The sequence below is a fragment of the Nilaparvata lugens genome, chromosome 14 (genome assembly GCF_014356525.2).
Source record: "Nilaparvata lugens isolate BPH chromosome 14, ASM1435652v1, whole genome shotgun sequence".
NCBI lineage: Eukaryota > Metazoa > Arthropoda > Insecta > Hemiptera > Delphacidae > Nilaparvata > Nilaparvata lugens.
The window spans coordinates 17926310-18065008 of NC_052517.1; the positions used below are offsets into that span (position 1 = coordinate 17926310).

The following is a 138699-nucleotide window of genomic DNA, read 5'->3' on the forward strand; positions in this document are numbered from 1 at the left end:
AAATTTAACAGGCTTTTGTGCAACTGGGCCAGTAAATTATTGTTTTAGCCGATGTGTTCTGTGTAGTAGGCTATAGTATGATAATTGAAAAATAATATATCGATGTGCTGAGTAGCCTAAGTTGATATTATTTAAAATGTAAATACATTCTAACCATATACTTCTGTGGGTAATTACTATAGTACACGAAAATCCAAATGTAAATCACCCCGAAGACTTCTGCTAGTGCAAATATTGACAACAGGGTGAACAGCTAGATGAAATTTCGATGATAGCTAGGCTACTATCCAAAAATGATTTGCCAGCCCAGGAATCGAATCCGGTACCTTCTACTTCTGTGGGGATAGGAAAGTATATGAAATATCTCACAAGGAAATGTAATTCAGAATTTAAACCGTTTTACTCTGTTTTATTGAATTGTCAACTTTACTTTGATAGAACAGAGTTTCTTGCGATTTCTGAATTACATGGAGTGATCCGTGGTCTAGTCGATAGAGTGCTTGCGTAGCAGCATAGAGATCCCGGGTTCAATCCCTCTCATTACCAGAAGTTTTTTAACCAGGTCACTCCCGTGTTATCGGATGGGCACGTTAAACTGTCGGTCCCGGCTGAAGTATGACAGTCGTAAGGCCCATTGATGGCTTAAATTATATATTCAGGCGGTGGGACCTTCCCGCAAGGGACTCCCCATCAACAAAAGCCATACGAATTTTTATGGAGAAATTCCATAACATAAATTCATAAATATTCTACCAAGGAATATCAAATCTAAGTACCGGTACCCTCTTTCAAAAACGTTTATTCACTTTCTTCCCCGAGTAGCTCAGACCAAACACTTAATATTCTATCAATTATTCAGAAAATTAATTGAGATTATGAATGAATTCTTTGAAGATAATTATTATTGAACGAAAATCTCAATTAAATCCTGTAAATCACCCCGAAGACATCTGCTACTGCAAATATTGACAACAGGGTCTACAGCTAGATGAAAATTCCATTAGAGGTACTAAAATATTATATTTCGCACCTAGAGCAGAAAATGAGATTTTTCCGGCTCGAAATCGGTTTTCCAGTTCGAGGCCGTAGGCCGAGGACTAGAAAAGATTGAGAGCCGGAAAAACATTTTTGCCCGTGGTGCGAACGCTATTTTTCGCCACACACAAAAATAAACAATAAAAATGAGAATAGTTGTGATATGATAAACCATATGTTTTCGTTGTCATGGATTCATTCATAAATACCAAATGTTGTTGATCCGTTACTAGTAGAAAGTCATGTTCAATTTTATTTGATTAGCTCTACAAATGAAGAGTTTACTTATTTCAATTTAATCAAAATAAAATGCCGACAAAGAAAAAGACAAAAACGATTGAAAACCGTAACTACGAAGAATATAAGATGGAATCACATATTGACAAGTTTCTCAAGCCAAAGGAATTATCTATCGACCCAGATTCGCCTACGGCAGAGAGAGAGTGGAAACATTGGAAAAAGACGTTTGAAAATTTCTTAGAAGGAACGACAACCAAAGACAAAATGAAAATATTGGTAAACTTCTTATCACCTGCTTTATACGAAATTGTGGAAAGCTATACTTCATATGAAGAAACTATATCCATGTTGGAAGATATGTTCGTTAAACCAAAGAACGAAATTTATGCACGATACTGCCTTGCTAATGCAAAACATCAAATAGGTGAGTCCATTGATCACTACTATTCTGAACTAAAAAGATTAAGCTTATCATGTAACTTCACTAGAGTGTCAGCCGAAGAAAACAAAAACGAGCATATTAGAGATGCTCTTGTTTCAGGGTTATGTTCTATTGAAATTAAAGAGAAACTTTTTCAACAAGGAGATTTGAGTCTACAAGAAACCGTTTCCCAAGCACGTGTTCTTGAATCCGCAAAAACATATGCCGACTCCTTTAAAAGTACTTGTTATACAAACTCTGTTGAAGAAAATAAAAACATAAGCTTGAGTGAATCTTTCTCAGATGTTAATTCTGTAACCCAAAATCGACAGGCAATGTAGAGAAATCCGTTCAATGCCAACGTTGCGGATATAAAAAACACTCAAATTCTCAAGAATGTCCTGCAATAGGAAAGACTTGTCATAGATGTTCCCGAATTGGACACTTTTCCCATGTGTGTAAAAGTAAAATCGACAAAAATCGACAGGCAATTGTAGAGAAATCCGTTCAATGCCAACGTTGCGGATATAAAAAACACTCAAATTCTCAAGAATGTCCTGCAATAGGAAAGACTTGTCATAAATGTTCCCGAATTGGACACTTTTCCCATGTGTGTAAAAGTAAAACGCTCAAAGAAAAACTAACTACGTCAACTATTACTGCAGCTGGTATAGCCAGTAATCTTTCTAAAGCTACAATTATTGTTTCGGTGAATGGAATAAATGCACCAGCTCTTATTGATACCGGAAGTGTTGCCAGTTTTATTGATGAAAAATTTGCAAAAACAAATAAATTTAAAACTGCATCAGATTCTTGTTTTATAAGATTTGCATCTGTTCAACATAACACCGCTACAAAAGCATGTGTTTATAGCAATATTGTGTACAAAGGAAATGAATACAACAATATTAAACTCTTGGTATTAAAAGAATGCTGTTGCAATGTGATACTTGGTCACGATTTTTTGATGAATCACTCTACAATAAGTTTAGCATTCAATGGTAATAAACAGCCTCTTGTAATAGATAATAATTCTACAACCACACCACCCTTGAAAGATTGCCTCTTGGTGGAGGCCATGATAAAACCATGCTCCCTTTTCAATGACTTGACTCCCGATTGCCACCCAATAACTACCCGATCCAGAAGACACCCACAAGATGACTATGAATTCATGAAGAATGAGGTCAATCGCCTCCTTACAGAAGGAATAATTGAGGAAAGCCAGTCCAGTTGGCGTGCCCAGCCTTTCATTGTAACCATGGACAGAAGAAACGAATGGTCATAGACTATTCACAGACTATTAATAAATTCACAAATTTAGACGCATACCCTCTCCCATTGATCGAAGATCTTGTAAACACAATTGCCAAGTACAACATTTTTAGTACTGTAGATTTCAAGTCAGCTTACCATCAAATACCGATTCTTGAGAATGAACGACATTACACTGCCTTTGAAGTAGGCCGAAAACTTTATCAATTCAAACGAATACCATTCGGAGTAACCAATGGAGTAGCTGCCTTCCAACGTACAATAAACGGACTTATAGAAAGAGAGAATTTGAACGACTGCTTTGCCTATTTGGATGATGTTGTCATTTGCGGTTCAGATCAAGAAGAACATGACAGAAATCTTAAGAAATTTCAACAAGTAATTGAATTGTATGGCTTGACTATAAATGAAGAAAAATGTAAATTTTCAAAAAAATCATTGAAGTTCCTTGGGTATGAGATAAAACATGGAGAAATTAAACCTGACCCAGAACGCCTTGCACCACTCATGAACTTTCCACCCCCAAGAAATGCTAAAGAAATGAAACGACTCATGGGATTACTGGCTCATTACTCCCGATGGATTAAAAACTTTTCTCAAAAGATTCACCCCCTTGTTCACATACAGAAATTCCCTCTATCTCAAGATCAGATGGAAACTTTGGAATTTTTGAAAAATGAAATTGCTTCCGCGGTACTGCTCTTTGTTGATGAAAATGTACCATTCATAATTGAGACAGATGCATCAGACTTTGCAATTGGTGCAACATTAACACAAAATTCTCGACCAGTAGCCTTTTTCTCACGAACTTTGTCCCAAAGTGAAACCAGGCATTCAGCTGTTGAGAAAGAAGCCTATGCCATTGTGGAGTCTATAAGAAAATGGAGACACTATTTACTACGAAAACAATTCACTTTGATCACTGACCAAAAATCAGTCACATTCATGTTTGGCACTCAACACAATAGAAAAATAAAAAATGAAAAGATACAAAGGTGGCGCCTAGAATTATCTGAATACAAATTCAACATAGTCTACAGACCTGGAAAAGAAAATGCACCAGCTGATGCACTCTCTCGTATATGTATTACAGCTGGTTGTTCAACATTGAACTCAGCTTTGGCAAAATACCATGATGAACTTTGTCACCCTGGTGTAACTCGTTTCTACCACTGGCTCAGAATGAAAAATCTCCCCTATACTGTAGATGATGTAAGGAAAATTTGCTCCAATTGTGCAATTTGCTCTGAAATAAAACCACAGTATATGAAGACAAAAGGAAATCTCATAAAGGCAACAAAACCTTTTGAACGAATTAATATGGACTTCAAAGGACCCGTACAATCAAAAACAAGAAATAAATACCTACTGGTGATGGTTGATGAGTACTCAAGATTCCCTTTTGTATTTCCTTGTCCAGACATGACTGCGAGAACAGTCATAAATTGCCTGGTCTCATTAATATCAATGTTTGGCCTTCCAAGCTATATTCACACAGACAGAGGAACATCCTTCATGTCAACTGAGTTGAAGAGCTTTCTTAGCTCAAAAGGGATAGCAACTAGTAGATCAACGCCTTACAATCCGAGAGGGAATGGTCAAGTAGAGCGATATAATGGAATTATATGGAAAGCAATAACACTAGCTCTAAGATCACGAGGACTTGATTCAAATCGATGGGAGGAAGTGTTGCCTGATGCACTTCACTCTATTCGATCTCTTTTGTGTACTACAACAAATTGCACCCCTCATGAACGAATGTTCCTACACATGAGATCCTCAACAAATGGACAGTCACTACCATCTTGGCTAATGAGCCCAGGACCAGTTTGGCTGAAGAAAATGAACCGAAATTCAAAGCAAGATTCATCAGTAGAAGAAGTTGAATTGATTGAGGCAAACCCAGAGTATGCTCACATTCGTCGCCCTGATGGACAAGAGTCCACTGTGTCGCTCCGTCATCTTGCCCCTAAGATAACACGAAAATCTAGCCGGGTAGAATGATATGATAAACCATATGTTTTTGTTGTCATGGATTCATTCATAAATACCAAATGTTGTTGATCCGTTACTAGTAGAAAGTCATGTTCAATTTTATTTGATTAGCTCTACAAATGAAGAGTTTACTTATTTCAAGTTGTTTACTAAGCACTTCCGAAAGCAGAAGTGGAAGGTGATAGCTCTAGCAAATCTGAGGTAATCTGAATATCAGGAAATTGTCCAAGTATTTTTTATTTTTTATTCTGATTTGTCTAAAAAACCTAAAAGATGATGTTCAATTACTATGTGGGAGGTTGAGTTTATACTTTTTATTCTTTTAAATGACAATAAGATGATATTATTATAAATGTTTTAATTATTGAATAATGAACACAAATAATGAAAAGTTTTTTGATCACCTTTCTTAGTTCCATGTTAGCGGCTGGAAAGGGTACTCTTTTGGGGCCTAGGCCGGAAAGAAACCTGTTCTGACGTCAGACGAGAGTCGTCTGCAAACGATGTCTTTCAGATCTACGTAGGAACTGGAAAACAGCTGCTTTCTGTGCAGTGTGGCGAAAAAAATTATTTGTCAGCCCGGGAATTGATTAATTTTTGTATAGTAGCGCTCATCGAATTTGCATCTAGCTGTTTACCCTGTTGTCAATATTTGCAGTAGCAGAAGTCTTCAGGGTGATTTACAACATTTAATTAGGATTTTCGTTTAAATAATAATTATCCATCAGTTAGCGTTTGAATAAATGCAATTTCCTTCTTTGAAGATATTATTTATTTTCAAAATACTTATCATTGCCGGTAGTGAATATGGATATATTAGGGATATGAGTTAGTAATCAAATATATTGTTGAAAATATGTAAGATTTGGGTAAATAATGCAAAGATATTAAGGAGTATCTGAATTCAAATATTAGTAAGGGTTGGAGAGAGAATAAAAAATGAACATTGTTGTAAATAGTAGATTTTTAACAGTTTATTGGATATTGTGGATATTTGAATACGGTATTATTGAGGATATTATAAAAGTATAGCCGTCAAACCAGCCAACTTGGGAAAGTTTTCAACTTTGACTTGAAATTCAGTTCCAGTTAAAGCCGGTACTGAGATATAGTTTGTATTTTTTTTTTAAATCCAAATCAATATTGTAATGGGGAGATGTACATATGTTTTAGATTATAACACCCAAATATTTTTGGGAATGATAAGAATATTTCATTCACTATTGTAAAAATACTATTAGCCTATTTAGGGCCGGTTTCCGAGCTCGGGATTTAGCTAAGTTCTAGACTTTAAACAGCTGGAGTCAGAGAATTGGCTTTCCGAAACGGGGCGTAATCATAGTCCACAGTTTAAATTAAATATTTCGAAAAACTAGAAAATGTATTTATTTATCTATCATTTACAATCAACTCAAGGACAAAGAAACAGACTATAGTCCAAAACTTGAACACAAAATAAAATAAAGAGAAAATAGTGTACAGCTTCAGCTATTTTGAATTACTTAGGAATGTTTCATTTCGTCAAGGAAAAACGTTTCCAATTATAGAAATGAGAAAATTAAGATTATCATAGAAACTATGACTACGCCCCGTTTTGGAAGCCAATTTTCTGATTCCAGCTGTTTTAAAGTCTAGAACTTAGCTAAATCCCGAGCTCGGAAACCGGCTCTTTGAATGTGTGTATCACAAAACTATTGTTGTAAATAATACAAATTTTTAATATATTATTATTGTCAAAATGTAATAGGGAATTTATGTAAATATATTAATGGAATATTATGTATCAATATTAATAGAATATTGTTGATGTGAAATAATGTTGTAAAGTGTTCATTTTTTAAATTATTTTTCAAATTGTGTTCGGTCTGAGAATAAAAATAATTATTAGACGTTGAATTTCTGTATTTTATTTCTTTCACCCACTATGGATGATACATTCAACGTTCATGCTGTAGAAGGTCTGCTACAATCTGCGAGATTTTTGACGAAAATTTTATGTTTTCTGCTTAATATGTCTCGACATAGACCTACATAATCTTCAATTAAAAAATAACTGTAGGTTGGATAAGAATGATCTAGACACCAATAGAAAGAAGACATTCTCCCCGTTATATATAACGATATACGATATCGACTTATATATACATATCTCCCTATCAATACAATATATATATATATATCTATTAACCTATTTGAGATTGGACTCATAGTCGGAGATTTGTACTTTCACAAATCATTAGATCTATATTGAATCATGTATCATGGTTGAACAACCATGAATGCAACCATGAAAAACCATGTATCATGAATCATGTATCATACTATATTGAATCATTATATCTATATTGAATTATGTATCTGATTTGTACGAATGTTGTAATATCATACTTTTTGTATTAGATTTGTACAGAAATCGACTTCTTATAAAATAATGTTCCAGTATCATCTCATAATATTTATTATATCTTCATTCCTCAAAAATAAAAACCGTTTAGTTGATATAAAATTATCACGGATTACGACGCCCCATGATTCTGAGTGAAGTGATATTCAAAAGAAAAAATATTTAGATCTCTTGGCTGGAGCTCAAGGCTTCTTTTTCCCAGTCATGCCAAAACCTATTGTATTTTTTATGATTATTTTTATTTGTAAAAATATTTATTTTATTTGGCAATAAATTCGTTATTCATTTTATTATATTTTCGCAATGTTTCCAATTTCATAAAAAGTTTAATTTTAATTAATTAATTAATTTCCTTTCAATCCTTCAACTCTAAGGGCCGGTTTTGGAGCTCGGGATTTAGCTAAGTTCTAGACGTTAAACAACTGGAGTCAGAAAATTGGCTTTCCAAAACGGGGCGTAGTCGCAGTGAATAGTTGCAGCAAAATAGATCTTTATTTCCTCATTTTTATAATTGGAAACGTTTTTCCATGACAAAATGAAAAATTCATAAATAATTCAAAATAGCTGAAACTTTATTACACTATTTTCTCATTATTTTATTTTGTGTTCAATTTTCTAGGTTTTCGAAATTTAATTCAAACATGGACTACGACTACGCCCCGTTTTGGAAAGCCAATTTTCTGACTCCAGCTGTTTAAAGTCTAGAACTCAGCTGAATCCCGAGCTCTGAATCCGGCCCTTAATCCTTCAACTCTGAAACTATTTTAGCACTACTGGGATATCGAAGATGATTGACCGAGCGAAGTGAGGTCTAAGATTCGAGTCGACGGTTTGGCATTTCTCTTAATGTTTATATGTTGCGCATTTACAGCGAAACGCGGTAATAGATTTTCATGGAATTTGACAGGTATGTTCCTTTTTTAACTGCGCTTCGACGTATATACGAGGTTTTTGGAAATTTTGCATTTCAAGGATAATATAAAAGGGAAAAGGAGCCTCCTTCATACGCCAATATTAGAGTAAAAATCAGACTATAGAATTATTCATCATAAATCAGCTGACAAGTGATTACTCAGATGTGTGGAGAAGCCAGTCTATTGTTGTATTTCCATAAGGTCTATAGTTTCAATCAGGTACTTGTCGATGAGAATACTGCGTGAGGTCTACTGTTCACAGAACTACTAGTATAAAATTATTCCGGAATACAACGCCCCATGATTCTGAGAGAAGTGATATTCAAAAGAAAAAAAATTTAGATCTCTTGGCTGGAGCTCAAGGCTTCTTTTTCCAGTCACGCCAAAACCTATTGTATTTTTGATGATTATTTATATTTGTAGAAATATTTATTTTATATGGCAATAAATTTGTCATTCATTCATTATATTTTTGCGATGTTTCCAAGTTCATCAAGAAAGTTCAGTTTCCTTTCAATCCTTCATCCCTAAAACTTTTTTAGCACTACTGGGATACCGGGGGATAATATTCCACATCCAATTCTGATGTTGAATTGGAAATTTAGAAAGTAGTAGTTTTTCTCGATTTGGCAACCCTGTAATTTCTTCCAATGGAGAGCCAAGTCTCAACTTATTTTACACAGACTATAATATTACTATACACAATTGTGAATAAATCACTATAATAATCAATATCGAGGTCCGAGCTTCGCTCTGGAGCACAAAAGTATAAAAAATTTATCACGAAAAAGGAGATTATAATATATTTATAGTTCTTAAAGAAAGGTTCTAATCACAGTGGATTCAGATTAATTTCCAGAGGAATGCAAAAATTTCCCTCACAAAGGCCCAGTTGCACAAAAACCGGTTAAATTTCAATCCTGATTAATTTCACGTGAACCAAATCAGAGAAGACCATTCTAAAAATAAGGTTTCTCTGATTGTTTCTCCTGGAAATAATCACGATTTTAATATTTAACTGGCTTTTGTGCAACAGGCACTAAGTACCTGATTGAATGATTGAAATAGTTCAACAGCTGATTGTTTCTCCTGGAAATAATCACGATTTTAATATTTAACTGGCTTTTGTGCAACCCACACTAAGTACCTGATTGAATGATTGAAATAGCTCAACAGCTGAGTCAAGATTTTGTCTCAGTCCCACACACATGCACTCGCTCACTTACTTCCATTATCGACAGACGGAATTATCAGTTTTTTTTTCCTAGGATTGATAATTATTATCCTTTTAATGTCCTTCAGCGAGTTTTCCCAGGGATGAAACATTGTGTAATCGAATTTTCATATTATAAACCTACCATGTTCCAAATTTCGTGAGAATCATTAGAGCCGTTTTCGAGATCCGGTGAAATACAAACATATAAACATTTAAACATCTAAACATATAAACAGAAGTTGCTCGTTTAATAGTATAGGATTATCGACAGACGAAATTATCAGCTTTTTTTCCAAGGATTGATAATTATTATCCTTTTAATGTCCTTCAGCGAGTTTTCCCAGGGATGAAACATTGTGCAATCGAATTTTAATATCATAAACCTACCATGCATGTTCCAAATTTCGTGAGAATCTTTAAAGCCGTTTACGACATCCGGTCATATAAAGACATATAAACATAAATATAGACATACTGTATAAACAGAAATTGCTCGTTCAATAGTATAGGATGAAAGAGGTCAAAAATATCAAATAACTACACAATTTGAATCAATAATGAATAATATATATTAAATAACAAATTTCCAGCTTCTTTTAACACAGATTACAACCAGTTGAAAATGTCAACTAGTTCCAAATCCCAATCAACTGGTTTAAATAAAATTTCAACTCTTTTCCAGATCTCAAACCGTATCATAATTAGTGTATTATAAATAACTTTGAATTCAAATTTACAATGATAAAATAGTTAAATTCAATTTTTTCTCGTAGATTTGCAGTATACTAGAAAATGTGTAGATCGATTATTCAAAGATTTTAGTATTTAAATAGATTTTAAAAAAGAAGATAGAAATGTCCTAGTTCTATGATGATAACTATTAATATTGTAATAAAAATTGTGAAATTAACAGAATTGTATTGCATTTAAAATTATACATTTTTGTAGAATATTGTGATAGATATTGTATTGCATGAAAATTAATTGGAAAATTGAGAAAAATTCCAGACAATATTCTTCAAAGAAATATATTATCCTCCAATACAGATATTTTTTTCAATTATTAATAAGCTTATATCTTGTTACATCATAAATGAAAATAGAAATTTAATAGCCCAATCGGAAAAAAATTTAAACGATTTACCAGGATAAAATTGCAATGATAAAATAGTCAAATTCAATCTTCAAATGATTGATTGAAAACAATACATAAAATTTGAGAAAAAAATCGTTAGAAATTTTTGAAATAAATTGAATAATATTTAGAGAAAGGAAAATATCACTAGAAAATTATTGCTCTTTGAAAGACTCTCTTTATATATGATTTTTGACACACATAAAAAAATTATAATCATTTTTATATAAAGCTTAACAACGTTCAATTTTTGAAGGAAAATACAAAAATGATACATAAATGGACGTAAATTATATTAATATGTTAATTGAAAAACTAAAGTGAGATTTACATTATAAAGTCAGCATTTTATCAACATTGGTGTTGCTATCCTTGTCTATCATTCCACAAAGCAGATAGCTCTATCCTTTTCCAACCCTGAATTGTTTTCAGATTGTTTGAAGGCTGATAGGAATATGATGAACTGTCAAATTATTTAATGAAGATTTATCATTGAGAATTATAGCCTATATGAATAAATATAAAATATTTCAGAGATAATTATAGATAACCATCAACAATTAATATTATATGACACTAGCAGGTAACCCGTGCTCCGCAAGGGTCTATTTTAAAACTTGACGACCTGGAGACTTGACGTAATGAAATCTTAAAGAGTTTGATATAGGCCTATAACCATCCTCGGTTAATTAAGAATCTATATGCAAAATGTCAAGTTAATGAGTTGAGTAGTTGAGACGTGATGATGCGTCAAACATAATTTTCCTATCCCGTACCTGAATAAGCCAGTTCTTTCCTTCATTATAGTATATAGATAACTTGAATGACAGTTATCTATTATCAAAGGAGATGGGAAAAGTGACAACAATTCCTTCCTATCATTACAACTGACTCTAAAATGTAAATCTCACTATAGAATAATATTGACAATGAAAAAATTCTGCAGAATTTATCACAAGTTGAATATAGAAACAATAATTCATTTTTTTATAAATGCAATAATTAACATAATAAATATTGAACAAGATTAACAATAATTTAGTAACAAATTTACGTTAAGTACAAATCGCCAAATAGAAAAACTTTTCTATCAAATTCTAAAAACACAAATGGACAATACACAATTGAAATTCTCTTACAAGCAATAACATTTCTATAAGTCAATAATTGTACAAGGTAATATCGTACCCGTACTGGCAAAACTCACCAAGTCAAAAACTACAGTTTTGAGTTACAAGCACATAACACTTGGTGAGTTTTGCCTGACTACCAAACAGCAAATATTGCTCACCATTTCCTAAATAATGTTATCACTATCCATTAATAATTAGTTTGTGGGAAGCAAAACTCACGAAATATGTTTAGTGAAGTGTTGAATAGTGAATTTATGTATAGTGCTTGATGAAACTCTGTATTCATGAGGATGAAAACTCATTAAAGATGGTTAGTGAAAATTGCTAGGCGATACCTTGAAAACTAAAGGACTTTGGTGAATTTTGCCAGACAAGAAAAATGTGTCTAGCAACTTAGTGAAATCTAATAGAGTGGAAAAATAGAAATAGTAATAAAAGATATGACTTGGTGAGTTCTGCCTACTCAAAGAACTGCATTTTTTAAGCCTATTGAAATACATTACTGAAAATAAGCATTTTTGTAGTTAATGAGTTTTGCCAGAACGGGGACGATATAATATCATAACAAGCCAACAAACATATAGTGCGGTCCACGTTATAAAGTCAGCTCCTGATTAATATTGATGTTGCTATCCTTGTCTGTCATTCGACAAAGCAGATAGCTCTATCCTTTTCTCACTCTGCATGTGTGGGTTATGTTCAAATATAATTGAACCAATAATCCCATTTTTATAAATGCAATTGGTTGTATTTGCAAATAAATAAATATAGTCCAGTTGTTATAGTCAATAATTAACTACCAGAATATTTTATCACAATTATCAAGCTATTGAAGGATATTTTATTTTCTTTGTGGATTCAAATATATTCGGGTTCATATTTGAATCCAAATATATTTGGATTCAAAACTACCAGAATATTTTATCACAATTATTGAACTATCATAGGATATATTTTCTTGATGGATTTAAATATATTTGGGATATAATTAGCCAATTTTAACAAGAGTCAACAATAATTAAGAGAACAGATATACAGGATGACTTGAATCCCAGCTATCTACTATATGGAATTGAAAAATTATTTATTCTTTATTGAGTGATACAATAAGTAAATTATGAAAATGATAGGGAGAGGAGAAATAAGGTAACCTTGTGCTATTCCTCTCCCAAATTCAGATAAGGTAAGAAACATAGAAGTTTCTTCCATTATATTTATAACTACTACTACGACCTACTCTAGTACATGGGTTTCCCATAGTTTAGTAGGTTAATTTCAAATAGAATTGAATTCCATATTTTTTATAGACATATTGTATTGTATTTTAGATATTTTGTACTTTTTATGTTCTAATTGTTTGTTTGTATTTCTTTGAAGGGGTTTCTCATAGTTGAGTAGGTCAATTTCCAATAGAATTAAATTCCATATTTTTTATAGACCTATTGTATTGTATTTTAGATATTTTGTACTTTTTATGTTGAAATTACTTGTTTGTATTTCTTTAAAGGGGGTTTCCCATAGTTGAGTAGGTTAATATTATTTCCAATAGAATTGAACTCCATATTTTTTATAGACCTATTGTATTGTATTTTAGATATTTTGTACTTTTTATGTTTTAATTGCTTGATTGTATTTCTTTAAATGAAATAAATTTATTTATATTATTTCCACTGACCTTATAACGTGAACCTCTCTACAGGTTTCATTTATATTCCATTCAAAATCTATCTTAAAGTTTATTCATCAACATATAAAAACTATTTGTATAATAAGCGATTTTCAATTTACAATTATTATTTTATATTAATGAATCGTCAATGGTTTGATAGCTATATGCTGTCTTGGTGTTATTCTGATATACATATTCATCAATATCAATATATCAATATTTCAGTTCGGAGTCCACCCAAATTATGGTTTGGTTCATATCTTATCATTGAGGGCCTTCAATAATCTTGTTTATTCCATTAAAAATAATATATAATGAAAGACGCATTGATGTACATTTTGATGTATGTTTTGAATAAAGAGATGATTGATTGATTGATAACAGTTTAACCAAAGTTTAAAATTATCCAGGATTAAATCAAGCTATCGTTGCACATTTTAAGTTTGAACCAGCAGGAGCTGATTTATAGTTCATTTAAACCAAGTTCAACTCAAGTTCAGATCATCCCAGCAGCAATAGATCGAGATCAGGGTCATCAATTATTACAGTTTCACCAAAGTTTAAAATGATCCAAGATTAAATCAAGCTATGGTTGCACATTCAAAGTTTAAAATAGCAGCAGCTGATTAAGTTTAGTTAAACCAAGTTTAACTCAAGTTTAGATCAACCCAGCAATAGATCGAGATCAGGGTCATCAATTACAGTTTAACCAAAGTTTAAAATGATCCAAGATTTTTTAAATTGTCGAAAATTATCTGCACAAGTCTTTGGCTAATGAGAGCATCAACCTCACTCATTTATATCTCGATTTATCATTGATATTTTAAAATTGTTGAAAATTATCTGCACAAGTCTTTGAGTAATGATAGTATCATCCTAACTCATTGATATCTCAATTTATCATTGATATTTTAAAATTGTTGAAAATTAACTGCACAAATCTTTGACTTATGTGAGCATCAACCTCACTCATTTATATCTCGATTTATCATTGATATTTTAAAATTGTTGAAAATTATCTGCACAAGTCTTTGGCTAACGAGAGCATCATCCTCACGCATTAATATCTAGATTTATCATTGATATTTCAACATTGTTGAAAATTTTCTGCACAAGTCTTTGGCTAACGAGAGCATCATCCTCACGCATTAATATCTCGATTTATCATTGATATTTTAAAATTGTTGGAAATTAACTGCACAAATCTTTGGCTAATGGGAGCATCATCCTCACTCATTGCTATTAAATTTATTGATTTTAAGTTTTAATATTGTTGATAGATATGCACAAGTATTTGGCTAATGAAAGTTTCATCTTCACTAATTGATATCTCGATTTATCATTGATATTTTAACATTGTAGAATCATCTGCACAAGTTTTTGGCTAATGAGAGCATCAACCTCACTCATTTATATCTCGATTTATCACTGATATTTTAAAATTGTTGAAAATTATCTGCACAAGTCTTTGGCTAATGAAAGCTTCATCTTCACTAATTGATATCTCGATTTATCATTGATATTTTAACATTGTAGAATCATCTGCACAAGTTTTTGGCTAATGAGAGCATCAACCTCACTCATTTATATCTCGATTTATCACTGATATTTTAAAATTGTTGAAAATTATCTGCACAAGTCTTTGGCTAATGAGAGCATCATCCTCACTAATTGATATCTTGATATTGATTTATTAATTAGAAGTTCAATTGCAATAAAATACATTACAACTATTTGATAGAATTTTAGTGTCACAGAAACAAAAATTCAGAACACATACCTAAACACTGCTCTAGTGAAGACCACTTTGAAACAGTCAGCATTCCTTATGGACAATCTTAATGCCTTCCCATTCTACCAACACTGACAATTTGAAATAAATCTCACTATAGGGAGGTCCACGTTATAATGGCATTGAAGAAAGATAGGAGAACAACGTTGCCGATCCTCTGTCTTGTCAATGCCTTCTATAGACGGTAGCTGATACAGGTGTATTGATGTAATATTAACTGTTCATTCTCGTTTAAAATAATCAATTATATTTTATTCTCTCGGTCTTGTCAATGCCTTCTATAGACGGTAGCTGATACCGGTTTATTGATGTAATATTAACTGTTCATTCTCGTTTAAAATAATCGATTATATTTTATTAAGCAAGAAATTATATTTATCGATAGTGAATTTTCATAATTAAGATGAAATATTTTGTAAATTAATTATCAATTTATTCTACATTGTTGAAAGACGATCTGTCAACAGAGAAAAGGGAGAGAGAGATAACGCTATCCGCTTTGTTGAATGATAGACAAGGATAGCAACACCATCGCTAATCAAACACTGCCATTATAACGTGGACCTCACTATATTATACAGAAAATACACACGATTATTGCAAATAGACAAGATTATATAATATTATTGAAATCTCAAATATTAAAAAATTATTCTGCAAAGTACCTTCATCATTCTCAGTAAGTTTTGGATGGAAATATCAATTTTTTCTTCAATTTGAATTCTATTTTCTGAAATATTGTGTAGAATAGCTAGAGTCGCCCAATGAGTTTCACTTGAATCTGTCAGCATAGGTTAAATGGGAGACATTGATGTTATCCTATAAGGTATACTGACAGTTCAAAGTGAAACTCACTATAATTTTATAGCTACAGTTGTGAGTGATCTCTATTTTTTAAAAAGTTTTAATATAATGCAGAGTTTTTGAATAAATAATATTATTTCCAATGATTGCTGAAGTTTTGTAATAAATTTGTTTAAAGTTACTGGTTTATAATATGAAGGGAAAATTGAAGATTAAAGTTTATAAGATTGGCAATTAGTAGAGGATGAGATAGATATAATTATAAAATAAAGGAGTGTTAAGGTTTAATTGAAGATTTAGAAACTAGTTCGCACCTGCTGCTTGAAAAATTTTCTATTAGAATTATAAAATAAATAAGTGTTAAGGTTTAGTTAAAGATTTAGAAACTAGTTTGCACCTGCTGCTTGGAAAATTTTCTCAAAAAATTGGAGAAATTCATAACAGTATTTAGAAAAATTATCACCAATGAACGAAAATCCAAATTAAATGCTGTAAATCACCCCGAAGACTTCTGCTACTGCAAATATTGACAACAGGGTAAACAGCTAGATGGAAATTCGATGAGTGCTACCATTCATGAATTATTTGTCAATATTCAAATTGTAAACATTTATTATATACTGTGGAATCATGAACAATATAAATGAACTGTGAGTATTTTTTTGTGGATCTGATTGTTTTAAAATTAAATCAGCATATTATAGAATCATTTCAATGGAAAGATTGTTATATAAAATCAGATAAATTGATAACAATATTTGAATTGTGAACAATTATTATATTATACTACAGATGGAAATAAATTGGAAGTTGCATTAATTTGTTAAAATTCTAATTAATAAATCATTATTATTAAACGAAAATCTTCTATAAATGCTGTAAATCACCCCGAAGACATCTGCTACTGCAAATATTGACAACAGGGTTAACAGCTAGATGGAAATTCAATGAGCGCTACTATACAAAAATTATTATTTGTCAGCCCGGGAATCGAACCACCAGTACATCCTAACCAGGGGGGTTGGGAAGCATTCCTGGCCGGCGGTTGGGAGGTACTGAGTTCGATTCCCGGGTTGACAAATAATTTTTGTATAGTAGCGCTCATTGAATTTCCATCTAGCTGTTAACCCTGTTGTCAATATCTGCAGTAGTAGAGATCTTTGGGGTGATTTACAGCATTTGATTGGGATTTTAGTTTGATAATAATTATTATATACTGTGGAATCGAAAATAATTTGTGAGTATTTTTTAGTTGATTTGATTATTTAAAAATTGAATCAGCATATTATAGACTCATTGAAATGAAAAGATTCTGATAGAAATTCATGAACAAGTAACCTCATACACAAGTAATAATATTTTTTAAAAAGCTAAAGACAAATTCATATACACACACACAAGATATAGACAAAATTTAAGACATAGAAAAGTATACAAAACTAAAGGAATATGAATTTGAGAGATATAGTAGTGGATTTTTATTTTAAACTGTCATTAAATTCCTAAAGGATAACATTGCTGTTTTCTGCTCAATTAATAATGACAGTTTAAAATTAATCCCACTGTAGGAATACAGCGTGGCCCATAAGTCAGTTGATGCTAGCAATTTTAAGGTCAGCTGTTGTTACAAACCAAACCACAGCTGTTTAAGTTTGTTCACCACAGTTTAGTTTGAGGTTATTTTTTATTATTAGTTTGAGGTTATGTTTTATGGTTAGTTTGAGGTTATGTTTGATAGTTAGTTTGAGGTTATGTTTTATGGTTAGTTTGAGGTTATGTTTTATGGTTTGTTTGAGGTTGTGTTTTATGGTTAGTTTGAGGTTATGTTCTATGGTTAGTTTGAGGTTATGTTTGATGGTTAGTTTGAGGTTATGTTTTAGGGTTAGTTTAAAGTTATGTTTTAGGGTTAGTTTGAGGTTATGTTTTATGGTTAGTATGAGGTTATGTTTGATGGTTGTGATAGTTAAATTCCATAAAAAATGAATATGAAGTTAACAACTGAACAGCATGTCAACTGACTTATGGGCCACTCTGTATTATAAAGATATTATAAGATGTCTTTTAGTAAGTGTCTTTAATGCATGGTGCTTGCAAAAATATTTGAAAATAAGAGGAGGTTTAGTGGAGGTAATGGAGGTTGAAAATTGGTTATTTGTGAATGGAAAAGAGAACAAATAGATGAAAAAGAGGACAAAAATAGGTGGGAGGGAGAGGAAAGAAAATAGATGAATGATAAAAAAATTAGATAGGGAAAAATGTGTCAGAATATGTAAATTTATGAAAAACAGAACATAAAATGGAAGGAGGAAATAAATCACCCTGCAATATATCTATCTATAAAATTCATAAATTGTGAATCTTCTAATATTTTTTCACTTATTACAAATTACAAGTTGAATTTATTTTAGTTACAAGTCGAATTTACAAGCATTTTGTGATAAGAGAAATGCAAATGCAAAAATACTATCACTAAAAAAACACTCAACATAACTTTTTCAATCCTATATTTAAAAAAATTCTATCACCTAATATTCAAAGGCTTTTTTATATATTAAAATCTGAGCATTAATGTAATATTAGTATATAATAATTATAATATATCTTACAAGTGTAGTGATAAATATCTATCAATAATTACAATAATAAAATATTCGATCGAATTAAGTTTTACTTAAATTTGATAATTATGTATTTTAATTACAGAGAAATGGTTAAATTTATGGATATAATAAAAATATACATATATATTTATAAAAAATAGCTACTTATCTGATGTTAATAATGATAATCAATTACAATTTCTTAATTGATAATTTCGCTGTTCAAGAAGATATTTTTAAAATTTCTCTCCAACCAATACAAAAAAAATAGTTTTATCAATTTACAACTGAAATAATTTATTCAGAAATTCAAATTTATCATTCCTGGTTTTTCCAATGATTACTTGCTGAATGAGCATGAAATGTCACAGGAAGTTTTGATCTTAGATGAAAATTAATATAATTTGGTAATAGAATTTTTTCAGATGGGATGATCAGATTTTTCTGAAAATCTCTAAGTATTTCTCATTAAATACTTTTTAAAAACTCATAGCTATTGCCAGATTTTCTGGGATAGCAAGTGAGTAGATATGCATAGCTTGTGTATGGATTTTTTCAGTTGCAACTTGTCTTGCAAGTTGAATATATTCAAAATTATTAACTTTCAAATACTCATATTATATTCAAAACATCATGATTATAATGATTATGATGGGAGGAAGCAGTAGATATTAAATTAAATTCATGTTGATGTGAGGAAAATATTCAAAGTCAATTCAAAATTTATTTATTTTTCACATCAATACAAAAATTATGACAAAAAATAATTGTTTGTTTACCTTATGTATAATTACAGTAATAACTTCATTTGATAAATGAGAAAAGCATAAACTAAAATAGAATCAATTGATTAGAATTTGATTGTACAAATATATTGGCTGGAGAACACATATCCTTGCTTTTAAAACATAGATGACCAAAATTCAAACGAGAATACTGTAACACAACTACACATATCATTAAACAACAATAAACTGAACTAATATGACAATTCTTCATAGAAACAGGGACACACATAACATTCAAATAAATTCCTTCTAAAGTTTCATCCTAGCTTACCATACTTGAACTTAATTATTGAAATTTAAAGATTAAAATAGAAATGATGTTATAAAGACCAAGAATGATAACGCAACACCAATATTACAATAATTATCACAGCCAATAAAATATAAATATATAATATGCAACACTGAACAAAATATGGGATGAAATTAAATGGATGGAAAAAGTATAATTTTAGTTTGGCAGTTCATAGAAAAAGGGTTATCAATTTTTGTTAAGCTATATTGAAATTCATCATAAATTGTCAGCATTCCTCATGAATAGTTGCTCAGAAGTGGATTAAACTTTAACCATGATTAATTTCACAAAAGCCAAACAGAGAAGGCTTTTTAAAAAGATGGCTTCACTGATTGGTTCTCATGGAATTAATTATGATTAAAAATTAACTAGCTTTTGTGCAACTGGCACTAACAGCTTAACATGAATCCCACTTTACAATGAGCGGAAATATATGGAGAACCCAAAATACACATAGATAAATTATGTGAAAGAATTCCAAAGATTGAAAAATTTAATAAATTATAATATTTGTATTATCATTCAATAGTATTATCAAAGAATTATTCTTCTACATTTAAAATGGACTCATACTAGTAATAAGTGAACAGGATCTTGAAAAACTACTGAAAAGTTGGAAATAAATAATTGAAAGATTTACATTATAATATATAATATAAAAGCATGTGATTTGTCAATTTTATGTATATATTTTATAGAAAACAGTGTAGCTATAATTTTAATTATGAACCTCTAATAATTGTCAACTATAAAATCCTTCATATTGTACTAGTTAAGAGATTTCAAATCTGAGAAAGGTATGTGTTGTATTATGATAGGAAGAATTAATTTCTATCTATTAGTTTTAATATTTTGCAGATTTTCAATATTTTTTGAAGGTTTATTTTCAACATTTCACAAATAGTTCAAAGATTTTTTCCTACAAGGTTTCAAAATATCAGTTATTTGGCAGTATTTTGTGAGTGGAGATGATACTATTCAAAGATTTCAACAATTTTTATACAATATTTTGAAGCCAAAATACCTACAACACTAGTATAAATATTGTTTTAAAAAAATAAATGATTAAATTGAAAATGTGATAGATTTGAAGTATTATACAGTATTGAAGGGGTTTATTATTTTGTGAGTTATTTCATTTACCTTCAAAAACCAGGGATTATAGTTTGCTTGTGTGTAGCTCAAAACTTTCTATGGAAAGTGTGTAATCTATAAGCTATCTTAATTTATGAAATTGTTTAAAAAGTATCAAGTTTGGTTGCTTGAGTAGTCTTAAAAGGAAAAAACTTATTCTACATGTTGACCTGATATTGACCTTGTGGGCTATAATCCTACTTTTTCATCTACTAGACTTTGTGGGCTAGAACCCTACTTTTTCATCTACTAGACTGTATCAATATTTCTAGGAGTTGTAAATTATGATAGATGTGAAAAAATTTTACAACGTAGAAGAATCTTAAGATCACCTTATTGAGATTATAATCCCAATAATCGATATTCTTGATATAATCGATAAAATTTTCGATAATCCTACAAGTTTTTCTATAGTGTGATCGATTATTTCTATATTATCTTAATGACCCATATCAATTATTTGTACTCCTATTATCATTGAACCTACAGAAATTTTAATAAAAATATCGTCGTTTTTCAAGCAGTCTTTAATATTCTAATTGCAAAACTCTAAAAATAGCCTAATATTTATAATGATAAGACGTAGAAGATGTGAAATTTGAAAGATTTTTAAAAAAACAAACTAATGGATTTATATTAGGTTGGTTAACAGCTTTCATGAAATTCATAATAATTGAGCACTATAAGTGGTGTATAATATAAGATAATAGAGACAGAAAAAGATGGATAAATCTTAAATATGCCTATTAGAAGTAAATTATTTGACAGAAAATGAATGATATCCTAAATTTTTTACACAATGTGTAGATTGGTGTGATACTATATGGATATCTCAGTTTGTAAATCTGCATTTGATATAAATTTCACAGATTTTTATACAAGGAATATCATTATCACTTAACCTCCTATCTTATAATAGACTTCATCATTTTCAAGAGAAAGTTTCAACTGTTTTTACCCTTTTACCTCTAACATTATTAGATGAATTCTGATATTTTTAATTGAAAATTTGTCTTTAATTGGTAATTATTCTCAAGCAATTAAATACTAGGCTAAATTACTAGTCTAATATTATTAAGTGAACTTGGAAAATGAATTGAATGTGTGATTAAATTGCAAAGTTATTGGAGTTGATAATTTATTGTTTGAACTATGAATGTGAAATCACATAAGAGATTAGAAGTGGAATACTACAAGAAATTCTTAGATTTTCAAATTTGGAGAATAATAATATTTTGCAGCTTAAATAACATTAGATATTAAGCAAATTGTTTGACTTTTTGCAATTAATAGAGAAATATGAACTGTTTTTCTGAGATATACATGGATCAAGTCCTCATAATGTTAATACCCTCAAAATTATTTCTCTAGTAGATATAAGATAGATCAATTTTTTATCCTAACAAATTAATGTAGAAGCTTTTCAGATACTGATGAACAAGATTGATTACGGTAATCTATTTTCAAGGCATATTGTTGATAAAACATGATTAGATCAAGAGATAGAATTTTGATGAATTTTTCCACAAGCAATGAACCATTCTAGCAATTTAACAGTCTTTGATCATAATAAAAAAGGTGTTTGAAACCCTGAAATGGTTTTGGAACCACCTTAAAATGTTGAACAATATCTATATGTTATCTAAATTCCATGATATAGGACTATTGAACTAGAAAACCTTGTAGGTGTCTATTATTCTTGCAGTTTATGTAATAAAACCTTGGGAACCCATTACATGATCTTCAAAGAGTTTTACAATATTTTTACAAGAGCCTGTAAAAAGTTCTTCAACACGACCTTCAAAGACAATTGATTCATGGTAGCCTACATAGTCTATGGTGTTTTGGATGGACACGTTAAACCGTCGGTCCTGAAAAGCAGTGTTAGGTCATCAGAGGCCCTGAAATTGATAATTTGCGACCTGAAAACTCTGATACCAGACCTGAGCCAGCCAAGTCACTCAATATTATTATTATTATGGTGTTCAATAAACATATCTTTCCAAACACAATAACTCTAATTCCAATTCTGTCTTTAAATTATGTAAATCTGATAAGAGGGGCTCCATTTTCCAAGATTAGGGAATCCTTTAAGTTAAATATATGGTATTCCATAGCAGTTTATGATCAATTATTAACCACATTTCAAATTCCTTCCAAAGATAGATCTCATTCAAAGAATTATGATTCTCAATGTTATGGAACGGTAGTTTGTGACTGTCAATGTAGATCAATGTAGTTGAAGATCAATGAAGATGAAGATCAATGTCATTGAAGATCAATGCAGTTGAAGATTGATGTAGTTGAAGATCAATGTACTTGATGATTGTAGTTGAAGACCAATGTAGTTGATGACTGTAGTTGAAGATCAATGTAGTTGATGACTGTAGTTGAAGATCAATGTAGTTGATGACTGTAGTTGAAGATCAATGTAGTTGATGTCTGTAGTTGAAGATCAATGTAGTTGATGACTGTAGTTAAAGATCAATGTAGTTGAAGATCAATATAGTTGATGACTGAAGTTGATGGCTGTAGTTGAAGATCAATGTAGTTGATGACTGTAGTTGAAGATCAATGTAGTTGATGACTGTAGTTGAAGATCAATGTAGTTGAAGATCAATTTATGGTGTTCCTTGGTAGTTGATGAAAGGCTTATGGTGTACCATGACACCATAGCTTTCTCAGTTCATTGAAGTCATTGGGGGAGAGCAGAAATGATGATAGAATATTTGAGGTTAGATTGCAGGCTGCTTTCTTGGCCTCTGGTGTAGTTGAGTCTGAAAAAATTAGGGTGAATATTATGAAAATTTCATTTTCCATTGTGAAAAATAGGAGGATATAGAAACTGTACACATGAAAGACTAACCTTATCTTGGACTGTGTCATCACCTAGAGTTGTAAGAAAAATATCACAAGGACTACCTTATTATTTAATATACCAATGTTATTACATCAGTGTAATTTGCATTGTAAATGAATATTTTATATAAGCCCAAGATTTTTTGAACATGTTTGAGTATATCATCAACTCTATACATATACTATAGCAATGCGCTATATATTGACAGTATGACTGTGTCCCATGACTTTAAGTCCAGTAGCTTTGCCTCATAAGAATATGTCAAATGTTAAGACAAAGCTATTCAAATGTATACAAGTATCGAAAACCTGGCTTGAAGCGAATAAACTAGTAATTAATGATGATAAGACAGAACTAATAGATTTCTCACTGAATAATGAAAATGAAAATCAAGCTGTTAAGCTTCTAGGTCTTTATATTGATAGTAAATTGGTGAAAACAGAAATTTTAAACTTAGCCTCACTTTGGACTATTTATGTGCCAAAATCAAGGAATTGAAGAAGTTTTGGGCAATTGCCTGTTTCTCTTTTCAAATATCGTGTTTGTGACTGTTCTAATAAATAAATAAATTAACATGGAGGGAGCAAGTGAATATGTTGTGCAGAAAACTGTCTAGAGGGACATATCTTATGAGAAAATTGAAATACTGTGTGAGTTCAGATGTACTTTCAACAGCTTATTTTGGTCTATTACATTCCTTGTTAGCATATGGAGTTATACTCTGGGGAAATAGTAGCACTGCTACAAATGTACTCATTCTTCAAAAGAAAGTAATAAGAATTATTGACAATCTTCAGCCAAGAGAATCATGTAGAGACAGTTTTGTAAAATTTCAAATCATGACAGTGCCAACATTATACATCTATAACAATTTAATGCAAGTAAAAAATAATCTCTATAAGTATGACAGTATTGGACACTCATATAACACGAGAAATCGATCAGATCTTGCTATTCCTCAAATAAGTTTATCAAAAACTCACAAGAGTCATCTTTATCAGAGACGACTGACGTTCAATAAACTTCCTTTATGGGTGCAGAATCTGCCGGAAAAAGCTTTTATACAATATGTTTTAAATATATGTTTAAAGAACCACCCTTTTTATGATATAAATGAATACCTAGTAGTATCTGACACAAATACAATTCAAATATAACAATCTAAAGAATTAGATTGTATTTCATTATAGGTATTATTATATTATTTATTGTATTATTAAGAATATTTAATTATATGTATACATAGAAATTAAAAAAAATTGACTGTATTTTGACATAGCCTATTACAATTAAGTTTGTTCAAAGGCAATAAAAATATTATTATTCTGTGACTTTGAAACGGCATATAGGCAAGCTATGGTTCGTAGGGTAATCTTCATGGCATTGCAAAAACATCAGGCTTTAGAGACCCTAGATCCCTAGATGGAGGAAGCTCCCTACACACAGAGATTCTTCATGAATGAGAGAGTTGCAACGTATCACCAACAATGGAAACAGCATGTTCAACGAATGTCAGCTGATAGGCTGTGTTGTGATAAAAGGACTAACTCCAAAAAGCTTCTTGTGTATGTTTTCAGATGCAACACGTTGCTTTTGAGAAGATACAAAAGAGCATCTGTTGCTTATGGAAAGATACATTGAAGCTCCTTGTGTATCTTATTGGATGCAACATGTTGCTTTTGAGAAGACACAAAAGAGCATCTGTTGCTTATGGAAAAATACATTAAAGCTCCTTGTGTATTTTTACACTTTTCAGATGCAACACATTGATTTTGAGAAGATACAGAAGAGCATCTGTTGCTTATGGAAAGATACATTGAAGCTACTTGTGTATCTTCTTGGTTGCAACATGTTGCTTTTAAGAAGACACAAAAGAGCATCTGTTGCTTATGGAAAGATTCATTGAAGCTCCTTGAGTATCTTTTGCAACACGTTTCTTTAATTGAGAAGATACAAGAGAGAATCTGTTGCTTAAGGAAAGATACATTTTCAGAAATGTTCAATGTTTTTGAAAGGGTAGTATTGTAGTCTAGTGGCTCTCTGCTGACAGTGCAAGGCTACATGACCCGGAATTATGTTGAAGAGGGTTTGTGAGGTGGGAGTTTGGAGTGTCCCAGAATTGGCAATTCGAATCTACTAACCATTGTCTAGAGTTTGTTGGATGGAGGGAGTTAGGTTAGGTTGGATACTAACCGGTGTCTAGAGTTTGTTGGATGGCATTAGGTTAGGTTAGGTTGGGTTAGGTTTAGTACTGACCATTGTCTAGAGTTTGTTGGGTGGAGTTGAATTAGGTTGGTTTAGGTACTAACTGTTGTCTAGAGTTTGTTAGATGGCGTTAGGTTAGGTTAGGTTGAGTACTGACATAGAGAAACAATAGCCTAAGTAGATATCCCATGGTATAGGACGTTTATGTCACAACTTTTACTGTTATCTCAAGCCGACAGTCCACATAGTTCTTTCCAGTGATGCTGTGTGACGCTCGAAGTCTCTCATACTGTGCCGTTCATACACTCTCACTCCAACAAGATGGTAAAAATCAACAATAATCGACAGTAATCGGCTTGAGATAACAGTAAAAGTTGCAACATAAATGCTCTATACCATGAGATATCTACTTACGCTATTGTTTCTCTATGGTACTGACCATTGTTTGTTGAATGGAGTTAGGTTAGGCTAGCTACTAACAGTTGTCTAGAGTTTGTTGAATGGTGTTAGGTTAGGTTAGGTTGAGTACTGACCGTTGTGTAGAGTTTGTTCGATGGATTTAGATTAGGTTTGTTTAGGTACTAACTGGTGTCTAGAGTTTGTTTGATGGTGTTAGTTTAGGTTAGGTTGGGTCAGGTTGAGTACTAACCGTTGTCTACAGTTTGTTGGATGGAGTTAGTGAATGTCTTAGCCTTTGCCTTGATGTGGGAGCAAGCTTGGCAGGGCAGCCTTGGCTCATGGGTAGTGTGGCCTCTCGTTTCCGGCTCGCTCTTTCTGCAACCTAAGTGCAAAATTCAAAACATTATTATTTTGAATAAATAATAAATGGAGAAATGAATAAATGGATTATTAATTTCATTTGGCTGAATTGAATTACAATATAAATATTCACGTAAGAGACTGTACTACTGCACTAAACTAAACTAAATGTCAGATTCCTAGGGCCGGTTTCCTAGCTCAGGATTTAGCCAAGTTCTAGGCTTTAAACAGCTGGAGTCAGAAAATTGGCTTTCCAAAACAGGGAGTGGTCGTAGTCCAAAATTAAATTAAAGAGAAAATTGTGTAAAGTTTCAGCTGTTTTGAATTATTTAGGAATGTTTCATTTTGTCAAGGGAGAACATTTCCAATTATAGAAATGAGAAAATAAAGATTATCATAAAAACTGTGACTATGCCCCATTTTCGGAAAGCCAATTTTCTGACTCCAGCTGTTTAAAGTCTAGAATTCAGCTAAATCCCGAGCTCGGAAACTGACCCTTTATATCAGATTCTTAGATTCATTTGTTTATGTGGATATTAATATATGCTGGAACACACACATTAATTTTTGAACGTTCTATTTTTTGCCATTCTTATTATTTCTATCTGATTAAATGGAACTTGACATACATCATGTTTAATCTAATAGAATTCATAAGGACGACAAAAAATTGTACATCTTAAAATCGATTTGTGTTTATAGAATGAATAGGTGAATACTGTATTAAATAAAGAAAGTTATAAAATACATAAGCTATGAATAATAAATAGATAAATTTGCTAAACAATATATAAATATAGAATGAATGTGAAGAAAATGAAGGAATATTCTATTTAGTAAGTAAGAAATTGGGAGAAGATTTAGAGGAAAAGTCTATATGTTTTAAATTTAAATGTATTACCATAGTTGCAGGTCCTAATTCCCAGACACTGGATGCAAGAACAAGAATTGCAATTCACAAATTATTAAACCTTAAATTTATACTCAAAGAAGATTATATCACTATTTAATCAAATCATATTCGTCAACATTCAACTGGTGGTCATTAATTATCAAAATACGATTATTTTTTTATTGTACTATATACATCACAAATTATTAAACCTTGAATTAACAATCTTATTAACCTTTCAATACTTTTTGATCCAACCAATATCAACATTTGCTCAACATTATTAAACCTTGAATTAACTATTAACCTTCTAACACTATTTGATCCTATAAATATCAACATTCAATTAAAAAGTATCAATTATAAAAATAATTATGTTAGTTATAAAAGATATGGATTTGATTATTTTGATAAATGAAGAATATGTACATTTTAGTTTTTTAGAACAACAAATTCCTTGACAATATAATATATTGATATACATACAAACTATATAGAGTAGAACAAAATCTTCATATTCTGTGCATATTTCAAAGCATTGTAGTAGCCTATCTGACCATATATATTACAATCACACTAAGTGCTAAGGTTTATAATTATAAAGTATATAGTATTTAGTATATACTTTTACTAAAAAAATTGGTTTGATAATAATTATTGTTATCTGGCTTACTTGTTTTTCGATTGTCTCATAAATTGTTGGATTTTTCTAGCAGCTTGATGTTGTCTCCTTTGTGAATAGGTACGTCTGCAAAAAAAGATTATAAAATAACATGGAAAGAAAAGTTTGTAAAAATTAACAATTTCTCAAAACTAACACTATTTTTTTAAAATAAGAAATCGATAGCACAGAATTTGCAAGCAGACGATTTTTGAAAAGTACTAATGAATCCATACACAATTGAGTTGATTCTTTTATTTTTTGAAAATATTCTTAATCATACAAGAATGATGAACAGTGAAGATTTTTCTTGAATAATGATGGCAGGCAAACAAGGAATATGATACTCAAAACTCTGTCTTATAATTTTTGGCAGACATTGAAATCAATATTGAGATTGTATAATTATAGTTAAGGAAAAGCAGTGATTTCAGAATGGATCCCTGAGGTACACCAAAAGTGAATTGAAGTTATTGGACTCCATAACATGAAATAAACAAACTGCAGAATGAGAACAAATTGTCAGGTAATCTGATATCATGCAAGAGAAGAGATTAATACAGCTTGTGATTTCCACACACTACAATTATACTGTTTTTGTCTTGTCGAATGCTTTGGCAAAGTCAAGGTGGGTTTCAATTTTTTCCATCTTTCTCACAAAATACTCCCTACTCATCCACAAAAGTTTCTTTCCCAGCATTCTTTTTTCGTCTGCTTTCTCTATTCTCTCATCCACCCTTATCCCATTCTGCTTTCTCTTCACCCTATTCCTCTATTTACATTCATCTTTTCATGGTTTCTGAATCGTGAAAGAAATGTTAGCAACTAAAATAGATCACTCACTTCAAACCAGACGACGTCATCCCTCCACTCTCCGTGCCTGTCCTCACGTCTCCTCCTCTTCCTCCTCCTCCACCTCCTCCTCCTCCTCCGTCCATTGCCCCTCCTCCCTGTTCCCTGTAGTTCCTATAGTAGTTCTGTATCCTGAGGGCAGCAGCCGACTCCTTGTTCTTCTTGAAACGCCTTTTGTGTTCGCAGTAGGATCGGAAGCCATGCTGGATAACCATTGCTGCCTTAGTCATTTGCTTGAAGTAGGCGTACTGAAAAAAGAGAAATAATTGAAAAAAGGGAACGAATTCCCTATTGTATAATAAATTCCTATTGGGCTTGATCTACAACATTTATAATTTGAAAATTTCCCACCATTTAGGGCCATTTTTTGTGTATGGGAATATGGGCTTAAGTACACTCAACAATAAAATTTCCATTTTCGACCGAATTTGACTAGTGATACATGATTTTGAACCGCCTAGACGAGCTGAGAAGAATGAAGTATAGTACGATGAGATCCGAGCTTTCGACAACTCGCAAGTTACAGAAGATTTTAAAAATGGCGATTTCAATTTTTACTTTTTTTCGTGATTTTACTGTTGATCAAGAGTTTCTAAAACGAGTCTGATAGAAACTCACGATTGATTCCAAATTGTAGATAAATTCAGTTGCCTAAATACCATCTTGAATCACCTTACCTTATCATAGAACTGCCAAAACCGTTAATATGAGAAAAATATCTATAACTAGCCGTCAGGCTCGCTTCGCTCGCCATATCCGTCTAGCCAGGGGGCTCCGCCCCCTGGACCCCCGACTGGATCGTCCAAGAATGAGATCAGCAGGCTCGCTTCGCTCGCCTGCATTTTTCATTTGGGCATTTTTATCATATGTTAGGACAATCCAGTCGGGGGTCCAGACTAAACATCTGGCTAAATGGATATGGCGAACGAAGCGAGCCTGACGGCTAGTAATTTAATATTCCCAGGATTGAAGTAGCAGTGCCCAATCAATGTTTCCGCGATAAATGCATTTAAATCTTCAACTTGGTGCCAACCTAACAAAGTCAACTCAACTTAATGCCAACCTGACAAAATTATTAATTTAGTTGCCAGTTAACAACTGTTTCGAAGAGGTACTCTATCTAGATTATAGTTCTATAGTAACATATGATATGGAAATTTCAATTATAATTAAGAGATTGGGAGAAGAAGAATATACATACTAAAAGACGAACTTTAAACCCTTAAAAATCAACCCTTAGAGTTAAAATATTGCCAAAAGATTTCTTAGTGCGCCTCTAAAGGGCCAACTTAGCATACCTACCAAATTTGAACGTTTTTGGTCCGGTAGATTTTTAGTTATGCGAGTGAGTGAGTGAGTGAGTGAGTGAGTGAGTGAGTGAGTGAGTCAGTCAGTGAGTGAGTGCCATTTCGCTTTTTATATATATAGATTTCCGAATTTTTTTCAACAATCAAATCTTATTTTACGAGCATATTTTTTCATGAATCGTTTACACAGCAGAAGACAGAGAGAATTCTATTATACGTTTCAAGATCAAGTAATGATTTTTATAATAAGGGGTTACCGAGATACATAGCTTTGAATATAGAAATTGGCCATTTTTTGTGTGTTGGAATATGGGCTTAAACACACTCAACAATAAAATTCCAATTTTTAGACCGAATTTGACTTGTGATGCATGATTTTGAACCGCCCAGACGAGCCGAGAAGAATAAAGTGTAGTACGATGAGATCCGAGCATTGTGTCAAAAGTTATAAGTGTTTGAAATTTTGATCCTTGAGGTGTCCTTAAGCGCACCTCTCCACTAGGAAATACTGAAATGAAGTGCATCTTACTAGTGATTCTCATAGAACATAATCTCATAAACTTATATCATTGTGCAATATATCACTGTGAGGACAATATAGCTGGTGATGATGTTTGAAGATAAAAATTAGGTGTTTTTCACAATACAAGGATTGTTGTCAGGTGTACCTGAAAATCTATATGAGATAGAGCGCTCTACCTGATCTCAGATTGTAGAGCACAAAATTACGCCCAGAGGGATTTTGAATTTTACATCTAGATTGTAACAATCGGGATATATTGTTGATCAAATACTAAATATCATAAAAATTGTTTTTTCTCTTTCAATTTCACTCATTTAAGGTTTAAAGCAGTTTTGGACTTTTGGGCGAATGCATGTTGTTTTTACCTGCATTGTATCTATATTGTCTATGAATGAATGAAATGAAATGTAATTTTTGAAAAATCATAACTCAGTACTCATTGGAGATAGAGAGTTCCGGATGATCTCATTTCATTCATAATTTTATAATCTTAAAAAAAGCCGAGAGCAAATTTCTGTTCGATCACTGGATTTCGCGGAAATAGCTGAAAACTGGAAAATGAACCGAAAATACGAGGTTTTTGGACCGCTCAGTATATAGCACAAGGAAATTGTGCATGAAGAAATTGGTTCTGGACTTCTCTTATGTACCCAAATAATATATTAAAAAAACAGAACTTCAATATAAATTGCAAGCACCAATGTTTATAGTGACTGGACTAAAAAGAGAAATGGAATAAAACAGTCTAAAATAACTTGAAATAATCTAATATAGTTTATCAGAGATTGACAATGGTGTAATAACCGAAAACGGTCTTACTAATTATCAATAAATCAGTGGTTTTTGACAATTTCTCAGTCTTTTTCATTCAATAATCGAATATACCTGTTTGTATCTCCTATAGTAGTTTTGTATCAGCACAGCCGCAGCTCTCTCTTTGTCCTGCTCTTCCAGCTTCTTCCGTCCTTTGTACGACCTGTACGCCTTCTGGATTATCTTCGCCGCCTCGTATAGCTCTCTCTGTTCACGATCTACAACACAAAACAAATTGTACAAAACAGAATTATAAAATCAACCAATTACAGAATATAATTAATTAATTATCTATAGAAATAAAAATCGAGCCTCAAATTTTGAATAAAATTCACTTTTTATGTGTGCACCGAATTCGATGATTTTTTTTTTGTGTTCGTTATGTTCAGAACGAGATTTATGGCCTAAAAAATGTATAATCCGAAATCAAGACTCTTTCCTACGGTCCTTTAAAGTGTACATGTAATCCTTATGGGAGAAGATTTTGAGCTGGCCACACACAGAAATAAAAATGAGCTGTTATAAGCCATACTTGGGTCGCAGAATGCAATTTGTCTATGGAAATGGCGAATTCTCAAGTGGTAAGCTGGTTAGATATGGTGTCCCCCAGGGTTCAATACTTGGTCCACTGTTGTTTATCATTTACATAAATGATTTGTCAGGTGTGATAAGGAACTGCTGTGATCAAACCCAACCCTATCTTTTTGCCGATGACCTGGGCTTATTGGTGAATGGGACGGGAAAAAAAATGTTGACACAGTTGTTGGATTGAGCACATCAAATATAATGGATTGGTGTGCTTCAAACAATTTGTGTCTCAACCTCCTGAAAACCTGTGACCTACAGTTTAGCTTCAACCCTAGGTTTACTGGCACAGATTCCCTCAAATTCCTGGGTATCATGCTTGACTCGAATTTAAATTGGAAAAAGCACATTGATTATACAGCTGGTAAACTAAGTAAGGGTTTGTTTGTCCTACGTAGATTAACACACATAGTTAATCATGAAGTTTTAATGAGTGTCTTTTATGCTCTCATCCATAGCCATTTAGCCTATGGGATTCAGCTCTGGGGAAATTGCTCGGCATCTATTAAACTTTTCAGACTCCAGAAGAAGGCCATTCGAATAATTTGTCAGGCACCACCCCTAGCAACATGTAGGCCGCTCTTTCGTAAACTAGGCGTCTTGACTCTCCCATCTTTATATGTTTTTACTTGTCTGATGTACATGAAAAAAACCTTAATGAATATAGTCGAAATGGTGACATACATAATTATCATACCAGAGGAAGGTTAAATCTCAGAATTGATTCTCACCAATATGCGAGTACCCATAGGAATTGGAGAAACATGTCCATTAAGCTATTCAATGAGCTTGCCCCTGAAGTAAGACTGTTCAGTACCTCACTATTCAAGTCACACATAAAAGGCTTACTTACAGAAAGATGTCTTTATTCTGTTGGAGAATTTTTTGAATAGCTTCAGTGTTCATCTGTTTAACTGTAACAGCTTTGTTGTGACTAGTGTTGGATCCCGTTTTAATACCTGCTATTTATCAATTGCTGTTGTTAATTGCTATTTACCAATTTAGTTGTAATTTTTTTTTCAAAATTACTACTTTGACTATATTATTATTATTATTTTAAAAATATTTTGACTGTTTTTAATTTTATTGCATATTGACGTTTGTTACAACACTTTGTGTTTTATGACAATGAAGGATTATTGATTGATTGATTGATTGAATGGACGGGAAAGGTGCCTTTTGCAGGGAAGAATGATGTTTCTAGTCGAGGCATTAGCCGAGTCTAGAATTTCATTCAAGCACTGCAAAAGACATTCACAACATTACCCCATTCTTTGTCATAATAATCTAAAGAAGAATAATTGAGAAATCAAAAACATCACCTGCTTGTGCTGAAGCTTCTACATGAATTCTATGAACATAACCTAGTTTACAAATTCCCAATCAGGAATTTCGTGGAAGTCGACAAAACTTCAACCTGGAGTGCTGGAAGTGTTTTTGTAGCAGTTTTGCTGTTCCTATTCCGGAACTAGGAAACATACTCGACTGTGAAGAAAACATATGGTTTCATTACAGTAGAGTATGCTGTAATGAGAATCATATGTTTATTTGTTCTGCAAACAGCTGTTTACCGAATTGATTTCATGCATAGAAAACAGCTAAGATTGAATGACAATTTACAACAAATCTTAAAAAAAATATCTAGATTAGAACTACTGTGTATGTGCATCTTGTATGTTGTATGACTCACAGATAGCATAAGCAAATACCCCATGATATAGGTTGTTTATGTTCCAAATTACAAGCCGATTACTGTCGACTACTATCTATTATTAATGTGCTGTTGGGAGTGTAAGAAGGGCACAGTATGAGAGACTACTAGGACTACTACAAAAACAACTACTAGGACTATCGGCTTCAGTTAACACTCACATTTGCAACATAGACACCCTATACATTGTCTATTATTAGTGTGCTGTTGGGAGTGTAAGAGTGTAAGAAGGGCACAGTATGAGAGACTACCAGCGTCACATAGCTTCACCAAAAACAACTACTAGGACTATCGGCTTCAGTTAACACTCACATTTGCAACATAGACACCCTATACACTGTCTATTATTAGTGTGTTGTTGGGAGTGTAAGAGTGTAAGAAGGGCACAGTATGAGAGACTACCAGCGTCACATAGCTTCACCAAAAACAACTACTAGGACTATCGGCTTCAGTTAACACTCACATTTGCAACATAGACACCCTATACACTGTCTATTATTAGTGTGTAGTTGGGAGTGTAAGAGTGTAAGAAGGGCACAGTATGAGAGACTACCAGCGTCACATAGCTTCACCAAAAACAACTACTAGGACTATCGGCTTCAGTTAACACTCACATTTGCAACATAGACACCCTATACACTGTCTATTATTAGTGTGTTGTTGAGAGTGTAAGAGTGTAAGAAGGGCACAGTATGAGAGACTACCAGCGTCACATAGCTTCACCAAAATAACTACTAGGACTATCGGCTTCAGTTAACACTCACATTTGCAACATAGACACCCTATACACTGTCTATTATTAGTGTGTTGTTGAGAGTGTAAGAGTGTAAGAAGGGCACAGTATGAGAGACTACCAGCGTCACATAGCTTCACCAAAAACAACTACTAGGACTATCGGCTTCAGTTAACACTCACATTTGCAACATAGACACCCTATACACTGTCTATTATTAGTGTGTTGTTGAGAGTGTAAGAGTGTAAGAAGGGCACAGTATGAGAGACTACCAGCGTCACATAGCTTCACCAAAAACAACTACTAGGACTATCGGCTTCAGTTGACACTCACATTTGCAACATAGACACCCTATACACTGTCTATTATTAGTGTGTTGTTGAGAGTGTAAGAGTGTAAGAAGGGCACAGTATGAGAGACTACCAGCGTCACATAGCTTCACCAAAAACAACTACTAGGACTATCGGCTTCAGTTAACACTCACATTTGCAACATAGACACCCTATACACTGCCTATTATTAGTGTGTTGTTGGGAGTGTAAGAGTGTAAGAAGGGCACAGTATGAGAGACTACCAGCGTCACATAGATTCAGAGGATAAATTCATCTTGGTATTGTAGATTGAATAAAACAAATTTTTCAGAAAATATTAATTTTTTGAGAAAGATATTCAATTACAAAAAATTACCAAAAATGAATTCTAGTTGAGTTTTTTTGGTCATTTTTAGTAAATTGTATAACTTTCTCAAATATTGCTATATATCTCATATCAACTGATCAATTTCGAATACCTCAATCTACCTGGCACTGTCAGATTGGAGAAATCATATCAGTTAATTAATTTCTAGTACCTTAACCTTCCGGCAGTCGCGCTGTTGTAAAAAGTACAACAGTTTTGGTTTCTTTGCTGCACAAAACTATTGAATGAGGTGGTGTCAGTGAATGAGTCACCTATGCATTCCAAAACTTTCCACCCATCACTCCACTGAGTTGCAGTATCAACCGAGCAATGGTTCAGTCTTTAGGTGCCATTTAGTCGCCACAGTGCATAACATAGGGAAAGACTGTATACGGCGACTGTAAACGAACCAATAACACAGAATTGATGGCTTTGCTTGGTGTACCTTATTGGGCTATGAAATGGTAATCATCCAAATTTTCATAGGCATAAAATAATCCAAGAATATGGAAAAAGTAATTATACAATAAATTAATATGTTTTGACAGTAAACAGAGTACATAACACTTGGAAAATTGGATGTTGTACAAAATACAACACGCGACTGCTCGTGTGATTGAGAAGGGCGCGACTACCGGAAGGTTAATACACCTGACACTGTCAGATTGGAGAAATCATACCAATTGATTAATTTCGAATAACTGAATCTACCTGACACTGTCAGATTGGAGAAATTGATTAATTTCGAATAACTGAATCTACCTGACACTGTCAGATTGGAGAAATTGATTAATTTCGAATAACTGAATCTACCTGACACTGTCAGATTGGAGAAATTGATTAATTTCGAATAACTGAATCTACCTGACACTCTCAGATTGGAGAAATTGATAAATTTCGAATAACTGAATCTACCTGACACTCTCAGATTGGAGAAATTGATAAATTTCGAATAACTGAATTTACCTGACACTCTCAGATTGGAGAAATTGATTAATTTCGAATAACTGAATTACCTGACAATGTCAGATTGGAGAAATTGATTAATTTCGAATAACTGAATCTACCTGACACTGTCAGATTGGAGAAATTGATTAATTTCGAATAACTGAATTTACCTGACAATGTCAAATTGGAGAAATCCTTCTCGAAGGGACTAGTGGACGCGTGGAAGAACTCGCAGAAATCGGCAGTGGTGGGGGGAGGAGAGGGCGAATCAGGGAGGGGGAATGTGGAAGGAGAAGGAGAGGGGAGACAAGAAGATGAAGCTGGAGAGAGAGAAGATGCAGGAGTGGCGACATCATAGTATCTGCAAAAAGAGAAAATAATTGAACATTTTAGATTCTCAAATTGTTTTATTAGATCTAGGCCTATAAAACATAATATTATAACAGATGGAAAGTACTGAGATATAGCATTTATTCAAAATTATTTTATTTGAATTTAATTATTTAATTTGAATAAAATAATTTGAATATGAATTAAGAATCATTTTTTTATAATAATAATTAATAATACTGTGGGTGATGTCCACAAAAGCTCTAAGGCTTGTGCGTGGGTAATGAGTAAGAGGGATGATTTATTTATTCATTTATTCAACATGTGGCAGATACACAAAAAATACAATAGCTCATGAGTCTCAAATGCCTAGATATACACTGTATATTTCCAAATTCTTTGAGATGTTGTGTAGTTTTTGGTCAGGAGAACATAAGTTTGTCTGACCGCCATTATTTGCTAGTCCATTTAGCGTTACCCAATGTGCACCATGGAGGCGAACTAGCGTTACACATATTTAAGTTAAAAATCTGGTGATGATGATGATGATTGATTGATTGAGTACTTTATTTATGTAGATTACAATATATACTGGCTTATACACTTATATACAATAGCTTAAAATACAGCAAAACTATAGATGATATTTACATAATATAGACTAAGAAAAAAACTATTAACGTCAACCTCATTGATTAACGTCAACCTCATTGATTAACGTCAACCTCATTGATTAACGTCAACCTCATTGATTAACGTCAACCTCATTGATTAACGTCAACCTCATTGATTAACGTCAACCTCATTGATTAACGTCAACCTCATTGATTAACGTCAACCTCATTGATTAACGTCAACCTCATTGATTAACGTCAACCTCATTGATTAACGTCAACCTCATTGATTAACGTCAACCTCATTGATTAACGTCAACCTCATTGATTAACGTCAACCTCATTGATTAACGTCAACCTCATTGATTAACGTCAACCTCATTGATTAACGTCAACCTCATTGATTAACGTCAACCTCATTGATTAACGTCAACCTCATTGATTAACGTCAACCTCATTGATTAACGTCAACCTCATTGATTAACGTCAACCTCATTGATTAACGTCAACCTCATTGATTAACGTCAACCTCATTGATTAACGTCAACCTCATTGATTAACGTCAACCTCATTGATTAACGTCAACCTCATTGATTAACGTCAACCTCATTGATTAACGTCAACCTCATTGATTAACGTCAACCTCATTGATTAACGTCAACCTCATTGATTAACGTCAACCTCATTGATTAACGTCAACCTCATTGATTAACGTCAACCTCATTGATTAACGTCAACCTCATTGATTAACGTCAACCTCATTGATTAACGTCAACCTCATTGATTAACGTCAACCTCATTGATTAACGTCAACCTCATTGATTAACGTCAACCTCATTGATTAACGTCAACCTCATTGATTAACGTCAACCTCATTGATTAACGTCAACCTCATTGATTAACGTCAACCTCATTGATTAACGTCAACCTCATTGATTAACGTCAACCTCATTGATTAACGTCAACCTCATTGATTAACGTCAACCTCATTGATTAACGTCAACCTCATTGATTAACGTCAACCTCATTGATTAACGTCAACCTCATTGATTAACGTCAACCTCATTGATTAACGTCAACCTCATTGATTAACGTCAACCTCATTGATTAACGTCAACCTCATTGATTAACGTCAACCTCATTGATTAACGTCAACCTCATTGATTAACGTCAACCTCATTGATTAACGTCAACCTCATTGATTAACGTCAACCTCATTGATTAACGTCAACCTCATTGATTAACGTCAACCTCATTGATTAACGTCAACCTCATTGATTAACGTCAACCTCATTGATTAACGTCAACCTCATTGATTAACGTCAACCTCATTGATTAACGTCAACCTCATTGATTAACGTCAACCTCATTGATTAACGTCAACCTCATTGATTAACGTCAACCTCATTGATTAACGTCAACCTCATTGATTAACGTCAACCTCATTGATTAACGTCAACCTCATTGATTAACGTCAACCTCATTGATTAACGTCAACCTCATTGATTAACGTCAACCTCATTGATTAACGTCAACCTCATTGATTAACGTCAACCTCATTGATTAACGTCAACCTCATTGATTAACGTCAACCTCATTGATTAACGTCAACCTCATTGATTAACGTCAACCTCATTGATTAACGTCAACCTCATTGATTAACGTCAACCTCATTGATTAACGTCAACCTCATTGATTAACGTCAACCTCATTGATTAACGTCAACCTCATAGCTTCACCAAAAACAACTACTAGGACTATCGGCTTCAGTTGACACTCACATTTGCAACATAGACACCCTATACACTGTCTATTATTAGTGTGTTGTTGAGAGTGTAAGAGTGTAAGAAGGGCACAGTATGAGAGACTACCAGCGTCACATAGCTTCACCAAAAACAACTACTAGGACTATCGGCTTCAGTTAACACTCACATTTGCAACATAGACACCCTATACACTGCCTATTATTAGTGTGTTGTTGGAGTGTAAGAGTGTAAGAAGGGCACAGTATGAGGGACTACCAGCGTCACATAGCTTCACCAAAAACAACTACTAGGACTATCGGCTTCAGTTGACACTCACATTTGCAACATAGACACCCTATACACTGTCTATTATTAGTGTGTAGTTGGGAGTGTAAGAGTGTAAGAAGGGCACAGTATGAGAGACTACCAGCGTCACATAGCTTCACCAAAAACAACTACTAGGACTATCGGCTTCAGTTAACACTCACATTTGCAACATAGACACCCTATACACTGTCTATTATTAGTGTGTTGTTGAGAGTGTAAGAGTGTAAGAAGGGCACAGTATGAGAGACTACCAGCGTCACATAGCTTCACCAAAAACAACTACTAGGACTATCGGCTTCAGTTGACACTCACATTTGCAACATAGACACCCTATACACTGTCTATTATTAGTGTGTTGTTGAGAGTGTAAGAGTGTAAGAAGGGCACAGTATGAGAGACTACCAGCGTCACATAGCTTCACCAAAAACAACTACTAGGACTATCGGCTTCAGTTAACACTCACATTTGCAACATAGACACCCTATACACTGCCTATTATTAGTGTGTTGTTGGGAGTGTAAGAGTGTAAGAAGGGCACAGTATGAGAGACTACCAGCGTCACATAGCTTCACCAAAAACAACTACTAGGACTATCGGCTTCAGTTGACACTCACATTTGCAACATAGACACCCTATACACTGTCTATTATTAGTGTGTTGTTGAGAGTGTAAGAGTGTAAGAAGGGCACAGTATGAGAGACTACCAGCGTCACATAGCTTCACCAAAAACAACTACTAGGACTATCGGCTTCAGTTAACACTCACATTTGCAACATAGACACCCTATACACTGCCTATTATTAGTGTGTTGTTGGGAGTGTAAGAGTGTAAGAAGGGCACAGTATGAGAGACTACCAGCGTCACATAGCTTCACCAAAAACAACTACTAGGACTATCGGCTTCAGTTGACACTCACATTTGCAACATAGACACCCTATACACTGTCTATTATTAGTGTGTTGTTGAGAGTGTAAGAGTGTAAGAAGGGCACAGTATGAGAGACTACCAGCGTCACATAGCTTCACCAAAAACAACTACTAGGACTATCGGCTTCAGTTAACACTCACATTTGCAACATAGACACCTATACACTGTCTATTATTAGTGTGTTGTTGGGAGTGTAAGAGTGTAAGAAGGGCACAGTATGAGAGACTACCAGCGTCACATAGCTTCACCAAAAACAACTACTAGGACTATCGGCTTCAGTTGACACTCACATTTGCAACATAGACACCCTATACACTGTCTATTATTAGTGTGTTGTTGAGAGTGTAAGAGTGTAAGAAGGGCACAGTATGAGAGACTACCAGCGTCACATAGCTTCACCAAAAACAACTACTAGGACTATCGGCTTCAGTTAACACTCACATTTGCAACATAGACACCCTATACACTGTCTATTATTAGTGTGTTGTTGGGAGTGTAAGAGTGTAAGAAGGGCACAGTATGAGGGACTACCAGCGTCACATAGCTTCACCAAAAACAACTACTAGGACTATCGGCTTCAGTTGACACTCACATTTGCAACATAGACACCCTATACACTGTCTATTATTAGTGTGTAGTTGGGAGTGTAAGAGTGTAAGAAGGGCACAGTATGAGAGACTACCAGCGTCACATAGCTTCACCAAAAACAACTACTAGGACTATCGGCTTCAGTTAACACTCACATTTGCAACATAGACACCCTATACATTGTCTATTATTAGTGTGCTGTTGGGAGTGTAAGAAGGGCACAGTATGAGAGACTACCAGCGTCACATAGCTTCACCAAAAACAACTACTAGGACTATCGGCTTCAGTTAACACTCACATTTGCAACATAGACACCCTATACACTGTCTATTATTAGTGTGTTGTTGGGAGTGTAAGAGTGTAAGAAGGGCACAGTATGAGAGACTACCAGCGTCACATAGCTTCACCAAAAACAACTTCTAGGACTATCGGCTTGAGTTGACGTTGAAATTTGGAACATAAACTCTCTATACCTTTTGAATATCTTCTTATGCTAACTTTTCTCTAACGGTCCTTTACCATGGCATATCACCATAAATGATACAGTATCAACACAATATGATACAGTATCAACACAATATGATACAGTACCAACACAATATGATACAGTATCAACACAATATGATACAGTATCAACACGATATGATACAGTATCATCTCAACTTGATACACAACACCATGATTTGATACAAATCTTTGAATTAATTCTACAAGCCTTGGGATATCTTCTTATGCTAGGCTATCTTTTCTCAATGCTGGTGGGTTCAATTTTCTACATGTTTTCAAAATGTGGAAATTTAGATTTAGTTTTTTTTCAGAATTCACTAAGTATTTGAATGAATGAACAACTTCATTTGTTATCAATTGATAAACGAGTGAATGAATAATTTTTTTACTAATTCAAATTCATTCTTCCAGTTGTTTATACATTAATATATAAATTTAGTGGAATAGATGAATAATAATTTTACCTTGATTCTATCTGGCATGGCGGCTATGATCTGTTCAGCCAGTGTTAAGACTCGTACTTCTTGCTCCCCTGAAAAAAAACAGTAAAAATTAACATTTTTTCTTTACTTTGGGAGCTAAAGCCCCAACTAATTAATTAGAATTTCAGTGGGATTAATCCCCACTCATTGATTCTGTTCAACAAATAATAATTGTTGACAAATTATGTTATTATAAACCAAAATTTGGGAACAGAATAGTTTTGGGCTATGCAAATTGTTCTTTCCAGATCATATTCATATGACTTGTAAAATTGTATTAACAAATAGAAAAATAAATTCAGGACATTTTTACACAGAAAAATACTTAATTCAAAACTTATCTGATTTCCAAGTCTTTGAACAACAAACGATATTTAGGGAGATTTCAAATAGAGAAGACGTGTTTCGAGACATAACAATTGAATTTCGAAACGTTTAATATTTTCAAAGACTTTTCAATAACTTTAAAAATATTTAGTTCACGAAATTTTATAGAAAAAACACAATTCAAGACAGACCTATCAATAAGGTACCTATAGTATGTACTTTATTCATTTATTAATACAATAAGTACATCATTAGAATGGTAGGGAGAGAAAAAATAAATTAACCTTGTGCTATTCCTCTCCCAAATTTAGATAAGGTTACACATAGTCCCAAATAGATTGAGTCTTGTAGTTGTTCACTTCACAACATTTTCAGTCCTTAAGAACTTTTGAACGAAAAGTTCACATTTGAAGACCTTATCACATCAAAATAAATTTTCAACACATTTTCACAAAAAAGACAAAATACAATTCAAACTTGGCACGTTTCAATATTTTTAATACGTTTTAGACTTGAGCTGGGTTTACACCAATAGATTATAGATTCCTTATAGATTTTATTGGTTTGAAAACAAAATATTGACACCAAAGACCTTAAAGCTGCGATTAGACCAAAGTTATTAACAAAAAGTTAATAAGTCAATCCTTATAGATTCTATTAGATTGAACATAACTTATTATACACATGATGAACATATGTGTTTGTCAAGTTCCGTTCAATCTAATAGAATCCATAAGGATTAAGTTATTAACATTTTGCTAATAACTTTGGTGTAAACCCAGCTTTAAAATACTTTTCAAATGCATTATTAGAGAGACATTTAGAAAGGGAGATACAGAATAAAGACAGTCTTACTTGAAAATAATATAACTCAAGACATACCTGTCCCGTTTCAAGAATTTCAAGAATTGTTACACTAGATTGCACAAATGCCTATTAAAGTTTAATCACGGAAGGTTTTTCTAAAAAGAAGGCGGAACCCCACCGAAAATCCGGGTTCCTTCATATCCATAATTCTCTATAATTATTCTACATCCCTACCCCTCACCAAGCCTTAATATCCTCCCACTTTCCCTTCCCCCCTTCCCTTCAAATTCTGCCCATCCAATAGATTAGCCTACATTATTATCATCAATTGTATTAATTTCCACTAATATTTTTCACTATGTATTGTATTTAAAAAAATTAGAAGTGTTATTTTTTGTTTGTTTTGTTCAATTTTATAATTGTGAAATGCCAGACCTGGCAATGTAAGATGAATTGAATAACTATCAAATATCAAAATATCAAATATCTCTATCAATAGATTCTATTAGATTGATTCTTGTGACATTTAATCAGGGTTAAAAATTGGCAATCTTTCGTGCAACCGGGTGTTAAGCAGCGTTTACACCAAAGTAATTAACAAAATGTAAATAACTTAATCCTTATAGATTCTATTAGATTGAACATAACTTATCATACACATGATGAACATAATTATGTGTTTGTCAAGTTCCGTTCAATCTAATAGAATCTATAAGGATTAAGTTATTAACATTTCGTTAATAGCTTTGGTGTAAGCCCAGCTTTAGACTTCAAAGACTTTTTAACAAGAAACTATAGCTTACATAATTCAGGAGGCATGGAATACATTCAGAAGACATAAATACATTTTACAAGACATACATTTAGAAGACATAATTTTTGTATAAGACAAATACAAGATCCAATTAATTTCAAGGATGGAAGGAAGAAATTTATTTATAACAATTTAGCAGCAATTTAGAGAAAGAAATGAATAATCCAAGAAATTTTTAAACGGAAAAAGTCATAATAATTGAAGACGTACCTGACACATTTGAAGACTGGTCTTCATCGGATATATTCATATCAAGCTGACCAAAACTGTCTTGGTTCAAAGCGGCATCTATTTGCAGGTTAGGTAGTGAGCTCTCACCTTGTAAAACTGTAGAGTTTTCAAATTTTAACAATTTTTTTATTTATTTTCCATCTTCAACCTGTCTCCGATTTGCTTCAATGCTTCACTAGTCTGCTCTTGGTTTTAGAAATACTCAATTTTTAGAATATTTTTTGGACTGAGAAGAACTAAATTCAGTTAATTGACTCTAGATATTTTCAAAAATACTCAATTTTTTCTATGTCTTTGGACTAAGAAAAATTGAATTCAGTTAATTGACTCTAGATATTTTCATTTTATTCATTTATTTATTTAAGATACAAATGACACTGATATAATAGCATTGGTTGATAAAATAATAAGGTAGGTAGTCCTTGTGGTTTAAAAACAAGGTTTAAAAAGTATATCGTGGAAATGGAATTGTACACTTAAGGGTGTGCAAAGGCTGAAAATAAACTTTCTACTGGTGATATTTTTCATAGTTTTTCGATTTATATATCATCAAGCTATCAAAATGAAAACGTTTTTTCAGGAAAACATATTTTTTTCCGATCATTACTTTTTTGAGATATGTGCGCCTAAAATTCAAATTTTTGGGACAACATTTCAAATTCGGTAAGAAATAAATCCATGAGATTTAGTGGATAAATTCTTCATGGTATTGATGATTGAATAAAACAAAAATTTTCCGAAAATATCCATTTTTGATAAAGTTATTCAACTTACCAGAAATCTATTTGTTGAGTTATTTTTGGTAATTTTTAGTAGATTGCATAACATTCTCAAAAATCAATATTTTCAAAACATTTTTGTTTTATTGAATCAACAATACTATGAAGAATTTATCCTCTGAATCTCATGGATTTATCTCTTACCGAATTTGAAATGTTCTGTCCCAAAAATTTGAACTTTAGGCGCTCATATCTCAAAAAGCAATGATCGGGAAAAAATGTTTTTCTGAGAGAACTTTTTTATTTGGATAGCTTGATGTTATACGAATCGAAAAACTTTGAAAAATATCACCAGTAAAAAGTTTATTTTTAGCCTTTGCACAGCCTTAATCTGCGTTTACACAAAAGTTATTAACAAAATGTTTACAAATGGAAATTACTGAGATATTGCAATTATTTAAATGCTAATGAATTAATTATTATTAAAGGAAAATCCCAATTAAATGCTGTAAATCTTCCTGAAGACGTCTGCTACTGCAAATATTGACAACAGGATAAACAGCTAGATGGAAATTCGATGAGCGCTACTATTCAAAAATTATTTGTCAGCCCGGGAATCGAACCCAGTAGTACCTCCTCGATTCCCGGGCTGACAAATAATGTTTGTATAGTAGCGCTCATCGAATTTCCATCTAGCTGTTAACCCTGTTGTCAATATTTGCAGTAGCAGAGGTCTTCGGGGTGAATTACAGCATTTCATTTGGATTTTCGTTTAATAATAATAATAACAAAATGTTAATAACTTAATCCTTATAGATTCTATTAGATTGAACATAACTTATCATACACATGATGAACATATGTGTTTGTCAAGTTCCGTTTAATCTAATGGAATCTATAAGGACGGAAGAATAAACATGTTGTTAATAACTTTGGTGTAAACGCAGCTTTATAGAGCTAACTCCTAATGTAAGGTAGGTACTGTATTTAGACTACCTATTGTTGATGTATTTTGTTTTGTTTTTTACTTTATTATTTTGTTGAAAATAATAAATGATGAAAGACGCATTGATGTACATTTTGATGTATAATTTGAATAAAGAGACGGATTGATTGTACCACTTTTCTTTCAAGTTTATAAGTGATGACACAGTCCAAGATAAGGTTAGAATTTCACGTGTATAATTTACAGATGTAAATTGCATGTATTCAAGAATGCTGATCTATATATAATATAAATGGAAAGTACTGGCTTACACACGTAGGGGATAGGAAATTCACGAATGACGTATCATCACGTCTCAACTACTCAACTAATTTACTTGACATTTCGCAAATAGATTATTTATTTATCGAGGATGGTTAAAGTTCTATATTGAATTCTTCAAGATTTCAGTGGGTCAAGTTTTCAGTTAGTCAAGTTTTTAATTGAACAATTATTATTAAACGAAAATCCCTATTAAATGCTGTAGATCACCCCGAAGACTTCTGCTACTGCAAATATTGACAACAGGGTAAACAGCTAGATAGAAATTCGATGAGCGCTACTATTCAAAAATTATTTATTAGCCCGGGAATTTTAATTTTTATTGAACCCTTGCGGAGCACGGGTTACCTGCTAGTCCTTATATAAATTTATAGTTTTGTTTTAATTATTTGAAGATACATTGTATTCATACCTACATTCATGTTGCCCTTAACAATTTACTATTTTTCAAAAATTTATTCCATTTATCTATTTGAAAATTTATCACTTTTATCTACCTGTTGCCTTTGGAGATGTGGAACAGTTGTATCCATTTTTACATCATCTGCGCATTATTTTAATTTTGAATTTGAAATTTAGTTGGTAATTATTTTTGTCAATTATTGGTAATAACAATAATTATACATTATAATCCTATTATATTGAGCGAGCAATTTCTGAAATTTTATATCTGGTTATTTATATTTATGTCTGGCTATTTATGTTCAACGGATCTCGAAAACAGCTCTAACGATTTTCACGAAATTTGGAACATAGTAGGTTTATGATATAAAAATTCGATTGCACTAGGCATCATCCTTGGGAAAACTCGCTGAACGACATTTAAAGGATAATTCATCCTTGGCTGAAACAGCTGAGACTTTCGTCGTCTGTGGATAGTGAAAAGTGAGCGAGTGATTCTGTGGAAAATCAAAATATCGCATCCCCGAAATTCATAAGCTGACGTATAGCCAGCTGTAAAATATAAACACGATCATTTTAGAGAATATTGTGTTCTGTTTATCAATAAATAGAAATAACGAGCCAAGCTCGGTGCCCCGTTATTTATATTTTATATAGATTCATGTATTTGTTTAGTGATGATATACAATATTTAGGCAAGGATTTCTCAACATTAATAACAAAATCTATTGATTTTTCTATTTATATTCATCGATTGATTTATGAATTCCATTATTTATTAAGTTCATGTACTCTTTTATTGATTTATTTATTTATTTATTGATTGAATGGTTTTTCGGTTTAGTGATTAATGTTGGTTGATTGATCGATGAAAAATTCAATTGAAGTTTTTTTTAAATGTTACTGTTTCTATCAAAAATTAATGTTTGTATAGTTATAAACATATTTTATGTTCTTCATTGTACATTGATCAATTAGTTTAATATTTTTTGTAATATTAATTATTATTAATCAATGTAGGTTCTGAGTGATTGATTTTATCTTTGTTATTTTTCAATTATAAATTTTTACATAAATTATCTACTTTATATTATGATTTATCATTTTTTATGTCGTTTAAACAGTTTACTTGAATTGAGCATGTAGAACTTCTGTGTAGAATTGAATAGAAATAGATGTTAAGTGCATAATATAATAAAATAGTACTATCAAAAGTATCAATAAAAGTAGAAAAATAAATTTATTTATCAAAAGCAAGACAAGATGCATCAGCAATGTATTCAGCTATCCAAAATACAAAAAAATATATATTTTTAAAATTTTTGAAAAATGTGAAAACTGTATAAAATGTTAAATTTGAAACCTAGTGTGCAGAAATTTTCAAGTGTAGTATATAAATTTAATGTTAATTCTAGAAATGTATATAAACTGTAATAAAGCTTGCAAAATGCATATAATAATTTATTTATCTAAGTATATTCTATTCATATATTTAAAGGCATCATGCTGAGTATATGAATGCTCTCATTGCAACTATCAAGTCTGTTCGAAAAATTGAAGAAAATACAGCCAAATTTAAAAAATTGCTCAAAACCCCATTTTTCAAAACTTGCTCAGCCTACTCTAGAATATTTCAAAGTGGATATCTTTGCTATTTTAATTTGAAGATATACAATCTATGTCAGCCAATAGAAAATAATTTTTTAATCATTATTCTCAAAAATTCGAGCAGGTGACAGTGCTTAAATATTGAAGCAAATCGAAAATTTAGAAATGTTTCCAAAAAAGTGCAAAATTTAACAATATTAGTAACAATACATTAGAAAAATATTGCAATATACAATAATTATAAAAGATATACACAGAAAGTGGAAAACTGTACCCAAGTTCATATTTCATGAAGCCTTTCTAGTCTAGATTCAAAAATTTGCTTACTTTTTCAAATTTGCTTAAATCTGTCAAGATTCCAAAATTTTTGCTGACTACAATTTTCTAATCTTAGCACATGCAGAATTCTGATTTATTGAAAAAAGTAGCTTAGGTAGAGTAAATTGTTTTTGAATAGAATAGCAGTAATTTTTTATAATATTTGTCACAAAATTTAGAAGCAAATTGTAATGCATGGACTAAATTCAACATGATTTTGCAGATAGTATAGTTATTTCTATGTTTTAACTAAGATTTGCAATTAAATACAGTTACTTACAGTTATGTATGTTCTTGTGGATGAAATGGCTACCTCTTAAATTTATTTCATTTTTTGAATAAATTGGAGGTTGAATAATTGAAAAAAGTATATCAAATATTTGGAAATAGATATATGAGAAAGTAGAGTAGAATAAACATCATGGAAGGGACAAATTTCAAGTAGGTATTTCTTAATATGAAATAGACTATTTCATAAATTTATGAAAGGTGATGTAGAAAGCAAAATAGGGACCAGTTGTCTCAATAAATCAAATTTGAGATATCATTTTTCCTCAATAAAGGAGACTATAAAGAACAATTTTAAAAAATTCAGATTGATATCTTGAAAAATCACTGAGTTAGGCCTATTTAAACATAAAAACAGGGCAATGTTATAACTTCATAACGACAACTGGTCCCTTTTCTGCAACATTATATGTGTTCATATAATCGACTGTTCATATAATCGACGAAAAAGTCGAATTTTCAATCGATTCTGACCAACAAAGGAAATGTTACTGCATGATAATCGATTGCAAACTCGAAATAGATATTTTTGACCCCAATATTGTCTGCCCTGGACATATTAATCTTCCGACAACTGGTCCCCCCTTTTCGCTTTCTACATCACTTTAATGTTTGCTGGATAATATTATTATTTGAACATCGTTTTCGAAGGTAATACCATAGAGAAACGATAGCATAAGTAGATATCCCATGGTATAGGGCGCTTATGTCGCAACTTTTACTGTTATCCCAAGACGATAGTTCACGTAGTTCTTTCCTATGCAGCTGTGTGACGCTGGTAGTCTCTCAAATTGTGCCGTTCATACACTCTCACCCCAACAAAACAGTAAAAATGTACAGTAATCGACAGTAATCGTATAGGGATTATATGTCGCAACTTTAACTGTTATCTCAAGCCGATTACTGTCGATTATTGTACATTTTTACTGTTTTGTTGGGGTGAGAGTGTATGAACGGCACAGTTTGAGAGACTACCAGCGTCACACAGCTGCATGGGAAAGAACTACGTGAACTATCGGCTTGAGATAACAGTAAAAGTTGCGACATAAATTCCCTATACCATGGGATATCTATTTATTCTATTGTTGCTCTATGGTAATACTTATGAAAAATTGAAATAAAGGGAAAATTTAATGGAGGCCAATTTGTTAATATGATTTTTGCTATAGTGAGGTCCACGTTATAGTGGCAGTGGTGAAAGATAGGAGAACAACGTTGCCGATCCTCTGTCTTGTCTATGCCTTCTATAGACGGTAGCTGATACAGGTTTATTGATGTAATATTAACTGTTCATTCTCGTTTAAAATGATCAATTATACTTTATTGAGCAAGAAATTATATTTTTAAATAATTTCATAATGGATTTTAATGATCAAGATGGAATATTTTGTTAATTGATTATTGACTCTACATTGTTAAAAGACGATCTGGCAACAGAGCAAAGCGAGGAAGAGATATCCCTATCCGCTTTGATAGACAAGGATAGCTGTTATGTAGCTAAGGTGAACGTAATATTTTCGAGCTCAAAATTTAAGTGGTTTTATTCTTTATTTTGTGAATTTAAAGTTTGTTTCATCTTTTTATGAAATTTTTGTTATCAATCTATCCAAATTCACAATTGTTTGTTTTATTCTAGTTTATATTTTCAGATTGTGATTTGGTGTAGAAATTGGAATGGACATAACCTATGTATAATATTTGGTCAATTTGAGACAAAATTAGGAAATTGAAGAAGTTTTTGGCAATAGCCTGTTTTTTCTTTTCTCATCAATGTATTGTTTTTGCTAACCTAATAAATAAATAGCTATACTATTGCTAATCAAACACTGCCATTATAAAGGTGCGTACAGATGTACGCGCCGCGAACATGAGCAATTCACTTTTAATCAGCTGATGCCAAGCTTTTTATATCTGTATCTTACAGTTTCTGTAAAAAAACAGATATAGTCAGCTGATTAAAAGAGAATTGCTCATGTTCGTTTAAAATACAATTCGCGCCGCGAACATGAGCAATTCTCTTTTAATCAGCTGACTATATCTGTATTTTTACAGAAACGGTAAGATACAGATATAAAAAGCTTGGCATCAGCTGATTAAAAGTGAATTGTTCATGTTCGCGGCGCGTATATCTGTGCGCACCTTAACGCGGACCTTACTATAGGATAATAAATTGGAACAAAATTTTCGAAAATTAGATAGAGTATAAATGAAAAACTGGAAATTAATTATCAAGAAAAAATACATTTCATAGAGGCTAATTAGTTAATATGATTTTGGCCGGATAATCAATTTGAATTCCATCATTTTCCAAACATTGTATATAAGGAAGAGTGGAATAAAATTATTGTAAAAGGGACAAATTTCATGTAATCTGTAAATAAATTCATGTACTTACATAGAGCAAAGTCCATTCTCCTGATAGGGGAGTCTGACATTGCACTGTCATAGGCTGAATCCGTTCCTGACAGAGGGGAATGTAGAGGAAGTGACATACTCCTGTCAAACCTAGAAAAAATATATTCAATTTATCAATTTATTTTATTTATTCAATCATTCAGAATTACACAACTTACAGAAGAGTAGCACAGGCGTTTTTTATTATTGACCGAGCGAAGTGAGGTCTAAGATTAAAGTCGACGGTTTGGCATTTCTCTTAATGTTTAAATGTTTGAGTGTTTTTATACGTTGCGCATTTACGGCGAAACGCGGTAATAGATTTTCATGAAATTTGACAGGTATGTATGTTCCTTTTCAAATTGCGCGTCGACGTAGATCTATATACTAGGTTTTTGGAAATTTTGCATTTCGAGGATAATAAAAAAGGAAAAAGGAGCCTCCTCCATACGCCAATATTAGAGTAAAAATTGGACTATAGAATTATTTATCATAAATCAGCTGTTGAGTGGATTATAAATCGCATGCCATGACGCATGCAATTCAATATCTCAATGTAACTTGGTGAAAAATCAGCTGCTGTGTAGACGACTATAAATTGCATGCCTCATTGAATGTAATTTTTATGCACTATTAAAAATAGGATGCAAAGAACTTATAACTGCTTGTCTGGGCACCTAGATGTCTTCCAATTTTCTCACGCTAAATTCCGGAAAGTGTTATAGTATGATAATTGAATCTTGTGTAAGCATGATCTGATCAAATAAATAGTTGGTGTATCAGTGTGGATGTGCATATGGTTTAACGTCGTTCAGTTATATATGTTATTTATTCTATTGAAAAATTTTTGTTCATTATTTGTTATTATATTCTTTAATTTTTATAAGTTTTGGAATTTTGAATTCTTAATTTGTTTTATTTTTACTTTTTTCATAAGTATTTGGAATCTTTGTATTTTTTATTTTTGAAATAGGTGGTATTTTTTTGTTTGTATTATTTATTATTGCATGAGTTCGTATTATTTTTATCATATTTTTCTTTTTTCATTTGTATCTGTACAATTTTTATTGTTAAGGAGACATATTTGGGAAAACCTGTTGTCTCTATTGTGAATAAATAAATAAATGAACTATTGATTGCGTGCAATAACGCATGCAATTAATAACTAATATAACATAGTATTGTCTCTCGAAGTTTCTCTGCTTTGAACTTGGGCTGTCCTGTTGCCAGTATGTCTTGAAGGAGATTAGCTTTTGATGTTAGCATTTTTGATACACCAACCCCAACAGCCATTTTCCCATTTTCAGCGTTTTCACACCGATATCTTGCCGACACGACATACAGACAGGATTTACTCTGATGGACAGTATAAGGGGAGGCTGCGGTTTATAACTGCGCGAGGTCTACTGTTCACAGAACTACTAGTTAATTGTAGTTTGAGAATAACAGTTCCTATACAATAATTGAAGGTGTATCAAGTTGTGGACTACTGTATATTATTAGTGTGTTGTTGGTAGTGTAAGAGTGTAAGAAGGGCACAGTATGAGAGACTACCAGCGTCACATAGCTTCACCAAAAACAACTACTAGGACTATCGGCTTCAGTTAACACTCACATTTGCAACATAGACACCCTATACACTGTCTATTATTAGTGTGTTGTTGGGAGTGTAAGAATGTAAGAAGGGCACAGTATGAGAGACTGCCAGCGTCACGTAGCTTCACCAAAACAACTACTAGGACTATCGGCTTCAGTTAACACTCACATTTGCAACATAGACACCCTATACACTGTCTATTATTAGTGTGTTGTTGGGAGTGTAAGAGTGTAAGAAGGGCACAGTATGAGAGACTACCAGCGTCACATTGCTTCACCAAAAACAACTACTAGGACTATCGGCTTCAGTTAACACTCACATTTGCAACATAGACACCCTATACACTGTCTATTATTAGTGTGTTGTTGGGAGTGTAAGAGTGTAAGAAGGGCACAGTATGAGAGACTACCAGCGTCACATAGCTTCACCAATAACAACTACTAGGACTATCGGCTTCAGTTAACACTCACATTTGCAACATAGACACCCTATACACTGTCTATTATTAGTGTGTTGTTGGGAGTGTAAGAGTGTAAGAAGGGCACAGTATGAGAGACTACCAGCATCACATAGCTTCACCAAAAACAACTACTAGGACTATCGGCTTCAGTTAACACTCACATTTGCAACATAACGGTCCTTTACCAGGGCATATCACCACAAGTGATACAGTATCAACAAACATGATACAGTATCAACACAATATGATACAGTATCAACACAATATGATACAGTATCAACCCAACATGAATCAGTATCAACACAATATGATACAGTATCATCTCAACCTGATACACAACATTATATTATTGGAGAATATAAAAAAGGGACAAACTTCAATCAAATCTGTAGAACAATTCATTGAGAAAACACTGGAGTATCAAGTATGATTTCATAGTTTATGGAACTAAAATATTGTTGTTTTAAACTACAATTTGATTATAATTGTAAATTATCAAAAACAGTAAAGAATGTGCAGGAAGAGACATATTTTATCAAACCTAGAAAAAAAATTATAATGACAGTGGAGAAAGATAGGAGAACAACGTTGCCGATCCTCTATCCTGTCAATGCCTTTTATGAAGGGTAACTGATACCAGTGTAATGATGTAATATTAACTTTTCATTCTCGTTTAAAATAATCAATAATATTTTATCAAGCAAGATATTATATTTTTCAATGATTTCATAATAAAAATTAAATATTTTGTTAATTATTTTTCTACATTGTTAACAAACAATCTGTCAACAGAGCAAAGCGAGAAAGAGATAGCGCTACTGTATCAGCTTTGCTGAATGATAGACAAGGATAGCAATACCATTGCTAAACAAACACTGCCATTATAACGTGGACCTCACTATAGTTTGTAAACTCCAATTTGTTCATGATTCCATTTTTTTATAATTGAGAATGACTTACTACAAACCTACAAAAAACAACAATTTATTAAGAAAACACTCAAATATCAAGTATTAATTAAAATTATGCTGTCAACTGATAGCCGTTGTAATGAAAACTGATTGGTAAATGAATAATTTTAGTAGAAAAACTGGTTGAATTTAACGAACATGGACAGTTTCGGGTTATCTCGACTAGTGGACGTTGACTTGGAACTGTTTCGCGCAGGCGTTGGCAATAATTCATTCAACGTGTATTCCGCTGTCAACTGATTGCCGTAATTTTTATTTATTTTATTTATTTTATTTATTTTATTTATTTTATTTATTTTATTTATTTTATTTATTTATTTATTTTATTTATTTTATTTTTTTATTTATTTTATTTATTTTATTTATTTTATTTATTTTATTTATTTTATTTATTTTATTTATTTTATTTATTTTATTATTTTATTTATTTTATTTATTTTATTTATTTTATTTATTTATTTTATTATTTATTTTATTTATTTTATTTATTTTATTTATTTTATTTATTTTATTTATTTTATTTATTTTATTTATTTATTTATTTATTTTATTTTTTTATTTATTTTATTATTTTATTATTTTATTATTTTATTTATTTTATTTATTTTATTTATTTTATTTATTTTATTTATTTATTTATTTTATTTATTTATTTATTTTATTATTTTATTTATTTTATTTATTTTATTTATTTATTTATTTTATTTATTTTATTATTTTATTTATTTATTTATTTATTTATTTATTTATTTTATTTATTTTATTATTTTATTTATTTTATTATTTTATTTATTTTATTTATTTTATTTATTTATTTATTTTATTTATTTTATTTATTTTTTATTTATTTTATTTATTTATTTATTTTATTTATTTTATTTATTTATTTTATTTATTTATTCCATGGGCATTACAGATCATACTTATAATAAATGTAATATGATTGGGAGAAGTTATGATAAAAACTGATTGGTAAATGAATAATTTTAGTTGAAAAACTGGCTGAATTTAACGAACCTGGACAGTTTCGGGTTATCTCGACTAGTTGACGTTGATTTAGAACTGTTTCACGCAGGCGTTGACGATTCAACGTGTATTCCACTGTCAACTGATTGCCGTTATGATAAAAACTGATTGATAAATGAATAATTTTAATTGAAAAATTTAACGAACCTGGACAGTTTCGGGTTATCTCGACTAGTTGACGTTGATTTAGAGCTGTTTCGTGCAGGCGTTGACGATTCAACGTGTATTCCGCTGTCAACTGATTGCCGTTTAAACAGTCGATTATTGCTGCTTCTGGTGTTGACTGTTCTGTCCGAGGTACCGGCTGCAACAAAAGTTGAAATTACACATATTTTGTTGGAATTTTTCATGAATTTGTGATGAATATTTATTTACTAATGGAAATTAATGAGAAGTTGCATTTATTCAAATGCTAATTTATGAATAACTAGCAGGTAACCCATGCTCCGCACGGGTCTATTTTAAAACTTTACAAACTGAAAACTTGACGTAATGAAATAGGCCTATAACCAACCCTCGTTGATTGAATAAATAAATGAATAATAAATAAATGAATTTATTTCCTCCTCAAATTACAAAAGTAGAAATTAAATAGTATCTTGGAAATTATACTGATCACGTATCCAGTTGTGTGATCAGATAATCAAAGTATAATTAACAAGGTGAAAACATTATCAACTTAATTAATAAAAATAAAAATAAACTAGTATGGAAAAAATAAAAAATAAAAGCTGTGAGTCTTGTCTAGGTGATTAAGACTAATATTGACAATCTATATGCAAAATTTCAAGTTAATCAGTCCAATAGTTCAGACGTTATGATGCGTCAAACATAATTTTCCTATCCCCTACGTGTATAAGCCAGTTTTTTCCTTTATCATAAATAGATCAATATCGGGCTTTGCTCGTTATTTTTATCTATTGATAAACAGAACACAATTCTCTAAAATGATCGTGTTTTATATTTCACAGCTGGCAATACGTCATCTTATGAATTTTGGGGATGCGATATTCTGATTTTTCACATTCTCACTCGCTCACTCACTTTTTTACTATCCACAGCTGTTTCAGCCAAGGATGAATTATCCTTTTAATGTCGTTCAGCGAGTTTTTCCAAGGATGAGACCTGGTGCAATCGAATTTTTAAATCATAAACCTACTTTGTTCCAAATTTCGTGAAAATCGTTTTCGAGCCGTTTTCGAGATCCGTTAAACATAAATATTCATATATAACCAGAAATAAAAATACAGAAATTGCTCGCTTAATATAATAGGATATCAATTAGCATTTAAATAATTTCAATATCTTATTCATTTGCATCTGTAGACTGGCTGGCCGCTATGGCTTCGTATAAAATGAGCGCTGCTATCCAGAGATTGTCAGTTTGTTGTAAGGGTAAACATTCCTGACCGGCAATTAGGAGGTACCGGGTTCGATTCCCGTGCTGACAAATAATTTTTGTATAGTAGCGCTCATCGAATTTCCATCTAGCTGTTTGCCCTGTTGTCAATATTTGCAGTAGCAGAAGTCTTCGGGGTGATTTTTAGCATTTAATTGGGATTTTCGTTCAATGATAATTAAATATTTAGCAAATAGGCTAATATTTAGCAAATTTACAATAAATTATTCACAACTGGCAGGTAACCCGTGCTCCGCAAGGGTCTAATTAAGAGCTTGACCTTCTGAAAGAATTTAAAATACGCTTGAAACCATCCTCGGTTAATTAAGAATCGATCTGCAAAATGTCAAGTTGATCAGTTGAGTAGTTGAGACGTAGTGATGCGTCATTTGTGAATTTCTAGCCAATTCTTTCCTTTATAATATAATTATTATGTTGCTTTGGCCTGTGATCTGTATATTATGTCCTGCAACATCTTATCAGTATCATTGATACATAGGCTACCAGCATTTGTATCAAAACTCCTGTATCGAAACATGAGTTTCCTGAATCGAAACACATATTGCTACACATTGCTATCAGTGTATCAATTTCTCTATGAGCATCCTGTAAACAAACACATTTTACAACAATGTATGACGTATGAAATTGCGTGTCCCATGAATGAAATTTGAACATCAGGCCTAATTCTGGAAAATTGAAATTTGGGCTTCGAGGTGCACGTGATTGATATTATAAGAATCTATGTGCAAAATTTGGATACCTAAATCATTCCCGTTTTTCCGGTATGCAATCCACAAGTTGACATGTTTTGATGCGAACAAACACAACCCTACTCTCTCTTATTATATAGAAGTAAAAGGACTTTCTTCTCTGTGAATTATTACACTCATATGAGAAGGCACAACGGGCTAATGCCCAAAACTGCCCCTTTTCAAATTTTTACTACAGTTCTTATTTATACAATTTTGACTTATTTTTATGAAATTAAATATAAAAAATTGACTAGTTTTCCAATAATTTTCACTCACCAGCTGTGGGTCCAGGACTAGTGGAATTCTGAGTTCTTCTAGTGTTATCCAGTCCACTCAAAAACATTTTATTCTCATTCACCCCTCCTCCTCCTCCTCCTCCTCCTCCTACACCTCCTCCACCTACTCCTGCTCCTTCTTCCAGCTCGACAGGGGAGGCACTGAATCTGAGATGTTGGCTTTCATTTTTCGAAATCGGTCTCAAAAATATACCGTCGTCTCTGTCTCCAATCACCCGTGCTTCGCGACGGGATTTCACCGATGGTTCTGTGCTGTCTGAGGTCTTATCGGAGCTGTCTTGACTGCCTGTGAACAAAAATTGAAAAGAATTTATGAGATAAACTGTAAAACCTCCAATAAATAACGAACAAATTCATCCTCCAGATCAGATTAAATTGAGCTATATGTGTTAGATTGATGAAATAAAAATATTAGTAGGCCTAAGACTGGTGGGGAGATTGATGGGGAGTCCCTGAGTATATAATTAAAGCCGTCCCGAGTATATAATTTACTAGCAGGTAACCCGTGCTTCGCAAGGGTCTTTCTTAAAACTTGACGTAATGAAATCTAGAAGAATTCAAAATAGGCCTATGGACAGAGAGTCAGTCATTCTATCAGGGCTCGGATAATTTTGAACTTTTAATTGAATAAAAATGGAAGAATATAATTTCTATATGTAAATAACAACACCTTCATTGAAAGACATATTAACTGCATGCGTTTTCAAATTGCCGATACAGCATTGATGAAACTAAACTGTAGACGTTTATTTAGCATTTGTCTCAAAAATTGTTCTAGATGAAAAATTAATAATCGATGCCACGTGTAGGCCTAAACATTGCATCAGGAAAACGAAGTTTTAAAACTATGTTTTTCAGGTAGAAAGCAATATAGAAACAGATGTTCCTTTTTTAATTTCGACCATATGATTTGGTGATTTTTTAATGAAATCGAATGTACAATTAATGAAATTTAAACATTAATTCTGAAAAATCTAGAAGGAAATTTAAAATTTGGGCTTCCAGGTGCACGAGATTGATATTTTTAGAATCTATGTGCAAAATTTGGAGATCTAAATCATTCCCGTTTTTCCGGTATGCAATCCACAAGTTGACATGTTTTGATGCGAACAAACGAACACACGAACAAACACAACCCTACTCTCTCTTATTATATAGATTATTACAATTTTATATATTATTTATTTTTTTTACTGGGATTCAAGACTGTTATATATCACCCAGATCGACAATTTAGCGTGCCCATTCAATAACTTTTATGTGACCAGGCTCAAAATTTTGTTCATATTTGGGTTTGAACCCGGGACCTCCAGACTGCTAAGCAAGCACTATATCCACTAGACCACGGATCATTTCTTGTTGGTGGAAAATAAAATGATGACTACTTTTCTCGACATATTCGTGAAAAACGAAGAATAAGATGGAAATGTCTTGAACAACAAAAAATATTCAATTTGTATCTAAGTTACTATGATGGGATTAACATTACTTATTATTATCACATTATTATTTGAGATAACATTATTCAAAGTCAGTGGAAATTATAGGACAGTATGGTTGCCACGTTTCTTCTACCACCACCTTCTATAGTAGATAGTTGTTATTCAAGTCATCCCTGTATATCTGATTCTTATTATAGCTATTAAAGAAACAGTTCCAATCAATTCCATTCAAATTGAAAACAAAAAAGTGGCTCCTGTCCAATAGAATCAATCATGGAGAACAATTAGTTCTATGAAAAATTTTCCATACTGTTTCATTCTCATTTTCTTCATTATAATGATTTTTTCCCATGAGTATTATAAATGTTTTTTATGTTAAATTTTTATAAAACTTCTACATCATAGGTTATCAATTTTCTTTTTTAAATTTGTGTATAGAAATGTGGTTTTTATGAACTTCTAATGACTCGCAACATGTATCTTTATTAGAATTTTCAACTTTTGGCATAACATCTTAAACAATAGCAAAATTAGTGGCATCCCGACACATATTCATATATAGTGGGGGCCACATTTTCTTAGATCAGCAAATAATCAACCAATTGTATTAATACTTTGTAAATAATTGTACCTTATATGCTTTTTGTAATCATGTCTGTAATTTGAATAAACTCCTCTGGTCGTGTTGTACCCTCGACCAGAGACATTATTATTATTATTATTATTATTATTATTATTATTATTATTATTATTATTATTATTGTTGATTTGTATTATTAATAATCAAATCATAGTGTTGCATAACAAGTTGAGATGATACTGTATCGTATTGGCTTGATAATGTATCACATAGATTTGATACTGTATCATGTTGTGGTTGTTCTTGTTCTATAGTGAGGTCCACGTTGTAAAATCAGCACCTGATTAACATTGGTGTTGCTATCCTTGTTTATTATTAGACAAAGCAGATAGCTCTATCCTTTTCCAAACCTACACTGTTGCCAAACCGCTTGTATGCTATGAAGAAGAAGTATAATGAAATACCGATATATTCTGATATGGACTGTTACATTAGACAAGGCAGATAGCTCTACTCAAATGTGTCCCACTAAACAAGTAGTAGCAAAATTGAAAGAGACAGAGATGCAAAAATGGGAACTTACCATGAATGAGAGAGACAAAACAATCGACAGACGAGATGCCAGAGAGAGCATCGCTGTTTCTCACCCTCTCATTCTCCAATCGCTCTATCTCCTCCACCAGTCGGTTATGTTCGTTTTCACGGGCGCAGTCTAGAGCAGTTCTTAGCTTATCATCCCTTACTCCGAGGGCTGTGTGGTTCCACCTGAAAATAAATAAACAGAAATTTAAATAAGAACGAATTAAGAAATTCATGAGAATAATCACACACATAATGATAAGGTACCTACAATGGCAGTATTATTTGTTCGAAGATTTTTAGCTGTTCTCTTTAATCCTGCACACACACATCGATTTTTGTTCGTAGGATATTTTGCAGTCCTTATAAATTCTATCATATTAGCCTTCCGGCAGTCGCGCTGTTGTAAAAAGTACAACAGTGTCAGTTTTTTTGCTGCACAAAACTATTGAATGGGGTGGTGTCAGTGAATGAGTCACCTATGCATTCCAAAACTTTCCCCCATCACTCCACTGAGTTGCAGTATCAACCGAGCAATGGTTCAGTCTTTAGGTGCCATTTAGTCGCCACAGTGCATAAGATAGGGAACGACTGTATACGGGGACTGTAAACGAACCAATAACGCAGAATTGATGGCTTTGCTTGATGTACCTTATTGGGCTATGAAATGGTAATCATCCAAATGTTCATAGGCGTAAAATAATCCAAGAAGATGGAAAAGTAATTATACAATTAATTAATATGTCTTGACAGTAAACAGAGTACATAACATTTGGAAAACTGGATGTTGTACAAAATACACTACGCGACTGCTTGTGTGATTGAGTAGGGCGCGACTACCGGAAGGTTAAACAGAACTTGTCAAACATCATCTGTTTAATGTAATATAATTTATAAGGACGGAGAAAAATATCGTAGGAACAAAAATCGATGAGTGTGTGCAGTACTTAAGAAAGAAGTTTGTTTTTCTTTTTTATTTATAGTTTACTGCCTATAAGGGACGACAGATAACAAATTCAAATGGGAACATACAAAGGAAACCAAAACTAAAACAATGGAAACCATTGGACCTAAAACAGACCCATGAAGCACACCATCAGTGAAAAGGTAGCCTACACATGGAGAAAAATCCGTTAACTGTTTTCAATAATTTCTTGTCATCAAGCTAACTAGGACTCTAGAACTAGACGAGAAAAATTAACAGGAAACCATGTTTATTATTTTTGAGCAGAAAAAATGATGTTAAATACTATCAAATGCCTTTGAAAAGTCTAGAAATGCTACTTTTAACTCATCAATCGATTGGAATCTGGTTGAGCTATCTGTTAATAACTTGACAATTCGATTGGTTGAGAAAGAGAAGGAGAGGAAGAGCGGGAGGAGGAAGAGGTAGATGATGAGGAGGAGGAAGAACGGGATATTAGTTTCGGTTGTTACACCATTATCAATCCCTAAAGTGAGGTCCACGTTATAATGACAGTATAGGAAGATAGGAGAAAAGGGTTGCCATATCTCAGCCTTGCCACCCAAACAGCTGATACTGCTATACTGATCAATTTAACTGTTCATTATTGTTGAAAATAGTTAATCATATTTTATTTGTCAAGAAAATTAATTTTTTAAAGATGTGATAATAAATTTTCATGATTGAGATTGAATATTTTGTCAATTAGTTGAATTTCTACATTGTTGATAAACGATGTGGCAACATTGCAATGCGTGAAAGAGATAGTGCCATCTGCTTTGTTGAACGATAGACAAGGATAGCAACACCATTGCAAATCACACACTGCCATTATAACGTGGACTGCACTATAGTAGAATAGTGGAACTAGTATCTCAAATTGTTTAACAAATTAATTTAGAAGAGAAGAACGAGGAGAAGGAGGAGAAGGAGGAGAAGTAAAAGAAGGAGTTCTACAAGGAAGAGAATTGAGAAAGCTTAACCTGTTTATCCAAGTAATACAATTCAAGACACACAAAAATCATTTTTTAACTAATACGATTGAAAACCACCAAAAAACCGTTGAAATTCAAATCAGTAGACCATGTTTCGCACCTGTAGAGCAGAATGGCAGCCTCACAGTGACCACTGGCACAAGCCCTGGCCAACGGGGTGGAACCGTCTGCATCCCTGCTGAGGGCGTCCACCTCACTCTCAAGGGCCAGGGAGGGGTTGCTGTTCCTCCATCGTAGCATAGCTCTCAGCAGACGGGTGTAGCCCAGGTGGGCGGCCAGGTGGAGGATTGTCATCGATCTAAACACACAACATGAGACATGAGATAAGATTATTTATTGGATTTTTTTCATTCAAGAATATTTAGAAAGATTGAAGTTTTGTACAAATGAATAAAATAAGTTAGAGTACGCGTCCCATAGATATACATCCGTGACTTTAAAATGGCCTAAAGGCATTTAAAGTCATTTAAAATCATGATAATTTTTCAAATTCATAAAACAAAATGGCGGCCATTTAAAATTTTGTTTCTCAAATAACTCAGAAACGGAAGGTTTTACAAAAACTTAACAAGAATAACTTTTCTTAGTAAATTTAATTACCTATCGATTGGTACCTGACTTTTCGAGATAGGACCAATATGACAGCCTTAGTGATGGGTGACCACTGAAAGTTTGTTGTAGTGCAAACAAACGCATGCTAATAGAGTCGCCTCAATGATGCAACAATCTTTATTTGCATTGCATGTTGATATTAAGTGATTTTAGGTCATTTTAAACAATAAAATAATGTTACATAACCATCTATAGGTGGGTCACCAACCACTAAAGCTGTCATATCTCAGTTAATATTGGTCCTATCTCAAAAACTCAAAAAGTCAATAGGTAATTAAATTTACTAAAAAAGTTATTCTTGTTAAGTTTTTGTAAAACCATCCGTTTCTGAGTTATTTGAGAAACAAAATTTTAAATGGCCGCCATTTTGTTTTATGAATTTGAAAAATTATCATGATTTTTTGTAGCTTTGTCTAGTTGTTATAAATGATTGTGCACAGTTTAAATTTCGTATGTTGAACCATTATTTTTTTAGAAAAAAAAATAAGTGAAAAAAGCAAAATGGCCGCTGTGTGAGTAACTGGAGACTTTCGGACAATTTAAATATGATACTTAGATATGTTTTTCACTCAGGAACAATGTCCAAGAGTATTGGTAGGGAGTTCGTAAATGCCCTGTATATTCTTTTCTATCTTTTATCTTATTTTTTTCTTGTTTGTGTGTTTAATTGAATAAATGAATTGCAATTTGAAATGAATAGAATGAATGCTAAAAGATAACCCGTTCAAATTGGTAATCTCTCATGAATTTATGATGAAAATTAAATTCATCGTTTATAATTATTAATAATTTGTGATTGGCATGTTGAGTTATAGGTAGTTTAAGGTGGGTTCCGAACCACTGTCATCTTACCTGTGAGAGGAAAACCATGAGATGGAGTTGTCGATAGATTCGCGATGACATTCGACCCTCCAGGGTCGCTGACACATCTCCTGGCAGTAGCTCACCAGCCGATCCTCGAAGCTGTTCTGCTTCGACATACGACCGCTTCCCACCTACAGCACAACAAAATATATACAGTCAACTCCCAAAATCTATGAGCATCAAACGAGAAAAAGAACACAATAATCTTAGTAGTAGACAAATAAATATATCGCTTGTTGGTGTCATAAAATAATAATAATTAAATAATGAATCATAAATAAATATTAAAATAATAAATGATATAACAATAATTCAGTCAAAATAAAAGTGTAACAGCTCAATAATTTACTCTAAAGAAAACTGACATAACTCAATGATTGGGTCAAAAGCTAAGTGTCAGCTCAATAATTTACTCAGAAGAACTCAATAATTGGGTCAAAAGAAAATTGTCATAGTTCAATAATTTATTAAAAGAGAAAAGTGACACAACTCCATAATTAGGTCAAAAGAAAAGTGTAACAGCTCAATAATTTACTCAGAAGAACTCTATAATTTGGTCAAAAGAAAATTGTCATATCTCAATAATTTACTCAAGAGATAAGTGACACAACTCAATAATTAGGTCAAAAGAAAAGTGTAACAGCTCAATAATTTACTCTAAAGAAAAGTGACATAACTCAATAATTCGGTCAAAAGAGAAATGACACAACTTAATTATCTACTCAAAAGAAAAGTGACACAGCTCAATAATTTACTCAAAATAAAAGTGGCATAACTGAATAATTTACTAAAAAAGAAGTGACATAACTCAATAATTCGGTTAAAAGGAGAGTGACATGAATTGATCAATTCTGGGCCAAAATGTGAGTGACATTTCTCTTATCGATTAGCAATTATTGTAGATGTATGATTCTCTTTTGAAGCAGCAATTTAGATTGTGTCACTTTTTCTAACCGATCAGCGATATGAATTCTAAGATAGGGTAAACCGGCCCACCTTGGGACAATCCCGCGTTGGGACTCTTCAAGTTGTGGGAAATTAGTGAGTGTTAGGTTGGCAACATCTGCGATGTTTTATCAGCTGTTTATAGCCTTATTATAGACATAATAATTTCAGATGTAGCACCAGTCGTTATTAAGAAAAAATTAGAAACATGTTTTTGTAACCTCAAAGTTTTTTCTGAGAAGAGGAATTTTGATTTTCACTTTAAACATTTACCATTCCAGGTAAGTCTCACAGCTAATATGCATTCTGTATTACCGTATTTTATGAATATTTTGACATATAGAACATTATTGTACTCTTATTTTTAATCCAGTTATTCTGTCTAAAACAAAGCCATGACCATCTGCCCACATTGGGACACTGCAATCATGATATATGCTCATATTATAACGATGAGCATTGCTTCTGAATCTTATTTTACTCAATGTAGGCTACATAGCAATGAAATAAATTATAAATAAATATGATATATGATTATAGCCTGTAATGTAGCTTCAGAGGTAGCCATTTCAAACACACTTTGTGCACATGACTTTTGGTAATAGTTTTTACTAAAAAAATTCAAATAATGTATTTATACTATCAATAATTATAATAAAATGTTATAAATTAACAAAAATAATGAATTGCTTATTTTTAATTCAATATCCCAACCTGGGCAAGGGACATCCCATCGTGGGCCAATCTTAAGCCCAGGTTGGGACACTCCCCAAAAAATTGTTTTTGCAATAAAAAAATCAATTGACAATCAATGCAAATGCTATACTCAAGGATGAAAGTGTAAGCAAATACAATAAATATAAAAATTAAAAAATGTAAATTTTTTAAATTTTTGTCCAAGTTATAGCTGTTTGAATTTTGGTGTCCCAACGTGAGCTGGTTTACCCTACTTAGTTCCAACTTTGCTTAAACCTTTGTCAATAGATTTTTTTTTCTTGAGAATTTACTTTAATTTATGTTTAGCGGATCAGTGATTGAGTGAAACAATAAAATCATGCTTCATAGTACAGTTATTTAAGTTGTACATAATATTACCGAATCATTGCCGACATCTGGCTCCTGCTTGATGTGCAGTTTGTCGTCGATGGCTTCAAGCCGCTGTAGCAGGGTGAACCGGAGCAGGTTGTCGTTGGCTGCCGACTCTTTGACGGGGGGCGGTGATGACTCCTCCGCCTTGGGGGGCAGCTTGTACTCGAACATCACCGAGTTGGAGATGACAAAGTTGTCACAGGCCACCTGCAGCGATGCTAAACCCACTTCGTGAGCTGAAATTCACAGAGAATAATACATACAAAATAAATTTATGTTATAGCATAGAGAAACAATAGCATAAGTAGATATCCCATGGTATAGGGCGTTTATGTCCCAACTTTTACTGTTATCCCAAGCCGATAGTTCACGTAGTTCTTTCTTATGCAGCTGTGTGACGCTGGTAGTCTCTCAAATTGAGCCGTTCATACACTCTCACCCCGACAAAACAGTAAAAATTCACAATAATCGACTTGAGATAACAGTAAAAGTTGCGACATAAATTCCCTATACCGTGGGATATCTACTTACGCTATTGTTTCTCTATGGTTATAGTTTTGTAAGCTACAGGAGAAAAAAACTCATAATTTAGTACACATTGTTATTGAAGTATATTATTGCATTGAAGTATATAAAAAATCTGGTGTGGCGCACTCACACAACTTTCCTTGCCGTTATGAAAATTGATCTCCTGACGCTAGTGTTCCCGCGCATCTCAAGTCTACTACTATTCAAAGAGCCAGCTGGTGACAGGACAATAGCGCTGCAGACACACGAAGTCTGCTATCTCTTCATAGTGAATGATTTAATAGAATCAACAGTTGCCAACCGTTTGCAATTGAATAACCACATTTTCTCGAATTTCGAGCTTATTTTCAATTCAAGGTGAAAATGCTACTGAACATTAATTGTAGAGATTCTAATGCTCAATCTTTTTCACTTGAAATGTTTTGTTTAAATTGTATCTGAAGCCTGATAATTGGGAATCTATAAACAAACTTTGCATAAATGAGACGGATATCCTGAAATTTTTACAGATATGGGACTTGTGGCAGTTGATAGAGCTTATCAATGACTTTCCTAGGTATGAATTTGATCAAAATCGTTGGAGACGTTTTCGAGAAAATCGCGAAAACCCCTGTTTTTGACAAAATTTTCGCCATTCCAGCCGCCATCTTGAATTGCATTTGATCGAAATTGTTCGGGTCGGATCCTTATAGTGTAAGGACCTTTAGTTTCAAATTTCAAGTCATTCCGTTAATTGGGAGGTGAGATATCGTGTACACAGACGCACATACACTCATACACACACACACACACACACACACACACACACACACACACACACACACACACACACATTGAATTTTATTGAATTTCTTATTGTTGGATCCTTATGGTATAAGGACCTCAAGTTTAAAATTTCAAGTCAATCAGTTAATAATTAGGAATGGAGTTATCGTGTTCATAGACATACACACACACACACACACACACACACACACACACACACACACCACACACACACACACACACACACACACACACATACAGACCAATACCCAAAAACCAATTTTTGGACTCAGGGGACCTTCAAACGTATAGAAATTTAGAAATTGGGGTACCTTAATTTTTTTCGGAAAGCAATACTTTCCTTACCTATGGTAATAGAGTGAGGAAAGTAAAAACAGAATTGAGCTTAATAAACACCTTGGAGTACACCATCAAATGCTGTTTGCACAGTGCCAGTTTAAACTAAATTTCATTTTAAACTGGATTAAATCTATATCAAGTCTCATTTGTTGTAATGTGATTCATTTTGAGTTTAAGCCAACAGTTGCTGATTGAATTCAGTTTTAAGGTAGACGCACACAGATCGTCATCGGACGGACGGCACGCATCGGACGGATCGGATTATTAGATTTAATCATAGATGAAGGATAAGCATAAGGATGAGCATTCAAACTATATTTCTTGTCTCTGATTTAATGCATTGTTTTCAATTGGAGTGCGCATACCTATAAGGATGCGGATAGGTAGGCGCACTCCAATTGAAAACAATGCATCAAATCTAATCGTCCGATGCGTGCCGTCCGTCCGATGACGATCTGTGTGCGCCTACCTTTAAGCATTCACTGTGCAAATATATGTAGAGTAATTTAGAGTAAGTTTATATGGTAGCAGCATGTAAATAGGGTGGAGGAAGACAGGCTATAGTGAGGTCCACGTTATAATGGCAGTGGATGAAGATAGAAGAATAGCGATGCCGATTCTCTGCATTAATTAATTATATTTCTACACTGTCAAAAACATAATTGGCATCATTGTGGACCTAGAAAAGGATAGTACCACCGACTTTGTCGAATGATAGACAAGGATAGCAAAACCAAAGTTGTCAAATACTGTCATTATAACGTGGACCTCATTATACCAAAATTGGCGCTCAACTAGCAGAGAGCAAGAGAGACCGACGCCGTCCAAGGAAAAGATGGGCAGATATGAGGTTCGGAACAGGCAGAGATGCCTAAACCCTGAAAGCTAGAAGAAGAAGAAGAAGAAATATAGGGATATTATATAATATTTAATATAGCCTACATTGATACTGGGGCATTGATATGGATGATCAGGAAAAGATGTGTAGTTTCATTATAAAAATACATGAAAAAGAAGCTATAATTTGATATACATACATTGATATTTGGGTTATTAATGTGAATTATATTGTATTGTATAATCTTGTAATTGATATTGTACAAATATATATTTGTAATTTTGGCAATAAATTCAATTCAATTCAATTCAATAAATAGAGAACAGAAGGGGGCACAACACTCAACCTTGGTGAACTCCAATTTCATGTTTCCACTTACTATTCTATGAGTGTAATTACTATTATGTTAGTGTAAAAGAATTTGGCTTTCTGAAGTAATTAACATATATTTGGGGAAACAAGATGAAACATGTTTGAGAAGTTGCCAAACCAAGTCTTACTCTATTACAGAAAAATCAAATGCCCTTGTAAAGTCAACAAATTGAGCAATCCCTCACAGTTCTTGAATCAACACCTCACAGTACTATCAAGACATCCTATCAACGGATAACTGCAATTCTGTCATCAAATTGAAGGCATGGAATATTGGATCATCACAAATATTCTTTAAAACCGAATTGAACACTTCAAATGTTCTGGAAGTCCCCTGTTTATGTACTTATCAATTTCTCCACTGGCAAAAATAAATTCTGTCACCAAATTGGAGAATACATTGAGTATTGGAGCATGGCAAATATTCTTTAAAACTGAATTGAACACTTCAAATGTTTTTGAAGTCCCCTGTTGATGTACTTATCAATTTCTTCACTGGCAAAAATAAATTCTGTCACCAAATTGGAGAATACATTGAGTATTGGAGCATGGCAAATATTCTTTAGAACTGAATTGAACACTTCAAATGTTCTTGAAGCCCCCTGTTGATGTACTTATCAATCTCTCTACTGACAAAAATAAATTCTGTCACCAAATTGGGGGCATGGAGTATTGGATCATCACAAATATTCCTTAAAACCGAATTGAATACATCAAATGTTCTTGAAGCCCCCTGTTGATGTACTTATCAATTTCTACACTGGCAAAAATAAATTCTGTCACCAAATTGGGGGCATGGAGTATTGGATCATCACAAATATTCCTTAAAACCGAATTGAATACATCAAATGTTCTTGAAGCCCCCTGTTGATGTACTTATCAATTTCTCCACTGGCAAAAATAAATTCTGTCACCAAATTGGGGGCATGGAGTATTGGATCATCACAAATATTCTTTAAAACCGAATTGAACACTTCAAATGTTCTTGAAGCCCCCTGTTGATGTACTTATCAATCTCTCCACTGGCAAAAACAAATTCTGCCACCAAATTGGGAGCATGGAATATTGGATCATCACAAATATTCTTTAAAACTGAATTGAACCCTTCAAATGTTCTTGAAGCCTCCTGTTGATGGACTATCAATTTCTCCACTGGCAAAATCAATTACCTTTCTCCTTTGTCTTCCTTTCCACCCACCTCCTCATCGTCCTTGTCGTCGTCCTCCTCCTCATCCTCCTCCTGTTTTTTTCCAATTTGTAGACTTTTCGAGGGCGTTTGATTTCTAAAAATGTTTGAAATGCCAAACCGTCGACTTGAATCTTAGACCTCACTTCGCTCGGTCGATAAATAAAATAAATATCTACCCACCTGGACAGTAGCACCTCAACACCCCAGACTGCACCAGTGTTGTGGGTACAGGACAAGAATCAAACAGCACCGTGTAGGGTGATGTAGTGGAGTACCAGGGCCCAGTGACTAGCACCTTCACCCCTCCTTCGGGGTAGGCCCACTCGGGGCTGTAGTCCGTGATGTTACTCACATCATCCCCGTACTGGACAGGGGTGGGGGTCGAGGTTTCGTCCTGGGGAGAGGAGTCCTTGTCTGTGGTCAGACCTATGATGCTTGTTTCTGAAAACAAAATATATTCAAGTAATTAACAATATCGGGGCACCGAGCTTCGCTCGTTATTTATTTATTGGATAAACACAATTCTTTAAAATGATTGGGAAAGGTCTAATATGCAAAGCCCAAAACTCTTCCCCGAATTTTGATTTATATATACACTATAAATAGTCCAAAAAGTAGGTTATGATCCATACAATGAAATTCACGTCCAATTTCCAGTCCAAACATTTGAAAACAGAAAAGTTCCAATTTAAGCTGCGTTTACACCAGAGTTAATAACACAAGTTTTTAACATTTTTGTTATCAACTGATGTTAATTACAAAACATCATGTTGAGTTGCGTTTACACCGGAGTTGATAACATGAGTTATTAATAAAAAGTTGTCAACTTGACTGAACTTCGACAAAAATTTATCTTGAAAAAAGTTGATAACTCGTGTTTTCAACAGAAAATTCCTTGTTATTAACAAGATTTATGTTATCCATCGAGAGTCGGTAACTTTTGTTAATAACAGGTTATTATCTTCCCCGCAACCCCCTCGCCCAGCATCCCTACCCTACAACTACAGCTGTTCCCTAATAGCTACAGCTGCAGACAAAACACGTGACAAAGTTATTAACTTTTGTTGATAAAAAACTAGCAGCCAAAAGAAAATGTTATTAACTTATGTTGAAAACTTTTGTTTTAGACTCTGGTGTAAACGCATCATAATTTATTTACATTAGAGCAGATGAAGATCATTATTTTAATGATCACACACATGTTTCAATTCAAATTTGAAGACAATTTTTTGCTTTTTATTCCGGCTGTTATATCATATGAATAGTCTCGTTAAATGAAATCATATGGCAGTCAATTATATTGGTAACAAGATCTTGTTAATAACAAGGTATTTTCTGTTAGAAACATGAGTTATTAACCTTTGTCAAGAGAAATTTTTGACGATTCAGTCAAGTTAATAACTTTTTGTTGATAACTCGTGTTATTAACTCCATTGTAAACGCAGCTTTAGATTGTTCAAGAACCAAATTGAATAAACAAAATAGCACTCACTAATCACTTAAAACTGTAAAATAATAATTAACTTTCAAAATTATAATATACTCTACTTTAGAATGATATACCATGTCATGTCAACAAATCAGATTATTTTGATCATGTCGATTAAAATTTCTAGATAATATTTCTCGTGAAATAAGCTGATTGATTACACAGCTGAACATAACTCTGTCTCTCTCCCACACTGGCACTCCCATCATCCGTTATCAACAGACGACGAAATTATCATGTGTTTCTCCAAGGATGAATAATTATTATCCTTTTCATGTCACTAAGTACCTGATTGAATGATTACAAAAGTTCAACAGCTGAGTCATAATTTTAACACAGTCCCACACACATGAACTCGCTCACTCACTTCCATCACCAACAGACGACGAAATAATTATTATCAGCTGTTTTTCCAAGGATGAATAATTATTATTATCCTTTTCATGTCCTTCAGCAAAGTTTTCCCAAGGATAAGACCTAGTGCAATGGAATTTTTATATTAATAAATCTACTATGTTTCGAATTTGTGAAAATCCTTAGAGCTTGAATATAATAGAATTGAGAAACAAGAGAAACCCTGACAATTTTCCATTTTCTTTAAATAGCTGTGCTTCTAACAAATACGTTTTTTTCTAATTTTTCAAGTAACTCATCATTTTACACTTTTAATTGATTAGTGAGTGTAATTTCGTTATTTAATTTAGTTTCAAGCAATCTAAATCCATAATTTATTGATTCCATGTGTTTGGACTAAAAATTGGACTCAAATTCAAGAGTGAATGAAACATAACCTACTTTTTAGTCTTTAGACTTAGTGTATGAATCAAAATTTGGGGAAGAGACAGTTTTGGGCTATGCCTGTTGGTCTTTCTTCAATCATTTTAATGAATTGTTTTTTGTGTATCATTGAATAATAATAATTTCTGTGGATGTTGGACGACACATCCAGAGGAGTTTATCCATAAATTCAGGAACATTACATATAATCATAGAGAAACGATAGCATAAGTAGATATCCCATGGTATAGGGAGTTCATGTCGCAACTTTTACTGTTATCCCAAGCCGATAGTTCACGTAGTTCTTTCCTATGCAGCTATGTGACGCTGGTAGTCTCTCAAATTGTGCCGTTCATACACTATCACCCCAACAAAACAGTAGAAATTTACAATAATCGACAGTAATCGGCTTGAGATAACAGTAAAAGTTGCGACATAAATTCCCTATACGGTACCATGGGATATCTACTTACGCTATTGTTTCTCTATGATATTATTTTCCATTATATTTTCAATAATTTAACAATATCTAAGGTTTTCAATATGATACCTCACTATATAATATAATATATGTGTCGAGGTTATCATCAAATCAATACAAATTTATGCTACAACAGATTAATACCAAAAAATCTAAAACTAAATCTATCACCCTAAGCGAAATAAATAAATTGCAATCTCAAACCCTTAGACACTCACCATTATGACTGGATTCAAGTCCCTCCAACTCAGGAAATTCGCCCAACATATCGAAAGCCTCCAAGTTGACAAACACATCATCATCCACTGCTGTTGGGGGTGACACTGTCACATCTATGAAGTCCATCGGATTCAGACTGGACACCAAGACATCGTTGTCATTGCTAGAGTTCTTGGAGCTATGGTGACCGCTCCTGTCACTGAAAAATAACAAAAGTAGTTAAAAAAAGATTGATTGATTGAGTACTTTATTTATGTAGATTACAATATATACTGGCTTATACACTTATATCTCACAATAGCTTACAATACAGCAAAGTTATAGATGAATTTACATAATATAGACTAAGAAAATAATTATTGAACTGTATATGATATGAAAAAGTAATTTGTAATATAATAATTATAGATATTGTATTGTTATGCATCTACATAAATTGGCGGAGCTTTGGACAAAGACAGGGATGATGCCAGAAATATCGCTAATTTATTGTAAAATTGCATACTAACATACATGTTTCTACACCAATATCTAATTTTACAAGAAATAAGTGATATTTTTCAAAACAACTTAATGTTTTCATAATGGATAGCATAAATATCACAAAATCTCACTAACAACAATATCTGAAGACAATAATTTGTGTATTTTCGACGATAATTTATTATTTTTCCTACAGTTACGTTGAAAAGTGGCCATTGCTGCACTGATTACAGAACGCAAAGAATCACTTTTCCGCTCTAGTGCGGGAAAAATTTTTCCTGCACTCCAGATTTGCAACATGGCAACGCAAAATAGTTAGTTGGTTATATGGAGCACCAGTGCAGCAAAATCAAAATTAAGTTGGTAAGTGTGGTATAGTGTGGTGGTGCACGTTAAAAGAATCTTGATGGGGTGGATGACAGCCACAGCACACTGCCACATTCAGCACACCACACAGCCATTCAAACACACATACTACATTCTATTTTATTTATTAATAATAAAATTACACAGATTTACATTTGATGGATTTCAGGCAATTTTACTCATAATTACCCACTTTTCATATTCAATGGTAACTGTAGGAAAAACTTAATGTGAAATACGTGCGCAAAGTTCCTCTGCTGCACTCAAGAAACCATTCCGTAAACGTTTCTTTCGGTGCAGCATACTGTAACTAATTTATTGAGAGATCATAATGAATTGATGATCATAATATGATCAGTTCTGTATATCATGTATCTGAATAAAGTTTTTTTTTATAATTATTCGAAATTCTTCGAAGAAGCCTCCTTCTTCGAAGAAAAGCCTTCTCTGATTGGTTCTTGTGGCATTTGATCATGATTAAAATTTAACAGCCTTGGTGTAACCGGGTATTTCAAGCTCTCATGGAAAGATTATTGTAAATAATTTATAATGTTTGAAAATATATTATAATCAGCAATATTCAGCCCTTGGACAGGTCCATACATGATTCCTCCTTCTCCATTCCTGTCAGTTAAATTATTTTGTTAGTCTATGTTATGTAAATTCATCTATAATTTTGCTGTATTGTAAGCTATTGTATATAAGTGTATAAGCCAGTATATATTGTAATCTACATTAATAAAGTACTCAATCAATCAATCAGTCCTCTGCTATTAGAAAATATACAAACCAAATAATGGATCAATTGATAAATAAATAAATATTGATTGATTGATACAATAAGTACATCATCAAAATGATAGGGAGAGAAAAAATAAGAGGTGCTATTCCTCTCCCAAATTTAGATAACGTTACACATAGTCCGAAATAGGTTAAGTCTTGTAGTTGTTCACTTCACAAAATTTTCAGTCCTTAATTGTTTTAACAACGTAGATTTTTAAAATTTAGATGCTACAAAACCAAAACATGGTAGAAATATTTGACTTTATTATCATTAAAATGGAAAATATTTACATATTAAAGAAATAATATTTTGCAGGACCAAAAAACAAACTTGATATTTTAAAAGTACAGCGATTGGTGCTTTTGTAATAAATGACTCAAAAAGTAGATTAGGGTACTCAAAAAGTAAATAAGTTGATTGTAAAAGTTATTATCAACTAAGAAAACAAAAATTATGGCATTCAGAGGCAAATATCCGGTCAGATCAAAAATTGTTGTTAATAATACAGTTTTGGAACAAGTTTCTCAATATACATATCTAGGAAGTGACATTAGTTACAAAGATGAATTAGATATTGAGATGAAAATAGGAAAGTTTCAAATGATATGTGGAAATATCAGCAGGACTTTGGGTAAAAAAGCTAGAACAGATACAATTATGGAATTTTATAAGGTAATGGCCGCTCCAGTTCTCCTCTATGGTAGTGAATCATGGGTTACTACGAAGCCACTTGAAAGTAGAGTGCAGGCAGCCGAGATGAGATTTCTCCGAAGAACCAAGGGATGAGACAGAAGAGATCATTTCAGGAATGAAGATATTAGGAAAGAATTGAAAATCTGCAGCATGAATGAAAGAGTTACGGAGAATCGGCATCAATGGAGGGAGCATGTTCAAAGAATGTCAGCTGAAAGAATACCATTTAAAGTCTATAATTATCAGCCAGTAGGCAAAAGAGATGTTGGCAGACCATGCAAGCAGTGGCAATAATAGGATTTTTATGTTTATTTGAATAATTGGCTAGATGTGAGTCGGAACAGGTTAAAGCCTAATCCTTGTTTGTAAGAAGAAGAAGAAGAAGAAGTTATTAAAGATTAGTAATAGAATTAATAATATTTAAGTGTCATCCAAACCCCACACAACATACCCATGTTGAGGTTCCGGTGTTCCACAGTTCATAGGCATGTTGGCCGACAGTGTCTGCTGTATATCCTCCTGGGACAAATCCAACGTCTCATTAAAATAGTTGTGATGATGATTCCCTCCTCCTCCTCCTCCTCCTTCTGCCTTCCCATCCATATTCGCGAACGAGGAAGAGGTGGAGGAAGACGAAGACGATGTGGAAGGAGTTTTGATGTCCATGTTGAGATCGCAGGAGGTGTCCATGTGCTTAGGGGAGAGTTGTTGGTCGGTTTTGGAGGCTTTTGAGGTGGTTGAAGATCTTGAATAACCTGGAAAATATTTAAAATTAAATGCTTCAATGAGTACGAGATAAGAAATTCAGTGAAAGGTTGTGTTCTGTGAGCTCTGTGTTTAACAGTAAATTTCAGAAGTTTTAAGTGTAGTGAGATACTATCTCTGTGCATGTAACGGAGCCTTACTAGACACTGTGTTTTACGAGCCTATATACTGTCTATATATAAGAAAACTCTGTATGTTTTTCTCGATTCGAAATAGTTATTTGTGCACCTAGAGCCGAAAATGAGACTTTTCCGGCTCGAAATCGGTTTTCAAGTCCGAGGCCGTAGGCCGAGGACTAGAAAAGATTGAGAGCCGGAAAAACATTTTTGCCCGTGGTGCGAACGCTATTTTTCGCCACACAGAGAAAGAAACAATATATATGAGAATAATTGTTTATTAAGCAGTTCCGAAAACAAAAGTGGAAGGTCATAGCTCTAGCTATTAGTATAGTTATTAGTATCTAGTTATTAAAGTATAGAAAACTGAAGAATACATAATACTTGGAAACCTCACAGAATCATATTGATTTTTCCAATACATCAATAAATTTTAGTTCTATTAGGATCCTCCTCAATTTGAATCAGGCAGCCTCTTGTTTTCCCAATTCCAAAAAAAATACCTAAAATACTCGTTTCACTGGGAATTCGTGTCTGATAGTAGCCTACATTATAACTGAAGAATAAAAATTATTACTCATTTTATTGTGATCTATTCATGTTTTTCTTATGAAATTCAATAAATTATAGGCCTACAGCATGAAGACTATGTCCAATTCATTTGTACTGGTGGCAAAATTTTACATTGAAAATAATTATTTGATAAAATCCAAGTTCAATAGTAATGAAAACAAATTCCTTCAAAAAATAATTGATAATAATACGTTTCGAGGGAAAAAATTAAGAACAAAAAAATGGGAAGCATCGGGGGATTTGAACCGAGGTACCATCGCTCCGTAAGCAAGCTTCTTACCGCTGCGCTACTTAGACGTTGGTAAATGGTAGTCTTATAACCTGCTGATAAAAATACACACTTTGGGCTATGGAACTTCAATTAGCCTACGGTAGCATGAATGAATTTGAACATTAATATTCTGAAAAATCTAGAAGGAAAATAGAAATTTGGGCTTCCAGGTGCACGAGATTGATATTTTTAGAATCTATGTTCAAAATTTGGAGATCTAAATCATTCCCGTTTTTCCGGTATGCAATCCACAAGTTGACATGTTTTGATGCGAACAAACACAACCCCACTCTCTCTTATTATATAGAAGAAGAAGATATCTTACCTCTATTTCATTCATCCAAATAAAATGATAGTATATTACTGCAGAATACTTTATTCAATTCTAGAAGCATAAACTGATTCTGTTTCATAAACTATTTGTTAAAACGTTCAGCACCATGGATATTGCCCAAGTAGTTCCAAAACTATCCACCAGGTTTTGTGATAAACGCAGTACTATGAGGTTTGAGGTTAGATTCTATTATACTCTGAAAATTGAATTTGAGTAGTTTATAATATCTTATTTGTATTTCATTCATCCAAATGAAATGATAGTATCTTATTGCAAAATACTTTATTCAATTCTAGAAGCATAAACTGATTCTGTTTCAAAAACTATTTTGTAAACCCGTTCATATCAAATCAGAATCAGCTGTTATTCAAGGTCATTTTACAGCCCTAGGGCCGTAAAGTTTTACCGGCCTGGTCGGAAAACAATCACTTTCGGCCACCATATGACGCACGTAAACCAGCTCATTACATCCAAGTGTGGCGAAAAGAAAATTGTGAGTTTCAAGCAGTACACACACCGAATCTCTGTGTTTATTTGGAAAGTGCTTGGACGCGTGAAGGGGAGAACTAAACTGATACAAGTTTACGCACCAACTTCAGCGTCATCAGACGAGGGAATTGAAGACTTCAATGAAGAACTGGAAGAAGCTCTCGAGAATGATCCATGCAAATTCAACATCATTATGGGAGATATGAATGCAAAAATTGGTAAGAAAAGAGGCGAAAGATGTGTGGGGAGGTATGGATACGGTGAAAGGAACGAGCGAGGCGGACGACTAGTCGAATTTGTAGAAGGTAAAAACATGTATTTGATGAACTCATTCTTCCTGAAACATGAGACAAGGAAATGGACTTGGCTGAGCCCCGATGGAGAGACCAGAAACGAAATCGACTACTTCGCCGTAGACAAGAAATGTATTGTTCAATATGTAGACATAGAAGACCGAATAAATACAGGAAGCGACCACAGAGCTCTTAAAATGGAAATACGAATTGAAGAGAAAAGGAAGAAGTACTATGGCGACCGTCTTACAAGAATAAGTGCAATGGATTTGAGAAACTCCGGATTTGAACAGAAATTAATTTGTATATAGAGAGAATCGATGAATGTGAAGACACGAATATTTTAACTGATAAGCTGACAAATACTATGAGAAAAACTAGAGAATTGCTAGGAAACGTAAGTGAAAACGAGAAAAGAAAGGTTCCAAGAGAGATTGTAAAGCTATTGGAGAAAAGAAGAAAGCTTAAAAGACTTGGCAGAGACAAAATAGAATTCAGTGAAATTTCGAAACTCATCAGAAAGAAATGGAATGAATGGATAACTGGAAGAAAAACAAAGAAGTTGGAAGAGACCTTGAAATTTGGAAATAGCATTAAAGAGTTCAACAGAAAACAACTACTTGGAAAGAACACAATGATTTGTATGAAAGATTGATTGATTGATTGATTGATTGATTGATTGATTGATTGATTGAGTACTTTATTTATGTAGATTACAATATATACTGGCTTATACACTTATATACAATAGCTTACAATACAGCAAAATTATAGATGAATTTACATAATATAGACTAAGAAAATAACTATTGAACTGTATATGATATGAAAAAGCAATTTGTAATATAATAACTATAGATAATAATCATATTGTTATGCATCTACATAAATTGGCGGAGCTTTGGACATATCAATGTCCATTCTTTGGGAAGAATATTAAAAATATCCTCCCCACTAACTCTCTACCAAAAAGATGAGAGAGGAAATGAAGTGGGAGAAATAGAAGGTATACTCGAGATAGTTTGCGATTTCTATGAGAATCTGTATAAGAAAGATGAACCAGAAGAATGTAACTTAGAACAAGAAATTGGAGAACATGAATGTACAAATGAAGAATGTCCACCGATATTGAAGAGTGAGGTAAAGCGCGCAATCGAGCATCTCAAGGAATATTATTATTATTATTTATTATTATTATTATTATTATTATTATTATTATTATTATTATTATTATTATTAGGGGAAAGCAACAGGCCCTGATAGAATATCAAACGAGGAGCTAAAAGCAGGTGGCGAAAGAGTTATTGAAATAATAACAAAAATATTCAATTTATGCCTTATGAGTGGAAAGATTCCTGAAATATGGCTCAAAGCTAACTTCATATTACTCTTCAAGAAAGGTAATAGGAAGGAAATCAAGAATTACCGACCAATAAGTCTCCTGTAAAATATTTACAAGATATTTATGGCAGTAATTTCCTACAGGATAGATGGATATTTGACCGCAGAAACTTCAATCAACCAAACCGGATTCAAGAAAAACTTCTCTACGCTGGATAACATCCTAGTCTTACAGGAAATGATAAGGAATTCTAATGAATACAAATTTCTACTAGTGCTGCTATTCATTGATTTCGAGAAAGCATTCGATAAAATCAACACTTCTTCCGTATTGACAATAAATACCTGGAATTATTCAGATTCATCTACAGAAACATGAAAATTGAATTCAAATTGAGAGGAAAAGGTAGAGTGGTTAAAGTAAATAGAGGCTTATGGCAGGGAGATATACCATCAGCGAATAGTTATTTGTGCAACTAGTGCGCAAAGTGACAGTTTGCTGCACCGAAAGAAACGTTTACGCCCGAGCCGTAGGCGAGGGCGGAATGGTTTGTTGAGTGCAGCAGAGGAACTTTGCGCACGTATTTCACATTAAGTTTTTCCTACAGTTACCATTGAATATGAAAAGTGGGTAATTATGGGTAAAATTGCCTGAAATGCATCAAATGTTTTTCTGTGTAATTTTATTATTGATAAAAACCTTAATTTATTGTCAAATTGAATAAAAATGTTGTCCTTGCTTTATAATATAATTATAATAGTAATAATTAGCGCGTTGTGCTTGGTTGCACCTCTGCTCACTATAGCAGCCACAGCAGTCACTGTTACCAACTTCATTTTGATTTTGCTGCACTGTTGCTCCATATAACCTACTAAGTATTTTGCGTTGCCATGTTGCAAATCTGGAGTGCAGAAAAATTTTTCCCGCACTAGAGCGGAAAAGTGATTCTTTGCGTTCTGTAATCAGTGCAGCAATGGCCACTTTTCAACGTAACTGTAGGAAAAATATTTAATGCAGTTCTGGAAAAATCTCTAGATGAATTACAATGGCAGGAAAAAGGAATCAACATCAAAGGGGTGAAATTGAATACATTGAAATTCGCCGATGATATTGTTATTATAGGAAATAGCACCGAAGAAGTATGTAGAATGATGAAGGAAATGATTGAAGTAACAGAAAAGGTTGGATTGAAAGTAAATTTTGATAAATCAAAAGTAATGATTTATAACAGTGAAAGTAACGAGAGAGTATTAGAGACCGAAGACGGAAGGATAGAAGCAGTTGAACACTTCATCTACTTAGGATTGATTGATTGATTGATTGAGTACTTTATTTATGTAGATTACAATATATACTGGCTTATACACTTATATACAATAGCTTACAATACAGCAAAGTTATAGATGAATTTACATAATATAGACTAAGAAAATAACTATTGAACTGTATATTATATGAAAAAGCAATTTGTAATATAATAACTATAGATAATAATCATATTGTTATGCATCTACATAAATTGGCGGAGCTTTGGACATATGAATGTCCATTCTTTGGGAAGAATATTAAAAATATCCTCCCCACTAACTCTCTACCAAAAGAGTATAGGACAGAGTAGGACAGAGAATAGGAAGAGATGGACAATGGGGAGAGATAACTAGAAGAGTGGCAATAGGTTGGTCAATGTTCAAGAAATACAGCTATCTCTTCAGATCTAATATTCCCATGGAAAGCAAGAGACGCCTACTTCAAACATGTATTCTACCAGCAATTCTATACGGCTGCGAAACGTGGACTCTCAATGAGAAAATAATCAAGAAACTCAGAACAAGTGTGAGATCGATGGAAAGAATAATGATAGGAGTGGAAAGAATAGATAGGAAAACCAAAATATGGATCAGAAATGGAACAAGAATTGAAGATGTAGGTAGAATGATAATGGAGAGAAAATGGAATTGGGCAGGCCATATCGCAAGGACAACGGATGGAAGATGGACCAAAACAATACTCGACTGGCACCCACGTACGCTGAGCAGAAGCCGAGGAAGGCCTCCTTACAGATGGGACGAAGAATTCAGGAGAGTATGCGGCGGAGCGACGTGGCAGAGAGTAGCAAGAGAAAGGACGGAATGGGAGAGAATGAAAACCGTATTCAAACAAGTCTGGCTCTACAAGGATTGAAATGGAGAAGATGAAAGAAATCTTTACTAAACGCACTCGTACAACACTTTATCCTTCTATGGAAAAAGGATAATTATACCCCAGCATCTGCTGATTATTGCCTTTTGAATTGTATATAGCTTTTGATTTTGAAATTTTTTTGTAATATTGTTTAAGAAAGCAATAAACGGGTTATTTATTTATTTATTTAAATGCTTCAATGTTGTTTTCATCACGAACCTGCTTATTATTGAATCACTTTTTGCTATTAGAAAGAACGACTAGTAGTCAGAGATTTTACAATAAAGTAAGTGATTAATTCATTTATTGTAAAATATCTTACTGCTAGTCGTTCTTTCTAATAGCAAAAAGAGAAAATTAAATGATTTGTCTTTAAAGACGAATATAAACTCATGAACACTTAAGGTGCGTACAGACTTTCGCTCTGCTCCGCAACCGAACGTCACTCCAGCAGAGCGATTGATGATCGACCGGGGAGCAACAGTGGTTCGACCGGGGAACGCGAGAACAGCTAACATCTTCCTTAACGTTCATGATGGGTGCGACTGCCGAGCGGGGGGGGGGAGCGAGGAACGAGGGCGGTACGAGGGCGGAGCGTGCTCGCTGCGGGTTGGTAGCGCGTATATGTGTACGCAGCTTTAGGTACAACCTTATCAAATACTAATAAGGCTTGAAAACTGTAAATTTTAGTATAGTGAGGTCCACGTTATAATGGCAGGGTTTGATTAGCAATAGTATTGCTAAACTTGTCTATCATTGGACAAAGCGGATAGCGCTATCTCTCTCTCGCTTTGCTCTGTTGCCAGATCGGCTTTTAACAATGTAGAATTCATAATTAATAAACAAAATATTTCATCTTAATTATGAAATTATTGAAAAATATAATGCCTTGCTTTTTTGACAATTTCTTAGTCTTTTTCATTCAATATGAATAATTACCACAATATTAACTTCTCAGCTACACAGAAAGTGACACATGATTCTCATTACAACATACTTTACTGTAATGAAACCGTATGCTTGCTTCACAGTCGAGTATGCTGTAATGAAAACCATATGTTTATTTGCTCTGTAATATAATACAATATAGGTTATTCGAATATTCTCAGGAGGACATCATAGGAAGACGAAATGAAAGGGAATATTAATTCTATGTTATGATTTCCCAACTGCTGACAGATATTATCATAATATAAAAAGTATAGCTTTCTTTTTATAAAATTAATGGATTTTGTTTAGAATGTAGGTTACTATTAAATCTAATTTATGGAATATTCACTTTATTGAATTCAACATTATTGATTTATTTTGTTTCTAAGGTTGTTTTTTTCTGTTTTTGTTTCACTATTTGAAAGAACATTCTGCATAGCTTTGATTTATGTAATAATAGTATTATTGGGTTTTACCGACTTTCCGGCTGACGATTGTTTAATCAAGCCGTATAAATGTGTGTTTTCTCATTCATTGTATGTTGCAAATTTGAAGATTAAAGCATTATTTCTATTCTATTCTATTCTATTCTATTTGCTCTGCAAACAGCTGTTTACCGGCTTGCATGATTTCATGCATGATTAACAGCTGATATTGAATGACTATGACAAAAAAATATTTTCAACAACACCTACCTGTATCATACTCATTATCCATGATAACATTTCCGTTGGTGATGTCCATCTTCTCGGGGATGTTGGTGTGTCGGGAGGCAGCCATGTCCTGATGTTGTCTGTGGTTGTTGCGAGTGTTGGTGGTGTTGTTGCGGTTGTTGTGGCTCATGCGGCAGTCACTGTTGGCTGACTGATGTTGGCTCACAGTTGTGATGGACTCTGTCAACCGGTGCGCGGAGAGAACCTGGCAAGAGTTCACTACTTCCATCTGAAACAAAAGTGGATTTCACCATTAGTCCAGTTAATATAGACATAAAAAAGGGGTCACCCCCAAAGGGGGTGTGCTTGCAATTTATATTGTAGTTCTGATTTTTTTAAATATTATTTGGGTACATAAGAGAAGTCCAGAACCAATTTCTTCATGCAAAATTTCCTTGTGCTAGATACAGAGTGGCCCAAAAACCTTGTATTTTCTGCTCATTTTCCAGTTTTCAGCTATTTCTGCCAAATTCTCGTAATCGGACAAAATAATTTGCTTCCACCTTTTTTAGTGAACAAAATTCTGAATAAAATGAGATCATTCGGAACTCTCTATCTCCAAAGAGTACTGAGTAATGATTTTTCAAAGACGAGTAAAATTTGAAGAAAAAATCAATTTTGATGAATTTTAGTTTTTGATCAACAATATCTTCCGATTGTTACCATTTAGATGTGTAATTCTAAATTCCTCTGGGCGTATTTTTGTGCTCTACAATCTGAGATCAAAGCGAAATGGCACTCACTCACTGACTGACTGACTCGCAGAACTAAAAATCTACCGGACCAAAAACGTTCAAATTTGGTAGATATGTTCAGTTGGCCCTTTAGAGGCGCACTAAGAACATATTTGGAAAATTTCCAAAGATACGCCCGAAATCTGCATTTTTCCAGCGTTTTTTTAGCGTTTTCTCAGCTTTATCGAGAACAAATGAACAGAAAATGTTCAAATTTAGTACAGAAGCTCAGCTAGGGTGTAATAATTTTGTGTTAGAAGGAATTTGCAATAACGTCAAAGATACGCCCAAAATCATCGTTTTTCAGCGTTTTCTCACCTCTATCGAGAACAAATGAACAGAAAATGTTCAAATTTAGTACAGAAGCTCAGCTAGGGTGTAATAATTTTGTGTTAGAAGAAATTTGAAATAACGCCAAAGATACGCTCAAAATCTGCGTTTTTGGCAAGCGAAGCGAGCCCGCTGATCTCACTTTTGGACGATCCAGTCGGGGGTCTGGGGGGCGGAGCCCCCTGGCTAGACGGATATGGCGAGCGAAGCGAGCCTGACGGCTAGTTATATCTATAAAGAGAGATTCACGTTATAATGTCAGCATCTGATTAATTCTGGTGGTTTGCTATCCTTGTCTGTCATAAGACAGAGCTGATAGCTCTATCCTTCTCCAATTCTGCACTGTTGCCATTAGCCGATAGCTCTATCCATTTCAACTCCACAACGTTGCCAAATTCATTGTAGGTTATGTAGAAATTTAACGAACTAGTAAAATAATGAATCTCAATTATGAAAAGTTATTATTAAATCATGGAAAACATGGTCTAATTGAAAACTTGACCTACTGAGATCTGGAACAATTGAAAATAGGCCTATAACCATCACCGGTAAATTAAGAATCAATATGCAGAATGTCAAGTTAATGAGTTGAGTAGTTGAGACGTGATGATGCGTCATTCGTGAATTTTCTATCAACTACGTGTTTAAGTCAATTCTTTCCTTTATTATATTATAGATATTATAAAAAATATAATAAATCAAGGAGACAATAATATTTGTGAAATAATATCCGTATTCTTTTTTCGAAACTTTTATTGGGGGCGCGACAGTCGAGACCGACGACATTCGAGGCCTACGACTGTCGTAGGCCTCGACTGTCGGGAGTGTACGAAAATTAGAGTGGCCTCAACTGTCACCTAACGCAGGCGACATTTGAGACCTCTTTTTCAGGAGTCCTCTACCGTCGCTGGCCTCGAATGCCGCTGGTCTCGACTGTCGGGCCTGTACAAAAATTAGAGACTCGCTTGCAGCAGGCGACAGTTGAGGACACATCCTACTGCGATTCCAGACAAAATACATTTCATAATGATTATAACTTCTGATTTGTTGAAAAATAAATAATGGAAACTTCCTTCATAAAAAAAGCATATGAACTTTGAAGGTAGATAGTGCTTATCCTTGAAGGATTTTCAGAACGATCATCTTTGTGAAGAATTACAGCTTAATCAGTCAAGTATTTCAAGCGTGATGAGCTCACATACAAACAGACAGAAAGACAGACACCATCTCGTCTTATAGATGGATAGAAGATAGATAAATATTTATATTTGTCAATGAAGGAGGCATAATGCAGTAGTAATGGATTCCCATTACTTAAAAATATGTTTAGGGACCATCATCCAAGTACTGGAATGTATATGACTTGACCACCTTTGTTAACGAAACTCAATTGGAGGAGTCCTCTTTTTCAGGAGTCCTCTGCCGTCGCAGGTCTCGACTGTCGGGGCTGTACAAAAATTAGAGTGGCCTCAACTGTCGCCTAACGCAGGCGACATTTGAGGCCACTTTTTCAGGAGTGCTCTACCGTCGCTGGCCTCGAATGTCGCCGGTCTCTACCGTCGCTGGTCTCGACTGTCGCAGGACTCTTCTGTCGTTTGCCTCGTTTGACATCGACCCCTTTTATTCATTAAAATTTGAGAGGGAGACAGTTTTGGGCTATGCCTGTTGTCTTCTCCCAATCATATTATATTGTAATAATAATTAGTGATTGTCAATGAGATAAATAAATAACTATATTATATTAGTTAGTTAGACAAGTATATGAAAATGAATATACTAGATGAATATTAATTTATTTATTTCTCACCTCCATAGCTTCCTGCTTGGGTACAACAGGCTTCACATCCACAGAGGTTCGTTGTAGTTGGGAGTTGCCTCCTCCTCCTCCACCATTTCCTCCTCCTCCGGCTCTCATCTGATTGGTGCAGGTGACGAATGACGTCACAATGTTGGCCTGGTGGTGATGATGGACGGTTGCTGATGAAGCCTAAAATAATTAAATTATTTTAAATTCAAATTCATTTATTTGCCATAAAATAATACAGATTGATAAAATAAATATTCTAACTTATAAAATGGCCTACCGGCAAAGAACAACTTGTGCGCCGGCAGTGAGTTCGAACAACTAGATACAGCAAACAAATAAAATTACGGAAACCAGGTCACATCTCAATCCTTACAAACGATAAGACAAATTAACGAAATTAAAAGCAAATTAGGAACTCAGTAGACCAATACAAGGAAGCCATGACAAATATTTTTTAAATTTATAACACAAGAATGAAATACAACAATTAATAGAGAATGATTTCTCATTCAATTTTAGAGGGATATTTTAAAGTTGAATAATTGATAAGAGGATGAAGTTTAGTAGTTTTTTGTATACCATACACAATGAGATGTTGTTGCTCTGTTGCTAGATCGTATTTTCAAAATGTAGAATTAATAATTAACAAAATATTTCATCTTAATTATGAAATTAATGAAAAATATAATTTCTTGCTTAATAGAATATAATTGATTATTTTAAACGAAAATGAACAGTTAATATTACATCAATAAACCTGTATCAGCTACCGTCTATGGAAGGCATTGACAAGACAGAGGATCGGCAACGTTGTTCCACTATCTTTCTCCACTGCCATTAAAACGTGGACCTCACTATGGATTTTTCCATAATTTCCACCAAATCTGTATAATTAGAAGTTGCGGGCTTTAGAGACTCAATACAACAGTTCTTGAGCGAGTTCTCCAACCCAGGGAGTCACTAGTAGTAGTAGTATTGACAAGACAGAGGTTCGGCAACATTGTTCTCTTATTTTTCTCCACTGCCATTATAACATGGACCTCACTATAGCTGTTTCCATAATTTTCACCGAATCTGTATAACTAGTAGTTCTGTGAACAGTAGACCTCACGCAGTGTTCTCATCCACAAGTACCTGATTGAAACTATAGACCTTATGGAAATACAGCAATAGACTGGCTTCTCCACACATCTGTGTAATCACTTGTCAGCTGATTTATGATGAATAATTCTATAGTCTGATTTTTTACTCTAATATTGGCGTATGAAGGAGACTCCTTTTTCCTTTTATATTATCCTTGAAATGAAAAATTTCCAAAAACCTTGTATATATGTCGACGCGCAATTAAAAAAGGAACATACTTGTCAAATTTCATGAAAATCTATTACCGCGTTTCGCCGTAAATGCGCAACATATAAACATTTAAACATTTATACATTTAAACATTCAAACGTTTAAACATTTAAACATTAAAACATTTAAACATTTGATCATTCAAACATTCAAACATTTAAACATTTAAACATTTGATCATTCAAACATTTAAACATTCAAACATTTAAACATTTAAACATTAAAACATTTAAACATTTAAACATTTAAACATTAAAACATTTAAACATTTAAACATTTAAACATTTAAACATTAAAACATTTAAACATTTAAACATTTAAACATTAAAACATTTAAACATTTAAACATTTAAACATTTAAACATTTAAACATTTAAACATTTAAACATTAAGAGAAATGCCAAACTGTCGTCTTGAATCTTAGACCTCACTTCGCTCGGACAATTGGAAGTTGCGGGTTTCAAAGATTCAATAAAACAGTTCTTGAGCGAGTTCTTCTACCCAGGGGGTCATTAGCAGTGATTAAAATTTACCTGTGGCCTGTTAGTTTCATGATGCTGACTGGCTGCATGGGAGGTGGGAATGTGAGACTGGTTGCCGGAGTTGAGGATTAGCAGACCACCCGAGCTCTGGATCTGCGACAAGCTCAGCACCAGTGGGGCCCCCCCAGACGAGGCGGACGTTGTCACTGACGTCTGGTGGCCTTGCGACACCTGCAAAACACCGCAATTCATTGATAAATTACGAGCAAACATTAGAATTTATAAGAAGTGACGAGTAATCCAAGAAATTATAAAGATACACTACGATTAAAAATGATTATTCAAACTTCAATGGCCTTGAGAGACCTGGAAGATATGATGAAATCTGGATGAATAAGTGAAGTTTATAGTGTTGTTATTCAAACTTAGTGCCCTTGGGAGACCTGCAAAAAATAAGAAAATTTATAGAATTTGAAGAAATACTATGATAAATAGTGTCTATTTGAACTTTGGTGGCTTTGAGTGACCAAGAAAATTTGAATAAAATTGACAAAACTATTTGGAAACATTAGAATTTGTAGTAATTTCTTGAAAGGATGAGCCCAATTCCATATCAAATATGTTACAGATAGAAATTACTGGAATATTGCATTTATTCGAATGAATTATTATTATGAAACGAAAATCCCAATTAAATGTTGTAAATGACCCCGAAGACTTCTGCTACTGCAAATATTGACAACAGGGTAAACAACTAGATGGAAATTCGATGAGTGCTACTATCCAAAAATTATTTGCCAGCCCGGGAATCGAGCCCGGTACCTCCTGATTGCCAGTCAAGAATGCTTACCCTTACCTTACACGAAACTGACAATATATGGATAGCAGCGCTCATTTTTTACAAAGCCAAAGCGGCCGGTCAGTCTACAGATTGAAATTACCAAGATTTAACAATAATTATTTAATAAGAACTTAGGATTTAAAGAGTAATTATTCAAATACTATCCATGAATTGTCAGTTTCGTACAGGAGTTAGCATTCCTGACTAGCAATTACCGGGTTCGATTCCAGGGCTGGCAAATAATTTTTGAATAGTAGCGCTCATCGAATTTCCATCTAGCTGTTTACCCTGTTGTCAATATTTGCAGTAGCAGAAGTCTTCAGGATCATTTACAGTATTTAATTTCCATTTTCGTTCAATAATAAATTATTCATTAATTAGCATTAGAATGAATGCCATTTCTCATAAATTTCAGTGGCAAGGAAGAGAATCTGCAAAGCTGTTTTCCTATCTTTCTCCACACTCTGGAAGACTTATCCTATGGTGAGGTCCACGTTATAATGGCAGTGTTTGATTAGCAATGGTATTGCTATCCTTGTCTATCATTCAACAAAGCGGATATCACTATCTCTTTCTTGTTTTGCTCTGTTGCCAGATCTTCTTTTAACAATGTAGAATTAATAATTAATTAAGAGAATATCTCATCTTAATTATGGAGTTATTGAAGAAATAATTTCTTGCTTAATAAAATATAATTGATTATTTCAAACGAGAATGAACAGTTAATATTACATCGATAAACCTGTATGAGCCACCATCTTTAGAAGGCATTGACAAGATAGAGGATCGGCAACGTTGTTCTACTATCTTTCTCCACTGCCATTATAACGTGGAAGTCACTATAGGTAATGTATTATTCTAGGTGACTTCCGAACCCACCTGAGGATTGGTAATGAGAGCCTGATGGTGCAGATTATGGTTCTGCTGCTGATGATGATGCAGCTGATGTTGAAACATGGTTGTTCTGGTCTCCTGGACGCTGTGATGCTGTTGATTAACTGACATGATGCGGTGGTGATGATGCATCATGCTTGACGACCCTGTAGTTGATGATACCTTCAAGCAATATAAAATTAAAAATTAATTAAACATAATAAATTGATGATGATGAATAACAACTTTATTCGTATCATTTCCAAATCAATTAAACAAAGTACTTGGGAATTGATGAAAACCATAAATGGGATGTTCATATTAAATATATATGTAGAAAAATGAGATATTTATCTTTTACATTTTACCAAGTTAACAGAATTCTTAATAAGAGCCACCTGAAAATGATGTATCATGCTCTTGTCAAATCAATTCTGCAGTATGGCATAGTTGTTTGGGGAGGCTGTTTCAACAGCAACAAAGTCATATTGCTGAATTATTTGTAGCACAAAAACTGATAATTAAAACTATATTAAGCAAACCCAGGCTCTATCCAACGGATATGGTTTTTAGTGATTTTGAGGTCATGACTATACGTCAATTATACATAAAAACCGTAATTGAGTACTTAATAAAATATAGATCCGATTTTCCTCTCACAATAAACTCTACTATTAATTATTATAATCTAAGGGCCACTGCTAACAAATATGTAACCTATAACACTAATATTGAATGTATAAGGAGGCAGTTAATTTACATAGGTACTAAAATAATAAACCTTATTCCAAATCACTTTCTCATGGACAATAAGATCAGCGGAAAAATTAAACTGGTTATAAAAAACTGGACATACAGTAATTTCTTCTTCCATATGACTCGAGATTTCTGGTCCAGCATTGTTTTTTCAATTTTCAGTAGACTCGCTTACCTTTATTTTGCATACCTATTCCTCTGTTTTCTTCCTTCCCCCCATTTCTCCCTTCCCTTTTTCCTCATTACTTCTCTTCTCTTCTTTGCCTGCCTATTACATAGGAAACCATAGTTGGCTAGGTATCTTCCTCTCTTTTTTTCTCTTCTCCAACACACCCAACCACAAAGCCCATGGTTTTTTATATTTGTAACATTTTATTGTATTGTATTTTAAATAACTGAACTAAAAGTTATGTTTGGTCATTTTTAGTAGATTGAATAACTTTCTCAAAAATTGATAGTTTCAGAAAATTTCTATTTTACTATAACAACAATACCATGAAGAATCAATCTATCCTCTAAATCTCATGGATTTATCTCTCACCGAATTTGAAATGTTTTGTCCCAAAAATTTAAACTTTAGGCGCTCATATCTCAAAAAGTAATGATCGAAAAAATGTTTTCCTGAGAAAACTTTTTCATTTTGATAGCTTGATAGTATACAAATCGAAAAACTTTGAAAAATATCACCAGAAAAAAGTTTATTTTTAGCCTTTGCACAGCCTTAATTCAAATTATGAAAATTCAACAGCGACCTTAAATTTCTTATCACAAAAATTGATGAATTTTACCTTCAAAAATCATCTTACCTGGTTATTATTCTCAGTGGTCATCATGCCGCTATGCACTTCCTGCTTGCACTGGACGGTGGTCATGTTGGGTGTTTTGGCAGCACTGATGCGGCGCATCGGATGTGAACAGGCCTTGCCGTCTGCGCAGGTCGAGTCAGGACAGCCGCATTCCAAGGTTTTGCTCAATGCAGCCGCCCTCGCACACCGCTGCTTCTCCATCAGCTGGCTTACTATTGCTTCCACTGTTTCTGCCGTCTGTGGAGGATTAGTCCATGTTTCAGAGCCATATAGCAAAACTGGTATTTCAATAAATATGATATTGTAGCCGACTGGGTTGAGTGTGAATGTGAAAGGATGGTGTACATGTTTCAGAGCCATATAGCAAAACTGGTCTTGCATACAGAGTGTTTTTCTTTTTAATTATTATAATGAATCTAAAATCCCAATTAAATGCTGTAAATCACCCCGAAGACTTCTGCTATTACAAATATCGACAACAGGGTGAACAGCTAGATGGAAATTCGATGAGCACTACTATTCAAGGATTATTTGTCAATTGAATGAAAAAGACAAAGAAATTGTCAAAAACCACAGATTTATTGATACTTATAAAGACCGGTTTCGGTTATTACACCATTGTCAATTTCTGATAAACTTTGACAATGGTGTAATAACTGAAAACGGTCTTTCTAAGTATCAATAAATCTGTGGTTTTTGACAACTTCTTAGTCTTTTTTCATTCAATATGAATAATTACCACAATATCAACTTCTCCACTACACAAAAAAAATTATTTATTTGTCAACCCGTTCAATAATAATTATTATTAATTCATTAGCATTTGAATAATATTGCAATATCTCAGTAATTTCCATCTGTGTTTGTTTTTGTTTCAGTTTGTAAGAAAGTATATTCCATGTTTCAGAACCATAGAGCAAAGATGGTTTTTCAATAAATATGCTATCATAGTACTGGGGTGAGTATGAAAAATGTGGATTCCATGTTTCAGTGTCATATAGCAGAACTGGTTTTTAATGAATATGTTATTGTGGTACTGGGGTCAGGAGGATGGAGAATAAGATCGAAGCTTCAGGGCTATATGGCACAGCTGGTTTATTCATAATTATGGTCAGAGTCGATGATTCCTTGCCATTTAGCACAGCTGCTTCTACAATTAGTATCTGGTTTATTGGTAGGTGCGGAGAGGGATATATTCCATGTCTCACAGCCATAGAGCACTGCTGGTTTGTCTGTTATATCTAACAATGGGAGGAGGAGAAGGATGTTCAAGACCAGGAGTTGTAGGAAGAGGTGCAGATGGATGAGGAGGAGGAGGAGGAGGAGGAGGAGGAGGGGGAGGAGGAAGAAGAGAATGGAAAGGGAGAGGAGGGAGAATATAAGAAGGACAGAACTTTGTGAAAATAATTAGCCTAAGGACTGAAAATTCTGTAAATGAACTGAAAATGAGGAGGAGGAGGAGGAGGAGGAAGAAGAGAATGGAAAGGGAGAGGAGGGAGAATATAAGAAGGACAGAGCTTTGTGAAAATAATTAGCCTAAGGACTGAAAATGTAGTGAAGTGAACAACTACAAGACTCAACCTATTTGGGACTATGTGTAACCTTATCTAAATTTGGGAGAGGAATAGCACAAGGTTACCTTATTTTTTCTCTCCCTATCATTTTGATCTGATGATGTACTTATTGTATGATAGTATGAATAGATAATAAAAGATGTTCATAAACTACCCTTATCATGAGAAAATGTGAATAAATTTAATATTAGACTCACCGATATTTCTAATTCGTTATTGAGATCAGGTTCATCCTCACTGTAAACTATGAAAATAGAACGACAAAAAAAGATTATTCACAAAGTATTTAAAAATGTTTGTTTTATTCTAATTTTCATATTCAGACTAGCCGTCAGGCTCGCTTCGCTCGCCATATCCGTCTAGCCAGGGGGCTCCGCCCCCTGGACCCCCGACTGGATCGTCCAGGAATGAGATCAGCAGGCTCGCTTCGCTCGCCTGCATTTTTCATCTGAGAGTTTTTATCATAATTATGTTAGGACGATCCAGTCGGGGATCCAGACTAAACGTCTGGCTAAACGGATATGGCGAGCGAAGAGAGCCTGACTGCTAGTAATATAATATTCCCAGGATTGAAGTAGCAGTGCCCAATAAATTTTTCCGCGATAAATGCATTTAAATCTTCAACTTGGTGCCAACCTAACAAAGTCAACTCAACTTAATGCCAACCTGACAAAATTATTAATTTAGTTGCCAGTTAACAACTCTATCTAGATTATAGTTCTATAGAAACATATGATATGGAAATTTCAATTATAATTATTAAGAGATTGGGAGAAGAAGAATATACATGCTAAAAGACAAACTGTAAACCCTTAAAAACAACCCTTAGAGTTAAAATATTGCCAAAAGATTTCTTAGTGCGCCTCTAAAGGGCCAACTGAACATACCTAACAAATTTGAACGTTTTTGGTCCGGTAGATTTTTAGTTATGCGAGTGAGTGAGTGAGTGAGTCAGTCAGTGAGTGAGTGCCATTTCGCTTTTATATATATATATAGATTGTGATTTGGTGTAGAAAATTGAAATGGACATAACCTATGTTTAATATTTGGGCAATTTGAAACTAAATTGGGAAATTGAAGAAGTTTTGGACAATAGCCTGTTTTTCATTTTCCGATCGCTGTATGTTTTTGCTAACCTAATAAATAAGCTTTCATAATTAATAAATAAGCTTGCACATATAGTGCGGTCCACGTTATAATGGCGGTGGATAAAGATAGAAGAATAGCGATGCCGATTCTCTGCATTAATTAATTATATTTCCACACTGTCAAACACATAATTGGCATCGTTGTGGACCTAGAAAAGGATAGTAACACCGGCTTTGTCGAATAATAGACAAGGATAGCGAAACCTAAGTTGATCAAATACTGTCATTATAACGTGGACCTCACTATAGATACGGCCACCCTGTCTTTCGAAGGAGACGATAAGACGTCGGTCCCGACTAGCTAAAAAGTAGTCGTCATCTCTCATCATCATCCCTCTCACTCATTACCCACGCACAAGCCTGAGGGCTAATGTGGGTATCACCCTCAGTATTATTTATTATTATTATGGACTGAACAACAGGATAGTTGGATACTAGATCTTCATTTGCTGTAAAGTTATCATTTACTTACATAATTTAGCGAGGTGTCTAAAGGTGCGTACAGATATACGCGCCGCGAACATGAGCAATTCACTTTTAATATGCTGACTATATCTGTATTTTTACAGAAATGGTAAGATACAGATATAAAAAGCTTGGCATCAGCTGATTAAAAGTGAATTGCTCATGTTCGTGGCGCGTATATCTGTACGCACCTTTAGATCAATAACCGTATCATGTATACTATAATAAAGGAAAGAGCTGGCTTATACACGTAGGGGATAAATAAATTTATAGTCTATAGACTAAACAATAGAATACTACAGTTCAATAAATGAATATCAACACACATGATACAGTATCATTTCAACTTGATACACAACACCATAATTTGATACAAAACTTTCAAACTTTGAATTAATTCTACAAACCATGGCATATCTTCTTATGCTATCTTTTCTCTATGGTTAAAGTGAGATAATCCACAACTAACTACTGTTGATTATTGAAAGAAAAACATATTTGTATCATATTTTCTATCTATGAAGAACATTATATTATATCTATGCAAGCTTACACTAGTCCACAAGAAATGGGAGAAAGGAATTAGAGGAAGAAAAAAGGTGAGAGGATAGAGATGCAAATGCAATGAGTATTAATGAGCACAATCCATCCAGAGCTAGAGAGAGAGACTAATCACTTGAATAGAATTTCTAATTATTGAAGAGGTTCAAATTGAAATTCAATAATTGAGATTCAATAGGAACATGTACAAGGAATAGTTGTTCAAAAAGTATTGAAAAGCACAATCAATCCAAAGCCTGAGAGAAATTTATCACCAGAATAGAATTTCAAATTTCTAAAAATATTCAAATTATAATACAAAGCCAGAGAGAAATTAATCACCTGAATAGAATTTCAAATTTTTAAAGATATCCAAATTATAATACAAAGCCAGAGAGAAATTAATCACCTGAATAGAATTTCAAATTTTTAAAGATATCCAAATTATAATACAAAGCCAGAGATAAATTAATCATTTGAATAGAATTTCAAATTTCTAAAGATATTCAAATTATAATACAAAGCCAGAGAGAAATTAATCATTTGAATAGAATTTCAAATTTCTAAAGATATTCAAATTATAATACAGAGCCAGAAAATTAATCACTTGAGAAGAATCTCAATAAGTAGCCTAATGAAAAGCACAATTCATCCAAAGCCTAAGAGAAATGATTCACTTGGAGAGAATTTCAAATTTCTAAAGATATTCAAATTATAATACAAATAAAATTTTATAAGCAAAAAAACAATTGAGAGAGCATTTCAGAAGAGATAAACATTTCACTTGGGCTACAAAAATTTAGGTTATTCATCAAGCAAATAAACTCGAAGCGACTGGATTCAAAAGGTGCGTACAGATATACGCGCCGCGAACATTGAGCAGAGAATAGAATAGTTTTGGTTAGGTAAAAGAAATGAAAGAGAATGAGGCAAAAGAAATGGAAGAAAAGGATAGAAATTATGTGAAGTGGAGAATAGAGAATATGGAAGTGGATGAGATGAAAACATAAACATAAACAAAGTAATTTTCACCTCCCTATCATTTTCAAGATGTACTAATAATTGTAACAATGAATAAATAAACTGATAATAATGTATACTCTTCTTATAATCTTTATTTTATTATCAAACAAAAATCCTTATTGAATGCTGCAAATCACCCCGAAGATTTCTGTTACTGCAAATATTAATTGACAACAGGGTAAACAGCTAGATGGGAATTCTATGAGAGCTACAGTCCAAAAATTATTTGCCAGCCCTGGAATCGAGCCCTGTACCTCCTAATTGCTAGTCAGGAATGCGTACCCTTACACCAAACTGACAATCTCTGTCCCAATATTTGTAGTAGCAGAAGTCTTCGGGGTGATTTACAGCATTCAATTAGGATGTTCGTTTAATAATTATTATTCATTAATCAGCATTAGAACAAATGCAATTTCTAATTTATTCCCATATGTATATTAGTATTATGAATTCCAGAAATTGTATTTTAGAATGTTATATTTCCATTTTTTGATGATTAAAATTCAATTTAATTGATAGAAGTAAACATGTATAAAAAATAGAGTGGGACCAATAACAGATCCTAGCAGAACATCATGTTCCATTACTCAAGTTGCCACTAATTTACGTCTTCCATCTATTTGATAGAGAGTAGAATGTCTAATTCATGAGAAAATCCATGGTTCATTAGCTAGGAGATAGAAAAAGAAGCAAACAAGATTTCTAAGATCATTATGTTCTCATCAAAAGCCTTAGCGAAGTCTAAAAAAAACTCAAAAGTTCTCCTATTAGACGCAAGTAATGAGGAGGAGGAGGAGTAGGAGGAGAGGAGGAGGAGGAGGAGGAGGAGGAGGAGGAGTAGGAAAAGAAGAATGAGTGGACAATATTCTCAAGATTAATACAAAAGCATGTGAAAGTTTTTGCACAAAAGCAGAGAGAATGATAAATACAAGATAATATGGATGACTAGAGAAGAAAAAGAGATTGTAAAAATGAAGAGAGAGAGAAAGCGAGAGAGAGAAAGAGAGAGAGAGTGAGAGAGAGGTGGAAACCACACACTAGAGGAAAGAGAGAGAGAGAGAAAGGCAAGGAGAGTTTTAAACAAAAGCAGAGAAAATGACAAAGACAAGATAATGTGAATGACTAGAGAAGAAAATGAAATTGTATGAATAGAGAAAGAGAGAGGAAGAGAGAGAGGGTGAGACCACACACCAGAGTAGTGAGAGAGAGAAGATGAGGATGGTGTGCTGATTGACTCACACATGGGCTTCAGCTGAGACACCAATTCGTCTTTGGTCCACTCCTTCTTGTCGCCCCACAGTGCCACGCTGGGTGCGATCACTGCCAGCTTGTTGTCATCCGGGTAGGGCACATTCAGGTAGTGCACTAACACTATGTCAGGGTTCTGCAAACAGACGCCAAAAACGATTTAAAATGATTAAAAGTGATGGAAATTTGTTCAAAATATAAGAATAATGCACAGAATCCAGATCAAATAATATTTCCTAGGTTGAGGATCAAATATAATATTATTACGATGGTAGTAGACTATTAGCCCAATCAAATAGTACAATGGACCAAACAAGAATTATGTTCTGAAATCTTTTACGATCATGCGAATCAGGATTTGCATGAAGACAAAAGAATTGGTGATTGATTTTATTGTTTCAATCTGTCCATTCGGGTACTAGTGAGAGTAATGTATGGTTTCCCACCAAACTTTCTGAAAATTGTAGAGAATTCAATGCTCTTCATAAAAGGATGGAGCGAAAATATTGATTAAACAATTGATTTTGGAGATATCTTGTAAAAGCAGAAAAAAGTATGAAATTTTCGTGGTTTTCAGGCTGCCAAAAGATATGCCTTGAGAAATTTTGGTAGGAAACCATACATTACTCTTACTAGCACACGGATGTACCGATTAAAACAATAAAATCAATCACCTTAATTCATGTTTGGTCGGGGCACATTATAATGCCTATTGAATTGCACATAAAAAATCAGAAGGAATGATGGAGATGAGGGAAAGGAGAAGAAGAACTGAGTGGGAGGAGGAGGAGGAGGAGGAGGAGGAGGAGGAGGAGGAGGTGGTGGAGAAGGAGGAGGAGGAGGAGAAGGAGGGGAAGGCGGTAAATGAGAGAGGAGGAGGAGATGAAGGAGGAGAAGAAGGAGGTGAATTAGTTCTGGAACAGAGAGAAAAATGTTTAAAAAAATGGAGGAAATTTGATCAAAATTGAAGAAATCAACAGTGAAATAGAGAGAAAGAATCGAGAGAAGGAGGAGGAGAAGGAGGAGAGGAAGGAGGAGGAGCAGAAGAAGGAAAATGAGGAAAGAAGGAGGACAAGGGGTAGGAAAAGGATTATTTACTTTGTCTTATGTTTTTCTATTATATCAATATTATATTGAAGTGTGTGAATTGTTGCATATTCATTCAGCTTCTATTTTATCAACATTCCCGATATGTTGTTCATAATCGAAGTTTTTTAGTGAAATCTGTAATTTAATTTAGACATGAACTACATTATTCATTCCATAATTCTCCAGAATAAGCTATTCATATTCAAGAATATGCTATTCATATTCCAGAATACGCTATTCATATTCCAGAATAGCTATTCATATTATAGAATATTCTACTCATAATCCAGAATACACTATTCACATTCCAGAATACGCTATACATATTCCAGAATATGTTATTCATATTTATTTATTTTTCACATTTAACAATACACACATCGAATACATTCCATATACACTATTTCATAATACACTACTCATATTCAAGAACACTCTATTCATATTCCAGAATATGCTATCCATATTCCAGAATAGTTTATTCATATTCCAGAATACTCAATTCATATTCCAGAATACTCTATTCATATTACAGAATACTCTATTCATATTCCAGAATACCCTATTCATATTCCAGAATACACTATCTGTATTCCAGAATATGCTATTTATATTCCAGATTACTCTATTCATATTAAAGAATATGCTATTCATATTACAGAATACTCTATTCATATTACAGAATACTCTATTATTATATTCCAGAATACCCTATTCATATTCCAGAATACACTATTTGTATTCCAGAATATGCTATTTATATTCCAGAGTACTCTATTCATATTTTAGAATACGCTATTCATATTCCATGATGAAATAGCTGATGATACAATCAGAATTGAAAGAGAATATTCTAATAATGGAAACGTTTGAAGTGATTGACATTATCCTATGGGAAATATTAACAACACAATTTTTTTTTCAGAATTTGAGTTTCCAAGAGATACTAGGGCTTCCATACTCACTTTTATTCCCCGTATCTCTTCCTTTCCATTGAGAATGGAGGTGTATGATGTAGAGCCTTATTGTGATTCATGACATGTGTAGACACCGCGCTCTTATAGCATCACTCCGCCAAGTATTCACTTGACCCACTGTTCAAGCTCCACACATTCTTTCTTTTTTTTCACTTCTTCTTTTCCTCTTTTCTTGTCTTCTTCTTCTTCTAGTTTTTTTGTCCCAAACCTTCTCCCTTTTACTCCATCTTTCATCATCTTCATCATATTATTAGTACCAATTCTAGCATCTCTTTTCTTTTTTTGTTTGCATCTATGAAAGAGAGACTTTTTTGATAGAAGACTTTTCAAAAGAAGATAAAAATCTTCTTTTTTCAAGAGAGACTTCGTATTGACTGTGAACGAAATATTTTCCTGGATATTTCTTTTTCCGCTCATATTGTTTCCCTTTCAATCTCATTTTTCTAGGAGAATTGAAAGGGAATAGAAATCCAGTTAATAATAGTAAAAAAGGTTTCCAATTTATTTCCCTATAGTGAAGTCCACGTTATAATGGCAGTGGAGAAAGGTGGGTGAAAAGTAATGCCGATCCTCCGCCTTTGCACTGCCTATATCTGATTTATTTATTTATAATTTTTACAAAGTAGCACTGATTGGGAGAGAAAAACTAAGGATACTCCTTGTACCATTTTTCTCCCAAATTTTGATGATATTTTAAAAGTCCAAAATAGGGTTATGGTTTCACTTTTCTAGAATTTAGTCCATTTTCACTAAAAAACAACAGAAACTAAGAATTTTAAATTTTGATGGTTAAAAACAGAATAAAAAACAAAAATATCACACTCAAATCACCAATAATTTGAATATTTTTGCGTAATTTGACAAAATTTAGAGCCAAAAATAAATCAATTTATTTTTATTCGTCAGGAAGATTCCCGTAACTAAGTTTGAATATTTTGTTGATTGATTACATGTCTACATTGTCGGAAAACGATCTGGCAACATTGCAGAGCTAGAAAAGGATAGCACTATCTGCTTTGTGGATTGATAGACAAGGATAGCAACACCAATGTTAATCAAATACTGCCATTATAACGTGGAACTCACTATAGAACAAGATAGATTATTTCAAATTCATGTCTGAATCCGTCTCATTTTCGTTAATTCACCCGAAATAGCTAATAGCTAGAGGGATTGAAATCTATATAAAAAAGCGAAATGGTACTCACTCATTGAATGACTGACTCACTCACTCGCAGAACTAAAAATCTACCGGACCAAAAACGTTCAAATTTGGTAGGTATGTTCAGTTGGCCCTTTAGAGGCGCACCAAGAACGGATTTGGGAACGGATTTATTTCCAAATAAATGCCCAAAATCTGAGTTTTTCCATCGTTTTTTTAGCGTTCTCTCAGCTTTATCGAGAATAAACAGAAAATGCTCAAATTCAGCTCAGCTAGGGTGAAATAATGTTGCGTTAGAAGGAATTTGAAATAACGCCAAAGATACGCCAAAAATTAGCGGTTTTTTTGCGTTTTATCAGTTCTTTCATCAAGTGATAGACAGAATATGATCAAATTTGGTACAGAGGTTTAGCTAGGGTCTAACAATTTTGTAATAAGATGACTTTGATATGTCATCAAAGATACGCCCAAAATCAGCGTTTTTCCAACGTTTTCACAGCTTTTCTGCGTTTTCTCAGTACTTTGACTTTCTGATGGAATGAAGCATGCTCAAATGAAAAATGCAGGCGAGCGAAGCGAGCCTGCTGATCTCATTCTTGGACGATCCAGTCGGGGGTCAAGGGGGCGGAGCCCCCTGGCTAGACGGATATGGCGAGCGAAGCGAGCCTGTCGGCTAGTATTATATATGTTAACTGTTTATTGAAATTGTATTTTGGAACAAATAAATTGGAATTGAAAACTCCATTCGAATTTTTTCTTCCTTCAACTCAAATTTGCTATTTTTGATTTGTCACTTCTTGATAATTTATGGGAGATTTATTGAGATTCCATGGAGTTCCATGGAAAATTATTGTAGAATGATGTCTATTTACTTCTCTCAATCAATTATTTCAACTGGGCATGTTAACTATGAATTGAGGATTAAATAAAAACAAAATGATTGATAGGATCCCACTTTGAATTCCCTGTCTTTCTATCATTATTATGTCTCTTCACTTCCTTCTTCTTCATTATTGAAGAAGTAATGCCACAATACATAAATTATCTATGTATACATTTTCTCCATTCTTTTCCTTCGCTTTCTTCTTCTTCTCCTCCTCCTTTTTCTTCTTCTTCTTCTTCTTCTTCTTCTTGAACTACATCATAATCTCATCATTCATGTTTAGAGAGAGAGCGCTCCTTAACCCTTAACCTACCACAAGGCGCTTGCTTTAACAACGTCTATTGATTATTCAAATTTTCCCGCTTATTATATTGTCATGCTACCTTCAACTTTTCCAACTTACACTTCTTCTTCTTCTTCTTCTTCTTCTTCTTCTTCTTCTTCTTCTTCTTCTTCTTCTTCTTCTTCTTCTTCTTCTTCTTCTTCTTTTTCTTCCTTTAGTTCTTCTTTCATTCAACCTTCTGCTTTTCCTCAATGCTACTTCATATGATAAATAATAAATAATGTGAAATATTTCTTCTACGTTTGGTTTAGAAGCATCCAAATTCGAAAATGTACTTAATGAAAATACTTGATGACTGAAAATGTAGTGAAGTGAACAACTACAAGACTTGACCTATTTGGGATCATGTGTAACGTTATCTAGATTTGGGAGAGGAATAGCACAAGGTTACCTTATTTTTTCTCTACCTATCATTTTGATAATGTACTTATTGTATCAATCAATAAAGAAAAAATAAATTGAATTTTTCAACTCTTGATTTTTTCATCTAGTTCTACTAATACTTTGTTAATCAAAAACTCTATCACTTTTCCATCGCATAAAAATCATCATAATCTTCATCTTCTACTTCTTTATGATTATCATAATCATTCACTTCTTCATCTTCTACTTCTTCTTTTCTCCTCTTCTTCCACTCCTCATCGTCCTCGTTTTTTTATTTTTATTATACTTTTCTATTCTTCTACCTCTACTTCTAAAAGAAGGAAGAGAAGAAGAAGAAGAAGAGGAAGAAGAAGAAGAAGAGGAAGAAGAAGAAGGAGAAGAGGAAGGAGAAAAAGAAGAAGTAGTCGGGAATCAAGATAACTGAAGATAACTCAATTCATGACCGAATCATGAAGAAGAAGAAGGAGAAGAAGAGGAAGAAGAAGGAGAAGGAGGAGAAGAAGAAGAAGAAGAAGAAGAAAAAAAGAAGAATAAGAAGAAGAAGAAGAAGTAGTCGAGACTCCATTGAAGATAACTCAATTCATGACCACATCAATTTGTCTGACACGCAAGCTCTTTCATGATATATTATTCTCTTTCATATATTATCATGTAATAGGCAAAATAACACATGAATTCTACACACAGTAACATTCACTTCAAAACCGACAGCAATCCTAATAGGATAACATCAAAGCTTCTCATTTAAACTACACTGACAATTTCGAATAAATATCAGTATATATAGTGACGTCCACTTTTAATCAGCTGATTATATCTGTAATTTTACAGAAACGGTAAAATACAGTTATAAAAAGCTTTGCATCAGCTGATTTAAAGTGAATTCCTATGTTTGGTTTTAAAACATCTAAATTTAAAAATTTACATTGTGAAAATAATTGAAGGCTGAAAATGTAGTGAAGTGAACAACTACAAGACATAACCATAGAGAAACAATAGCTTAAGTAGATATCACATGGTATAGGGCGTTTATGTCGCAACTTTTACTGTTATCTCAAGCCGATAGTTCATGTAATTCTTTCTCGTGAAGCTGTGTGACACTGGTAGTCTCTCATATTGTGCCGTTCTTACAATACCACCCCAACAAAACAGTAAAAATCGACAATAATCGACAGTAATCGGCTTGAGATAACACTAAAAGTTGCGACATAAACGCCCTATACCATGGGATATCTACTTACGCTGTTTTTTCTCTATGACATAACCCATTTTGGACTATGTGGAATAGCACAAGGCTACCTTATTTTTTCTCTCCCTATCATTTTTATGATGTACTTTTTGTATGAATTGATAAAGATATCCCATGGTTTTTTAAAGAATTGCTCTCATGTTCGCGGCGCGTAAATCTGTACGCACCTTAAGAGAGTATAATCAGTTCCACGTTATAATAGCAGTGTTTGATTAGCAATGGTGTTGCTATCCTTGTCTATCATTCAACAAAACAGATAACGCATCTCTTTCTTGCTTTGTTCTGTTGCCAGACCGTCTTACAACAATGTAGAATTGATAAATTCAACCAAATATTTCATCTTAATTATGAAAATTCATCATAAAATTATTGAAAAATATATAACCTTGCTAAATAAAATATAATTGATAATTTTAAACGAGAATGAACAGTTAATATTACATCAATATTCCTGTATCAGCTACCGTCTATAGAAGGCATTGACAAGACAGAGAATCGGCAACGTTGTTCTCCTATCTTTCTGCACTGCCATTATAACGTGGACCTCACTATAGTAGGCTCCTTTAAAGAGCTATACACACATGTCGTGACATGATGGAGTTATCCTTAAGTAAATCTAAAGTAGGACTTGAAAATCAATTTCTCATTTCACAAACATATGTGATACATACATACAAACATATATCTTCTCATATATATAATATATGAGAGTGGTTTATAAGCGTGATAAAAGCTATGAGCTTGTGATATTCACTTGAAATCATATCAAACTTCTTCTTCTTCTTCTTCTTCTTCTTCTTCTTCTTCTTCTTCTTCTTCTTCTTTTTCTTCAAGAAAGTATTTGAATACATTTATCTATCATTTATGCTGGCTTGAGCATTATTTCATTCTCAATTTATTTATTTTATTCATTTATTGTATAAAACACTATAATCATAATACAATTATGACATTGGAGGAAAAACTAGGTTGAGCCTGTACTATCTCTCCAAAAATTTTGATAAAATGCTAATGTTGTCCAAAAGTTGAGATTATGTAATCACACACTGCTTCGCCACTTGATTTTCGGTCCAGGAATAATGAATTGAAAATTTTGAATTTTGTAGGTTGATTTTATACTCTAAATGAATCGCAGAATGCATCACAATAAATAAAAAACTTTAAAAGTATTGCACTTATTTGAAAAATTTGAATACAAAATCAAAAACCTACTCACTATTAGTAGATTACGATCTGGAAGATGTATTTTGATATTATATTATAATAATTACAATAATTGATAATATTAGAACCAACCATTCAATGAATCACAAGAAGTTTGAGCTGAAGTCTTTTCGAACGATAAGAACGAGAAATGCAATTTTTATTTCCTTAATGAAATATTATGTTGTATCTACATGAATCAGCTCAATTTGGATCATTTATTTTTATACTAGCAGTCAGGCTCGCTTCGCTCACCGTATCCGTATAGCCAGGGGGCTCCGCCCCTGGACCCCCAACTGGATCATCCAAAAATGAGATCAGCGGGCTCGCTTCGCCTGCTCTTTCCATTTGAGCATGCTTCATTCCATCAGAAAGTCAAAGTATTGAGAAAACGCAGAAAAGCTGAGAAAAACGTTGGAAAAACGCTGATTTTGGGCGTATCTTTGATGAAATATTAAAGCCACCTCATCACAAAATTTTTAGATCCCAGCCAAACCTATGTACCAAATTTGAACATTTTCTGTCTATTACTTGATGAAAGAACTGAGAAAACGCAAAAAACCGCTAATTTTGGGCGTATCTTTGACGTTATTGCAAATTCCTTCTAACACAACATTATAACACCCTAGCTGAGCTTCTGTAGTAAATTTGAACATTTCTGTTCATTTGTTTTCGATAAAGCTGAGAAAGCGCAAAAAAACGCAGATTTTGGGCGTATCTTTGGCGTTATTTCTAATTCCTTCTAACACAACATATTATTACACCCCAGCTGAGCTTCTGTAGTGAATTTGAACATTTTCTGTTCATTTCTTTTCGATAGAGCTGAGAAAGCGCAAAAAAACGCTGGACAAAAACGCAGATTTTAGGCGTATCTTTGGCGTTATTTCAAATTCCTTCTAACACAACAGTATTACACTAGCTTAGCTTCTGTACTAAATTTGAACATTTTCTGTTCATTTGTTCTCGATAAATCTGAGAAAAAGCAAAAAACGCTGGAAAAACGCAGATTTTGGGCATATCTTTGACGTTATTGGAAATTCCTACTAACACAACATTATAACACCCTAGCTGAGCTTCTGTACTAAATTTGAACATTTTCTGTTCATTTGTTCTCGATAAAGCTGAGAAAACGCTAAAAAATGCTGGAAAAATGCATATTTTGGGCGTATCTTTTCCAAATCCGTTCATAGTGCGCCTCTAAAGGGCCAACTGAACATACCTACCAAATTTGAACGTTTTCGGTCCGGTAGATTTTTAGTTCTGCGAGTGAGTGAGTCAGTCAGTGAGTGAGTGCCATTTCGCTTATATATATATATATATATATATAATATATATATATATATAGCACATAACAGAAGACACTTTCAAGTTTGTAATATGAATTAAAACAGGAGACACGATATAAATAAATTGAAAACACTTAAAAACCTACATTGGAAATGGGGGAAATTTTCGGAGACTGAGTCTCCTTTCTCAAACGAGCACAGACTGCAGTTTTGCAGTTTTGACACGACCGTTGAATTCAAAACTGCAGTCTGTGCTCGTTTGAGAAAGGAGACTCAGTCTCCGAAAATTTCCCCCATTTCCAATGTAGGTTTTTAAGTGTTTTCAATTTATTTATATCGTGTCTCCTGTTTTAATTTATATTACAAACTTTAAAGTGTCTTTTGTTATGTGCTATATATATATATATATATTTAATTTTGTTTATTTTAATTTTTAATTTTATTTTTTTAGTTTTATTTATTTGGGACTATGTGCACCTCATCTACATTTGGGAGAGGAATAGCACAAGGTTACCTTATTTTTTCTCTCTCTATCATTCTGATGATTCACTTATTGTATAAATAATATATTTATTCTATAGATGGAACAAACAATACAATGCTCGGGAAAGAAAAAAACAGGCTATTGCCCAAAACTTCTCCAATTTCCTAATTCAGTTTCAAATCGTCCAAATATTATGTAGGTTATTAAAATATTCATGGTTGTCTTGGAGAAAGTATTTTTGTCATAGTCTTTCAATCTCAGCTGTTTTCCATGCATGAAATCAAGCCGGTAAACAGCTGTTTGCAGAACAAATAAACATATGATTCTCATTACTCTACTGTAATGAAACCATATGTTTTCTTGGCAGCCGAATATGTTTCCTAGTTCCGAAATAGGAACAGCAAAACTGCTACAAAAAAACCACCTTCAGCGCTCCAGGTAGAAGTTTTGTCAACTTCCACAAAATTCCTGATTCATAATTTGTAAACTAGGTTATGTTTATAGAATGCATGTAGTAACTTCAGCACAAGCAGGTAATGTTTTGTATTTCTCAATTATTGACCGAGCGAAGTGAGGTCTAAGATTCAAGTCGACGGTTTGGCATTTCTCTAAATGTTTGAATGTTTAAATGTTTATATGTTTTTATGTTGCGCATTTACGGCGAATCGCGGTAATAGATTCTCATGAAATTTGACAGTTATGTTCCTTTTTTAATTGCGCGTCGACGTTTATACAAGGTTTTTGGAAATCTTGCATTTCAAGGATAATATAAAAGGAAAAAGGAGCCTCCTTCATACGCCAATATTAGAGTAAAAATCACACTATAGAATTATTCATCATAAATCAGCTGACAAGTGATTACACAGATGTGTGGAGAAGCCAGTCTATTGCTGTATTTCCATAAGGTCTATAGTTTCAATTAGGTACTTGTGGATGAGAATACTGCGTGAGGTCTACTGTTCACAGAACTACTAGTTCTTCTTTAGATTATTAAGACAAAAAATAGTGTAGGTTACTTGGACGTGAATGTCTTTTGCAGTGCTTGAATGAAATTCTAGTCTGGGCTAACGTCTCGACCAGAAACATCATTCTCGCCTGCAAAAGGCCCCTTTCCGTCCATGTGACGTAAGATACTATAAAAAAAGTTTTAGTAAGTCTCAGCATGTACAAAATGAATGAAAACCCTTCACAATAATATTGTTGTTCGGACGTTATATGAATGTTCCCCTTTATTGTCTGGCGTTGTGTGGTGGAGGGGGCAATTAAGGGGTGATGCGTATAGCATAATCGCCGCCAGTTGCCGATTGACAGCCAATCGAACAGCTCACTTCTCGCAATGTCGAATTTCTGCAGTGATCTATTGTTGTTAAGTGATCTATTGATTGTTTATTGTGATTTATTACAAGTGTCGTCTCGTCTCGTATCATGATCTGGACCCGGGATCCTGGAAGCAAGGAGGATTTGGACATGAAGGTAGGCCTATGTTATTGTGCACTTAGCCATTTAAATTGTTCAACTTGCTACCCGACGCCAGACAACCCAAAAGTTCTCGATGTAATTGATACAGTCCACAAACCAGAGTGCTGTTTGAGCCAGCCTCTGTTGAATTAAACAATTGTAATGCCTGTTGGTTCCTCCCCAATCATTTTAATGATTTGTTTTTTATCGAAGTAAATAATAATAAAGTATGAAGTAAAGTGATGAAAGATTTCAAATTTCAATATAAAATACAAAAAATATATAATAGATTTACCTGTAAAAGCCAGTAACACCTTCTATGGAATGTAGGTAGAATTGCCGAATGGACGTAACAACCATAAATGCACTGAAATTAAAGAGAAAAATTATTTTAATTAAACATTTTATTACGGATACATTCAGAATATTCTGTTAAATAAATATAATGTTGATGTTTATGAACATGTAATCATGTAAACATGAGAAACTGACTTTGAAACGTGACCTTATAATAGTCAATTCACTCTAAAGGTGCGTAAAGATATACGCGCCGCGAACATGAGCAATTCATATTGAATGAAAAAGACTAAGAAATTGTCAAAAAACCACTGATTTATTGATGATTAGAAAGACCGGTTTCGGTTATTACACCATTGTCAATCTCTGATAAACTGCCGTTTATATCTGCAGTTTATCAGAGATTGACAATGCTGTAATAACCGAAACCGGTCTTTCTAATTATCAATAAATCAGTGGTTTTTTGACAATTTCTTAGTCTTTTTCATTCAATATGAATAATTACCACAATATCAACTTCTCAACTACACAAAAAGTGAAAAAAATGAGCAATTCACTTTTAATCAGCTGATGCCAAGCTTTTTATATCTGTATCTTACCGTTTCTGTAAAAATACAGATATAGTCAGCTGATTAAAAGTGAATTGCTCATGTTCGCGGTGCGTATATCTGTACGCACCTTTATATATCTACTTATGAATAACTCTTATTTATTACCCTCATTTCTATGTATAATAATAATATAACTTATTTATTCTTTATTTTATTTATCTATTAGCAGGCAGCACGTGCTCTGCAAGAAACAAATTAAAAAATTGACAAGCTGAAAACTTGACCTACTGGGATCTTGAAGAATTGAAAATAGGCCTATAACCATCCTCGGTTAATGAAGAGTCTATATGCAAAATGTGAAGTTAATGAGTTGAGTAGTTGAGACGTGATGATGCGTCATTCGTGTATTTCCTATCCCCTACAACTATAAGCCAGTTCTTTCCTTTAATTTATATTATAGACTGGCAGGTAACCTATGCTCTGCAAGGTTCCAATTGAACTTGACAAAATGAAAACTTGGCTAACTGAAATAATGAAGAATTGAAAATAGGCCTATAACCATCCTCGGTGAATTAAGAATATATATGCAAAATGTCAAGTTAATGAGTTGAGTAGTTGAGACGTGATGATGCGTCATTCGTCAATTAAAATAAATGAATTTCCTAAGCCAACTATTTCCTATATTATAATATTATGGATTGATAAATATTATAGACCATATTCTTGGGGAAGTATAAAAATAAATTAATGAGAAAAAAGATTGAATCAGCATTGAATTGGGATGATATTATATTGTAATGTAACTACATAAATCAGCGGTGTTTCAACAAATAATTGTCGATTCTCTGAGAAGGATAGAAAAAGTAGCAGTGTATTGATTTATTGATTGAGTACTTTATTTATGTAGATTACAATATATACTGGCTTATACACTTAGCAGTGTATTGATTTATTGATTGAGTACTTTATTTATGTAGATTACAATATATACTGGCTTATACACTTATATACAATAGCTTACAATACAGCAACATTATAGATGAATTTACATAATATAGACTAAGAAAATAATTATTGAACTGTATATGATATGAAAAAGTAATTTGTAATATAATAACTATAGATAATTATATTGTAATGCATGTACATAAATTGGCGGAGCTTTGGACATATCAATGTCCATTCTTCGGAAAGAATATTAAAAATATCCTCCCACTAACTCACTACGAAGAAAAAGAAAAGGGGGGAAAAAAGAAAAAAAAAGGCGCAAAAGAGAGAGAGAGAGATGAAGAGATATTTTATAATTTGAAGGGAGAGAGAGGAAATGTGAGATGAAAAAACAAGGTAACAGGTGTAATAAAAGCGGGTAGAAATTAACTGTTGAAAGCGGTTTTGTTTCACAAGGGGAAGAATTATATTAAATGTGGTCGTGAAGCTAGTAGGGAAGAAAAAGGGAGATGAGGGTTGTAAGGAGGAGGAGGAGGAGTGGGAGAAGGAGGTAGCGGAGGAGAAACAGAAGGGGGAGGAGGAGGAGGAGAAGGTGGAAGAGAGGTGGAGCAGGAGGAAAAGGAAGAAAAGGAGGAGTAGGAGGAGTGGGAGGATGAGGTTTAGAAGTGAGTGGAAAGGAAGGAGGAGGAGGAGGAGCAGAATGAGTAGGAGGAAGAAGAGAAGAAACAGGAAAAGGAGAGGATTAAGGAGGAGGATGAGTAGGAGGAGGAGTAGGAGGAGTAGGAGGATGAGGTGTTGAAGTGAGGGTGAGGAAGAAGGAGAAGAAGGGGTAGGTGATAGAAAAGGAGAAACAGGAGGGAATTGAGAAAGAGGGTGGAGAGAATGAGGATCATAGACATCTTTTCTTGGTGAATATAATATTTGAGGTGGATTTGATAATATTATGAACAAGAATTAACTATATTATTGGATTGAGATTCATAGTATTTTCAAAGTTTGAGATTTTCTGATTATTTTTAATCGATTTTATTCATTTCAGAAGTATTTTTTCAATTTAAAACTGATTTTTCATGTTTTGAATTGTAATTGAAAAATGTTGTAGTGACACCTAACGTGCAAACGTGTTATTAACAAAATGTAAATAACTTAATCCTTATAGATTCTATTATATTGAACAGAACTTGACAAACACATATGTTTATCATGTGTATGATTAGTTATGTTCAATCTTATAGAATCTATAAGGATTAAATTATCAAAATTCTGTTAATAACTTTGGTGTAAAAGCAGCTATAACCTGGCTACATTTGATATGTTGTATAAATTGGAATTGGACCTATTTTGGGCGTAAGCATTTGGCATTTCTCTGAAGTTGTGTGACTCTGAATGATAATGATGGAATAGATAAATAAATAAAAACACTTCACTGATGATCTACTTTTGTACAAATAATTAGAAACAATATAGAAACTAAATAACTAATAAACTTATTCTCAACTAGAAATGACCTAAGTTATGGTTGAAACTAGTCCTTGTAATATTTTGAAGTTTTCAACAATGAAGGGTACTACAAGTTTTCATATTGTTTTTATTAATAAATAAATAAATAAATATACAGGATGACTTGAATCACAACTATCGAATATAGAAGGCGATGAAAATAGACAAATGGGATGGGACAGTGTCATTAAAAATCATGTTTTTGGACTCAGGGTACCTTGAAACGTATAGAAAACTTGAAATTGGGGTACCTTAATTTTTTTGGAAAGCAATACTTTCCTTACCTATGGTAGTAGGGCAAGGAAAGTAAAAAGTGGCTAGGGAAGAAAATTGTGAGAAAATGTTTTCAATATGACTAGATAAGGCGGAAAAACGGCAGAAAAACACACTTGTCAATATAGGAAGATGCATACCAGTAGTAGAGTTTGTAAATTAAAGAACTACAAGACTTGACCTATTTGGGACTATGTGTAATCTTATCTAAATTTGGGAGAGGAATAGCAAAAGGTTACCTCATTTTTCTCTCCCTATCATTTTGATTATGTACTTATTGTATCAATCAATGAATAAAAGATCAAAATAAAAATAAAAATGGAAATAAAGAATAAATAAATGAGAAGATAAAAATATCAAAGATGAAACAGAAGGAAAGAGAAGTGAAGAGAGAAATTGGGGGTTGATGAACAATAAATTAAATACAGATTGAGGTATTCATAAGAGAACAGTAGTTTTATTGATTGATTGATTGAGTACTTTATTTATGTAGATTACAATATATACTGGCTTATACACTTATATACAATAGCTTACAATACAGCAACATTATAGATGAATTTACATAATATAGACTAAGAAAATAATTATTGAACTGTATATGATATGAAAAAGTAATTTGTAATATAATAACTATGGATAATTATATTGTAATGCATGTACATAAATTGGCGGAGCTTTGGACATATCAATGTCCATTCTTCGGAAACAATATTAAAAATATCCTCCCCACTAACTCTCTACCAACTTTTATAAGATATATCGAGACATAGAAGATGAATAACAATACAAAGGACACTTGGGGAAGGAAGGCGAAAGAAAAGGTGAGGAGGAAAAGGAGTAGAGAAGATGAGGTAGGAAGAACAGGAGAAGGAAAAGTGGGGAGGTTGAAAGGATAGAGGAAGGAAGAGAAGGAAGGGATAAAGAGAGTAGATGAGGGAAGAGGAAAAGATGACAACAATATGAGTTCGGTGGAGGGAGGTGGAAGATGAAGAAGAAGGATGAGAGGGAGAAGAAGAAGAAGAGGAAGAAGATGATGATGATGATGATGATGATGATGAAGATGAAGTAGTGGAAGAAGAAGAAGTAGAGGAAGAAGAATAAGAAGATAAGAAGAAGAAGAAGAAGAAGAAGTAGTAGAAGAAGAAGAAGAAGAAGAAGAAGAAGAAGAAGGAGAAGTGAAAGAAGAAGAAGAAGAAGAAGAAGAATACAAAGGACTCTTGGGGAGGGAGGACGAAGAAAGAGATGAGAAGGAAAAGGAAAGAAGAAGATAGGGGTAGGGAAAACAGAAGATGGAAAAGTGGGGAGATTGGGAGAATAGAAAGAAGAAGAGGAGGTGGAGAAAGAAAATAGATGAATGAAAAGGAAAAGAAGAATGACGACAATCCATGTTCGATAAAGGAGATGAAAACATGAAATTGGAAAGAAACACAACATTCAGTAGAAGAAGAAAATTGAGGAGAGAGATGATATGGAAAGCAAAAAGAAGAATTAGAAGGAGGGATGGAGGAAGAGAGAGAAGTGGAAGAAGAATTGGAAAGAGAGAGAAAAAGAGTAGTGGAAGAAGAAGAAGAAGACAGGGAAGTACAAGAATCAGGTGTTTAGGGTTTTAGAGCCTGGGGAATTTAAGTAGCATGTGGAGGTGTGTTTCTAGAAATCTAACAACCATCCACTTATTTCTCTTATTCCTCCTCCTCCTTCTCCTCCTTCGCCACCTCCTCCTCTTCCTCATCCTTCTCCTCCACCTCCTTCTTCATCACCACATCTTTCTTAAACACCTCTCCAAACTCTTCTCTCCAACTTTTCCTCCTCCTCCTCCTCCTACTCCTCGTCATCCTCCTCCACCTCCTCCTTCTCCTCTATCAGCTTCTTCTCCACCTCCTTCTTTTCTACCACATCATTCTTCAACACTTCTACCTTTTCTCTCCAACTCCTCCACCTCCATCTACTCCTCCTCCTCATCACCTCCTCCTCCACATCTATCAGCTCCTCTTCTCCTCCTTCTCCTCATCCACCTACTACTCCTTCTTCACCACATCGTTCTTCAACACCTCTTCTATCTAACTCCTTCACCTCTTTCTCCTCCTCTTCAACCTCCTACTCCTCCTCCTCCTCATTCTTCACAACCTCCTCCACCTCCTCCTGCTCCTCCACCTTCTCCTTCTCCTCTGTCAGCTTCTTCTCCACCTCCTTCTTTTCTAACACATAATTCTTCAACACCTCTCTAACCTTCAACTCCTCTTCCTTCTCCTCCATTTTCTCCTTCTCCTTCTCATCTATCAGCTTCTCTTCTCCTCCTTCTCCTCATCCTCCTACTACTCCTTCTTCACCACATGGTTCTTCAACACCTCTTCAACTCCTCCACCTACATCTCCACCACCACCATCTACTCCTCCATCTCCTCCTCAATCTCATCCTCTACCACCACCACCACCTCCTCATCACCCACCACCTTATCCTCCTCCTCCTCCTCCTCCTCCTCAGTGAGCGGAGCACGGTGTTATTTGTGCATGTAACTTGTTGCAATGTAGCTGTTTTTGCAATGTGGTTACAGTCCTAACTGGGGCTATGTGCTCCCTAAGTCGGTTTACAAAGTATTAGAAACTTTTACCTCGTTCTCTACAGACACACCTTAAAACCTTCATAAATCTGCTCTTCTATTTCGTTTTCTTTATTTTTTTCTTTCTCCTTTTGTCATCTTTGCTTACTATTACTTCTTCTTCTTCATCTTCTTCTTCTTATTCTTCTTCTACTTCTTCATCTCTATCTTTATCTTTATCTTTATCTTTATCTTTATCTTTATCTTTATCTTTATCTTTATCTTTATCTTATCTTTATCTTTATCTTTATCTTTATCTTTATCTTTATCTTTCTTTTCATCTCTTATCTTTATCTTTATCTTTATCTTATCTTTATCTTTATCTGTATCTTTATCTTTATCTTTATCTTTATCTTTATCTGTATCTTTATCTTTATCTTTATCTTTATCTTTATCTTTTCTTTATCTTTATCTTTATCTTTCTCTTCATCTTCATCTTCATCTTCATCTTTTTCTTCTTCTTCTTCATCTTCTTCTTCCTCTTCTTCTTCTTCTTTTGGTACAGAGATAGTGGGGAGGATATATTGAATATTGTTTCCGAAGAGTGGACATTGATATGTCCAAAGCTCCGCCAATTTATGTACATGCATTACAATATAATTATCTATAGTTATTATATTACAAATTGCTTTTTCATATCATATACAGTTAAATAATTATTTTCTTAGTCTATATTATGTAAATTCATCTATAATGTTGCTGTATTGTAAGCTATTGTATATAAGTGTATAAGCCAGTATATATTGTAATCTACATAAATAAAGTACTCAATCAATCAATCTGCTTTTTCTTCTCCTTCTATTCTCTCCATTAGTTTCTATGTTTTTTCCGATCATTACTTTCTGAGATATGAGCGCATCAAGTTTAAATTTTTGGGACAGATCATTACAAATTCTGAGGATGAATTATTCATGATTTTGTTGATTGAATAGAACAAATTTCCTATAAATATCAATATTTGAGAAAATTATTCAGTTAATCAAAAAATGAATTTGAAATTATTTGTCCCAAAAATGTAACCTTTATGCGCTCTTAAAGAATTTGTACAACCAGCATAGAATAGAGATCCAGAATTAAGTAGTGGAATTTGATAATAGCAGTGAGTAATAATAGCAGAAGGGCAAGAAGAAGAAGAAGAAGAAGAAGAAGAAGAAGAAGAAGAAGAAGAAGAAGAAGGAGAAGAAGAAGAAGAAGAGATAGGAAGAAGTTCGTTCATAATTGCAGTATCAAATGGTTGTTATAAGTGCTTATCTTTTCGGCATGCCTTAGCCTGCATCCTACAACAACTGGTATGTTTCATTATTCATGAATTTTGTGTCTCTCACGAAGAAGAAAAAGAAGAAGAATAAGAGAGAGGAGAAGAAGAAGATGATGAAGAAGAAGAAGAGGAAAGAGACCCCACTTACACGGAAGACACGTATTAAGGGGAGGCAGACGGAGATGGAGAAGAAGAAAAAGGAGTAGGAGCTAAAGATGGTAGTCAGATTGTAATTGGGGAGGAGAATGTAGAATTGACTGGAAAAAAATATTGAGAGTAACGTGAGGAGGAAAAAGATAAGGAGAAGGAGAAGAAGAGGAGGAGAAGGAGAAGAGGAAGGAGGAGGTGAAGGAGTAAGGGGGGAGGTTGTAGAGAAGGAGGAGAAGAAGCAGGAAAAGGAGATGGAGAATGAAATTCTGTTATATTGCTTAAAAAAAGAACTATTGAATGGATAATTACCAGCAAAATCGAGGAGATACTTTTTAAGTGGCTCTTATCTTGAAGATATTTTTAATATTCTTTCCGAAGAATGGACATTGATATGTCCAAAGCTCCGCCAATTTATGTACATGCATTACAATATTATCTATAGTTATTACAAATTGCTTTCTCATATCATATACAGTTCAATAATTATTTTCTTAGTCTATATTATGTAAATTCATCTATAATGTTGCTGTATTGTAAGCTATTGTATATAAGTGTATAAGCCAGTATATATTGTAATCTACATTAATAAAGTACTCAATCAATCAATCAATCTTTGTTTCAATAGTATGTTTGCCATCTCTCTTATCCTTCTTTCTCACTTTCTTTAACTCTTATTCCACTTATTCATCATCTTCTTTTATTAATATTATATTATATAACAACAAAGAAACTTGAAGCGTTCGAGATGTGGACCTATAGACGAATCCTGAAAATATCTTGCATGGACAAAATTTCCAACAACAAAGATAAGTTGAGTTCTTCAACAACTCAATAAGAAGACGGAGATAATGTACACTGTCAAGAGACGAAAATTGGAGTATCTGGGGATACTTCCATTCCTCATTATGATGAATGGAACTAAATATCAGTTGTTATAGTATATTTCGCACCTAGGGTCGAAAATGAGACTTTTCCGGCTCGAAATCGGTTTCTAGAAATGATTGAGAGCCGGAAAAACATTTTTGCCCGTGAGGCGAACGCTATTTTTCGCCACACAGAAAAATAAACAATATATATAAATAAATTAAAACAGGAGACACGATATAAATAGATTGTAAACACTTGAAAAGTTTTGAATCCAACGGTTGAGAAAGGAGACTCAGTCTCCGAAAATTTCCCCCATTTCAAATGTAAGTTTTTAAGTGTTTTCAATCTACTTATATCGTGTCTCCTGTTTTAATTTATATTACAAACTTTAAAGTGTCTTCTATATATATATATATAATATATATATATAATATATATATATAATAATGTTGTGTGTGAGAATAATTGTACATTAAGCACTTCCGAAAGCAAAAGTGGAAGGTGATAGCTCTAGCAAATCTGAGGTAATCTGACTATCAGGAAATTGTCCAAGTATTTTTATTTTTTATTCTGATTTGTCTAAATAACCTAAAAGATTATGTTCAATTATGTGGGAGGTTGAGTTTATACTTTTTTATTCTTTCAAATGACACAATAAGATGATATCATTATAAATGTTTTAATAATTGAATAATGAACACATATAATGAAAAGTTTTTTGATCAGCTGTTTTTTGATCACCTTTCTTAGTTGCATGTTAGCGGCTGGAAAGGGTACTCTTTTGGGCCTAGGCCGGAAAGAAACCTGCTCTGACGTCAGACGAGAGTCGTCTGCAAACAATGTCTTTCAGATCTACGTAGGGACTGGAAAACAGCTGCTTTCTGTGCAGTGTGGCGATAAATTGAATATTGAACTGTATATGATATGAAAAAGCAATTTGGAATAACTATAGATAATATTGTAATGAATCTACATAGGAGGAGGAGGAGGTAGAGAAGGAGGAGAAGAAGCAGGAGATGAAGAAGAGGAAGGGGGAGGTGGAGAAGGATGAAGAGGAGGGGAAGGAGAAGAAGGAGTATAAGGAGCAGAAGGAAAAGAAGGAGATGGATCTGGAAGAGGAGGTGGAGGTTGTGGAGGAGGAAGAGGAGGAGGTGGAGAATAAGGATGCGAAGGAGATGAAGAATGTGGAGGAGGAGTATGTGTGGATGAGGAAGAAGAGGAGGGGAAGAGAAGCTGAGGAATAGAATAGGAAGAAGAAGTAAAAGACAGAATAGAATAGAAAGGCTGCCTTTACTTTTACCTAGGAGGGCGGAGTTAGGGCGCAGCCGGCCCTCTCTTACACTCAACCCTCAGAAGAAGAAGACAGAAGGAGTAAAAGAAAAAATTGAAAAGGACGAAGGAGAAGAAGAAAAGAGATGAAGGAAGAAGAGAAAAAAGGGAAGGAAAGGGTGAAGAAGGAAAATGAGAAGGCAAAGAAGAAGAAGAAGAAGATGAAGAAGAAAAAGAAGAAGAACAAGAAGAAGATGAAGAAAAAGAAGAAGACGAAGAAGAAGAAGAAGAAGAAGAAGAAGAGAACGAACAGGATGAAGAAGAAGAAGAAGAAGAAGAAGAATGTGAGTAAGGACGACTCTCAAGGTATCACTGTATGTTCAATTGCTGTGAAAAGCCAAAGAATGAAACTTTTCTCAAAGTTTTCCCAACTTTTCCTCAGCTGAAAACTTCTCCAAAAGTAAGCCACAGTACTCTTTGGAGGTTAATAATACAACACAACTTTTCAACTGCCTTCAAAAAGTTTTTCAGATCATAACTTTTCATTTCCCCCCCCCCAATTGTCATAATTATCAACCTTAACCTAATGATAGTCTATTTACATGGTTTTAAATGTCTTAACGTGAGGTCCACGTTATAATGGCAGTTTTTGATTAGCAATGGTATTGCTATCCTTGTCTATTATTCGACAAAGCCGGTGGTACTATCCTTTTCTAGGTCCACAACGATGCCAATTATGTTTTTGACAGTGTAGAAATATAATTAATTAATGCAGAGAATCGGCATCGCTATTCTTATATCTTTATCCACTGCCATTATAACGTGGACCTCACTATATCCTTGTCTATTATTCAACAAAGTGGATAGCGCTATCTCTTTGTCGCTTTGCTCTGCTGCTCTCATCTAACAATGTAGAATTAATAATTAATTAACAAAGTCGAATGAAGAAAATTCATAAGAAAGTTATTAAAAAATATAATCTTTTGCTTAATAAAATATTATAATTGATTATTTAAAACGAGAATGAACAGTCAATATTACATCAATACACCTGTACCAGCTACCGTCTATAGGAATCACAGTGAAGGAACATAGAAGAACAATGATGTCGATCCTCTGTCTTGTCAATGCCTTCTATAGACGGTAGCTGATACAGGTTTATTGATGTAATATTAACTGTTCATTCTCGTTTAAAATAATCAATTATATTTTATCAAGCAATAAATTATATTTTCCAATAATTTCATAATGAATCAAGATGAAATATTTTGTCGAATAATTATTAATTCTACATTGTTAGAAAACAATATGGTAACAGAGCAAAGCGAGTAAGAGATAGCGCTATCAGCTTTGGGGAATGAAAGACAAGAATAGCAATACCATTGCTAATCAAACACTGCCATTATAACGTGGACCTCACTATAGAAGAAAGTACTATAGAGAAAGAGAGTAGGAGAAAAGTAATGGAGTATGAGAATAGATGACGGAAATGAGAGAAAAGAAGAAAAAGTGAGAGAAATAGAAAGCAGTTTATAAAAAGAGTAGAAGTAGTAGTTATAGAAGTAATAATAGAAGTTACATTAGTAGTAGTTTGTTTTTAATCAGTTTTTAAATATCAAAAATCAAAATTTTCAGTTCAGTCATTAGTTTTGAAGTGGAAATTGCACTTTTTGAAGTGAAAGTGAAATCTTAACCTCATTCTTTTTTAAAACTTTTATTTGTAAAAAATTGGGAGAAGATAGTTTTGGGCTATGCCTGTTGTCTTCTCCCAATTATTTATATTTATTATAATTATGATTTATAATTGTCAATGAAATAAATAATAGTAAAAATAAATGAATAAATAGCAATTCACAGCAATTTGGATATTTTTCAAAAAAACTGATAATTATGATGAATAATATACTTAATAATGGTGAATAATATATTATCTATTTCTATAATCACCTCAGTTCCTTGGACTTTGAGTTTCATGTGATCTTCTCTTGTAGTTTTTCCATCTTTGCGTTTTTTCCAGCAATAACCATCCCGTCTGTATCGAACCTTCTTACGACTGTACAAAAGCATTGAACCGCTTTTTGGCCTGCAAAAATCGAAAAATAAATAATTATAATAATCAACCTATGGAGATAAAATAATATAATAATATTATATGGTGGGAATGAAATTCATTTTCATTGAAATCAATCAACAATTCCATTCAAATGAATACAAGATACACAAAAGAAATCAAAATACAACACAATCAAATCACAAATTTCTGAAGAAAATACAAAAAGAACAGGCTTCATGATGGGGTGTACTGAAAATAAAGAAAGACGTCATGACGAAAAAATCTGGTGTGGCGCACTCACACAACTTTCCTTGCCGTTATGAAAATTGATCACCTGACGCTAGTGTTCCCGCGCATCTCAAGTTTACTATTCAAAGATTTGAGCCAGCTGGTGACAGGACAATAACGCTGGAGACACACGAGGTCTGCTTTCTCTTCATAGTGAATCATTTTAATAGAATCAACAGTTCCCAACAGTTTGCAATAATTGGATAGTCACATTTACTCGAATTTCGAGCTTATTTTCAATTTTAGGGAAAATGTCACTGGACATTAATTGTAGAGATCTTCATGTTCAATCCTTTCCACTTGAAATTCTTGGTTTAAATTGTATCTCAAGCCTGACAATTGGGAATCTAAAATCCAACTTTGCATAGATGGGGCGGAGCTCCTGAAATTTTTACAGATATGGGACGTGTGGCAGTTGATATAGCTTATCAATGACTATTGTAGGTACAGTATAAATTTGACCAAAATCGTTGTAGCCATTTTTGAGAAAATCTCGGAAAACCCTGTTTTTGACAACATTTTCGCCATTTTAGCCGCCATCTTGAATTGCATTTGATTGAAATTGTTCGTGTCGGATCCTTATAGTGTAAGGACCTTGAGTTTCAAATATCAAGTCATTCCGTTGATTGAGAGATGAGATATCGTGTACACAGACACTCATACACACACACTCACACACCACACACACGCCACACACATACAGACCAATACCCAAAAACCACTTTTTTGGACTCAGAGGACCTTGAAACGTGAAGAAATTTACAAATTGGGGTAACTTAAATTTTTTCGGAAAGCAATACTTTCCTTACCTACGGTAATGGGGCAAGGAAAGTGGATACAAGCTCGATGGTGGGGTGTACTGAAAAGAAAGAAAGACCACATGACGGAAAAATTTGTCAAATTTTGTTTCTCTACATTTGAGAGCAGAACTTGTGTTTCTAAATTATTTCTAGACAACATTTTGTTGACGACTGTGGTGTGAAGGAGAGAGGAAGAAGATCCGAGGAGGAGGAGGAGGAGTTGGAGGAGGAGGAGAAAGAAGATAGGAGGAAGAAGAAGAAGATAAAAGGGAAAAGAAGAAGAATAAGAGGTGGAGGAGGAAGTGGAAGAAAAGAAGAATGGAAGGAGGATCATGGTGAAGAAGAAGAGGGAACGGAGTTGAAAGAAGAACAAGAAGAAGAAGGAGAAGAAGAAGAAGAAAAAGAGGAAAAAGAAGGAGCAGGAAAGGATAAAAGTAGAAAAAGGGTTACACTGATGTTTGCAATAGGCAATAACAGACAGTGGAACACCACAAGGATGTGTTTTAGGCCCCCCCTCCGCTCAACACCATTATTATTAAATGTCGTAAATTAGGCAATAGATGCTTTCCACTCTCTTTCTTACACTCTCTCTCACACTCTATCTCCCGTATTCTCTATCCATCTGTCTTCCTCTTTTCTCTCCCAACACACAGAATCAACAATATCTTTTGAAACACCGCCGATTTATGAAGTTACCTCACAATATCATATTATCGTTATTCTAATTGCATTCAATCTTCATTCTCTCCAATTGAATGCTCATATTTTGTAAAATTCGTACAATAATTGGCAAAACTGTAATGTAATGTAAATTTAGTATGAGCTAGTGGAGATTGACTGTAGACATACATAAGTAGAGAACTCTAATCTCCTTCATTTTCATCTTTTTCATCATTCTTCTGCTTTTTCATCTTCTTCTTCTTCTTCTTCTTCTTCTTCTTCTTCTTCTTCTTCTTCTCTTCTTCTTCTTCTTCTCGTTCTAATCCACCTTCTATTTCTTCTTCTCCTTCTCTCTTTCCTTCTTCTTCTTCTTCTTCTTCTTCTTCTTCTTCTTCTTCTTCTTCTTCTTCTTCTTCTTCTTCTTCTCCTTCTCCTCCACCTTCTTATTCTTCTTCTTCTTCTTCTTCTTCTTCTTCTTCTTCTTCTTCTTCTTCTCCTTCTTCTTCTTTTTCTTCTTCTCCTGCGTCTGCCAAAGGGTTAATTCCAGTGTCTCTGTCTGGTAGGAAAATCTTCGCCTCTCGGAAAATTATAATGAGGCTTATTTTCCGAGTGTGTTTTGGGCGGGAGTGGCTGCAGAGGTGGAAAAGCCGGAAAATGGTGGAAAATTGTATCACTGTTCGAGTTTAAGAGTTAAGCCCTCGCACGTATTTAATACAATATGAGTCTCCTCTCTCGCACTCACACCCTCACGCTCTCTCTTACGCCTTTCCTTGGGATTTCAAACACGGAAGATTCCACTGTTCTGTAACTTCTACAACTACTACTTATCCATCTTGTTCTGCTTACCCTTCTTCTTCTTCTTCTTCTTCTTCTTCCTCTTCTTCTTCTTTTCAATCTTTTAAACCTTCTTCAAATGATCAAATATAATTTAAAGATTGGCTATTAAAGCTATTTTGGGTTGAAGTCTATGGCACTTTTCCGAAAGCTGTCTAATTCTGAATAAAATAGCTATTTATGTATTAAGAGCGTAATGCGCGACTTTATCGCTCGCGCAAAACAGTTATCACAAGACGCGAAGCGGAGCGTGATAATTTTGCAAGAGTGATAAAGAAGCATTACACGCTAATTACATACAAAATTCTTTCTACAACTTACTGCCCAAACCTGTTAAATTACTTATATCTGCGGAGTTACAATTACCGACTTTTTAGGTTAAGATCTGACCTTTCGGCGAGCTGCTTACAATCTGATTAGGAAGCGTAAAGAAACACTTCTGCACATGCGCGAGTGATTTGGGAGCGTAAAGTAAATCTACTGCGCATGCGCGGATGGTTGGCGACCGAAAAAGTAGATTCTCCTCAGAAATAAGCTGTTTTACGAGGAGAATTGAGTATGTAAATTCTTTATTTGCACACAGTTGTAGAAAATTCTTTTTTAAGCACAGTTGTAGAGAAAAATATTTGTTTGTCAATTCGTCTATTGTTGCAAAAATGGAGTTTTCACACACTCAACACTAAGCTGCTGCAACAGTTTTAGGGGAATGCGTAAAAGTGTGAAATTATACATAAAATTAATGAGAATCGATGGTCTATAAGCTCATGATCAGCATAGATTTTTCCCATCGATTTTTAAAAAGGTATAAGAGCAAAAATAGAAAGAAATTAGAGGAAATAGTATATTTCGCACCTAGAACAGAAAATGAGATTTTCCGGCTCGAAATCGGTTTTCAAGTCCGAGGCCGTAGGCCGAGATCGCTATTTTTCGCCACACACAAAAATAAACAATATATATTATATATGAGAATAGTTGTTTACTAAGCACTTTCGAAAGCAGAAGTGGAAGGTGATAGCTCTAGCAAATCTGAGGTAATCTGAATATCAGGTATTGTCGAAGTATTTTATTTTTTATTCTGATTTGTCTAAATAACCTAATAGATGATGTTCAATTATGTGGGAGGTTGAGTTTATATTTTTTTATTCTTTCAAATGACATAAGATGATATTATTATAAATGTTTCAATTATTGAATAATGAACACAAATAATGAAAAGTTTTTTGATCAGTTGTTTTTTGATCACCTTTCTTAGTGCATGTTAGCGGCTGGAAAGAGAACTCTTTCCGTCCTAGGCGGAAAGAAACCTGTTCTGACGTCAGACGAAAGTCGTCTGCAAACAAGGTCTTTCAGATCTACGTAGAGACTGGAAAACAGCTGCTTTCTGTGCAGTGTGGCGAAAAATGATTAGCAATGGTGTTCTTTGTCTATCATTCCACAAAGCAGATAGCGATAACCCTTCTTATCTCCGCATTGTTGCCAGATCGTTTTTTAATAATCTGTTTACTCACATGGGATGATGCATCTCAAGTTCCCTTGTATTCTCAAATCCTCGAATCTCAAATATCCTCAAATCTGGAGTATCCTTAAATCTCAAAAATCCTTAAATCTCAAATATCCTTGAATCTCGAGTACCCTTGTATTCTGAAATCCTTGAATCTCAAATATCTCAAACATATCCTTGGGTAGATCTAACAATGTTTGGAATTTAATTTTATGACAGTCATAAACACATGATTTTCTAATCTTATAAGATGGGGGATTCGAAGATAATCCAAACTCATTAGGAGGGGTTTTAATATGGGGGTTGTTAGGGGAGATAGAGAGAGAGAGTGAGAGAGAGAATGTGAGGGTGTTTGAATTCTCTTCAAAGCTACGTGTAGCATCTTAATCTAGATGTAAAGTGATTGAGGAGAGAAGGGTTATAAGGAGGAGGAGGAGGAGGAGAAGGAGGAGGAGGAGGAGGAGGAGGAGGAGGAGAAGGAGGAGGAGGAGGAGGAGAGGAGGAGGAGAAGGAGGAGGAGGAGGAGGAGGAGGAAGAAGGAAGATGTGGAAGAAGAGAAGAATATTTGGAGGTAATTGTTTAAGACGAAATGATTCAATAAAAAAATAGATTGAGAACAAAGACAAGAGAGGATAAAAAGAGAAGGAAGGAGAAGAAGAAGCAGCAGAAGAAAAAGGGAAGAAGTTGTAGAAAAAAGATAATAGGACATAGAGCATGGATACAAGAAGTACACAAATCAATACTAACTACTCAGATGAATAATTTATTCTAACTCGATAGAAATCATCTCTTGATAGAAATTGTGAACAAATTTGAAATTTATAGTTTCACATAAATCATGTCAATGAATATTATTGGAGAACGCTAAACTAAATTGAATTTGAAGAAGTTTCTCCTTAATTATTTTTTCTTTCAAAACTTCCGAGTGTTTCATTGGGTTGGAAAACACTATAGTGAGGTCCACGTTATAATGACAGTGGATAAGATAGAAGAATAGCGATGCCGATTCTCTGCATTAATAATTAATTATATTTCTACACTGTCAAAAATATAATTGGCATCGTTGGGACCTAGAAAAGGATAGTACCACCGGCTTTGTCGAATGATAGACAAGGATAGCAAAACCAAAGTTGATCAAATACTGTCATTATAACGTGGACCTCACTTTATAAATTATGATGTTATTAATATTAGTTCTGTCATATCGTTTTGTAATAAGACTTGTTCGAACCATTTCTTTTTTCTTCTTCTTCTCCTTCTTTTCTCCTTCTTCTTCTTTTCTTCTTCTTCCGCTTCTTCTCTTCCTCCTTCGTTGTCTTGATCTTCATTCAATCGAATGTTTCTTTTCAGATTCCCGATAGAAATTAAGCATAATTTATTGAAAACTAGGGAGGGTCTAATTGAAAACTTGACAAACTGAAAACTCGAATATTTAGAATAGGCCTATAACCATCCTCGGTAATGAGAATCTCTATGCAAAAAGTCATGTAAAATATCATTGATTATTTTAAACGAGAATGAACAGTTATATTACATCATAAACCTGTTTCTGCTACCGTCTATAGAAGGCATTGACAAGGCAGAGGATCGGCAACGTTGTTCTCATATCTTTTTCCACTGCCATATAACGAGGACCTCACTATAGGCCTAAACCATCCTCGGTGAATAAAAAATCTATAAATAAAATGTGAAGTTAATGAGTTGAGTAGTTGAGACGTGATGATGCGTCATTCGTGAATTTCCTATCCCCTACCTGTATAAGACAATCATTATCTCCTTTATTATTTATTATAGATAAATACAAGATAAGACAAATATTCCTCGAGAGAGAGAGAGCGAATCCACTATCCTCCTTTAGCTATTATATCGAAGCTCTTTCCTGTTGAAGTGTTAATATAATCCTTTTTAAAAAAGATCAATTTTTTTCAATTCAAAAAAATCTGGTGTGGCGCACTCACACAGCTTTCCTTGCCGTTATGAAAATTGATCACCTGACGCTAGTGTTCCCACGCATTTCAAGTTTATTATTCTAATATCTGAGCCAGCTAGTGACAGTACTATAACGCTGGAGACACACGAGGTCTGATATCTCTTCATAGTGAATGATTTAATAGAATCAACAGTTTGTAATTGAATAATATATTTTCTCGAATTTCGAGCTTATTTCCATTTTTAGGTGAAAATGTTACTGAACATTAATTGTGGAGATTTTCATGCTCAATCCTTTCCACTTGAAATTTTTTGTTTAAATTGTATCTGAAGATTGATAATTGGGAATCTAAACTCACACTTTGCATAAAGGGGCGGAGCTCCTAATTTTTTTTCAGATATGAGACTTGTGGCAGTTGACTATTTTAGGTATAAATTTGATCCAAATCGTTGGAGCCGTTTCCGAGAAAATCGCGAAAACCCTGTTTTTGACAACATTTTCGCCATTTTAGCCGCCATCTTGGATTGCATTTGATTGAAATTGTTCGTGTCGGATACTTATAGTGTAAGGACCTTTTGTTCCAAGTTTCAAGTTAATTGGGAGATGAGATATCGGGTACACAGATGCACATACACTAATACACACACACACACACACACACACAACACACACACACACACACACACACACACACACACACACACCACACACACACCACCACACACACACACACACACACCACACACACCACACACACACAACACACACACACACACACAACACACACACAAAAACCATACAGACCAATACCCAAAAACCACTTTTTTGGACTCAGGGGACCTTGGAACGTATAGAAATTTAGAAATTGGGGTACCCTAATTTTTTCCGAAAAGCAATACTTTCCTAACCTATGGTAATAGGGCAAGGAAAGAAAAAAAATTATGTGAATTCATAAGGCAGTAATAATTACAATGGTAATGATGAACGAATAAGTATGACGAGGGATAAAAATGATGATGATGATGATGATGATGATGATGAAAGAAGAAGAAAAAAGAAGGAGAGCAGAAAAAAGAAGACGATGGAGAAGAAGAAGAAATGAGGCAGAGGGTTGTGCAAATAAGGCAGAAAGGGTGGAATGAATAATATGCTACATGCAAAAAAGAAAGGACACATTCATATAAAGTCATCACATGTTATTGTTTTGTAGACAATAATAACTTCTTCTGTATACAAACAACGCTACCCCTCTTTATTATTCCTATTACTACTCTCTTCCTTTTCTTTTTCTTCTTCTTTCTTCTCTTCTTCTCCCCTTCCTCTTCATGTCGTTGTCCTGCTCCACATATCCATTAACATATAGAAAACATGTGAAATAAAAATCTGTATTTTACTCAAACATTCGTATATTATCTTACATACATACTTTGTTCCACCCCTCATCGTCTTCTTATGCTTCTTCTTCTTCTACTTCCTCCTCTCTCCTCCCTTTTTCTTCTTCTTCTTCTCTTTCTTGTTGATGTTATTTTCCTTCTCACATGTCCAAGAGAACAGTCCCTTCCAAATGATAAATTTCTTTGTTCATTTGTATAAATTTATGCAGAGTTTTGTCCTATTTTATGCTCTTCTTCTTCTTCTTCTTTGTCATCGTCGACTTCTTCTCACTCATCCGTTTTCCTTAAGTTTCTTCTCATTCTCTTCCTTCCCCTTCTACTTCTTCTTCTTCCTCTTCTTCTATTTTACTTCTAATTCTGTTGGAAATTGAAATAAACACTATTAACTTTTCATCACTATTTATTTGGAAAAAACATTTAGAAAAAGCAAAAACTTTAGGAGCATTACAACATAAGAATTTCTTGGTCGCCATCTTGCTTGGAACAACGACAATCGATAGTACACATTCGATATAAATGTATGATACGACTTATCGATATTACAACGTTCGGTATCGATACTCGATATACAAATCTAATAAATTCATCCTTCTCTCCCTCTTTTTTCTCCTTCTCCTTCACAGTATCTGGAATTCAAACTACTGTCTCTATGTTTTTCTTCGTTTTCCACATCCTCTTTCCTTCCGATTATCTATTTATTCCTAATATTTACTACCTGGTTCTCTGTCTCCTTTTCCTCCTCCTCCTCCACATCCTCCACCTCCTCCTCATTCTCTCACTCCTCCTCCTTCTCTTCCTCTCCTCCTGACCCTTCATCTTTCCATCCTCATTCTCCCACTCCTCCTCCTCCTATCCCATCCTCCTTTCCATCCTCATCCTCCCACTCCTCCTCGTTCTCTTCCTCCTCATCCTATTCCTTCCTCCTTTTCATCCTCATCCTCCTACTCCTCCACCACCTCCTCCAACTCCACTAACCTCCTCTTTTGTTTCTCCCCTCTTATTCCATAAAAATGTGCATATGCTATAGTTTATTATAACCGGCTAATATTTATGTAAGGTCCTACATACATGACAGTACAGTATTCCCTCATTCTCTTTCTAAAACTCTCTCTCTCTTTCTTTTTCTATTTTTTCCTCTCTCTCTACTTCTCTCTCTTATTGAAAGTTGATAACCCTGATCTACTTTCAGCCTACTTCATTTTATTAATCAATTATTTGATCTTATCTACCTATATATTATTTCTTTTATCAATTTTCTGTTTTTTTTCTCTTAAATATTCATATTGATTAAACTTTTACAATATTTCCATTGATAATAAATCTTTAGTTAAATAATGAAAAAACGTTTTGGTAGAGAGTTAGTGGGGAGAATATTTTTAATATTCATTCCAAAGAATGGACATTGATATGTCCAAAGCTCCGCCAATTTATGTAGAGCATAACAATATAATTATTATCTATAGTTATATTATATTACAAATTGCTTTTTCATATCAATACAGTTCAATAATTATTTTCTTAGTCTATATTATGTAAATTCATCTATAATGTTGCTGTATTGTAAGCTATTGTATATAAGTGTATAAGCCAGTATATATTGTAATCTACATAAATAAAGTACTCAATCAATCAATCAACCAATCTAATTCTCTCTCTTTTTTTGTTCTCTCTCTCTGATTCATTTGATCATAATATTCTTTCTGTTTTTACGACAATGATTCGGCCCGTCCTTCTTAGCTAAAGTTAGAGTTTGAATAAAACAATCATATCAGTCTTTTTTCAGTTTCTTTTCTCTCCCAGTGTGTGTGTGTGTGTGTGTGTGTGTGTGGTGTGTGTGTGTTTGTGTGTGTTTGTGTGTGCGTCTGTGTTCACGATATCTCATCTCCCAATTAACGTAATGACTTGAAATTTGGAACTTAAGGTCCTTCCCCTATAAGGATCCGACACTAACAATTTCGATCAAATGCAATTCAAGATGGCGGCTAAAATGACGAAAATGTTGAAAAAAAACAGCGTTTTTCGCGATTTTATCGAAAATGGCTCTAACGATTTTGATCAAATTCATACCTAAAATAGTCATCGATAAGCTCTATCAACTGCCACAAGTCCCATATCTGTAAATAATTCGGGAGCTCCGCCCCATCAATGCAGATAGATTCCCAATTATCAGGCTTCAGATACAATTGAAACAAAAAAAATCAAGTGGAGTAGATTGAGCATGGAAATCTCTACAATTAATGTTCAGTAACATTTTCACCTAAAATTGAAAATAAGCTTTAAATTTGAGAAAATGTGATTATTCAATTGCAAATTATTGTTGATTCTATTAAATCATTCACTATGAAGAGATAGCAGACCTCATGTGTGTCTCCAGCGTTATTGCCCTGTCACCAGCTGGCTCAAATCTTTATACAAATGAACAAAGAAATTTTTGGCTCTCTTGTACATGTAAGAAGAAAAATAACAACAAGAGGGAGGAGAATTTAAAATTGTTTGTTGTAAACTGATTTGTATATCAACCTACTCTACAACATGGTACGCCATAGTGGAGTAGGTCAATTTCCACAAATTCTAAAATTATTTGTCAGACCTAGAATCGAACCCATTACCTCCTAATTACTGGTCAGGAATGCTCACCTTACACCAAACTGACAATCTCTAGATAGAAGCTAGCCTATCTAGATTATTTTACAGCATTTAATTTGGATTGTCGTTCAAATAATAATTATAAATAGTTAGCATTCAATAAATGCAATTTCGTGAATTTGAAGTTTGTTTTATGTTTTACGGGATCTATCTGAATTTAAAATTGTTTGTTGAATACTGATTGTATATCAAACTTTGAGAACATGGTGGGCCTACGCCATAGTGAAGTAGGTCAATTACCACACAGAAAAAACTAAACATGTAGGGGACACATTATAAGAATTTTTTGTAACTAACTATTGTATGTAATATTGTAATTTATCTAAATTTTGTGTAATTGATGTTGTAGTTTTAGTTTTTGGGAAATAAACATTTATTTATTTACTAGCCGTCAGGCTCGCTTCGTTCGCCATATCGTCTAGCCAGGGGGCTCCCCCCCCTGGACCCCCGACTGGATCGTCCAAGAATGAGATCGGTAGGCTCGCTTCGCTCGCCTGCATTTTTCATTTGAACATTTTTATCATATGTTAGGACAATCCAGACGGGGGTCCAGACTAAACGGATATGGCGAGCGAAGCGTGCCTGATGGCTAGTAATATAATATCCCAGGAATAGCTCTGATTGAAGAAGCAGGGCCCAATCAATTTTTCCGCGATGAATGTATTTCAATCTTCAACTTGGTGCCAACCTAACAAAGTCAACTCAACTTAATGCCGACCTGACAAAATTATTAATTAGTTACCAGTTAACAACTGTTTCGAAGAGGTACTCTCTCTAGATTATAGTTCTATATTAACATATCATATGGATATTTTTCAATTATAATTTAGAGAATAAGAAGAACATATTAACCTATATGGTATATATATTAACATATGGTATGGATATTTGTCAATTATAATTTAGAGAAAAAGAAGAATATACATGTTGAAAGACGAACTTTAAACCCTTAAAAACCACCATTACAGTTAAAATAGAGATTTGAGTGGAATATTTTTGTTTTTAATCAGTTTTTAAGTATCAAAATTCAACATTTTCAGTTTAGTCATTAGTTTTGGAGTGGAAATTGGACTTTTTGGAGTGAAAGTGAAATCTTAACCTTATTCTTTTTGAAACATTTATTTGTAGGCTAATAGTTTGGGAGAAGACAGTTTTGGCTATGCCTGTTGTCTTCTCCCAATCATATTATATTTATTATAATTATGATTTGTAATTGTCAATGAAATGAATAAATAAATGGATGAACAACTGTTTCGAAGACGTACTCTCTCTAGATTATAGTTCTATATTAACATATGGTATGGACATTTTCATTATAATTAAGAGAATAAGAAGAATATACATGCTGAAAGACGAACTTTAAATCCTTAAAAACCACCCTTAGAGTTAAAATATTGCCAAAAGATTTCTTAGTGCGCCTCTAAAGGGCCACTGAACATACCTACCAAATTTGAACGTTTTTGGTCCGGTAGATTTTAGTTCTGCGAATGAGTGAGTGAGTTAGTGAGTGCCATTTCTCTTTTATATAAAATTATATAGATTTGTGTAATTGATGTTGTAGTTTTAGTTTTTTTTTGGGAAATGAACATTTATTTATTTATATTCAGATTGATGATTTGGTGTATAATTTAAATTGACATACCTACATGATGTTTAGAAAATTTAAGACAAAATTAGAAAATATAAGACGTTTTGGGCAATAGCCTGTTTTTTTCTTTTCCTACAGTTACGTTGAAAAGTGGCCATTGCTGCACTGATTCCAGAACGCAAAGAATCACTTTTCCTCTCTAGTGCGGGAAAAATTTTTCTGCACTCCAGATTTGCAACATGGCAACGCAAAATACTTAGTAGGTTATATGGAGCACCAGTGCAGTAAAATCAAAATGAAGTTGGTAACAGTGACTGCTGTGGCTGCTATAGTGAGCAGAGGTGCAACCAAGCACAACGAGCACAGCATTAATTATATATTATAACCAAGGACAACATTTTATTCAATTTGACAATAAATTAAGGTTTTATCAATAATAAAATTACACAGAAAATATTTGATAGATTTCTGGCAATTTTACCCATAATTACCCACTTTTCATATTCAATGGTAACTGTAGGAAAAATTAAATGTGAAATACGTGCGCAAAGTTCCTCTGCTGCACTCAAGAAGCCATTCTTTACTTGCCTACGGCTCGGGCGTAAACGTTTCTTTCGGTGCAGCAAACTGTCACTTTGCGCACTAGTTGCACTAATAACTATTCCGACTATTGTATTGTTTGCTCTATCTAATAAATAATGAATATTTCATCAATTTCCATGTGTAGACAAAATAATTCCTCAACTTTTTGGAAGTTTGGAATCAGTTTTGAAAATCTGGAAAATCTGTTGAAAACTCAGATTACAACTAGAATGAAGAGAGGAAAAACAAGTTGATATTTTATAGAGCCTACAAGGGAATTAGTGGGGTGAATATGTTTATAACCCTCCGATTTTCACAAAAATAGGGGAAGTTTTCGTTTTCGGAGGGTGGCTAACTCCCTTTGCTCTATATTTGGGATAGCACTTGTTTCAAACTGAGAGGAAGAGGAGGAGAAGAAGGATGATGGGAGGGAGAAGAGGAGGATGAGGAGGAGGAGTAGAAGGAGGAGAACAGGGAGGAGGAAGGTGAGAAAGAATAGGAAGAGGAGGATTGGACGAAGGAGGTGTGAGAAGGAGATGAGGTGTTGAAGAAGGAAGATAGAGGAAGAGTAGGATTGGATGAAGAAGTATTGAAAGGAGGAAGATGAGAAATGGAATGAGGAGGAGAAGGAGGAGGAGGAGTGGAAGGAGAGAAAAGAGTGAAGATAAGGAAGGAAAGGAAGAGACAAAGGACTAAGTAGAGTAAAAGGAGGAAGTGGAGGAGCAGGAAGAGGAAGCAGAGTGAAGAGAGAGGGATAGGAAGTAAAAAGAGGCGAATAAGGGTGGAAAATGGATGGAGAAAGATGAGGATGTTGAGAAATAGAAGGAGGAGAGGAGGAGAGAAGAAAGTGCAGAAAGACGAGGAGAAGGAGAAGAAGAAGTGGTGAGCCATCGATAAAAGGTGACGGATGGAGAGGAGAACGTAAAAGAGAGGGGGAAAGGAAAACACGAGAGTAGAGGAGTTGGAGGAGGAGGAGGAGAAGGAGGAGGAGGAGGAGGAGGAGGAGGAGGAGGAGGAGGAGGAGGAAAAGGAGGAGGAGGAGAAGCTGATATAAAAGAGATAGAACACATGAAACAGGATGAAGAAAGACAAATAATGGAGAAGATAATCGAAGGAGAGAAATTAGACGTGAAAAATTATCAAGGAAATTGAGAAAATATAGGAGGGGAATTGGTAGAAAAGGTAGGTGATGAGGTAAGAAGATGTGAAAGACGTTGAACAAGAAGAAGAAGAAGAAGAAGAAGAAGAAGAAGAAGAAGGAGGAGAATAGAGAGAAACGAAGGAGAAGGAGAAGAAGAGTAGATGAGAAGACGAAAAAGAAAAAGGAAATAAAGATAGGGGAGATAAAAAAAGAAAAGAAAAGGAAAAAGTGGAAGAATACAAGAAAGTCAACAAATATGTTGTAGTTAGGGGTTGAAAATGCAACCCCATATTCCAATAAAACTCATCCCTGGAATCAGTTATGCCAACACAACCAAAACATTGTAAACATGTTTGCAAAAATCACTTCCACCAAAGCTTGCCCTAACAGGCCACAGCTGGAGTTGAGGAGGAGGAGGAGAGGAGGAGGAGGAGGAGGAGGAGGAGGAGGAAAAGGAGGAGGAGGAGAAGCTGATAAAAAGAGATAGAACACATGAAACAGGATGAAGAAAGACAAATAATGGAGAAGATAATCGAAGGAGAGAAATTAGACGTGAAAAATTATCAAGGAAATTGAGAAAATATAGGAGGGGAATTGGTAGAAAAGGTGGGTGATGAGGTAAGAAGATGTGAAAGACGATGAACAAGAAGAAGAAGAGAAGAAGAAGAAGAAGAAGAAGAAGAAGAAGAAGGAGAATAAAGAGAAACGAAGGAGAAGGAGAGTAGATGAGAAGACGAAAAAGAAAAAGGAAATGAAGATAGGGGAGATAAAAAAGAAAAGAAAAAGGAAAAAGTGGAAGAATACAAGAAAGTCAACAAATATGTTCTAGTTAGGGGTTGAAAATGCAACCCCATATTCAATAAACTTATCCCTGGAATCAGTTATGCCAACACAACCAAAACATTGTAAACATGTTTGCAAAAATCACTTCCACCAAAGCTTGCCCTAACAGGCCACAGCTGGAGTTGAGGAGGAGGAGGAGGAGGAGGAGTAAGAGAAGAGAAGGAGAAGAAGAAGTGGAGGAGGATTTGATGAAGGAGTAGGAGGAGGTAGTGGAGGAGAAGAAGGAGGAGGAGGGGATGAAGGAGTGGAGGAGGATTTGATGAAGGTGTAGGAGGAGGTAGTGGAGGAGAAGTAGTTGTGGAAGAAGAAGAAGAAGAAGAAGAAAGAAAAAGAAGAAGAAGAAAAATAAAAAAAGAAGTATAAGAAGAAAAATAAAGAGGAGTGGTTCAACATAATATTATTATAAAAGAGAATAGAAAATAGGCTTTGTAGAGATAGAAGAGCCGAACTAGTTGACAGAGGAGAAGGAGGAGGAGGAGGAGGAGAAGAAGAAGAAGAAGAAGAAGAAGAAGAAGAAAAAAGAGAGGAAGAAGCAGAAAAAGAAGAAGAAGAAGAGTGGGACTTTTGGCAAGCAAATTTGGTTGATATAGAAATGAAATATGTTTTTGGCTGATCTCTGTTCATAAGAGATGAGACTCATTCTTGAATGTTTATGAGTTTGGAATGCTTGTTTCAACTGGAAATATTCCTTTTTTTCTATTTCCTCTTTAATGTTCAGTTTCTAGTGGCCCTAGTATTTATTTCTCTAAGCATTCGATTTTATCATGTGAATATAGTGATAATCATATGAATATTTTAATAATCATGAGAATATTTAATTCTTTAATACAATTATTACAAATCATATGAATATGATGGGAATAGAACAACAGGTATAGTTCAAAACTATTCTGTTCCCAAATTTTGACTAGTAGTTCTGTGAACAGAAGACCTCACGCAGTATTCTCATCCACAAGTACCTGATGTACTTGATTTACTTAACATTGTTTTAAATGTTAACAAAATCAGTTCACGTTTGAATTTGTATTCCATAATTTACTAATATTTATGTTAATTTGAACAATGAATTTATATAATATTCATCCAGTTCCGTGATAATCTTTCCATCTAACGAAAATTAATTTTTTTTCAATCGAGAATATTATAATTTATTCAGCATCATTTATTTATTTATTTATTTTAATCACCTCTTAAATTAGTTTTTTCGATTGTGAGAATATTGATACTGATGGACACGCATAATAATACCATGACTGCAAAATAAATAATATTGAAACCAAAGACCTTAAAGCTGCGATTAGACCAATTTATTAACCAAAATGTTAATAACTCGATCCTTATAGATTAATATTAGAGTAAAAATCAGACTATAGAATTATTCATCATAAATCAGCTGACAAGTGATTACACAGATGTGTGGAGAAGCCAGTCTATTGCTGTATTTCAATAAGGTCTATAGTTTCAATCAAAGACCTTGAAGAGGTATGCATCTTTAAGCTGGGTTTACACCAAAGTTATTAACAAAATGTTAATAACTTAATCCTTATAGATTATATTAGATTGAACATACTTATCAAACATCATGTGTTGAAGATGATACCTCTTCAAGGAAAATCTATTACCGCGTTTCGCCGTAAATGCGCAACATATAAACATTCAAACATTTGAACATTTAAACATTTAAACATTTAAAACATTTAAACATTTAAACATTTGAACATTTAAACATTTAAACATTAAACATTTAAACATTTAAACATTTAAACATTTAAACATTAAACATTTAAACATTTAAACATTTAAACATTTAAACATATAAACATTTAACATTGAACATTTAAACATTTAAACATTTGAACATTTAAACATTTGAACATTTAAACATTTAAACATTTAAACATTTGAAAATTTAAACATTTAAACATTGAAAATTTAAACATTTAAACATTTAAAATTTAAACATTTAAACATTTAACATTTAAAATTTAAACATTTAACATTTAAACATTAAACATTTAAACATTTAAACATTTAAACATTTAAACATTTAAACATTTAAAACATTTAAACATTTAAACATTTAAACTTTAAACATTTAAACATTTAACATTTGAACATTTAAACATTTAAACATTTAAACATTTAAACATTTAAACATTAAACATTTAAACATATAAACATTTAAACATTAACATTTAAACATTTAACATTTAAACATTTAAACATTTAAACATTTAAACATTTAAACATTTAAACATTCAAACATTTAAACGTTAAGAGAAATGCCAAACCGTCGACTGAATCTTAGTCTTCACTTCGTTCGGTCAACTACACCATTTTTCTACTCCTCCACTGCTTCTCCTCTCCTCTTCCTCTCCTTCTCCTCCTCTTCACCTTCTCCTCATAATTCTTCTTTTCTCCTTGTACGTTATCTAATGGTAGCTAAAGATAGGGTAGGGCACATTAATCTGTGTATGGCCTATAATCGCTTCACCAAAAGCGTCTATCACAGATAACATCTTTCAACCACCCTAAGTCACATTTACACTTCACCTACATTTACACTAACTCACTTAACTACTCTACAATAATACTACACTAATTTACACCAACACTCACGCTATTACACTAACTCACCTCATCAAGAATGGTGGGTGTATGCTTTTCTTTTCCTTCTTCCTTTTCAATCCCATTTTCATTCATTGGAAAGGAAGATTGATTGATTGATTGAGTACTTTATTAATGTAGATTACAATATATACTGGCTTATACACTATATATACAATAGCTTACAATACAGCAAAATTATAGATGAATTTACATAATATAGACTAAGAACATAATTATTGAACTGATATGATATGAAAAAGTAATTTGTAATAATAACTATAGATATTATATTGTTATGCATCTACATAAATTGGCGGAGCTTTGGACATATCAGAGAGAAGAAGAGAGGCGGAGGAGAGTAGAGAAGAGGAACTAGAATATGGAGGAAAGGAGAAAGAAGAAGAAGAAGAAGAAGAAGAAGAAGAAGAAGAAGGAGAAGTAAAAGTAGTGGAGGGTGGAGATGACAAAAGGAGAATAAGAAAGGAGAAAGAGAAGAAGAAAAAGAAGAAGCAATTCTCTATGTACAATGAATGATAGTTCTTCCGTTCATAATTTTTTATTTAACATTATTTATAATATTCCTCTGTTCTGATAATATCTCTGTTTAATGATTCATAATGTCTTCAGATCCCTCGAAGTCCAGGCATTCAATGCTCAAAAAATGGTATAGTGGAAAAAGTTGGGAAGACAATTTTCGGCCCCCCAGTTCTGTTTAGGGTAGTGAGGAGGTAAACATATCAAAAGTCTCCACCCCTACACACTGGCTAAGGGGTGGGGGTGGTTTAAAGGTACCAATTTCTGGTTTGTCACATATTCTAGGAAAACTCATTTAACAAATATTAAAAACTTGAAGTACCGTTTTATTTAAAGCATTTTAACTACGTCCGGCCTTTGGCGAATTTTCAAGTTAAATAATGGCCAAAAGCCGAACCAGTTTTTAGAAAATGTTTCAAATGAAAGAGGACTTCAAATGCTTAAATAAATGGTCGAAAGCCGAAACCAGTGTTAGAATGTTTCAAATGAAAGGGGACTTCATGTTTTTTCTATTGTTTTTGGTACAGTATTACTTTCCTTGCCCTATTACCATAGGTGAGGAAAGTATTGCTTTCCGAAAAAATAAGGTACCCCAACTTCTAATTTCTATACGTTTCAAGGTCCCCTGAATCCAAAAAACTGGTTTCCGAGTATTGGTCTGTGTGTGTGTGTGTGTTGTGTGTGTGTCTGTGTACAAGATATCTCATCTCCCAATTAACGGAATGACCTGAATTCGGAACTTAAGGTCCTTCCCCTATAAGGATCCGACACGAAAAATTTCGAACAAATGCAATTCACGATAGCGGCTGAAATGGCGGAAATATTATCAAAACCGGGTTTTTCGCGATTTTCTCGAAAACGGCTCCAACGATTTTGATCAAATTCATACCTAAAATAGTCATCGATAAGCTCTATCAACTGCCACAAGCCCTATATCTATAAAATTTCAGGAGCTTTGCCCCATCTATGCAGAGTTTGATTTTAGATTCTCAATTATCAGGCTTCAGATACAATTTAAACAAAAAAATCGAGTGGAAAAGATCGAGCATAAAAATCTCTACAATTGATGTTCAGTAACATTTTCATCTAAAATTGAAAATAGGCTCGAAGTTTGAGAAATAAGATTATCAAATTGCAAACTGTTGATTCTATTGAATCATTCACTATGAAGAGATAGCAGACTTCGTTTGTCTTCAGCGTTATTACCCTGTACCAGCTGACTCAGATTTTTGAATAGCAGACTTGAGATGCGCGGAACACTAGCGTCAGGTGATCAATTTTCATAACGGCAAGGAAAGTTGTGTGAGTGCGTCACAGCAGATGATTTTTTTTCATTTATCTATGAAACCCACATCATACAACAACTGGAGCCACTAGTGTAGGAACTTGCTTCGCTCGTTTCTATAATTCATCGCAGACACTCAGAGCGTCCTATGATTGAGATTAGCACGATAAGAGACTATTAATCTCTCCAATGAATGTATTCTACAGTTCCATCGTATAGCAGATACGACTATACTGTATAACGGAGTGATCATAGGTATATGAGGCACAATTGATATATTTTCTAGGCTGGACTAGAGGTTCTAAATCACATGAGGATCTACAATCAAGTTTGAGATTACGTTCCATATCTGTGTGTGTGTGTGTGTGTGTGTGTGTGTGTGTGTGTGTGTGTGGTGTGTGTGTGTTGTGTGTTGAAGCCTGCTTGTTTAGTATCTTAAGTCACAAGGACGGGAGGGGCCTTTTGCAGGCGAGAATGATGTTTCTAGTCGAGGCGTTAGCCCAGCACTGCAAAAGACATTCACGTCCAAGTAACGTACACTATTTCTTGTCATAATAATCTAGAAAAGATTATTGAGAAACAGAAAACATTACCAGCTTGTGCTGACATTACTACATGCATTCTATTAACATAACCTAGTTTACAAGTTTGAATGAGGAATTTCTGATTGTAGTTGACAAAACTTCCACCTGGAGCGCTGAAAGGCAAACAGTTTTGCTGTTCCAAATTCGGAACTAGGAAACATACTCAACTGGAAAAAGACATATTATTTTATTACAGTATAGTATGCTGTAATGAGAATC

At 33.7% G+C, this 138699-nt stretch overlaps 1 protein-coding gene across 1 annotated transcript; it reads right to left on the reverse strand.

The window, feature by feature from the left end:
* Positions 1–18656: 18656 nt before the first annotated feature.
* LOC111044254 (calmodulin-binding transcription activator 2) lies at positions 18657–119286 on the reverse strand. The gene is made up of 29 exons (XM_039441187.1): positions 119155–119286; positions 107791–107862; positions 96969–97113; positions 92751–92797; positions 90980–91216; positions 89424–89600; positions 87755–87934; positions 85869–86048; positions 82980–83226; positions 75442–75745; positions 72664–72863; positions 69879–70139; positions 65653–65882; positions 63601–63743; positions 62237–62434; positions 60182–60363; positions 57555–57862; positions 55274–55428; positions 51074–51183; positions 44056–44172; positions 41880–41947; positions 36948–36970; positions 36548–36738; positions 31795–31940; positions 29071–29327; positions 28240–28314; positions 27576–27616; positions 26565–26696; positions 18657–23627 (listed from the first exon to the last, which is right to left on the reverse strand). The coding sequence occupies exons 1-29, from the start codon at positions 119272–119274 to the stop codon at positions 23503–23505; spliced, it is 4671 nt and encodes a 1556-aa protein (XP_039297121.1). The 5' UTR covers positions 119275–119286; the 3' UTR covers positions 18657–23502.
* Between the last annotated feature and the right edge of the window lie 19413 nt (positions 119287–138699).

Coding starts and splice junctions, on each gene's coding strand:
- LOC111044254 (XM_039441187.1), bottom strand. CDS start 119,274: ATGCTTTTGTACAGTCGTAAGAAGGTTCGATACAGACGGGATGGTTAT. Junction 26,697..27,575: donor AATTAGGACCTGCAACTATG/GTAATACATTTA, acceptor TTTTGCACTTAG/GTTGCAGAAAGAGCGAGCCG. Junction 23,628..26,564: donor CCAACAAACTGTAGACAACG/GTTAGTACTCAA, acceptor TAATTTTTTCAG/ACTCAACTACACCAGAGGCC.